Genomic DNA, 107,486 nt, shown 5'->3' with positions numbered 1-107,486 from the left:
TAATAACATATGACAGAAATCAGAGTATTTAGGTTATACAAACCGAGTATATAAGCTTATATATTGTAGTACTTACCTTCATCTTTGTTTATTCACTCTAATACCCTCATTCCCTTTTCTTCCATTCACCCGTCATTCCTTACTTTCTTTCATCTATTTATTTCTTCATTTTTTTATTTATTTTTTTATTTTATTTTTATTTATTTTTTTTTTATTTTTTTTTTTTTATATTAATAAATTATTTTTCCTACCCGGGTATATAAAGATCATATATCCATACACTGCACACACCCAAAAATATCCATATGCATACATTATTACGAGCTTCACTCAAAACGATCTATTATTCATTTGGTTCAAATATACCTTCATACAGGTACTTATTTCTGCTAGTAATACCATAACTGCTCGATGAAGTAGAATATTAAGTGACTTACGTAACCCATACGGGTATGATTATAGTTGCGACCTCACTTATCCTCTTTGTGGGGGGGTTATTTGATGGGGGTTAGTTGTACTTATAGCAGTTTCAGTCTCCTAATTTAGAGTTCTTTAAGTGCGTGTATTCTGAAATGTTTGCAGGATATAGCAGTTTCTTGTTTAATATTCAATAATTTTTCTCTGTCTTTAAACCTAGTTATCTCAAGTTTTTCTGATAAGCATAATAGACATGGTGAGTTCAATGAGTGGCAAGTATTGGCCCTCCTAATAATCTTCCATTCTATACTAGGTGTTTTATTTTCTCTAACTAATTTCCAGTAATATAACGATAAGGAAGTGTCCTTTTCATATGTTTGATTATTCATCGAGCGTGTATGTCCATAGAATCTATTTTTGAAAGTCATTTGGGTACTCCCTATGTAGAATCTTTCGTCCCTTGGGTTCTCCACCGGGAATATCCTTGCTTGGTATACCACCGATGAGGTCAGACATTCATTTTTTATTGGGCATTCCTCAGGCTTTTTACAGTTACATTTATTCACCGCAGTGTTTGCACTAGTATTCTCCCCTTCTCTATTAGTCGTCTTTAAAATTCTTCCATTATGCTTTTTTATAATCCTTTCCAAATTATCACTACAGCTATAACTTAATTTTAATGTATTTTTATTAAATATTTTATGTAATATATTATTTGGTGGGAAATGCTTATTAATAAGTTGTAAAAATTTTGCACCAAGTTTTGTTTTCAACATAATGTTAAAGGGGGGTGTGAACCAAATAATTTTCCTACCACGATTTCTAGATCCATTTGTGCTAGTGTTATTTACTTTATATTTTATCTCTATGTCCTTATACCCACTATTTTTAAGTGCTGTATTATAAATAGCTTTGCAATCATTGAAAGTTACTTCATTAGATGAATTGTTACTTATTCTACTTTCAATAGATACCGGTATATGTTTAATAATGGATGGTGGATGGTTAGACTGCGGGTGTATATAAATAGGATTAGCATTATCCTTCATATATGGTTTATAAGTATTTAAATCAAGATCTAAAGTAACGTCAAGGAAATCAACCTGTTTTAAGTTAGCATTAACTTCTACTTTTAGGCCAAAATTTTTCATGTCCCTATGGATTGCTCTCCTAATCTGATCACATTTAACACTTGTAGCATTCTTCACTATTATGAGCCCATCATCACGATATAGGCCCATATATATATATTTCAAACCTATATGTTACAATTTTCAGAGTCGTATCATAGCTTCATTTCAGTGGATCTGCGTTTTAAAGGATTTTAAAATCCAAATAAATCATCAGCAACTCACGAAATGAAAGACAAATCGAAGATCCACTGCAATGAATCCATGGTACATCTCTGAAACTTTTAACACATAGTTTTAAAATAAATAATTTGTATTTAAGCTCGGGCACTTTATTTCTTTTCAGCGCATCCCGACGCCTTCTCTCTCTCTCTCTCTCTCTCTCTCTTTATCTCTCTCTCTCTCTCTCTCTCTCTCTCTCTCTCTCTATATATATATATATATATATATATATATATATATATATATATATTAATTAATTGGAATTCATTATTGAGATGAGTATTATTTATTATTTTTTATTTTATTGCGGACTATTATCCTCATCTTTTCTGATTTTTTTCACAACGTTTCGGCCAACTATTCCTCTGGCCTTCGTCAGCTGGTAACCGCGACAGGATAGGAACTCTGAATCTCTTGATTGCATCTACTGCGATTACTGCCTTCCATAGTTGTCGTCGTCTCACCACGTTTTAGCTGAGTAAGCCTCTGGCCGGCTTTGGGTAGGATTGAAACCGCTATCTTCAGACAATTCTCACTAGAAACCGTAGAGATGCAATGTTTCTATCAACTGCGCCACGGGCCCCGTAAATAATACTCATCTCAATAATGAGTTCCAATTAAAAAATATATATACCATTCGGTACGGACTCGACCATGGAAGATCAGATAATAAAATAAAACGTGGATTTATAAGACCAAACAATTCAACCTTGATTGCTCTTTGGGGCCCGTGGCGCAATTGATAGAGACATTGAATCTCTATGGTTCCTGGTGGGAATTGTCTGAAAATTGCGGTTTCAATTCTATCCAAAGCAGGCTAGAGGATTAGTTGGCCAAAAACGTGGTGAAACGACGACAACTACCGAAGGCAGTAATTGCAGTGAATGCAGTCAGGAGATTCAAAGTTCCTATCCCGTCCTGATGAAGGCCAGAGGAATAGTTGGCCGAAACGTCGTGAAACAACTAAGAAAAAAGATGAAGCTAATAGTCTGCAAACAGTACTGTATGTGGATGACAATTAAAGCCCCCCTCTTTGGGTTGAGCACTTTGTAAATATATTTTCACCCGACGCGTATTTAAAAGCGATTAAGCGAAGAAGCCCACTATTAATTTGTTTGTAAACAAGCTGATGGTTCGAGCACCTTGCGACGGGAGGGTGTGGATTTAATACACACTCTAGGAGAAATATTTACGGCACTGATTCGTAGCCGAATGGTGAGAGCTGCCGACTGTCAATGCGACGGTTGTAGGACCAATCTACGGCTAGGGAAAGGTGTTTGTCTAGCCGCACTGATGAGTTGTGATACAACGAAACGGTACTGTATGTGAATGACACACACACACACACACACACATATATATATATGTGTGTGTGTGTGTGTGTGTGTGTGTGTGTGTGTGTGTGTGTGTGTTGTTGGTTATTGTTATTTTTATGTTGAACTCTGAATGAACTGTCCGCATGAACTGTTTTCCATATTTATATTATGTTTTTTTTAAAGTTTTGTGACTACAAATCATAAAACTTTGTTTCATCCTATGCAGTAACCAGCAAATACATAGGAATGTTAAAATTTTTAGCGTGACTCTTGGATTATTTTGCTAATAGTTTTTCCTCTGATGAGAAGAAGTAGTATTCTTTGAAACTCCGCGGATTAAGGAGTACCTAGCTACCAGCTTTGGAGTATTCTGCCGAATCATAAAATCTTTTTGTAAACTTCTGCTTTACAGCTCTGTTCTTATTATATATATATATATATATATATATATATATATATATATATATATATATATATATATATATATATATATATATATATATATGGGTGACCATTTGGGAATTCTAGGCGCTGTATGTGCTTTCTGCTTATCTCAGCGTTGTTTGCAATCGTTCTAAACCTCCACTTGCCACTGGTATTCAACAATGTCGACTCAGGAGAGTTTTCTCCAATTTTAAAAACAATGACAAACATAAGTGAAGTACTTGTTTGATTCAAGAATGTCCTCAATATCAGGAAATCTGAAAAAAGAACGAAGGAAACAGTTTTGTTTTTTTTTTAAATGGAGGGGGGGCACGGAAAATATGTAAACTAAAACCGTGAAAGATAAGGAAACGTCGAGTTAACCACTCCTGTTTATGTAAGAAGCTTAAGCCACATCCGAAACTGGTTTGTCCTACCAAGGCCAATTCCTTTCTGCAGACTTTTATTTTTTTTACCAATCTCCCCCTCCTCTACCTCATCCTCTCGTCTTTTTTTTTTTTTTTTTTTTTATACTTGCGATAGTTGTGATAACTTTGGAACCTATATTTTTTTAGCCTTTTTTTTATTATTTGTATAAATTACTTCTTTCGTTTGCACGCCTTCCTCGTCAGTCTAGCCGCTGGTGGGTGATATGGGCCGAGCAGGTTGTCACTGTCAGCAGACATAGACGACCAAGTAATTCGGTTTAGCCGCCGATTCGTCGCGTTCGGTATTTTTATTTATATTTATAAAACTGGTATGTTGCAAAGATCAACTACTTGATGTCTCGAACTTCTTTACGCAAATAGCAAATAGGAACCTTTCTTTGCTTAATACAAACTAGTCAATATTTACGGACGCATTTCTGCGAAATCTGAAACTTTAATCCACACGAAATATTACACACATAATTAGCGTTCTTTTGTAACTCCCCGTTATGCATAACCTCTTAAAAGCGCGCGAAGCATCATTTATAACCGCGAGCTTCTTATTGCTACGCGCAAAAATACATTGACGTCACGTTGCAATTTACTGAGTGACGGCTATTTGGATTTTTAAGTTGAAAAACGCAAATAAATAAATCATATGGTTGAAACTTATTAATCAATACTATCGGTATTAATAAAAGAAAAAAAAATTTGAGCTGAATTACAAAAAAGAAAGAAAAGTCAAGAAAACCAAAAAACCTGCCTTCTTTTAAAAAGAAAGTCTCACATAACTAAAGCAACTAAAACAAAGAAGGAAAATAAGAAAAGAAAAGGGGAAAAGTAAAACGAAAAGAAAAAAGAAACGTACGCAATTCGCAAGAAAAAAAAAAGAAAGAAAAAAAAAAGAAGAAGCGAAAACGGCCGGATTCTTGCAACGCTGTTATCTCACTCCAACCATTTTTGGGATAACAAAAAACAAAAACACATACGTACCCAATAAACACCCAGTAAATAAATATAAATATGTTATGTTAAGTAAACCGTTCTTGCAATTAAGCCATTCGTCAGTCCGTCGTAAAAAGAGTGGAACAATTGGAACATCTCTACGCGTTTTTCACATTCATTGTTATTAAAAGAACGAAAAACTTTGCCCGACGACAATTTATACGGTCTTTCTTAATAAAGAAAGCAAGAAAAATCCTATCAAAGAAAGACATTTTGGGTTGCTTCCAAGATGGAGTCAAACTTTTATTCAACGATTATCTGTTTGTTGCTCGTTGCGATGACGATGCGTTTATCGCAGTCAGCAATCGAGCCCCCTTACCGTGTTGTGCTTCCACCAACACAGAAGGTATCCACCAACATCGGTAGGGACCACGAAGATACGGATGCGCCATACATGAGCTCATCCATTTCAAAGGCCGTGAAAACAACGCCAAGACCGAGAAAGGTAAAAACGCCAACCCCGGAAAAAACATGCGAGTTTAAATTCAAAGTGGACGTCGAGAGCGCAGGATTTAATTGTAGAGATCTGGAACTCATCGCACAGGTAAGAAATCTTTAATATGCGCTTTATCTTTTTAATTACCATATCTCTCTCTCTCTCTCTCTCTCTCTCTCTCTCTCTCTCTCTCTCTCTCACACACACACACACACACACACACACACACACACACACACACACACACACACAATGGTTGTATAGATTGATTTCCTAGATATAAATCAAATGAAACCCGCGTGATTATTAAAGAGAGCTCAATGGAGAACTATATGTCTAGAGAGAGAGGTATATCTGCGTACGTATGTGTGTGTATATATATAATCTATAATATAAATTTCACCCATCTGTTTAAATGTATGTATGTATGTATGTATGTATGTATGTATGTATGTTTGTAAGCTGCCTAACACACGTATATATATATATATATATATATATATATATATATATATATATATATATATATATATATATATATATATATACTAGCGAAAGGACCCGTCGTTGACTGGGTTCAAAAACAGCCTACATAAAATGGACTCTGGTTTATGAAAGTATGATAGGTTATGAAAAGGAAGGGTTGTAAAGAGATAGCTTCGAATTTGGGGGTATCAAAACCAAAGTAAAATATGATAAAAGTAAAAATAAAATAGATAAACCCCATAATTTATTATACCATACCTGTTCACACTAAAACAGTTATCACAATATTCTGTGGATCTATATTTAAAAAAAAACTTGTTAAACTTTGTAACATATTTCCATTCTATGGAGGTCAGGCGCGAACGAACACCCCATAATTTTATTATACCATATTTCTTCAAACTGAAACATAATTATCAAAGTATACTTACGCAGAAAAAGTCTTATTTAAAGTCTTTATTAAAGTCTGTGCCTATTTCCATTCTATGGAGGCCAGGCGCGAACGCAAACCCCACAATTTTATTATATCATCCCTATTTGAGTTAAAACATACTTATCAAAGTATTATTATGTACATCTATGTCAAAAACCCTTGTAAACGTTTTTTTTTTGCATTTTTTATTTCCATACTTTGGGGGCCAGGCGCGAATGTAGACCCCACAATTTTTATGAACCACCGTCCTGCCAGATCAAACATACCCATTCCTGATCCTCGATACATCTTCTATCATTATATGTAATCAGTTTTTTTTTAAATAGTCAACCCTATAGGAGCCTATTCGTGACCAGGCACACACACACACACACACACACACAAACACACACACACACACACACACACACACACACACACACACACACACACACACACACACGCGTTTAGCTTTATATTATAGATATATATGTGTGTGTGTGTGAGTATATGTGTGTGTATATATGTGTGTATGTGTGTATGTGTGTATTGGTTGTATAGATTGGTTTCCTAGCGGTAAATTCAATGAAACCCGCGTGATTATTAAAGAGTTAATGGCGTTACAAAATGAAAAAGAAAATTACAATTTCTCTCCCAATTTTCGGATTTTGTAATCATGCCGACATGCCTTTATTTTCTTTTAAAATTGATAAGTGTTTTTTTCTTCTGATGAGTTAAGGGCGAATAAATTCATTAATTGACATAAAAATTACATAAACGATTTTGCGCTACGAAACAGGTGCTGTCATGAATGGTGCACGTCATCTTACTTAAAGGAATAAATCGTACGATGGTTAACAATTGGAAATTTGGAATATAGACTTTTGTCATTTATTTGTTTTATATATATATATATATATATATATATATATATATATATATATAAATGGTAATTAGTAAAAACCTGAAGAGAGTGCTCAATACTATTGTAGAGCAAATATATATTTTTATTACCGTTTTATCTGCTTAGTTACACATGTTTCGGTTACCGAATCGTATCAACGATCCAATAACTTATATTATTATAAATAGAACACCAAATACTTTCTTTTAAAAATATTATAATAAATAATAGTTCTGTTTACTATGAAGGTCGTTCTAAAAGTGACGCCTCATACAGTTTTTAAATAAAAAAGTTGAATAGCTACGAAGACAGGAATGGTACCATTAAAACGAGTGACGTTTTTTGTGCTCCAGAATTTATTTTTCTTCTACATAGTCACCATAATAAAAATGCATTTTTACCAGAAATTCAATGGCGCATCTCTGCTTCTAACGCACACCAATAACAGGAGTTGCTTTCTTAGAGACTCACATCGTCAGTATCTGCATTTTCAGGTTATGAATGCATGAGTTCAGTCATCATAACAATGCAATTCCCTTTGACCCATTCGGGCGGAACAAAAAATAAGAGACTGGATATATTTGCTTCCCTACTGAGCAAATTAGGCACAAGGCCGTTTTTTAATGTGGAGAGAGGGGGAGGGGGAAAGGAAAAAGGGAACCAGCTCTCGAGAGGTGGGAAATGGGAACTGGATAGTGAAGTCCATTTGGTATATAGGGTTGCCCCTACATGGACCATAAGATTGCCACAAGGACAATGGTCTTTGATTGCAGCATCTGCCGGAACAGATGCTACACTTTGATCTTGGCCCGAAGGCCACAAAGGTGCCCCCGCGAAAGGGGCGGACTAGGAATAAAAAATAGGAGACATTATTCTTGGAATGCCCTTAGTATATAAATATTCTGATTATTCGAGAGTTGTTGGAACCGTCTTTAAAAATTCTAGTGAAATTTGCACTCCAGCAATTTAATCATGTATCATCCAATTTGTTCAATGATTTATGAACGAATATATAAATAAGTTTTGCAATTGTAAACCATAACTTATTGCCAAAAGTGCAATGTTACTCTTTGTGTGAACAGCTTCGCTACTTAGCATAATGCGTAAAGTTTATCTTGAATGTATAACCTCTTGATTTTTAAAGTAACCTGTCAATTTTAATCAATAGATTTTAAAAAGAGTTAAATTTCAGAACATTTCTGTTGTATTGCGAATTATATGTTGTGATATAATGTATTGTATTGTGGCAGTCCTAATATATATATATATATATATATATATATATATATATATATATATATATATATATATACAGTGTGGAAAATAAGTGTTGTACACATCCCATTATTCTTTATTTAACACATTTTTATGCAGCAAATGACGCGAAAATTTAACAAGAAATAGTTACTAATTTAACAATAACAAATAACTTTTGAAATTGGAATCTTTTAATGCATAACAGAAATTATATAATAAAAACGAGAATAGCCGGAAAAAAGTATTGGACACATTGTTTAAAATTATATTTTATTATTATTATTTTATAAATAATGCTGGAAATTGTTATTTGCATTTTAATTTGCCGACACTATTATACGTTTTAGAAGTTTCTCGATTGTTGTAGACCATACTCTACGTCGTTGGGAAGTATTGGAACACGTTAGTCACCAATAAGTCATCACGCGTGAAGGTTCTCAGGATGAGTAAACGTAAAGAACTCTCTCAAGTCGTCCGTGATAAGATTATTGCCGAGCACAAGAATGGAATTGGTTATCGGCGTATATCTGCTCAATTCAAAATCCCTGTAAGCACCATAGGAAACCTTATTAAGAAATGGAAGGTGCATGACTCAACCGTGAACCGTCCGCGCACCGGAGCTCCTCACAAAATGTCAGATCGAGCAGTGAGAAAGATTGTACGAAAAGTTCAGCAGCAACCGAGAACCACACGAGGCGAACTTCAGAAAGATTTGGAAGAAGCAGGGATAGTAGTAACGAAACCAACGATTAGTAATGTACTCCGACGCAACGCTCTTAAATCGCGTACACCTCGAAATACACCATTACTAAAAAAAATATCATGTTAATACTCGTCTGGAGTTTGCAAGAGACCACTTATTGAAAACAGATGATTACTGGAAGAATGTGATCTGGTCCGATCTGGTCCGATGAGACGAAAGTGGAACTTTTCGGCATTAACTCTGTACTTTGAGTATGGAGAAAAGATGGCACAGCGCACGATCCCAAGAACACCTTCCCCACTGTAAAGTTTGGTGGTGGAAATGTCATGCTCTGGGGATGCTTCTCTTCAAATGGTACTGGGCCACTTCATATTATAGATGGAAAGATGAATGCAGCCAAATATCGGAAAATTCTTGAAAATAATCTCTTGCCTGCTTCAAATGCGTTAGGTATGCGCCAGGGATGGATCTTTCAACAAGATAATGATCCCAAACATACTGCTAAAATAACCTCCGATTGGTTCGTACAGAACAAAATAGATGTTCTTAAGTAACCCAGTCAGTCCCCAGACTTAAATCCTATAGAAAATCTATGGAGAGAGCTCAAAATCATGGTCCTCCAGCGAGATCCACGTAATATTCAGGAATTGAAGAAAGTATGTGTTGAAGAGTGGGCCAAAATCTCGCCTGAACGTTGTCACAAATTAGTTTCGTCGTATAGAAAACGTCTTGAAGCTGTAATAGCCAATAAGAGGTTTTCAACTAAATACTAGATGAAATTGTGTTAGCGTGTCCAATACTTTTTCCCGGCTATTCTCGTTTTTATTATATAATTTTTGTTATGCATTAAAAGGTTCCAATTTCTAAAGTTATTTGTTATTGGTAAATTAGTAACTATTTCTTGGTAAATTTTCGCGTCATTTGCTGCATAAAAAACGTGTTAAATAAAGAATAATGGGATGTGTCTAACACTTATTTTCCCCACTGTATATAAGGAGATATATTTGGTAAAAAAAAAAAAAACAGGGAAAAGTGCTCAACACATTAGTAGAGCTAAATATGTTTTTATTTATTTCAACCTCGGGGATTTTGCTTAAATCATTACAAGTTGTTTCAATCGACAAGACGATAAAATTATCCTATCGCTCTCATCAGACGAAATCGGTAGGATAATTTATTGCATTGTCAATTGAAATAACTTGTAATGATTTAAGCAAAACCCCCGAGGTTGAAATAAATAAAAACACACACGCACGCGCGCGCGCACACACACACACATATGTATATATTCAATTTAGGTAAACAAAAATCACTGTAAGTCGCTGCAATAAATTTACTGTTTCAGTCTTAAAAAACATCGACAATCGAGGTCAGTCATTTAATCTCTCTCTCTCTCTTTCTCTCTCTCTCTCTCTCTCTCTATATATATATATATATATATATATATATATATATATATATATATATATATATATTGGCGGAAATCTCTTGTGAAATATGCCAAAATTCCATTTCTTCGATAATATACGAACTTATATCAATAAATTTTGCAGGAATAAACAACTAACTTATTGCCAAAAGTTCAATGTAACTCTTTGCAAGAATTACTTTGCTTTTTACCATAGTGCATGAATTTTATCTTGAGCCTTTGGATTTCTAAAGAATATATCCCATGTACCCAGTTGTCTTATTTATAGGAGAATCCATATTTTGCTTTCCAAATAAAATAAATAACTTTTTTTTTCGGTGCATATTTAGAATTACACTTATTTAAAAGAAAAAAAAAATGCAAAAAACATCTTTATAATGTACGTACTTGCCACGGAACAAAGACGTCATATTCCAAAAATCACGTACATTAAGTATTTTTTTTAATTAAGAAAATAAAACGTTACGATTTTTAACGATTTTAATACTAAATGTATCCATTATAGGGCTGATTTTGATCTCGATAGTTCGAATTAAGTTATCTCCCTCTTATTTATTTAACGCAGCCGAACACAACACGACGTCTCCATTCGTCATAAAATTTGATGTTTTTAGTTAAAAAAAAAAAAACTATTTGATCAATGTACATAAATTTTTGGAATATGACATCTTGGTTCTGTGACGAGTACGCACATCGTAAATATTTTTCTGTAATTTTGTTTTTAAAACACATGTAACTCTAAATAAGCATTTAATAGCAAAAAAATTAGAGAGTCTGAGATTGATGGTGGTGGTGGTGGTGTACTAGTTAGATATCAGACGGTGCACTCGATGAGAATCTATCCATTTTAACACTTATCGTTGACTAGTTTTTTTTTGTTTTTTTTTTACTGTTGTATATTTTAGCTGCATACATCAAGTGGCTTCCTAGCTTGTCTGGAGTGATTTCCATAAAAAAAAAATCACTGCTCACACACCCTTACGTAAAGTTATGATAAAGTTTGTAATTTTGATCGTCTCGTCATGTGTCAGGATGTTTATGATAAACATAACTCAGGAGAATAGAAAATTGATCTTTGGTTTACTTTCGCTTCCCTCATTTTGTCCTTTAGTCCTCACATTCCATGAACAATGTTTCTGAGAAATAAGGAAGAATTGCTGTTTTTGTATCAGAATCTATCCATCTAACACTTATCATTGGCTGTTTTTTTGTTTTTTTTTTACCTTGAAGTAAATAGCTTTTTACATCAAGTGGCTTAATGCCTTGTTTGATGCGATTTCTTTAAAAAAAAAAAACAACAACAAAAACAAATAAGCCGAATTAAGTAGACAGGAGTGAAAACGAGCGACCTTTTGTGCTCCAGAATTTATTTTTCTACATAGTCACCACTATTCTCAGTGCACTTTTGCCAGGAATTCAATGATGCATCTCTGCTTCTGACACACGTCCATGACAGGGGTTGCTTTTTAAGAGTCTCGCACTGTCAATATCAACATCAAAGTGATAAAACTTTACGGTTATGAATGCATAAGTTCAAACATCTTAAGAATGCAATTTGCAATCCCTGTTGATCCATTCAAGCGGAATAAAAATAGGAGGCACTACTGTTGGAACGTCCCTTGCAATATAGTGCTTTTTTATATTATTTTTAACACTTAATAAACGAGCGATTTATTTAGCCCGCAGGTCTAGAATGTCCCAAAGCTTTAAAAATGAACACTGGTACTAGTTAGATAGACGGCGCACTCAATGAGAAATCAATGGTAAGTAGCTGTTGCAATAACGCAAAGTCATTTGCAAAGGTTATTGAAAGAGTTAGAAAGTACTAGAAATGTACAGAAACTTGTTAGGGAACACCACCGGTTATTATAATTGAGTAATGATGATGATTTGTGTGAGAACCCCAAGTGAGTACAAATATTATTAAAATAAAGAGATTTATTATTTTTGGTCATGCAAGACGTGACAGTTTATAAATTTTTGAAAAAAAAAAGAAGGAATTATAATAATATAAATAATGGTAGAGGCTGTTACTCAACGGCTCTGGATATGTATTGTGTTTGATTAAAGTAATTATCAGATTTTGGGGCGATTAAAAACATTAAAACATTAAATTATTTAAAAAGAGAAGTATGGATGGGGATGAACCCGGGTGCATCGTCCAATTATTGAAGACGTTGCAGTTTTTTTTTTCCTTTAAGTGAAGCAATTAAAAAAAATGGCCACATTTTTGTTTAGAGAAAGTTTGGTGTTATTTTTATTGCCTAAATAAATATTCATTGTACCACATTATAACTTAATTGTAAGATTTATATATATATATATATATATATATATATATATATATATATATATATATATATATATGTATATATATATATATATGTATATATATATATATATATATATATATATACATATATATACACGAGCAAACAGTTAATAAAACATGTTAAAAAACATATAAAATACGTGCCTTTTCACAGCTGAACATTTTGCTAACCTCATTTCATTTCCTCTGATGATATGAGCCATTATTGAAAATCCATGGATTAAGGAAATTAATATAACCCCTTCTATATGTTCCTTTTGTCAAAAAATAAATTCTTAACTCGAATATATGTGTCTCTATTTTGATCTTCAGAATTTGAATTTAACAACTAAATTTATATATTGCTCTATTCTTAAATATTGAGCTTTTCCTTTTTGGCTAGGATCACCCTGAAAGTATTACCTCTAGTAATATCTATCAGGATTTTTCATCAGATTTTAATTTGTGTCTTATCTCGTTTAAACGATTCAAAAGCATCAGGATAACGAACAAAGGGATTTGGGCAGCAAGATGTCGGTTCACGTTACACTTGAACTTCTGCACGTCAGTAATGTTGGGGAAGCAGGGACCTGGAATGGAATTCCAGAGTCTAGCGGTTCTGGGGAAGAAACTATTGGAGTAAAAAGATCTTTTACATCTAGGGATCTCTACAGTGTGGGGGTGGGATTTAGTAGCCTGTCGGGTTTGTCGAGGGTGATCACGTCGTGGGGGCACAAGTGATTGCAGTTCGTCAGAGCATTCACCACTAAAATACTTGTAGAAAAGGCAGAGGGATGCAACATTTCGTCGATGGGATAGAGGCTGAAGCTTAGATGCCAGTTCAGGGCCTATCAGGTTTGCGACTCTCTTTTGAACCTTGTCAAGGAGCGAGAGACTAGTAGCAGATGCACCAGCCCAGATGTGACAGCAATACTCCATACATGGGCGAATGGTGGCCTTAGGATACTTTCGGGTGTTAGTAGTTGTCTAGCACGGTAGAGAGAGCCCACCTTTCTTGCAGCGGCCCTGGCAATGCCTTCAATGTTTCTTGTGAACGTTAGGCCAAGGAGTTTGAAAGATGTACTCTCAGATAAAGAGTCGTTGGCCATTGCTTTAGGTGGTAGAGAGGGGTTCTTGTAATTATTGAATGAAACTAGTTTAGTCTTGGCAGCATTGAATGCGACCAACCACTTTTGTCCCGATTCCACCACAGATTGGAGATCTTCCTCTAGTGTTTCTGCCATTTCTTTAGAAATGTGTTCATTCGTCTTCCTGTCGTGCCTGCCATAGAGTGTAGTGTCATCAACATATATACCCATCTCAGAGGCAATTTTGTCGGGGAGGTCATTTATGAATATCAGGAACAATAGAGGTCCAAGGATAGAACCCTGGGGCACTCCCGCATTTATATCATATTGTTTAGATGTACGACCGTCGAGGACAACCTGGATTTTTCTCTTATCTAAGAAGGATTTAATTATGTTAAGTATTCTACCAGTGAAACCGTATGATCTAATTTTCCTGAGGAGACCCTCATGCCATACCCTGTCAAAAGCCTTAGATATATCTAGAGCTACCACTCTGCCCTCCCCCGCTTTGTCCAGTGAATGGTATATATGTTCAGAGATTACAGTTAGGATGTCTGCTGTGGAACGAGTTTATCTAAATCCATATTGTTTGTCAGTCAGAAGTTTAGCATCTGTAAGGTGATGAACTAGAGCATGGTTAATTAAGGTCTCAAATATTTTGGCAAAAAGTGGGAGGAGGCTAATGGGGCGATAATTTGATGGGTCAGTCCTTTCGCCAGAATTCTTGAATACTGGTACAACAGAAGCAGTTTTCCAACAGCCCGGAAAGCAAGCTTCATTAAGGCATTTGTTGTAAAGTTTGGAGAGAACTGGAGCTACTTCGGCTGAGTACTTTTTTAATAGCACAGCTGGGATGAGATCGGGTCCACATGCTTTTGAAGTGTCATGGTTTTATATGATAGCATGCACCTGAGCAGGGGTGATTTTCAGATCGTCTAGCGAGGCGTCTGTCCGCATAGGAAAGTCAGGTAGGGGGTGGTTGGAAGGGTCCAGTGTGGAGTTGGAGGCAAACCGACTGGCAAGCATGTTAGCCTTGTCGGTTGCTGAGGAGACAACCTCGTGATTGTTGGTTAGTGGGGGAATTTTTGATTATATATATATAAATAGATGTTTTTAATATATTTAAAATATATATATATATATAAATAGATAGATAGATAGATTTTGAATATATATATATATATATATATATATATATATATATATATATATATATATATATATATATATATATATATATATATATATATATATAACTCTACATTAAAATTAAAAGATGGCATAATACATTGAAAAATAACTGCAACTTTTCTTCCAACTTTCGGATTCTGTAATCATGCCCATATTCCTTTAATTTCTGTTAAAGTTGATGACTGCTTCTTTCTTCTGAAGAGTTAAGGGCGAAATAAATTAAAAAATTAACATAATAATTACATGAATGATTGTGTGCTACGAAACAGGTGCTGTCAAGAAATGTGCATGTCAAATGTGTATTAATTTTATTTATTAAACATTTGAATATTTTATTCAAATATTTATGAAATATTTTCACGTCCATGGACATGCGTTTCCGGGTTTCACTCGTCTTCAGCATGGCTAAACTTTTAAAGTCTTCAGCATGATTAAACTTTTGAAGTCTTCAGCATGATTAAACTTTTTTTGATACCCAGAAGCATGCATGTCCATGGATAACTTTTATGCACGTGAAAATATTTAATAAATATTTGAATAAAATATTTAAATGTTTAATAAATATTTGAATAAAATATTTAAATGTTTAATAAATGTTTAATAAATATTTGAATAAAATATTTAAATGTTTAATAAATATTTGAATAAAATATTTAAATGTTTAATAAATATTTGAATAAAATATTTAAATATTTAATAAATATTTGAATAAAATATTTAAATGTTTAATAAATATTTGAATAAAATATTTAAATGTTTAATAAATGTTTAATAAATATTTGAATAAAATATTTAAATGTTTAATAAATATTTGAATAAAATATTTAAATGTTTAATAAATGTTTAATAAATATTTGAATAAAATATTTAAATGTTTAATAAATAAAATTGATAAGAATAACAAGTAGTACGTCCCCCAATAAAAGGGGTGACGTAAAAATATAAACAAAGGACAGGTAACTCCACCAAAACTCTCAGGTGAGTATAACAGTTAACTACCACAGAATGCTAATAAAAAAATATAAATCAACAAGCCGACGGTACTGATGTTATTCTAATCTTCTGTAACACACACACACACACACACACACACACACACACATATGTATGAGGGGATTTCCAAAAGTAATGCCTCCTATTTTTATTCCATCCAAATAGATCAGAGGAAATTGCAAATTATATTGTTACAATGACTAAACTTATGCATTCATGATTTGAAAATTTCATCTTTCTTCTGCGAACATTGATGGCTTGGGACTCTTACAAAGCAACCCCTGTCATAGACGTGCGTCAGAAGCAGATATGCGTCATTGAATTTCTGGCAAAAATGTATTGAGAACGGTGGTGACTACGTAGAAAAAAAATTCTGAGACACAAAAGGTCGCTCGTTTTAATGGTACCACGCCCGTCTTCAACTTTTTGAATGAAAAAAAAAAAGAAGAGGTTTCACTTTCAGAACTATCCTTTACTATTTCATAATGTAAATATATATATATATATATTTGTGCGCGCGCGTGTGTGTGTGTGCATGCTTTTGAGTGGTTTAAAGTAGAAACTTTTATATTATTTTTTAATTGGACTTCATTATTGAGATGAGTATAATTTATATTAATGTATTTATTGCAGACACAATTATTCTCATCTTTACTAGTTGTTGTTTCACAACGTTTCAGCCAACTATTCCTCTGGCCTTTGTCAGGTGGTAACTGCGACGGATAGGAACTTCGAATCTCCTAACTGCATTTCAGCAATTACTGATACGACAACAACTACAAAAGGCAGTGATTGCTGAGAATGTAGTTAGGAGATTCGAAGTTCCTATCCGTCGTGGTTACCACCTGACGAAGGCCAGAGGAATAGTTGGCCGAAACGTCGTGAAACAACAACTAATAAAGATGAGAATAATAGTCCGCAATGAATAAATTAATAGAAACTTTTATATTTATTATTTTACTGGATATTTGTGTAGATCCACACCCACACGGCTTTTTACATGTTTTATTTTTATTTGGATATCGTAGGTTCGTTGGTTGTTTTTGTTTTACTGCATATCAACCATATATTTCAGGTTATTTAATGCCGAATCCAGTGATTTTGAAGAACTATGTTTTAATAGAGTATATTTGTTTTCTTTTTGTTTTTTTTTTAATCGATTTCTATTTAATCCATAGTTGGGACCCTAACAGGTACTACCAGTCTGGGTCAGAGTGGACCTGAGAGCAATGGCAATTAAAGGGTGGCTCAACACTCCCCAAAACCTGCATGCTGGGGCGTCACCATCGGATATAGTTCAAGGTCATATTATTTGGATGTTGTAGGGTAAACATATAGTTATCTATAATCGTTATAGGACAAGTACATTTTTTAAAATAATGTTTGAAAATTCTTTTTTTTTTTTTTGCTTCGTAGCAAACGATGAGTCATACTTCTTAATGCTTGGATTATTCAGATGACTGTTCTTATCTTGAGTGTTACTTTCATAATGTTTCGGTAGATGTAACCTCAAACCTTCTTCAGATGTATCTTGTCAACCTCGGAAATCTTTTTGTGAAACTCAAGAATCTGCACTGAATTTCAAACAGAGCACTTTATTTAATCCATGGAGATAGCATGCTCTCGTTCCATCAGCTATGACCTGGCAGAAGTACAAAGTAATTTGTATGAGTTGGATTATTCGAACTGCTTTTCTCATCTTGAGTGTAATTTTCACAACGTTTCAGTCGATGTAACAACTGATCTTCTTCAGATGTATCTTATTGAACTTAGAATCTTTCAGTTGAACTCGGGAATCTGTACAGAATTTTGAATGGAACCCGTTATTTAATTCACGGTGGAGGGGGGGGGGATAGCATGCTCTCATTCTGACAGCCATGACTGGGTAGAGGTCCTAAGTAATTCGCAATTGTATTTTAGGTCGTCCACATTGAGGATTGAACCTTCAACCTTCAGAAAAAGGTCACTGAATTGTTCATTTACTACTGATTTTCCAAAGTACTTTATTGATTATGCCACGGTCATTTGTGGTTCAATCCTCAGTGCGGTTGATATAACGAGGAATAATATGAATTATTGATCCTTATCTAAAAATTCAGCAACATATTACTTGATGCTTTTTATTATTTTCTTAACAAGGGAGTCACTACTTATCAAGGCCTGAAGGCCACTTGAGGATAAGGGTTAATGAGTGTACGGTAGTCACTGGGACAACAGTGTAGTAATCATTAGTGGTAGAAATTTGATTCTTTAAGGGGACGGCTTAACAAGAACTTGTTTACATTGAACTTGAAGACGATCATACTGTAGTCAGCTAGAAAGCAGGCCAGCAGAACAGAGTTCTGCCAGCGAGCAGTTCTAAGAAAGAAGCATTTTTTAATGGAATTTGCATTTAGATTAAGGCATATATAAAGAGTCAGGAAAATTGTTGATAATGGTTGTAGCTAGACGGGTGTTTCTTGTGGCAGTTTGGCAGGAGATAGTCATAGATTGAAGCTCAGACGAGCACTTTAATTAATTTCCGACCGCACCCTTGTCATATAAAAGAACCGTGCATTCCTTCTGGCTACCGATGTTTCTTTGCAGGTTGATCGTCTGAAGCGGAGTCATAGTCGCATGCAACGGACTGTGGCCGAGAACGAGCGACAAATCCATTTGCTGAAGAGCGAGTTGTTAAAACTGTCGAGTTCGTTATCGTTGCGAGTTCAGCAGGGATACCGACTGCCAAAAGACATACAACCAGATCAAAGTTTTGAAAACATCACCAACGAACTGCCAAAGGGCATGCAGCTAAGTAAGTATTCCTAACTTTATTAGACAAATATTTACCTTCGTCTATGCTTCCCACGCCTTTTTTTTTTTTTTTAAACCCACTCAACAGCTATATTCATGGTTTCTCTCTCTCCTCTATTTCTCTCCCTTCTCTATGGATAAAATTAAAATCAAAGCATTGTCTCAAGATCAAACGCATTTTTTCCTAATGAAAATTGTACTTATTTCATGTATCAACTTAAGTCTTGGCCTAACTTATAGACATAGTTTCAATCATCAAACTGTTTTGTTATATTTTGGTTTCGGTTTCGATTCTAGCTGATGGCACTCAAATCACATTTTTTTTTTTAACTTTTGAAATAATGGCTATATATTGGGTATAAAATAATATGAAATAATTGACTATAATAATAAATACAAAATTTGCGTAATATATATATATATATATATATATATATATATATATATTGTGTACAGAAAGTTGTTAGATGAGACAAATCATTGGTACCGTCGGTTTCAAGCCCGATAATAAGGACCGTTTAAGATATCCTTATCAAGCTCTCTTCAGCCAATATTCGTCTATTTTATAACCGGAAGTGTGAAATATACATACACCTTTATATATATATAAACGCCGAACTGAAATGCTAGTGTGTGTATATATATATATATATATATATATATATATATATATATATATACTAGTATTTCAGTTCGGCGTTGCCTGGGTGTTTGGAGGTGTATGTTGAGCAAAAAAAAAAAAGCTTAACTTTGACCCCTATAATGACTCCTTTATTGTTTAGGGCTCAAGTCAAGTTATTAACTTAGATCCATGTCCAAGGAACCTATATCTAAAACTTCAAGTGTTTAGACCCAAAATTGGCGGAGGAGTTTGGTAGAGTTCTCAAAGGTCAAATTATTGGACTTTGACCCCTTAACAGCCAAATTTCTGGTCGAAAACGGATTACAAAGATTTTCCCAAATCTCAGTACCCTGTATATCAAATTTCGAGTCTGTAGACTTAAAATCGACAGAGCTAATGCGTAGGAAAATGTACACACACAGACACGTTCAATTTTATATATATATTAGCATGAGTGCCCGGCGTTGCCCGGGTATTTGGAGGTGTATGTTGAGCAAAAAAAAAAAAAAAAGCGGTCAATTTTTTAAACTTTGCCCCTATTATGACCCTTTAACATTTATTGTTTTTGGCTCAAATCGAGTTATTAAGTTAGATCCATGTCCAAGGAACCTATATCTAAAATTTCAAGTGTTTTGATCCAAAATTGTTGGAGGAGTTTGGTAGAGTTCTCAAAGGTCAAATCGTTGAACTTTGACCCCTTAATCGCCAAATTTCTGGCCGAAACCCGACCACATCGATTTTCCCAACACTCAGTACCCTGTATATCAAATTTAGAGTCTGTAGACTTAATATTGACAGAGTTATTGCGTAGGGAAATGTACACACACAGGCACACAGACAGACAGATACACAGACACGTTCACTTTTATAGATATGTAGATATATCGTCATGTTTTTTGTAATTTTTAGTTATAAATTTTTTAGTATGTGCTAGCTGGCCAGAAGCTTTTTGGTGAGTGTTTTCCATTTACGTATGAATTATTGTCCTATATTGACGCATACAAATATATAGATCAATGCCTAACTTTATAAGAAATAAACTGGCACGTAATTTCAGTAAGGGCATTTGCTGCGTTCCAGTATATATATCGACGAGAGGCCCTGTACTCGTGGGTTCAAATCCTGACATAGTCAGCCATACTGATTAACTTTAGGTACGGCGAAAAACGCATCCATTGATAGTCATTTTTATCTATAAAATAATTAAATAAACTACAAATATGTGTCCATATGTACATATGATGAAAATTATGGAAATAATATTCCAACGTGATGGAGAGATTAAAAAGGGACATATAACCATTAGAAATTTTAAAAGATATCATGTCACTTTTTTGGAATAGATGGAGTTGTTAGAATTTAAAATGTATGTGTAAATAAACTGGAATGAGTTTTTTTTTCAATTTCTAACAGCTATATGCTGTTTTAAAAAAATTTCGCTCACGGAATGAAGGAATTCATTTAGCATATCATTCCAATATATGGATTTTTAAAAAGAATTTAAAACAACCTTTATTTACTTATGCATTTATGATGTCTTTTAAAATTTTTGTGAGGTAGACCCCGAAACGGTACATATTCTCTCCTCATGATCCAACATTATCTGGAGACTGGACCGAAATACCGCACAAATGAAAAACAGATGATAAACTTGATTATGTAGAAATCTGCAAGAGAGCAGTAGACTCTGAAATGGTGTGTATTCTCTCCTGATGACCTGACATTATCTGAAGACTAGAATGAAATATCTGTTGCAGAGAATCAAATCGAAGGTACCAGTCGACTGAAAAACTAGGAAAATAGACACAAGGTAAAGAGGTAACAAACACAGCTGATCAGTTAAAGATAATATTGTTTTATTTACCAAGAGGAAACAGTAAATCGCATGGCAATGAAAATCGTGTATCTGAATTGTACAAAGCGAAAATAGGCATCTCATGGAATTGAAATTTGTGCATTTCTGATGCCTCAGGTTTATTTTGGGTCTGATGCAGGTAGCTGGATATCAGTGGACACTGGAGCAGGTAGCTAAACGTCAGTGGCTACTAGAATCGGTAGCTGGAGGCCAAAGGCCATTGGAGCTAGTAGCTGGTGTTGCAGGGAATGCAGAAGTGAGCTGGAGTTGCTGGAAGCTGCAGGAGTGAGCTGGAGCTACTGGAACTGGTGCTGCATGAAGGAGGAGTCGAAGTAGGAACTGAAAGTGGAGTGGCAGTTTGTGAAGAAAGTTTCAGAGAGCAAGCAGTGGCAAAGCGTGAAGTATGTATAGCATTCAGTTAGTTTGTGAATCGTCCTTAAAAAGGACAGTTTGAATTGCATTAATAATTTGGTTGTTAGCCCTGAAAAGGGCTGTTTGGTTACTACTGTTACCACTGTTAACTTCCCTGGCTGTTGGGCCCGACAAAGAGTGCATCAAATCTGGGATTTGGGAGTCTCCTTTCTCCCAAGACATTCTGAAGATTTTGCTGAAAGGTTGCTCGCTTTATAAAAATGCATTCTGGTTACAGAAATTGGCTTATTAAGTAAACAAATGACTAAAATTAATACCAAGCCGGATTTCTTATATGCAAAAATGTCTGGGGTGTTTATTGCCTGTATATATATAAATCTTAGTTCAAAATTATAGTCGGTAGTTTTTGTTTAGTTTGCAAAAAATTAAGTTTTATATATTTTGTCTTTGTTGTTAAAATGATCGTTGCTATTTTTTGGCACATGTAATCAAATCGTTTAAACGTGACACAAATTGGTAACAACAAGAAAATCTTGACAGTACTTCCGCTATTATCAATGACGGATCGAGAAAATACGATAAAACCGATGTTTATTTTTAATAAAAACAATTCTAGGCAATATTCTACTCGATCAAGTTTTTCTAATTTAAAACAAACTTTCTAATATACTCAGCTATGGACATTCGAGCAACAACATGAAGGTTAACTAACTTGCATATTCCTTTAAAAACGAGCTTTAATTAATTACTAATTCATTTTTATGGTGGAACAATAAAATTGTCGTCCTAGAAAAGAGGACATGATTCCATTTCCGTTTGATGAAAGCTAGTTTTCTGTTTGTTGTTGCAGACCATCTACTAGTTGGCCAGTTGTGTACAAATCCCAAGAGTGATAGGAGCCTTCTATCATGCCTGAAAGTGACATAATGTTCAACGAGTGAGATTAGAGATGCGCCGCTGTACAACTCATGCTTTCTACCGATCAAAGTTATGACAACAGGACCGTTGCAAGCACCCTCAAAAGCATCACTGAATTGCCATGAATAACAGGGACGTGCCCAGGGTGATGAAAGTCTCTGGCCATGATTATAGTCTTTGATGTGGTTTCAAGTGAGAGCCACACCATGCCACCTGATGTCTGCAAGTCAGCTTGAAAGTCAACATCAAAGTGTACCTGGATCTGTTGAAGAGTGTGGTGATTCCTGGTGCAATCAGGTGGCCACTAGCAGACTCTGGGTGTGGCAGCAGGTCTTGGTGCTGGCCCACAAGTCCAAAGAGACCCAGGTTTGGCTTCAGAAGGAGTGCTACAACTTTGTACCCTTCTCTTACTGATCCCCTCCTCTCTCGACATGAACCTACTAGACTACTTCATTTGGTCCTACATCGAGAACATCACCAACCTGACCTCGCACAAAACCAAAGCCAGCCTGATCGCCACCATCTGCCGAGTATTCGCCGAGCTCCCGCCGGCACTTGTGGAAAAGGCATGCTCCCAGTTCCGAACCTATATTGAGGTGGTGACTGAGGCTGAAGGTGGCTACATTGAATAGATGTCAGCTCTACTACATAATCAAGTTACCAGAATTGATTTTTTCAATAAAAGTTTCAAAATAAAGCTGTAGTGTTGTTTTCTGTAGGGCGACACTTTTATCATTCTACCTTGTATTACGCTGAATTCTATTTATGCATAGTTTCTACTTTCTGCATAATTGCGTAGCATTTAAGATGAAAACCTTCTTGCATATGAGAATATTTATATATATATATATATAATAGAAAAATCTTTTGAAAATTAATTCAAATTTTCAAAAGAAGGTATACAGAATTTTTAATTATCCGACAAGGCGTACAGATAAACTGGAAAGACCTTATTTCGCAGAGTTTCGAAAAATGCAATTTATCTGATCAGAGGAAAAAGGTTTGCAAAATATACAATAAATTTTGCAGATTAGTGCATTAAAAGGAACTGTAAAGATGAATTGGATCATATTTGCATAAAAAAGTTTTTAAAAGTTTGTGAAAAATGTTTCATAATGATTATGAAAGCAGAAACGAAGAAAAAAGTTGAAGTATAAAAGGATATGCAGGGCTCTACGGACAAACTTATCTTTTTTTTTAACAATCCCCTTTTTTCCGTTACACATACACAAATTGGAATAAAAATTACCCAATTTAGTAATTAAATATAGATGAAAAAGTTTTTAAACTAGGTACGGCAAAAAAAAAAAAAAAAAACTTTTAAAAAATTCTTGAGCATTTTTTCCCCAGAAAAATAAATGCCTGAATTTTATATGAAAAGAAGACTATAAAACTTTTTCTATTTTTAATAAGATTTAAAATTTTCCAAAACTACACCATTCACCGCCATTTTGTCTCGATCGATAAAACATTTAATTTTTTTAAAAGGCTTTTGAACCAATTCTTTTTCTTTTTATCTAAACAAGATTTAGGATTATTTGCTATAAGAATATGCAAGAATATAATATAACAGGGCTCTACGGACAAACTTATCTTTAGTTGACCTTTGACAACTAAATATTTTCATTTACTAGCCAAATAGAAAAGTTACTAGCCAAACCCACATGATTTTTAGAATATGCCATCTTAGTTCTATAACGAGTATGTACATCATAAAGATTTTTCTGTGCTTTTTTTTTGATAAGTGTAATTCTAAATATATACCGATTTTTATGTTGATACTTGAAGGTATAAACATTCGACTTTCCTCAGATATTCTTTAAACAGCCTTTGTTAAAAAAATTTTTTTTAAAGCATATTGTTTTGGTTAAACCTTTTATTGTTTAAATTATTTGACTTTGCTCGTTTTATTAAAAAAAAGAAAAAAGTTGAAAAGATATTTTTCACTCAGTAGTGAGGAAAAATGAAAAAAAGAAAAGAGAATAGGAAGAAAGGATAATAAGCCGAAAAAAAGAGGAAAGAAAAATAGAAATAATGGCGAGAAGAGGAGAGAAAAAAGGGGGAAAGAGGCAGACAAAAACAAACATAGTCAATCTATGTTTAGAACAGATAAATATATGTCATGTAAGGTCATTGTGACCCAGACAGAAAGATAATTATGTGGAAGTGATAATTCAAGTTTATTCATTTAAAATTGAGAGGAAGTTTAAATGAGTAGAAACATTTACAAATCATAAGCTTTAGTTTAATAAGTTAATGTATAATGGTTCGTATACACATATATCCATATATAAATGTATAAATGCATATACACACCTATACAAAATTAATAATATAGGATAAGAAGTGAGACTAAAGGAGTCAACTTACTCAAACGGCATACAGACACACACGTAATTATACACACACATATATGCATATATATACATACACAGATATACTGCCAGGTCTAGTATATAACAGCTCCTCTAGTCTCTCAAAAATAATGGAGAGGAATAAAAGTCTCTCATATTAAGTAAATTTGTAGCTTAAGAAGCAAGCTAAGTAATTTCGAATTAGTTGTATTTGAATTTTTTCTTGTTTACATTGGGAAATAAGTTCACTTTTGGAATTGATTATGTTGAGGGAAGTAATTATACTTATAGGTTCAGCTATGCAAAAGGTGACAAAACTTAGAACCTGGGGTATAAAACTTTGACATTTTAAGAATAGCCCAATTAATAGAGAAAGGGGTGATTTTAGATTTAAGTTTTTAATTAGTTAGAGAAGTTCCCTGGCTGGAAAAAAATGTGGTTAGATATTCTAACTTTTATTAAAGTTGAACTCGCGCCAATATAAGTGTATATCGTATATATAAGTGACCTTGTCATTGTGTGTGCAAAACGCCTACCAAACTCCTCTCTGAATATTTGGTCTACAGAGTTGAAATTTGATATATATAGGATATTTGAATCTGAAGTACACTTTCGATTGGTTATAAGCCAGAAAAAATTGTTGCTAAGGAGTCAAAATTGAAAACAAAACAATTGACTTTGGCAGGGTATGTCAATAAAACATTGCCCCTTCTGTTACTTTTGCGCATGCACAAAATCAAACATCCATAGCTCAAAGTCACTTAATTTTAATCTTTCATATTCACTGGTCGGTAGCTCAGATGGTAACTATGCTGGAGAGGTAAATAACGATTAAGGCTGAAGTGCTAAATGTTCTGGTTTCGATTCTGGCAGATGGTATCCAAATCATATTTTTTCTATAACTCTATATAATAATAATAATAATAATAATAATAATAAATAAGAAATCTGCATGAATTAAAATATAACGTATATAATATGAAATAACAATTTGCAAGAACAAAACACACATAAAATACATAAAAAAGAAGTCAATTCTTTACGTGAATTATCGCCCTATATATATCTTAATAAGAAATAAGAAATCTACATTGATTAAAAACAATATTTTTTGTGTGTTTTATGACCGGGCAACATCGGGCAGTCTGCTAGTTTATGATAAAATTGATTTTTACTTATAATTAATCTTTTACTGAACAATTGTTTTTAATTTTTACTTATTTCACATATTTCATCATGACACATAATTAATATTAATGCGTTTTCAGATGAAATGCGATTTTTAATTGTGACTATAAAAAAGAAATTAAATTAAAAACTTTTCAAAAAATGGAAAAAGAAAATTCACATGTTTAAATTTAATTTAAATCACTTATAATTATGCGGTTCAATCTATATATCTATAAAAGTGAACGTATCTGTGTGTCTGTCTGTCTGTGTACATTTCCCTACGCAATAACTTTGTCAATTTTTAGTCTACAGACTCTAAATTTGATATACAGGGTACTGAGATTTGGGAAAATCGATGTGATCGATTTTCGGCCAGAAATTTGGCTGTTAACGGGTCAAAGTTCAACGATTTGACCTTTGAGAACTCTACCAAACTCCTCCGAAAATTTGGGGTCTAAACACTTGAAATTTTAGATATAGGTTCCTTGGACATGGATCTAAATAACTTGATTTGAGCCAAAAACAATAAATGTTAAGGGGTCATAATAGGGGTCAAAGTTAAAAAAATTGACCGTTTTTTTTTTTTTTTTTTTTGCTCAGCATACACCTCCAAATACTCGGGCAATGCCGGGCACCTATGCTAGTATATCTATAAAGGTGAACGTGTCTGTATCTGTCTGTCTGTTTACATTTCCCTACGCAATAACTCTGTCAATTTTAAGTCTACAAACTCGAAATTTGATATACAGGGTACTGAGATTAGGGAAAATCGAGGTGATTGGTTTTCGGCCAGAAAATTGTCTGTTAAGGGGTCAAAGTTCAACGATTTGACCTTTGAGAACTCTACCAAACTCCTCCGACAATTTTGGGTCAAAACACTTGAATTTTTAGATATAGGTTCCTTGGACATGGATCTAACTTAATAACTCGATTTGAGCCCAAAACAATAAATGTTAAGGGGTCATAATAGGGGTCAAAGTTTAAAAAATGGACCGCCTTTTTTTTTTTCTTTTGCTCAATATACACTTCTGAACACCTGGACAACGCCGGGCTGAAATGCTAGTTTTCAATAATTACGTGATTAAAATTTAATCGGTGATTAGGAGAATTTAATTCCTTTTACGTAATATAGGCATCGAAAGTATTTTGTCACCCAGGATCAAGTAAAGATTAGATACCTTGTAGCAGAAGACAAGGATTGGCGCACATTTCGAGTGACACCGGTTGTTCGACCTTGACATTGGCTGTTGTAGACACGTCAAATAGCAGACATGGTCGAATGTTCGCGATCAGTGTTTTTTAAAAATATATTTACAGAACTTTTTGAATAAAACTACTACTACTACTACTAATAATAATAATAATAAATAAAGAAATAAAAAGAATGAGCTATATTAATTAAAAAAAACAAAAAAAACATTAAAAACCGATGTTATAACTGAGAATTTCGGACGCTGATCTCTCCTCTCTATAAACAAAATACATACTTTTAAAACCTTTTCAATAAAATTATTTAAACAAACTTTTTAATGACAGAAACAAATATAAAATAACTTATTTGTTTGGATTTTTGCAAATGTTTCGCTTTTATTTTGCGACCAAACTTAATTTTTATGTACAAATTTTTTTTTTTTTGTGCGTTTTTAATTCAATATTTATTTAAAGTCCGATGTACGTCGGTGGTCACTAAAGGAGAAATCCTTCTAGATCGAGGCAATTGTTATGTATAATAAAATTACAAATGTAAGCAACTAGTATAAACAATCGAGATTTAAAAATATATTATTTTATTCACATATCTTTTTATAACTTTTATTTTTTGCATAAAGATGAATTGTAATATCACAGGACACCATTTTTTTAAAGCTTTTATTTTTATTGAAAAAAAAAAAAAACTTGCTATTTGCTTGCTTCTCCACAAAGACAAATTAAATACAAGTAAGTTTTTAATGTAACGAAACACAACATTTAAACAAAATACATTTAAATAAATGGATGTTGTGCAGAAATTCTTAGTTATAACGTCGGTTTTGTAATGAATAAAGCTCATTCTTTTTATTCATTTATTATTATTATTATTATTATTATTATTTTTAATAATTAATTTAATTATTAAAAAGTTTTGTAAATATATTTAAAAAAAAAACGCATTCAGAAAGACACCCATATATTTAAATTTATTTTGTTTAAATACGTTAAAAAGTTTTGTGTAAATAGAAGAAAGTTATTTTAATCCTTAAAAGTTTTGTTAATATTCAATATTAAAAAGCTGTTTTGTAAATATATTTTTTTCTTTTAAATCTTAAAAAGGTTTTGTAAATATATTTTTTTCTTTTAAATCTTAAAAAGGTTTTGTAAATATATTTTTTTCTTTTAAATCTTAAAAAGGTTTTGTAAATATATTAAAAAAAAAAATCTTGCTCATGAACATTCAACCACGTCTGCTATTTGACGTATTTACAAGCGCCATGTGGTTGTGTCAATGTCAAATCACCGGTGTCACTTAAAATGTGCGCCAATCATTGTCTTCTGCTACAGGGTATCTATTCTTTACTTGGTCCGAATTAATTTACGGTCACACAAATGCTTTATTTATTTATTTATTTATTTATCTATCAAGAAAGAGAGTGAGAAAAATTTTTAAGTAAAACTTATCACTCATATATTTTTTTTAATTTTATTCATATTTTTTAAAAATGTTATTTATTTATTTATTTATTTATTTTTGTTCAATTTTATTTTGATTAGTTGTTTCCGTTTTTTAGCAAGATTCAACCTTGCACGTGACAACAGCAGGAAAGCAACTAATAAAAATGGTAGATTTTGTAGTTTTTCATTCAAAATGGCAGACGACATAATTTAATCGGGTGATATAAATTAATCTTCTGCTTTTTTAAAGACGTTATTTTTCAAATTTCATAAAACAACAATTTTTTAATAAAAATATTTTTCAATTTTATTATGAAAATGAAATCAACGTTTTTTTTTAATTATTAAATAGATTTGAAAAATGACATTTTAAAATAGCAGACAATTAATTAACATCACAGTTGTTCGCCGTTTTAGGTGAAAAACTACAAATTTACCATAAAAATAAGTTACTACTCTCTTGGGTAACGCCGGGTGGCCCTGCTTGTTTGAAATATTTTGGTGATTGTCAAGAATTAATTCTATATTTAAAAAACAAAACAAAAAACAAAAAAAAAAAAAAACAAATATAAAAATCTCTATGATGTACTTACCTGTGAGGGAAAGGAAATATTGTACACCAAAAATAAAATCATTTTTAAATGAATTTGAGTTTTTTTTTTACTTAGGAGTCACTACTTATCAAGGCCCGAAGGCCATTGGAGGATAAAGGTTAATGAATGTAAGTAGTGTAATAATCGTTAATGGTGTAAATTGGGTAGAATTTGATTATTCATGGGGACGGCTCAAGAACTTGTTTACATTGGATTTGAAGGCTGTAATGTTGTATTCAACCGGGAAGCACGCCAGTGGAACAGTGTTCCACATGTGAGCAGTTCTGGGAAAGAAACTTTGTTCATGGAATCTACGTTTTGATTTAGGCACAGATAGAAAGTGGGGGAAATCGTATATAGTGGTTGTAGCTAGCTGAGTGTTTTTGTAAAACTTTGGCAAGGGGGTACCATAGATTGGAGTTCAGTCGAGCACTTAAGAATAGAGCCAAGATAGGCTCGCAATGTCTCTTCTGTGGGAAAGAGGTTGCAGAGAAGGAAAAGAGCATCACCTACTAGGTTTAATGTCTCTTGCTTCCAATATTAAGAATAGCTTTCTAAAATCTCACAAGTTTAAATTATTTGGAGTTCTTTCTCTCGTTTTTAACCTGTTCTCAGGATGGCGTCGTGATATCGTTGCTGTTCGCTTAGCCACAAAATTTGATTTTCTTATTTAAAGATAAAACCATGTAATCAATTTCATATATGATATTTTCTTTTCATCCCGAGCATGCACATCATACAGACATTTTGGTGCTTGTCTAGAATTGGGCACATAAAAAATTTTTTTTTCAAGAAAAGTCTTTAAAAATCTTTATGGTGTATGTATCTGTGACTACACGAGGACGTCAAATTCCAAAAATCACGAAAATCGATCAAGTAGTTTTTTTTATTTAAGAAAATCAAATTTTATGACACATTTTATCGAAGTATTAAATGCGCCGGCATCTTAATTTAAAATGATAGGTTGTTGGAGACACCTGAATTCTGTTTACATTTGGGGAGGTGGTGGTGGTGGGGGGGGAGACTTAAAAAAAAATGGCCAAACTCTTTTTTTTTTCTTAAATATAATGTCGAAACACTTTTTATAATACAAAATAATAAATTATTAACATAACGACTTCACTCCCCCCCCCAGAAAATGTAACATAGAATTTTTGTTGGGGGGGGGGAGGGTCAACATGTTGATTCTCATTTTACGTTAAATTGTGTTCATTGTACGTTACCCCCCCCTCCAACAAAACAGGTGGCCATAAAGTGGGTGCTCATTTTATCCTAAATTATTATAGAAAAGTGATCTCTCCTTTTTGAAACTATCATTTCTTTATATCTTGGAAACTACTTGTTTGCCGAAATTGTAAACGTTATTTTTGTTTTCAGCGCCCCCCAAAACCTTGAAAAGTGGTAATCTTAAAGTTTTTTTTCCTCGCGAGGGTGGAAGGTCAATTGTCTGCCCTTGTCAAGCGACAGGTATCGCCAACAACCTATCATTTTAAGTTAAGATGCCGGCGCATCCAATCCTTCGATAAAATGTGTCATAAAACTTGATTTTCTTAAATAAAAAAATAAAAATACTTAATCGATTTATGTGATTTTTGGAATATGACATCTTTGTGTGGTGACAGCTATGTACATCATAAAGATTTTTAAATATCTTTCTTGAAAAAAAAAAAAAAAAAAAAAAAAATTTATAGGCTCAATTGTAGACAAACACTGATGTTTTTTTTTTAATATAGCAGGAATTCTGAACAAGCACCAATATTTTTGTTTGTCAATTTCATTAATTTATTGTTTGATTCTTACAGATGGTGTTCGCTTGACCTACGGTACACACGGCAACGTCGAAGTCATGGTCAATGGCGAATGGGGTACCGTATGTGATGACAATTTTTCATTGCGTGAAGCCAACGTGATTTGTCGGGAACTAGGTTTCACAGAAGCAAAACGAGCCACGAAACGGTCGCATTTTGGAGCGGGGAAAGGTCCAGTATGGTTTAATGAGCTTCATTGCACGGGAAATGAAAACAGCGTGTTCATGTGTCAGCGGGCACATCGTATCTCGGCCAATTGTAACCATGAAGAAGATGCTGGTGTGGTCTGTTCAGGTGACGAATATTTATTTTCTATTTTATATATGATGGATGTGTCTCTTATGATACTATCCCCTTTGCCCCCATTCGGAAGTGTTAGGATGTAGGGGAGAAAAAGAAAAAGAAAGGGAAATAGGTTTATCAGTAGAACAAAAGTATCGGAAGTCATTCAGAAAAGAACACAAAAGAAGCTCAAATAGGATTGTTGATCAAGGTATGGTGGTAATTTGGGACAAAAAGACCAAACAAAGGATCGATCAATATATTTTAGTTTTAGATGTGTTGGATTTTGCAACAGTTTATGGCGGTTGCAAACAGTTTTTAGTTTGTGCCACTTGATGACAGTTAAAGTTGAGAAGAGTTGTGAGTTGAACTCGGGGGAATGCAAGTTATGGCTTGATGTCAGCTCATGCTGACCTGCTCCAACTAACAAACACGGCCTTGATAGTAGATGTAGACCTTAGCATGTAGAGGATCGATGCCACACACACACACACTCAGTGCAACTTATGTGTTGGAGTTTGTATTTTGTATTATTTTTATAACTAGCATTTCAGCCTGGCGTTGCCCGGGTGTTTGGAGGTGTATGTTGAGCAAAAAAAAAAAAAAAAAAAAAAAAAAAAACGGTCAATTTTTTTAACTTTGAACCCTATTATGACCCTTAACATTTATTGTTTTGGGCTCAAATCAAGTTATTAAGTTAGATCCATGTCCAAGGAATCTATATCTAAAATTTCAAGTGTTAGACCCAAAATTGTCGGAGGAGTTTTATAGAGTTCTCAAAGGTCAAATCGTTGAACTTTGATCCCTTAACAGCCAAATTTCTATCCAAAAAAGGATTACAAAGATTTTCCCAAATCTCAGTACCCTGTATATCAAATTTCGAGTCCGTAGACTGAAAATTGACAAAGTTATTGCGTAGGGAAATGTACACAGACAGACACGTTCACTTTCACAAATATATAGATTGTGAACCAATTTGTGCATTCTCTTATATACATGATACTAACATATATGGGATTCTTGCATCCAAATATGTTCTTACGCTTATCTTAACAGATTAGGGGTTGGACAAAGTTTCTTTACTTGCAGTCCCCTAATTTCATAAATCTTAGATAAGGAAGTAGCTCATCTTAACACATAAATACCGTGAATAGCAATGGAATTGACCAGTTGTCGGCCAGCATACATAAAAATACCCCCTTTCTGTCCCCTTTTTTGTTTTATTTTATTATTATTTTTTTTTTAATATCTTAATTTATATATATGTATATATTTTTATTATTTAAAAAAATTATTATTATTGTCTTTACTGGTTATTATTACAAATAATTATTTATTTACTTATTTTTTTCCTATTAGCGTAGTAGAACTTCCTTAAATTTTCTAAATTCCCACTATCCCTGACTCGCTTCTTTATACAGCTTAACATCGCAAGTGCATTTGAGAAATTTTATTATCACACAAGCTGAAAGGCCCAACATAAAATCAACAGTAGGTTCTTTGATACGACACGGGCACGTACAAAATGAATGTTTTTGCTGAGAGCAAAATTAAACCATGACATTTGACTTTTGCATTTTAAACTTTAATTCAAGCCATTATATAATAATTTTATGACAGATTCTCTACAAGGCAATGTGGACTAAGTGATTGCAGGGTGGAATGTGAAGCTTCCTTCTGGTGAACCACAATGGATTCCCAACTAGAGCAGGAAATCAATCAATTTGATTAAAAAAAAAAAAAAAATGGGCGATTCCACCAATTTCGATGACAAAAATATGGGAGTGTGAAACATTTGCTGAGCATCATTTAATCCCGGGCAACATCAGGTCTCCCTGCTAGTATATATAATTATCTAGAACTAAAACCTAAGCACATTTTTTTTTCATCTCCCATCTCCACACTATGTTCTGTTAAAGCAATTTTGATACAAATTATAGTTTTTCCATTTTGTTCATTCATAGGTGTCCCACTCCGTTTGACCAATGAGCATTATGGCCGTGTTGAGGTGCACATGAATGGCCAGTGGGGAACAGTATGCAACGATGGATTCGATATGAACGACGCAGCAGTAGTGTGTCGACAGATGGGCTTCATGAACGCCCAACGAGTGATGGATTCAACCTTGTTTGCCGTCGGAAATGGTCCAATCTGGATGTCCGACGTTAGCTGCACAGGACACGAAGGTAATTTTTTTGACTGCTACTGGTCGACACCGCAAAATATGGAATTCTGTGATCATACCAACGATGCAGCAATTGAATGTGGGTCCAATTATTGCGAGAACTGTTAAGATAACGTAGAGTAATTCAAATGATTTTGAATTGCGTGGAGTGATTTCCATTAAAAAGAGTACAAAATTAACAAATATCCTAATGACGTCGCTGTATCCAATATAGAATAAAAAAAAAATAAAAATAAAAATTTAAAAAAATTAATAGTTCATATGAACATGATTTATCCGCAAAAATTATTCCCCCCCTCCCCAAAAATCAGATTTTACATTAGTTTTTGACCTTGAAGTGATATTTTTTCTTTAGCTCCTTACATCAAGTGGTTTCATACTTTGTCTGGAGTGAAAAAAAAAATCTATTCTCCAAGTGATGATCAGTGTTTGTGGTGTTGAAAAGCTCATAAAAAGAGAAAAGTTTCCTTACTCAGTTTGTGGAATCGAATACAATTCAATTTTTTGTGGTAATTTACACACACACACACACACACACACACACACACACACACACAAAAAAAAAAAAAAAAATGCAGCGGAATTGCAAAAAGGATAATCAATTTGCATGCAACAAAACTATAAAAACGATTGATTTGTTAAAATAATAAATTACAAATAAAAAAGACAAACTTTTTTTTAAGTCAATGAGATTTATTGAGATTAAATGTTTAAAATACAGAAAATAATCTCATCGGAAAAAAGTTTTAGTTGAAAGTCCAAAATATATACAGTTTTGTAAAGTTTAACGTTAATAATAAAAGAATTTTAAAAAAATACGGAAATTGAAAACAAAACATGTTATTTTCTATTTTCTTAAAAAAAAAAAAAAAAAAAATACAAATATTTATTACAAATCCAGATAAAAATAGAAGTTGATTTTTCACTAAGAAAAACATTTGTTTTGACTATTTCAAGAGTTAAGGCACTTTTATGAAATTACATTATTTAGAAGAAAAACAGTTTGAGATTTTTTTGGTGCTTATTCAATTCTAATTTAAGTAAAAACATAATTAACATAATTACGTGTCATGGTCAAAATTAGTAAAAAATTAAAAAAAAAATGATAGATTAGAAAAATAATTAAAAGTAAAAATCAAATTTATCGAGTACAGTTTTATTGCATTTGCTAATTTTCTTCTATTGAAGCAAATTCCGTATGACAACCAGACTTATCTCCCTTGTTTTAACTTCCACGATTCTAAATTAGAAAATGGTGGATCGACAATACACAAGATAATAGAAATATATATATTTTTTGTAAAACTATAATTCTACCAGATCTTAATCATTTTTTTTGTAATTTTTACTAATTTCGATATGACACGTAATTACGTGTTTTTACGTTAAATGCATTTTTATGATATCTAATTATAGTACACAAGCACCTTTATTTGTTTTTTGTTTTTTAAAGAAAAAAAAAAAAGGAAAAGTAGTAATTATGTTGCAGAGTAGGTAAGCAAGTGTTCTCATTGCTCCTCCTCTCTAATATGTAACACTCCCACCATTTTAATGGTTTGGTCATTTCTTTTATTATTTACTAGAAGATGCACCTGGCGTTGCCTAATATTAAACATAACGTTACATTCTTTAAAGAAAACAAAAAAAGTAAAAAATAAAAACAAAAACAAAAAAAAAAAACAAGACATGTGCATGCGAGTATTATTTTTTTTTTCTAAACAGTCCACTTCTTGCAAGTAAAAAAAAAAAAATATTTAAGCTGAGATCAAAACCAAAACCTATGGACAGTGAGTCAAGTACGATAACCATTAGGCCAACTTGTCACGGCCTTTAAAAAGTGTTTTCAAACCTCGTAAAACAGTTGAAAAATAAATAAAAATCCGAGGACCCCCAAGTTACCAATTTTTCAGTTCTGACCCCAATAGCCCTTTTTTTTTTTTTTTTTTTAAGATGAAAACCAATTAAAAAGTTTTCCACATACCTGAATATGCTATGTACCAAATTTCAAGTTTGTAGATCACAAATTTGTGGAGTATATAGGTTGAGAAGTGCCCTAACTAACACACACACACACATTCTCACTTTTATAGATACAGATAGATTATTTTTGTTATTGACCATATCAAAAATAGATAATCATCTCAAGATAAAAGGGATCACATCAGAGATGAACCATGGCGTAGTATCTTTTCTCTTCCTGTCCTGCGGAACAATGTGCAAATGAGGCTATTCAATGGTTCGAAACAGCACTTGAAGCACATGTTTCCCACATAGAAGTTTTATAGCAAACCCCATTCTCCCCAATGGATCAATTGTACTGTTGAAGCTGGCATTGCTCAAAGACAGCATGCATTCCACGGATTTATTCGGCATAAGTTCAAATAGACAAAAGTTTATAGAAGCTAGAAATAATTGTCAGAGTGAAATAGCCGCAGTCAAGAGCAGGCAAACCCAAATCATCAGAAAACACATTCACAGAAATGAGGAACTCGTGATTTCTGGAAAATCTATAAAAGTGTAGTAAATAATGGGCAATAAACGATTCCCCCACTATTCAACAATCGTGAGGTTGTTTACATAGCAACTTACAATGTTAACATGCTTACCTGGTGGTTTGCCTCCAAGCCCACATTAAACCCAATAAACCATCCCCTCCTAAATTTCTCTTTACGGACAGAAGCCACATTCGATAATCCGAAAATTATCCCCTCCCATGTTTGTGAGGTCATAAAAAACTTAGATGGCGAATGAGCTTGATCTCATCTCTGCTATACTATTTGAAAAAAGAAGAAAAAAAAATGCTCCCCTCAGGTTGTGCCAGTTCTATCCAAACTCTTTTCTTCTTGACTGTTGCAAAATTGCTTCTGTGGTACCAATTTTCAAGAATTCTAGCGAAAGAACTAACCAACTCGATTATCGTCTCATTAGCCTCCATCCTCGCTTTGACAAAATTTTTTTGTCCTTAATAGAGTACTAGTCCACGAACTCATAGACACTAACCTTCTTACTGACAGTATGGATTTAGGTAAGCTCATTCTACTGCAGATATCCTAACTAATCTCTGAATGTATAGACCATGAATTGGACAAAGCAGTAGAGGCTACGGAAGTAGCTCTTGATATATCTAAGGCCTTTGACAGGGTTTGGCATGAACGTCTTATGAAAATTAAATCATACAATATTACTGGATAAATACTTAATATAATCAGATCCTTCTTAGACAAGAGAAAAACGCAGGTTGTCCTCGATGGTTGTACGTCAAAACAACTTGATATAAATGCAGATGTGCTATAGGGGTCGATCCTTGGAACCTTTATTATTAGTCATATTCATAAACGACCTCACTGATAAAATTGTCTCGAAGATGGATATATTTGCCGATGACACCATGCTCTATAACGAACATATGGGTAAAACGAATGAACACATAAAAATGGTTGAAATTTTAGAGATTGACCCCCTGTCTGTGACAGAGTGGGGCTATAAATGGATGATAACATTCAATGCTGCCAACAATTACAAAAACTCTCAATCACTGAGTGCTATGACTAATAATACACCACTGAAAAGCTCTATGTTCAAATTTCTCAGTTGAACATTCACAGGCAACATGAATTGGAATACATTGAAGACATTGCCAAAGTTGCTGCAAAGAAAGTGGGCTCTCTCTATCATGCTAGAAAACTACTCACACCCGAGAGTATCCTATATCTCTACAAGGCCACAATTCGCCCGTGGATGGTGCATCTACTATTAGTCTCTCACTCTAGACGGAGTCCAAAAATTAGTCTTTAATCCAATACGTCTTGCACTCTCAACCAATCTAACTCTAGCCCTATCATCACTACGTTGCATCCCTGTGCTTATTTTACAAGTATTTTAATGGAATGTGCTCTGACGAACTCATAGCACTTGTGCCCCTTCAACGTAAATACTTCCTGACTAAACAAAAAAAAACAAAAAAAAAAAAACAGCAAAATCCCACCCCATACACAGAAATCCCCAAATGCTAGAAAGTCTTATACTCTAAGTGTCTTCTCTTGAACTGTTAGATTTCGGAATTCCCTCCGTTTCTTGCTTCCCTGACTGTACTAACATGCAGAAATTTAAATGTAATGTGAACACTAAACACCTCACTGCTTAACTCCTCACATAGTGTCCCTGTAGATATGGTCTCTAATAGCAGTCCCTTACGTACAAGTTGTGCCTTTTTTTGGGGTGAATAAGAGTAAAAAAAAAGATTGAATCGAATATGGCGGATTAGTTGTTGTCGAGCTTAAAAAGCTTCACCCACCATTTTGATAAGTATGTTATCCAGCATTCTTTAAAAATCGCATCATACTAGTTACCTATTGCTTCCACATGAGGTCAAAATTAGACACAATGAGTTAAAATTTAATCCCAAGAAGAAAGATTCTGATCTGAAAACAAAATAATCTGTTTTGTCATATTGACATTTCCCGCACAAACGATGTTGTGGCAAGAACTCCATGCTCAAGCACCAACAAATAAGAAAAATTATGGAAAAAGCCAAAGGACAAATAACAATAATAAACTTCATTTTTTTTTTTTTTTTTTTTTTTTTTTTTTAATTTTCAATTGCTCCTTTATTTTCATTTGCTGTTAATTGTTATACTGGCACCCTCACACATGAAAAAAAAAAAAAAAAAAAAAAAGGGGGGGGGGAAAAAGAAAAAAAAGGAAAAAAAAAGGAAAAAAAAGGAAAAGGAAAAAAAGGAAAAAAAAGGAAAAGGAAAAAAAGGAAAAGAAAAAAAAGGGGGAAAAAAAGTCGGTAAGATAGAACCAGAAAAATATAAAATAGAAAAACTGAAACAAAATAATAAAAATACAAAAATACAGTAAAAACGACAAAAAAAAAAATCATGGTAAAAGTTTATAATAATTTTTAACTTAACTTTTTGTTTAGTACTTTAAAAATTGGTTTTAGTACAAACATGATTTTGTTGTATTTTTTTTAATTTGTATTTTAGTATTTTTATTTTTTGTGTGTTTTTATAGTGTTTCTTCAGACTTATTTTTATATCACAAACGTTTCACTGATCATGGCAACTTACGACAAAAAAAAAAAAAAAAATGTCACACTTACTTCTAACCTTGCATGTCAGTTAAAATTATTGATGTGACATTTTTCAATAAAATAGAACTGCATCAAAAGGTCAGTAAAGGCACAATAATTAGTATTTAGCACCATTGAATTCATATGAAATATTTTAAAGAAAAAGGAAAATTTAAATACAAAAAAAAATGTTTACCATATTGAATTTACAGGATAAAAAAAAATAAAAACAAAAAGAAAAATTCATTTTTCTATTTTCTTTCCGTTGAGTATAAATCAAAATTAATTTTTGAAAATGTAATGGTATTTATTTAAATTCTAATCTTCAACGCATATAGGAGTTTAAAAAAAAAAAAAAAAAAAAAAAAAAAAAAAAGGAGAAATATTCCCCCCCCCTCCCTTTTTTTTTATGTGGCAGGTTATCACTTAGTCGCTGTCTTCTGTTGATTCAATGTCACTTAACTTTGATGATCTAATGATGCAAGATTCAAGCAATGGATTTTTACTTTTTTTGTTTCGTTTTACTATAATCAAAGTTCTCAGAAATCAAGGGGCCTTTTCCTAGGAATAGATATTCGAATATCCCATCAAATTTCCTTTACATCTCAAATGTTGAGTTTGAAAAGAAGTTGGGAACATTCATTTTCCACTTCCCGATCGAACAATCAAACATGTTATAGTATATCTTTCTTGCAGTCTCTTAGATTTATTGGATTCCAGAAGAAGAATTCAGCTAGTCTAGTAGAATATCCAGCTTGGTGCTGGATATTCCACAAGACTAGAGGAGTTATTAGGGCTAGGACAACAGAATATCCTTGTTAATGATTTTACTCTTTAGTATATATGACACAACCAACCGAGAATCACATCACTCTACATAAAAACATAAGATATCAATGATATATACCCGAGAGTCAAAACAAGGAAAAAAATATGCCGTTGTCCTAGCCCTAGTTATTATAGGCAACACCACTTGGAGAAGGTGCACCATTCCTTGTATAAACCACTGTGGGTTAACCATACCAAGGAATTGTTATTTGAGCTTCGAATATTACGTGATTTCGAATATTTAGTCAGGGTTTAATTATAGTGAAAAATATCCTTATGCAAGGTTGTCATGACAAACAATTGAACAGAAAGTCTTTCGACAATAGAAGACCGTGTATCTGGTATACATGTGTGAGTGTTTATATGAAAAGTATTTCCACAGTATGAATAGGACACATAAATTCAGTTTTCAATAGAAACCAAAGATGATGACGATGACTAAGTGGCATCAAGCTGCATAAAAAAATATATTCTGTATTTTCCCGATGAAGTTTTATATGGATCGAAAATTAGAATTTAAATGTTTATTAATATTTTTTTTTTAATCTGCATTTTGTAATGGTCGCTAAACTGCTACATTGTTCAAATTTGAAAAGCATTCAAACAAAAATGAAATATTTTTACACAAAATTAATTCCAGTTTATTAATGTTAAAATATAGAAAAGTTTATAAAGATAAAAAAAAAAAAAATGCCAAAATGGGAACGACTCGTTTTATGTAAATTAATCTTATTTCATAAATAGTTGATCATTACATGTTGGAAATATTCAGATACTTTATTACGAAGATAAAATGTATTTATCACAGCAGAAAGATCTCGGTGATAGTCGTACCAAGTCACGGTGTGACAAATGAAACATCAATAAAAATAATGTTTTTTTCATTTTGACAAAAATAGATTTCCTTTATTTAAAAATTCAAAATGGCTTCTTAGCTCAGATTATAAAAAAATATACATAAGGCACAAAAGGGTTATTTATAAGAAAAGAGCGAGGGAGAAGCAAATGCATTGTTTTTTTTTGTCAGCTAATATCTAATGTATTAACTGTAAAAATATTAAATAAAAAATATACATAAAGGATGGTCCAATCTAAAACAAAAAAATGGACTATATATAAATATAAAACGGACCAGTACCGAAATGGATCCATCTATATAAAACGGACCAGTACCAAAATGGATCCATCTACATAAAATGGATCAGTACCAAAATGGACCCATCTCCATAAAACGGACCAGTACTAAAATGGATCCATCTACATAAAACGGACCAGTAACAAAATGGACCCATCTACATAAAACGGACCAGTAACAAAATGGACCCATCTACATAAAACGGACCAGTAACAAAATGGACCCATCTACATAAAACGGACCAGTACGTAATAGCATCGTAACACAATTATGATGCATAATAAAAAATAGTCATTATATATTCAAAGTATCCAGATAATAAAAATAGAAAAAAAAATTGCTTTAACTATTTTAAGATTTAAGGCACTTTTATGAAATTATATAAATTAGAGAGAAAAAAAAAATCAATTTGAAGCATTTAAAGATTTGTCCTTGTAAAATTTTTTTATAAAATGGTCGAATACCAAAAATAGCTCAATCTCAAATGGCCCAATCTCAATAAAAGGGCCCAGTACCGAAATGGACCCATCTATATAAAATGGACCAGTACTTCACATCATCCAAACACAATTATAATGCATAAAAAAAAGAAAGAAAAAAAAAAAAAAATGGACAGATGCTGTACTCTAGTGGAGAGTCGTGATTGATGGCAGCGTTTCAATCACAAAAACTCATCTTTACCATCAAAGATATTTAAAACAAAACATTTTATGACATTAGAATATCGAAGGATTTGTAAGATTGAAATAAAAAGACGATTATCAAGTGACAAAAAGTTTTTTTTTTTTTTAGTCAAGAGTTCTGTTTCCAAAATTTATTATTTTTATCATTTTCTAGAATTAAAATAGGAGAGGAACATGTTTTGCTATTTTTGTTTTTGTTGCAATCTATAAATAAGATTTGTAACATTTTATTTTACAATATTAAAAAATGCCAATATATCAGTTGAATAATCTGCAAAAGACTAAATAAACAAGTATAGCATGAGTTATCTTCCCTTGCGATCACTACAACTTGAAAAAAATGTTAATTATCAAACATAATTTTTCATGGATTTTTTGGGGTGGGTGGGAGGTAATTCATGAATATTCTTTTCTATATTTGAAAAACAAAAAAAGAAGTACATCTTTGCCAATTAAGGGTCAAGGATATTTTTCTCCAACCACTTCTATCGAGATAGGAGGATCTCGATCCAAAATTATCTTGGAGGGTGACCAGGACTTGCTTCATGTAAATAACTATTTAAAAAAAAAAAAAAAAAAAAATTGCTATTTTGAGGCATTTTGTTCCCTGGAGGGACAAACCAGAGTTTTGTCAAAAGAAAAAAAAATCTGGCATAATCTATTTTCTGTGTTAGCAATGCAAAATTTTGTTGCTGATATTAACGTCTTCCATGAGGCAATAATGTGTGTTGTGAACTATCTTTGAAATTGGTGTTAAATGTATCGATGCTGGAGAGGGGGGGCACTCTTTATTCCTTGTTTTTTTTTTTTTTAAATCTCATCTTGAACTTGAGGAGTTGTACATGGACTCTACACGCCCCATTGTTGTGGTCGATACGAATAAGATTGTGTACAGAAATGACATTTTTCGAGGCCATTATCAATAGAGTTAAAATGAAAGTTCATCTTAACACATGAGCTAAATCCTCTCTGACTGGAAATAAACCCTGCTAAATGGCACTTTCTCCAAATCCAAAAGCAACCAGCAGAAGTAATACTTTTATATCAACATCCACACATTCTGCAAGATCGACTGTGTCAACTCTTATCTTTGAATACCTCACGTTAATATCAACTAAACAAATCTCAATAAACAATATCTTTTTCAACACTGTAGTGTTATCCGGCACAATCATGTTGACAAACCGGTTCTCACCAGATCACCAAAGTTAAGCAACGATGAGCCTGGCTAGTACCAGGTAAGTGACCAATTGGAAAGGCTAGGTGCTGTATGTATCACACCAATTTCCAGGTTGATATCAGGGGGTGCATTTAACTCACGGGGAGGGTTGTGGGTTGGTTGTTTTTGTTTTACGGCATATCAACCCTTTTCAGGTTATTTAATGCCGAATCCAGTGATTTTGAAGAAAATTTTTTTAATAGAATATATTTGTTTTTTGCAAGTTGGTTTCTATTTAACCCAGGTACTACCACTCCTGAATCAAGATGGAAAGCAGCGTGAAACTACCGTCTTTACTTGTCTTTCTGAGATTACTATGACTCTATAATTTGGAGAGCCAAGGTCGTTGACATTATGAAAATAGCAAGGCCGCTGCATGCATGCAGTGCCAACGAAACCATTTACCAATTTTGCCATCCTTACACACAGCCCGTTACCAAGGTTCTATTTTTATTAATCATATTTTTCAAGTATTCAATTGCAGGGCGAATATTCGTATCTAGTTTGGAAAGAGAATATTCTAACATTTTGTTAACAAAACATAATTCTTGTCCAGAATGCCTCCCCCATATTTTAAAATCAAAAATAAAGAAAAATGTGTATGTGATAAAACAAAAATACTGTATTCCAAAAACCGCAAATTGATCAATTAGTTTTATTTTTAAATACAAAAATTAAATTTTATGAGTAACAGAAGGGTGGCCATCTTCACTGCTATTTTGAAAACACTAAAATAAAAAAAATTAAAAAAATATACAAAAGGAAGATAACTCAATAATTCAAACTCGTGAAATTTATTCTGTAATGCCTACAAATTCTCATTAATCACTTAAAATTTATTTTCTTTATAAAAAAAACAAAAAAACTATCTGATCAATTTATGATTTTTGGAATATGCTATTTTTGTTGTCATGGATTCATACATCATATAGATTTATATTTTCGTTTTTTAATATTCTGGGGAATTCTTAACAAGAACCTTAAACGTTTTGCAAGTAGGTGATCTTATTTAACAGGAAGTTCAATTTAAAAAAAAAAAAAACTACAAACCTCACACTTACATTTAATCAATAAACAACTTGAAAGGCTTGAAACAATTGTGAATTAACATCAGAGAAAAATGCAGAATTCTCAATAGGAGTCAAACCTACATCACAAAGAAACTACTCTGACACCCCAGAGTGATGCCGGAAATTATAGCGTCCCCACAAAGGAAGATTTTCTGAAACATGTCTGCATAATAGTTTTGCATCTGAAGTGTAAACAAAAATTATGATATATTCAACATATACGGCAATTAAGCTACACAGAATTTTAAGGACTTGTCAGACTAACATGCATGGAATTCATGTTATCAGGTGTTTTTATAGACATGTGGTGTTTAGTTTAAACTAGTTAACCAATCAGATTCCAGCCTGAGCATTCATCACAGGGATGAAACGAAAGACTGTGTAGCTTAATTGCCATATATTTTCATAACTTACTAACTACTCACATATTGAGCATTGCTGAAGTAAATACTGAAAATAGATACATAAAAATTATATCTCCTTATAATATTTTATGTGGGTACATTAAAAAAGATAAAAAGCCAAAAAAAACTAGCAAGGTATCCAACATTGATGAGGAATAAAAGTTGTTATATATCAGAAGATGAAAGCAAAATGTCTGTAAGTGATGGGAGTCAGGTGTTAGATTAAAATGTCATTGAATCCAACAAAGGCGAAGTTTTCATACTCTTACTAGATGGGGGATTAAACCAAATTATTTTCTGTTTCCTTCAATACTTGTACATGCAACTGTACAATGTTTTATGTTTGACAATATTTAAGCTGTATTATTTGGATTCTTCACATTACTGTTTTCATCTTGAGCATTATTTTCACAATGTTTCGTTAGACGTAAATTTCGAACTTTCTTTAGATGTATTTTGTCGTGCTCAAGAATTTGCATGGAATTTTGAATGGAATCCTTTATTTAATCCACGGGGTAGCATGCTTTGGAATCGGGTTTCAAAGCTCGTCAGAAAGATCCCCAAGTTCAATAAGATACAACTGAAGAAGGTTGAAAGTTACAATGACCAAAACATGAAAATAACACCCATGATGAGAGAACAGTAAGACAAAGCAAGACAGTCGCACCCAATAATAATGCACATAAAAGAAAAATCACAACCATTTAACGTTCACAGGTGTTTGGGTTAGGGTTAGGGTTAGGGTTAGGTTACAGGTGTTTAAAATTGTGCTTAAAGAACTGTGAATCCTCGTTTAAAAACAAGAAAAAAAAAAAATTAAAATCGCCCCAAATTTATTGAACTTCAAAATAGACTTCGTGGTTTAGTGGGGAATGCCCTTTTCTCTACCCTGCAACCCCTCTCCCACAGAAGAGACGTTGCGAGCCTATCCTTGTTTTATCGTTATTTTCATGGCAGGTGCTCGTCTGAACTCCAATCCCTGGTCCCCCCTCGCCAATCTTTCACGAAAAACACCCGTCTAGCTGAATCCACTGTGAAAAATTTCCCCCACTCTATATCTGTGCCTAAATCAAAACGCGGATTCCATGAACAAAGCTTCTTTCTTAGAACTGCACGCCTGTGGAACTGTTCCATCTGCCTGCTTCCCTCCGGACTACAACTTGGATGTCTTCAAGTCTAATGTTAACAAATTCCTAATGAACCGCCCCCTTAAGTAAACACTTCATCAAATCTCCACACTAACGTAATGTACTTGCAATAACCCTTATCCCTGAGTGGCTTCCGGGCCTTGATAAGTGGTGATCACTGTGTAAAAAAAAAAAAAAAAAAAATTTCCTTTAACAACTACAAAAAAAAACAAAAAAACTTCTCAACCACCGATTACCATGACAAATAACGCCTTACCCGAGAGCCTATCCTTTAAACTTCTTAGCTTAACATTCACAAGCAATACGAATTGGAATGAATTCATTGAAGACATTGGCAAGGTTGCTGCAAAAATGTGGGCTCCCTTAACTATGCTAGAAAACCACTCGCACCTGAGATTATCTTATCTTTACAAAGCCACAATTCACTCATGCATTTCAACATCTGGGCTGATTCACCAACCATTAGTCTCACTCTTAGACAAAAAAAAAAGTCACTTTGCTCCTTTGGCATAGATACTCTTGACTAACCTGACAAGCAGCAAAATCGCACCCTTTTATATTGTTGAAATCCCTAGATTCTGGAAAGCCTTCTACTTTAATAGTTCCTTCTTTTGGACTGCTAGACTTTGGAATTCCATCCTTGTTTCCTGCTTCTTTGACCTGCAGGTTTAAATGAAATGCGAACAGGCATTTTGCTGCTGAACTCCCCACAATCCTCTTTTAGATACAATCCCAAATAGTAGCCCCTTACCTTCCAAGCGGCAAAATGTCTTGTTTAAAGTAAAATTTTAAAAAAATTCAGAAATGAACTTGTGGTCATCAACAAACACAAAATAAAATTTTGAACATTTAATGAATGGCACAAACCGAAAAACTCTGAATCATTTAATTGTTTTTGAAAAAAGCTGTTATGTCCCAATCAGCCAACATCAATTTTACCGTCTTTTGCTGGATTAAATTATAGGTGGTTTACACTAGGTGATTTGGGTTCCAACGTAGTCATTATTTGAGTGAAATAGAAGCTGTTCCATATATTAGGTTTCGACTCATTTTTTATTTTACATATATTTTAAATAACTAATGATGATAATAGTCATTATTTGAGTTTTTAATAATATTATATCATGATTATATATTAATTATTATTATTATTATAATATCATAGGGCCACTGCGAGTAAGGTGGGCTCTTTCTACCATGCTAGAAAGTTACTTAAGCCTGAAACTATCCTGTACCTCTACAAGTCTACCATTCGCCCCTGTATGGAGTATTGTTGTCACATTTGGGCTGGTGCATCTGCTACTAATCTATCACTCCTGGACAGGGTTCAAAAGAGAGTTGTCAATCTGATAGGTCCTGAACTGTCATCTAGGCTTCAACCTCTGTCTCAGACAAAATGTTGCATCTCTCTGCTTGTTCTACAACTATTTTAATGGTGGATGCTCTGACAAACTACAAGCTCTTGTATCTCCTCAACGTAAATACCCCCAACAAACCCAACAAGCAGCAAAATCCCACCCCTACACAGTAGAGATCCCTTCCCCAGTACTGCTAGACTGTGGAATTCCCTTTCAGAATTCTGCTTTCCCAAGTGTACTGACATGCAGAAGTTCAAGTGTAATGTGAACAGACATCTTGCTTCTCAACTCCCTTCATAGTATCCCTGCAACTTATGTTCCCGATAGTAGCCCCCTACCCCTACATCAAAGTGGCACTGTACTTATTTGAAATGAAAAAAAAAAAAATTATATTTTTATAATTTTTTTTTCTTATAATTAGATAATTATTATAATTATTATATTATAATTATATTATGTTCTTCTTATTATTATTATATAATAATTATTATAATTTATTATTATTATTAATATTATACTCTCAATAGATTTCATGTTAAACACAATCTAGGAATTAAATGTTTTTGCCTTACAATTGTTATTTTTGTTGTAACAAAGATGGAAATAAGGCAATAAGCAAAGGACAAACTAATTTGAATACACATATAATTAATATACACAGAGTTATTTGATTCAATATTTCATTAAAAAAATTTTTTTTTTTTTTACATGGAAGTCACCACTATCAAGGCCCGGAAGCCACTCGGGGATAAGGGTTAAATGAATCAACAGAATCAATATTTATACATTGTTACTTATTTTATTTCCATTTTTGTTACGTCAGATTGTTATCCCCCTAACTGTTAACCATTATTACAAAATATACATCCATTGAAACACAAAAGTTAAACTTTAGAAATTTCCAAAATTTACCTAAAATTTTAAATAAAACGTTAATTTTCATATCTTCATGCGTGCACAGATAAATAGGTACATTTTTTTGCTATAAAATAGACAAATATGCACGAAAGGTAGAAACGAAAATTCCTCATAAATAATAAAAAAAATTCCAACATAGTGAAGTGAAGTGAAGAGCAGAAGAGTTGGTAGAAGTAGTTGTTGGCAAGTAGAAATGTTCAGATTCTTTCATAAGTTGATGGACCCTGGCAGCCACGGAGAGCAAAGTAACAACCATCCTAGGGAGGGAGAGAAAATAAAACAAAAACAGTAAAATGATTTATGAAAAAAAAATTTTTTTAAATGTTTTAAGTAATGTTATGAGTGTTGAAATATTGAAAATAACAAAAAAAAAAAAAAAAATGTTTCAAGTAATATTATTAGTGTAAACCCCCCATTGAAAATAATGAAAAAAAAAAAAAAATTACTGGGTTAAATCTACTTAATATTCTCTCCAATATTTTTCACCCAAATGTTTGATAAAATGGATTCTTGGATTAGACACTTTTGATATCATTTTATTTACGTTATAAAATAATATCAAGACAAAAGTGCAATTTTACTTTTATGTCAAATTCTGACAGGTCTTAAAAAAAATTAAAAAAAAAAAAAAAAAAAAAAAAGGCAGCATTTTTGTTATTAAATAACAAGTTTTAACTTTTCATTTCTCTTAAATTCCGTTTAAAAAAACTTTTGTGTAAAAAGAATGTCCAAAGATTAATCTATAAGCCAAACATTTTATGCATTCAAAAACAAAGTATGTTATTTCCTATAATTTACAATTGTTCTCTAAAATATACTGCAAAATCTTTTTTAAAATGACTCAATTGTACTATTGGGAGTGTTGGACTTTCATTTAGCTTGGGATTCATCAAAAACTTTGGATAAAATTGAATATTACTTGCTTTTGGATTATATTTCTCGTTTTAAATAAAGTTCTAATTCACTTTCAAAAAGGTTTAAGATTGAACTTTAAAAATTTTAATCACTCAAGATCATTGGGGTTTTTTTTGTATCAAAAATATTTTGACAAATTTTATAATGCTGAAAAGAACTTTTTAGCAAAAATGAACTTAGAACATTTTTTTTAGACAAAGACACCCGTTTTAAGGATTTTAAATGCAAAATTAAGAGGTAAAGTCAAACTGTTAAAAGAAAACTTCACGTTTCACTTTTTAAAAGGAGATAATGATAATTTCACTTTTTTTTTTATAAATCAAGTTAAAAAATATTCTAAAATGTTTTTCTCTTCCATACTTTTTCTTCTTACAGTACATGAAAAATACATTTGGCAAAAACTGACAGTTAAATTATATTCGATACTTGCTAACTTTATATAAAATTCAATAATGAAATAGTTTTAAACATTATTACTAGACATTTTAGCCCATTATAAATGCGAAAAGTTATAGTCCATTGACTTCGAATGAATGCTTTATGCCAACTTAATTCTAAATGATAAAAACCTTATTTTTCATGGCAATTTAAAAAATTTTTTAGAAAAATGACAAGCAAGAAAAAATAATTCATTAACAATGAATATTAGTTTAGTTATTGAATAAATTCAATGGTTTAACTGATGTTTGTAAATATTTGCTAAGCAGTGTGTTTAACTTTGTTATACTTGCTGAATTTATGATGAACCATTTAGAAAATTAAATTAGGTATTATCGTATCAAGAAGAAATAAACATTTCTTTCATCTTTTGTATAACAAATTGTACATGTAACAAACATCAAAGATATTTATCTGCTTTGTACTGCGGAAAGAGGTGACGTAAGGGTTGGAAAAATGGGATTGAAGAGCCAGCGCTCCAAGCAGGAGCACTCTGGCCTGCAAAAAAATGCCTGAGCAGTTCCATCAGCATTTCCCTGGTAAGGGTGCATCAGGAGATTAGAAATAAATTAACCCCTTTTCAAGAAAAGAAAGCAAAGCCTGGGAGGATGGACTTCTTAGAACCGCAACATACTGTAGTCATCAGGGAAAAAGCCATTTCAAAAAATGGTCTGTTGGCTTTGAAACAAATTTTAAATTTTTTTTAAATTATTAAAACTGTTTTTCTGAACGTCTTGTACATAAAGTATTTGATTTTGTATTATGTCATTATATCGTCTATAATTAGTCAATATTAACAAATTGACTGATTTAAAAAAAAAAAAAAAAATCAGTGAAATGTGCTTAATTCATGGTGGAAAAAAAAAGATTTTGTGCATTTCTTTACATTTGATTTTATGGAAATAAATCAATAATTGAAAGTGAATAATATGTATAGTTGTTAATTAACTAATTACTAGACATTAACTAAGAAATTTGTTGGTTTGGTGTAAGTGGTGTCATGCGCTGTCCACAATTTTCCTTAGATTTGGAGAAAAATCCAAGATATATTAATAACCATTAACATAAAAATTATTTAAATGCAAAAAATATGCATTGTTTTCAAACTTATTTTTGAAACTAAATAACAATTTTAAGGCTTCATCAATATTTGTTTGAATGGATGATTATAGAAGTTATAAAATTAAATTTCTTGGTACAACTCCAGTATAAGCCCCCTCCCCCCAAGTAAAATATGGTGGATAAAAATTAATTAACAGGAAAATGTTAGTATATACTTAATTGCAATTATAAAAAAAAAAAAAAAAAAAATGAAATAAGGGTCCTGTCTTATCAGAATAGAAAATCAAACTTTATGAGTATCTGAAGAGAGACAGTCCGACTCGCAATTTAAAAAGTCAAGAAACAAAGGGAAATAACTCGGCAATTAAATGTGAGATTTGTTGTAATGACTACAAATTTCTACTAATCGCTTAAAAATGATTTTCTTTATGAAAATAGTACTTGATCGGTTTACGTGATTTTTGGAATATATTTGTTTTGCGACAAGATTTTTCTTTATTTTTATTTTTTAATATAATGAAGAATTTTGAACAAGTATATAAAAAATTTCAGAAAATAATCCAATAGACCTAATTATCTTAAAATTATGTTTCACAATGAATTCAAGTTGGATTGGCGCCATTTTAAAATCTCTATTTCCAAATAATTTTATCAGGGGAGGCAACCATTGTAATTGCGCAATACTTTTCCAGAAATGGCTGTTCACTTTCTCTGAAAATTGATATTAATAACTTTGTTGCAATATTTTTGACATAATAGAAGGGTATGATTGGGTGATTCTATTCATAACCATGTGTGATAAGAACAAAGTAATTAGATATCAGACCAACTTTATGAAATAGACTGAATCTTGATTAATTTTTCAGTGATATTGATTTTCCGTTTCAAAATGAGACCACTATGTTTTTACTGGTCATGACTGGATTAATTCTTTGACTGAGAAAGTTTCCCTAACAGTTTGAATGATTTTAAATGCAAGATACTTAAATTTAGAAGATGTTTTTAACTGGAGATGTGCCCATATTAATAAGACTTACAAATGGAGAAATTGCCAGCCCTAACCTAACACTAAACTTCTATTATCTTATTAAAAAAAAAAAAAATCAAAAAAAAAAAAAAAAAAAAAAATCAAGAAACTTGAGTTTCATCACAACGGTGTTAAATAAAGACATCTGCTGCATACAATTAAAACTTTAATTTCTTTAATAAAAGAAAATGAATTGTTTGATTTGAATTTTGATATACACTAATATTTTTCATTGCATTTTCTAAATTTTTCCTCTTATTTTAATTATCTTAAGTGTCAAATTGGACAAGTGCCAATTTCTTTTGAATAGATAGAAAATGAAAGGAAAACGAAAAATTTCATGATTACATTAAATGCTTTATTCAAGTCAAATATAAAAGGATAAATAACGTCACAGAAAAAAAAAAAAAAAAAAAATTAAAAAGCCAAATAATGATGTGTGTTTGTTTTTCTCCAAAAACGGGAAAAATGATTTACAACAAAACAACCTGACAAAGACTTTTCTATAAATCGAAAGCTTATTTATTCTTTAAATTTACTTTGGAGAAATACACTTCACAGTACGAGTTCAAGTTTGCCTGCCTACTACAATTTTTTTGGGTTTTTTTTATCAACACACCTCCAAACACCTGGGCAGCTAGGCTAGTATATATATATATATATATATATATATATATGTGTGGCACAATCACAACACACTGGTTCTTGCCAGATCACCAAAGTTAAGCAACGTTCAGCCTGGCCAATACCAGATGGATGACCATTTGGGAAGGTTAGGCGCTGTATGTACCACACCGAGTCATAGAAATTTCCAGGTTGGTATCAGGAGGTGCATTAATTCACTGGGATAGATGCACCCCCAGTCTTCGTTAAAACATGCATCTAGGAAAATTAAACTGATGTAAAAACCTGCGGTCTACTGTGTACTCTGTCCTGTGGTAATAATCTACGCCGACAAAGGTTAGCAGTAATACCAAAAAGTATGGTTGGCTCTACACAAAGCCTTCACTACTATAAACAAATCTGTGTCGATTTCCGAGCAACTTAGTTGTTGTGACGGAAGCTCATATGTCGAAATTGACGGGCGTGTTCATCATATAATGGTTCAGGGACCAATCAAAATGCTTTTTTTAAAAACAAGCAACATATTTATTTAAATTCTAATATTCAACCACTATAAGAATCTTCACCAAGAAAATATAGACTTTTTCTTTTTTATTTTACACAGTATGTTGTTATTAAGCTGTATGTACTCGTCTGTTCTTATAAATAAATATAGAAAAGTATAAGAAAGCTATAGCAATGCAGGGAACCGGCTGTTGTATTGATGTGATGTATGGACAAAAATGGACAAACGAAAGAAGGTTTTATTTGTTTGTTATTTTTACCTTCATATATTCATTTATTAAAAAAAAAACAAAAAACATCACAATACAAATCATTAAATATGAATCTACTGTTTGATATAACCGGGATAGTGGAAGATTTTTAATATTTCAAGAATATTATCTCTTTTTCAAAAAGCAAAAAAGAAAAGAGATATTCTTGAAATATTAAAAATCTTCCACCATCCCGGTTATATCAAACAGTAAGTTTGTATTTATTGATTTGTATCGTGATTTTTTTGGAAAATCAATGAATATATGAAGATAAAAAAAACAAAAAACAAACAAGACCTTCTTTCGTTTGTTCATACATCACATTAATACAAAATCTGGTTCCCCGCATTGCTATAGCCTTCTTATTACTCCTCCATATCTATAAACATTTTTTTTTTAAATCTGCATTTTGATTGGTATCTACACTGTTACAAACTTTTCAAATTTCATTCCTTTTAAATAATTAAACACTTCTACAACCATATTTTTTAAATTTAATCCAATATCTATGATAAACTTGTTAGTAAATTCATTAGGTTTTACAAAAACAAACAATATCTAAACACTTACCCGAACTAATAAGGGGAAATCACTCCAGAAAGAATAATGGGGAATAATCTCGACACCTTGTGCATGGAGGTAGAAATGTTTGAAGAGGAATCCACCAATTAGATAGATTGTTACAGCAACTGTAACACTGGATTAAAAAAAAAGAAGAAAAAAAAAGCCATTAAAAAGGAATTTAATCATCAGAATTCTACTTTAATTGCAATTAAAAATTCATAAAACACCATAATTATTTCTATTATAATTTAAGGAAAACCTTTTTTTAAATTTGACAAGCAGCAAAATCCCACTCCTACATTGTATAGATCCCTAGATGCCATAAAACCTAATTGAATAGCTTTTTCCCCCTCATACTGTTGCACTTTGGAATTCCCTCCTGGGCCCCTGCTTCCTTGACCGACATGCAGAAATTCAAGTGTAATCTGAACAGACATCTCACTGCCCAACTCGATAAATAGCATCCCTACAAATCTGGTCCCAAATAGTATTCCCCTCATGACTAAGTGGCCCTGTGCCTTGTATGGGGTAAAAAAAAAAAAAAAACTAACCCTATTGTGGCTCATTACAAACAGCTGGTTTAGTTTGGTTATTTTGTTTTCTGGCATATCAACTCTTTTCAGTTTATTCAATGCCAAATCCAGTATTATTAGAAAAGGTTTGTATGCTTTAAGTTCTTTATCTTTTCAAATATTTATTTATGTTGCTTCGTTTGGTTGTTTTGTAGAGGAAAAACTTATTTTTGGATTTGCAGAACACAATCGAATCTTGCAAAGGAAAAAAAATAACATCAATGTTTAGCGTGTTTTGGATCAGGAAGCAGATATTTTCAAGCAGTCTGATTTGGTAGAACCCAACCAACATCCAAAGTCTTGTGTAGATGACACATAGCAGTAGTAGGCATCATATTGGATTTTTTTTTTTTTTAATAATAGCTGCTGTGATAGCACACAATCATTTAAAATTTAATTATTTAGGTTGTAATTTTCTCAAACTGTGAGCCTTCCCCAGGTCATCCCCCATCACAAAGGGAGCACTATTCAAAATATGTTTGCTCTCTTTTGTAGTTTAAAGACAAGAGAAAGATTTTATCAGCTTATTCACTAAATGTTACTTCTGAACACGTTACTCCAATTCTAATCTTTAACTTTAATGGGATTTTCTGCTAATCTACTTAATCTAATCTTTTGTGAAAAATTCTGTTTTTAATATGATTTTATTGCTGCAGGGAGAGATGTCAAAGTGCTCTTGAAAATGATGCTGATAATCCATCTTCTCTCCTCGATGGTTATTGTATATATCTTCATATTAATCAGACACTCATCTCCAAAGTGCTAGGAAATTATTAAAAAAAGAAAAAAACTATAACAAAGAGGAAATAGTTGATTAGCAGAACAAAAAAAAAGTATTTTAGTAGAAAGACAAGGCACTCAAAAGGCATCTGAAATAGAATGGTTAATCAAGATATGGTGCTGACTGGGACAAAAGACCGAACATAGAAGTCAATAGATCTAGAATTTATCGGCAGTTTAGGAGAAAGTTTGTTGGTTGTTTTTGTTTTACGGCATATTAACCTTTTTCAGGTTATTTAATGCAGAATCTAGTTATTTTGAGGAACAATTTTTAATGGAGTATATTTTTTTTTACGTCAGATTCTATTTAACCCATAGTTGGGACCCTAACAGGTACTACCAGTCCGGGTCAGAGTAGACCTGGGAGCAATGGCAATTAAAGGGTGGCTCAACACTCCCCAAAGTCCGCAAGGTGGGGCCTCACCATCGGATATAGTTTTATGTCATATCCAGAACCTTTAGGAGAAGGAGCAAGTTTTATGCGCATTCTTGAGTTGATGGCAATTAACAGTTGAGACAGTAGACAACAGTTGGAAAGCTTGGAGTTCAAAGCTGGGCGAGAGTAAATCGGGCTGAGAAAGACAAAAAAAAAGTCACTGTGAACTGATGCAACCAGACAGCTAGCATGGATAACGTTTCGGTTCCTTTTTGTATGCTTTGTGATAGTATCATACCCACACACACTTGTCTTCTGCTGTTTTATCATAGCACGATTACGAAGGTGATCCTCGTGACACACCATTAACACCTGTGTTGGATATTCAGGCTGTGTACGCCAAGCAATCATATTTTTGCATTATCAAAAAGTTATTTGAGTGGAAATTATGCATCGGACATCTTAACACCTAAGCGATGAGTATTGAAGATCATTTTGATATAAGCTTGCACCTGTAAAACAATAAAATAATTATCAAATATACCAAAAGGTCATTTGAATAAAATATATAAACCTCACAGAAACAAATTTAAATTGTCAGAAATAAGTTAAACGTGTGATGCTTGAAAGGTTGTTTTCAGCAAAGTCAGTTCAGTGAATCACAAGGGCTAAATAAAATACCCTTGGGGTGTGCTGCAGGGCAATACCATCCTAAAAAAAGGTGTTTCAGTTGGTCACTAATGCTTAACACCCGAAAAGGATATCATTTTGTTGACCATTGGGCTGAGAAGAATCAACCCATCGAATATCCACGTGTGCATCTCCCTCCTAACACCAACCATCCATAAGAGTCACCAAGAAAAAAAAACATTTTATATATATATATATATATATATATATATACACATACATACATACATACACACACTAGCGTATAATCTTCCTTTTGGATGCAGCGATAATACATTATTTTTCAAAATTAGGATACTTAAATATGTACTTTTTGGGTATTTTCCTTAAACACCAATTTCTCTAAAATAAAGTTAAGCAACATTGAGTTTGATGAATACTTAAGGAGTGACAATTTGAGAAAACCATTACTGTACAAAAAAAAAATTACTTTGCAACAAATGATGCAACTCATCAGAGTATAAAAATAAATGAAAAAAAAAAACAAAATGTGGAGAAAGCAACAAGTGGAGAAAGCAACAAATGGTGAAAAAACAATAAATGGGGAAAAAAAGGAAAAACAAAAAATGAAAAAAAAAAAAAAATGAAAAAAAAAAATGAAAAAAAAAAAATGAAAAACAAAAATGAAAAAAAACAAAAATGAAAAAAAAAAAAAAATGAAAAAAAAAAAAAAAACGAAAAAAAAAACAAAAAACGAAAAAAAAAAAAAAAAAAAAATGAAAAAAACAACAAAAAATGAAAAAACAAATGGAAAAAAAAAACAACAAATGGGGGAAAAAAAACAAATGGAAAAATGAAAAAAAAATTGAAAGAAAATAAAAAAAAAGTAAATGAAATAATGAAAAAAAAAATGAAAAATATGCATATTACAACTTACAGTATAAGCAAAATAGAGCCAGTACTTAAATGGTGTCGGCAAACATAAGCAGTTTCTAATGTGAAAACCTAGACAAAAAAAAAAAAATATTGTAGCAATCCATTGAAAAAGCACAAAACAAATGTTTTGAAAAATGATTCATTCACAAAATTCACTTTCATAAAATAAATAAAAATTTGGAAAAAAAGAAAAAAGAAAGCTAAGAGTAAAAAGAAAAAAAGATACAAGAAATATAAAGGTAAAAAATAATTAGAAAAGAGAAATGAAAAAGATTAAAAAAAATGTTTTATTTTCCACTGAAAATTATCTTTCAAAAAAGTAGATATTTAAAATCTCATCAGATGTCCAATTAAATCACACACACAGGAGTGAGAACTCATTTGATATTAAAAATGTTGATAAAGATAGATCGTCGCCCTTGGATAAACTTACCAAAATGTCATTTAGCTGTGAATAAGGATACACTAATAAGAGTTTCGACTAATCAAACATCTGAATGATGCAAAAAAATTACCAAAATCTTACACAAACTTTATCCAATGTATAAAACACGTTCATTAAAATTATTTATCTTATCTCTATATAAATAAAATAAACTCATTTTTTCCCCTACGAGTTTGACCATAATAAGATTGAAAATCAAGACATTTCATGTGAATGTAATGTGCACGGACTGCAGCACAATATCTCTGGTGTCTTATAGGCCTATTACCTATCCACTTCCTCGATAATCTTTAATCCCTATATTTTTTCTGTTGAGAGTTCACGGCCATAATTGGTTACAATCAATGGAAGTGGTAAACTCTTTTCTCTCTATTACATTCATCCTCCCTCCGCGACCACTTAACGTCCACAGAGGACATTATGAGCAAACACCAGTTTTAGTTTGTAGTTGCTTAAAAATAATGGATTGGCATTTTACCGTCAGGTGAAATGCAACTTTCGCTTTCAGCTATTCTACGGATTACTTATGCCAATTTTTTTTTTTTTCTTTGCGAATCGAAGAGTTACTTAAGGCATCTTTTTCCTTTTTTTTTTCACATTTTTTTACATCTTCCCCGCACAACGGATTACAATCCTGGCAAATTCCACAAACAAAGCTTCTTTCCTAAAACTCCCTGCCTGTGGAACTGTTCTGCTAGCCTGCTTTTCAACTGATGACAATATGGCAGTCTTCAAGTCCAATGTAAACAAGTTCTTGTTGAACCGTCCCTTTAAATAATCAAATCCTATCCAATTTCCACCATTAACGATCACTTTTATTGTCTCAGTGACACCTGTGCATTCATTAACCCTTATCCTTGAGTGGACTTTGGGGCTTGATAAGTGGCGACCCCCTTGTAAAAAAATAAATAAAAAAGTAAAACAAAAAGTTAATGATAGACGAAATAAAATAAACGAATAATAGTGAATAAATCAGAAGATAAATAAAAAATAAAAGTAAATATAAAAGAATCAAAGATAAAATGAAATTTAGACGAAAATTCAAGATAAACCTTTTTACATAAAATTGGTAATACTTAAAAAAAAAAAAAAAAAAGAAAAGAAAAAAATGTAGAAATTTTTTTTAGAAAAAACAAAATAATGACTACATTGAACAACTAAATAATACACAAAGATATGTATGCCATTGTGTGTGTGTGTGTGCTTGCTTACGTGTCTGGGTGAGCATGCACGCACGCATACACATTTGCTCATAGACAGTTCCTATTTACAATGTCTCCCCACGGGACAGAGTTAGACACCAGGGTCGTTTTTTAATGTGGAGAAAAGGAACAAAAATTAAAATTGTCTCAGTCGTGAAGGATTTCTCCACTGGCAGAGAACAAGAAATTGAAGTGCAGCATCTGAAGAACAGATACTACACTTTGATCTTGACCCGAAGGCCAGTTAATCGTTAAAATAATTGTCCTTTTAACTATTGACAAAGTTGTCTTCCTTTAATAGCTAAAAATTTAAACGTCAAAATTTTTTAAAAAGATCGCAAGAAAATAAATAAATAAAATAAACAAATGAGGATTAGTTATAAATACAAAAATAAAAATAAATATTAAAAAATAATAAATTATATTGAGCATCAACACAAGCTCGATATTACTAATTATACATTTAAAAATTAATTTCCAATTTCTGTAGATTTCGATCAATTTACAATAGCCTCAGCATGCGTGTCAAAATCGAATACATGTCTGACAAAAGGAAGTTCTTCCCAAAATATTACAAGGATACTCCACCTGACCACCTGATGCAAGTAAGAACACAATACATGTAAAACGTAATATATATATATATATATATATATGTGTGTGTGGCAGCTTCATTCAGTTTTGACAGACAGTAAGGGTGCCTGTGGATGGAATTTTTGTGGCAAGAGTTGTACAATATCCAACCACATCTCTCCTGTGTTGGCGTTGTTAAATACCAGTGGCAAGTGGAGGTTCAGGATGACTGGAAACAATGTAAAGATAAGCTGAGAACACATACAGCCCCTACTATTCCCAAATGGTTACCCATCAGGCTCAACGTTATTTAACTTCGGTGATCTGATAAGAACTGGTGTCATACATATTTATTCATTCAGAAAAATTGAGATCCACTTCCATCTTGTCAAAGTTTGGACAAGTCACATTTTTCAAAAAAAAAAAAAAAAAAAAAAAAAAAAAAAAAAAAAAATGAACAATTTTTTTTTCTTCTAAATTGAACAAAGATTTTTTTTAGAGGGGTGAACAGATGTCATCAATAATCAACCCAATTGTTCTTGTTCAGAATTCAATTAAAATAACAAAAATACAGAACAATCTTTGTGATGTATGCACGCATCACGGAACAAAAATGTAATATTAAAAAAATTATTAATGAAATATTTTTGTTATATACATAAAAATTCATGTAAAGTTTAGTGATTTTTATAGTAAATTGTATCCATTACAAGATTGATTTTAATCTCAATACTTTGAATTGAGTTGTTTATTTAAAACAACATGGCAGATCAAAACAAACTCTTGCTTATTCATAAAATTTAATTTTTTACTAAAAAAAAAAAAAAAAAAATCCTTGATCAATTTACATAATTTTTGGAATATGACATTTTCAGTCTGTGACGGGTACATACATCATTAAGATTTTTTCTGTATCTTTGTTTTTTTAAGTTGAATTCTGGACAAACATTGACCCAACTTTCTGTGAGCAATTTGTCTTGTGCGAGGTTGAAATTTAGCAAGATTTCTAGAAGTGAACAAACCCCTCCCCTCGTCTTCTCTAAAAATGATAACAAAATTCAAAACAAAAATCCAATAACTCAAATACTTACATATACGAGGGGATTCGTCGATTCCTGTTTGACAAATTTGAAAGCTTCATTATCACTGCACTTTAGGAAGACTTTGGCAGAACTAAAAATGAAAATAAATTGTTTAAAATCAAAAGTTTAGACTATTTGGAATCTTCAAACTATTGTTTCCATTTTGAGTGTTATTTTCACAATGGTTTCAATTGATGTAACCTCTGGCCTTCTTCAAGTGTATCTTTTCAAAGTCTGGAATCTTTCTGCTGAAACCGGGAATCTGCACAGAATTTCAAACAGAATCCTTTATTTACTTCATGGGGGTAGGATGCTCTCGTTTCATCAGCCATAGCTAGATAGAAGTTTGAAGTAATTTGCAATTATATTTTGAGGGTTACCCGCATTGAAGATTGAACCTTCAACAAAGGGTTAACTTCAACTATTTATTTATTTATTTTTTTTTTACATGGGAGTCACCACTTATTAAGGCCTGAAGGCCACTTGAGGATAAGGGTTAATGAGTGCATGGTAGCCACAGAGATAATGGCATATTAATAGTGGTAGAAACAGGTTATTTGGGGGGGGGACTCAACAAGAACTTGTTTACATTAAACTTGAAGACAACCATATTGTAGTCAGCTGGAAAGCATGCCAGTGATGCAGAGTTCCATAGACGGGTATTTCTAAGAAAGAAACTTTGTTCATGGAATTTGCGTTTAGATTTAGGCACAGATAGAGAGTGGAGAGGGAACTTGATAGTCATTGTATCTAGAGTACCATGAAAATAACGATAGAGCAGAAACAGGCTTGCAACGTCTCTTCTATGGGAAAGAGGTTGCAGGGAAGAAAAACGGGCATCATCTACTAGATTTCGAAGTCAGTTTTGAACTTTGTCATAACAGGATAGAGTGCTCCGAGCAGCTCCTACTCAGATATGGCAACAGTACTTCAGTTTAGGATGTATCTGGCTCTTATACATGTAGAAGATTGCGTCCGAAGTTAGATAACTTCTGGGGCGATAAATTGCTGCAACCATTTTTCTGGCAAACTTGGTAACAGATTTGATGTAAGTCTTACATTTTAGGTCAGGAGTAAAGTTCAGACCCAGAAGTTTGTCAAAACAGGAAGCCTCTTTTCGCCGAAAACCATTCATATCAATTGGGGCCAGGTCAGGATTAGAGCGTTTATGATGAAAAGATAAAAGCTTGGTTTTGATGCGTTAAACTTAACCACTTTTTACCCCATTGCATCACGTATTCAAGATCTGAGGAGAGAGACTCAGAGAGATCTTGGTCGTTGTTGGCCTTTGTCATAGATTGTAGCGTTATCTGCGTACACGTCAACAAATGAACTTAAAATGTGATTTAGGAGATTATTGATGAAGATAAAGAGGAGAGTTGAGTCCAGGATAGATCCTGGAGGCACGCTATTGTTGCTACTTTGAGCCCATCGACGACTGCTTGTAGAAACCTATTGGAAAAAAAAGATTTGATGGTTGAAAAGACATTTCCAGATATTCCATAGCTGTAAATCTTGTGAAGTAGACCTTTATGTCAAATCCTATCAAGTGCCTTTGACATGTCAAGAACTATAGCTCATGAGAGGATCCCCTACCCCCACCTCATGAATAGATTCATTGATCCTATGTGAAATTACAGTCAGTATATCAGCTGTGGATCTTGCTGAGCGGAAACCATATAGCTTATGGTTGAGTAGATTGTTTTTGCTGAAGTGGTTGACAATTTCTCTATTTAACATGGATTCAAACAATTTATACATGACACGCAGAAGACTAATTGGTCTGTACTGAGATGCAGAAGACTGAATCCACTATTTTTAAATATTGGTCAAACTAATGACTAGGATAACAGAATATTCTTATTGTTTTGACTGTCGATAATATATATCTGTCACAGTTAATCAACTGAGAACCACATCACTCTATATAAAAACATAAGATCAACAGATATAAATTCAAAAGTCAAAACAATGAAAAGAATATTCTGTCGTGCTAGTCTTACTAATAAGGTTTTTCCAAGGTGTTTGAACAGCTTTGCAAGAATGGGTTCTAGTTCTGGTTGTGGCTTTTTGGATACTATAACTGGAATATTGTCAGGACCAGTTGCTTAACTATCACCAAGGTTCTCAACGAGTGTGGTAATATCACTAACAGATATGTGGATGTCACTCAGATTATTTTCAGTCTTGGGAGGAAATTCGGAAGGTAGGAGAATCTGATTGCATAGGGTTGAGTTTGCCGCAAAGTTTTTGGTAGAGTTTGGTTTTGTCAGATGCTGATGAAATCATGTCAGGCCTGTTGATGATAGTTGTGATAGAGGGCATGCACACTTATTTATGACCGCGTTTGTTATTCACCGAAACTCAGGAGAACCAAGTCTTTGTCCTACTTTGCACCTGCTGATAGGATAGCTTCCTTGGTGGTTAATCTAAGGTTAATTGGGTCCCTATCAGGCAGATAATGTCAGCCCAGGTAAAATGTTTATCTCCAGCACCTTTATTAGTACCATAGCCACAAAGATAGAAGTACGAAGAGAAAATAAGCTACTGTTGTAGCAAAAACACTGCCGACCCAGTGTACAGCTATTTTCTTCTCCGTTTGTCAGAAACCTTGCTCATTATAAATGAGGACTGAGGGACAAAATAGAAGTCAGTTATGGGGCTGCCGAGAATGGATCCACAATACATTTTCTACTCTCCATTAAGACGTTTTAAAAGTATCTTTACTGTTTGAAAGCATCGTAATTGAAGAAATATAATAACGTTTCAGAGACCAATCAAAATGCAGGTTTTTTTTTGTTTTGTTTTTTTAAAATAAAGATTTAATATTTTTCATTTAACAACATTTATAGGAATAATATATAAAGCATAGAATCCCTGAAATCGTAATAAAGTCAGAAAAAAAAAAAAAAATTCTTTAAGTAGGTTTACCTTTTTGGCAGAACGTCTCCATTGGTGTACTCCAAATATATTCCTTCTGCTGTTGAAATATCTCCTTTGAATACGACGCCTGTTTGAATTCCAACAACTTCACACATTCCATCCTTATTAATACGATTCACCTGAAGAGATTCAAGTAAAAATTATAACAAAAATATATTCATTTTTTACGACTTCACAAGAATTAAATACCTTTTTTGTTTTTACACTTATTAACCCCAAACAAGGCATAGTGACACTTGGACATAAGGGCTACTATTTGGGACTATATCCACATAATTCATTGGCGATTGTATTTCTTTCATTGACAATTTTCCAAAGCACACTACTGAGTGAAAAATATCTTTTCAATTTTTTTTTTTTTTTATATATAAAAAGAACAAAGTTAAATTATTTAAACAATAAAGGTTTAATATACTTTTCTTTTTTTTTAATGAAGGCGTAGAAGAAATCAGTATGTTTATAAACGAAAGGTGTAGCTGAACAAATTCGAATGTTTATACTTTCAAGTATCAACATAAAATTTATTGTATATTTAGAATTACACCTATTAAAAAAAAAAAAAAAAAGAACTGCCACATGAACTTAGGGTTATGCACGAGTTGCGTGTTCAAGTAGAAAAGCGATGAATTCCAGCAATCAGCGAGCATCTGGCATAGATATTAAGGTCCTAACCACTAGACGAAGAAAAGATGACAAAGATAAAAACTGGACGATTAAACCACAACGAGGAGTTATGAATAAATCTTCGCCAGTTTAAAGACTTAATTCACAAGGAGTTGGAAAGTCAAATGTTCTCAAAAGCTTTTGAAAAGTTTTGAAGAAAATTAAAAGTTGTTGGAAACTTGAAGGGTCCAGACGCAAAGTTATTAATTTTATTTGACAAGTTTATTGAATTTTATTTTATTTTCAAAAATATAATCCTGAGCTGTCGGGAGTGGGGTTACCTTTAAGGTGCAACCCAACTCTGCTCATGGTGACAGGCGACGCAGCACATAAAGTTATAGATGTAATGCCATACGTTTTCGATAGGATTGAGGTCTGGAGATTGTGCAGGCCAATCTAAACACGGAATATCATACACTTCCAGGAACCTCTTGACATTGCCAGCTGTGTGAATGGGAGCATTATCCTGCATGAAGATAGAATTATCATCCAAATTCTGACCAAAGTAGAGTAGAAGATGCTCAGTCAACATATTAATGTACTGGGTCAAATTGCAAGCGAACTATAGGCCCTGGACTATTGGTTCTAATAATGCCCCACACCAAAACTGAACCTTCACCACCTTGCAGCGTTGAAACTGAGCACCTAGGATTAAATTCTTCGTTTTTCCTCCAATGGACGTACTGCCTAGCCTATTGAACTTGCTTTTGTCGCTAAAATGCACTTTTGACCAATATGAAGAGTCATGATCTTCATTGCATCTGATGAAGTCCAGATGGCGCTTTCTGTTCTTTACAGAAATCATTGGCTTGCATCTTGCAACATATCCTCGCAAATTAAATTTGTTTAAACGGTCTTCGACAGTAGAAAGAGAGCACTTTATAACAAAATTGCACTGTTATTGGATTTGGTTGGTTGGTTGTTTTTGTTTGATGGCATATCAACCCTTTTCAGGTTATTTAATACTGAATCCAATAATTTTTAAGAAAATTTTTTTAATAAAATGTTTTTTTTTCCAAGTCGGTTTCTATTTAACCCATACTTGGGACCCTACCAGGTACTACCACTCCGGGTCAGTGTGGACCTGGGAGCAATGGCAATTAAAGGGTAGCTCCACACTCCCCAAAGCCCACAAGCTGGGGTCTCACCATCGGATATAGTTTAAGGTCATATCTAGGACTCGTTGGACTTGGGGAGCCATTTCAAATCTGTTTCTTAGGCTGCGGATCTTGATAGCGTTGTCTTCCCTGTTAGAAGCAACTCTAGTATGACCAGATTTAGGGGCAGCATGAACACTGCCAGTGTTTTGGTGCTTTTGCACAGTCTTTCGTACCGTTTTCTCATCACATTTCAATCTGCGGCCAATTTCTCGATTTGATAAACGAGAAAGGTGGAGATTAATGAACTCCTGACGATCACTAAGAGAAAGTCATGGCATATGGACTAAATGTTACGTTGTATAACCTGAAACAACAACAATTACGATTAGAGATGCTTTGTTGCCTGTTGGTGGATATTTTAAATTGATTAGGGCAGTAATTTAAGCTGGTTTTAAGTGACTTTGTTGCTGTGGACTTTCTTTTTGCCTCCTCAATTTGAAATTATTTTTTTTAAATTGTGGTGAACACTAGAATATTTCAATTAAAAGTCAAATATGAACAGGTAAAATTATAGAAGAATAAAAGGCGAATCAAATGAGGTATAGGTTGTTTAAACAGTTACATTCAATTTAGCTTTAATTTGCAGTTTTTGAAAAAATTACAAGTGCAGACTTTCTTTTTGCCGGCACTGTATCTGAAGCTGTTCTCCATATTTGGCTAGAAAATATTTTTGTTTTAATTCACGGACTGATTGGAACTAATATTACACAGAATTGAATCTATTGAAGGGCATTCTATTGTTTGCTTATGCAATGATGTTTTTGAGTAACATGGAATTTCCATGGGTTCTGCTAATTTTATCCAATATATAAAAGGTAAAATGTGTGTGTGTGTGTGTGTGTCAAAAACTTTTGACAGACGTATCAAACAATGACAAAATTGGTATTGTTAGAAAGATTGGTTTCTCGGATGACAAATATCCAAAAATTGGCCAAAAACATTCTGTGCTGTCAACTGAGCCGTTTTTTCCAAGGAAGGGTCAGTTTTTGCAAAGTTATCATACACCTTGGAATGACTAAGCTTATTTCGAATGCCCGCAATACAGTAAGTTGTCATAGGCGTGACGGTTAAACTGTTTTTTTGTTTCACCTTTTTCTCTTGCGGGTTACCGTTTGAGTCTGCCTGCCTACTACATTTTTTTTTTTAAACACCTCTCTCCACCCAGGCTGCTTACTGCGTCTAATTTTTTGTTTTGTGTTTTCTGCTATTTTTTTTTTTATGGCTGGAGGTTGCTCAATATACTTACTACACCACCTCTCTCCACCCGAGGAATGCTGGGTACCCCCGCTAGTCTATTATATAAAAGGGAAAATGTGTGTTTGTGAGCGTGTGTCTGTATGTTTGCTAAAAACTTGACAGATGCATCAGACCGTGACAAAATCTGTATCAATAGAAAGATCAATCTCTCAGATGAAAAATACCTAAAAATTTGCCAAAAAGATTAATTCTGTCCTAGTTAACTGGAACATTTTTAAAAGGAGGAGTCAGTTTTTGCGTCAACATTTTTGCAAGTTCTATATCTACCAATCTCAACATACGTTCATAAAACCATATTTCGAAGGCCTATGATATCATAAGTTGCTGGGGCTGCGACAGCTAGCGCGTTTGCCTTTTTCACCTTTTCCTTTTTCGTGTTACAAGTTTGAACCTGGATAATGCGACTAATTTTTTAAAAAAATTTTTTTTTTATTTCAGTCGCACAGGTACTCGCTGTTATTTTGATTGAAATTGTATTTTTTTAGGGCTGGGAGTTGCTCAATTTTTTTTAGTATACCAGCTCTCTCCACCTGAGCAACACCAGGGAGCCATGCTAGTTTATTATAGAGCTAATTATTAATTATTATCCAATATATTAGTTAGGATTCAAAAGTTATTTAAAAAAAAAAAAAAAAAAAAGTATGACTTGGGTACCATCTGCTAGAATTGAAACCAGAATGTTTAGCGCTCCAGCCTTAGTCATTATTTATCTCTCCAGCATCATTACTGACTGTGCTACAGACAGATGGATATGAAAAGTTAAAAATTAGGGGACTTTGAGCTGTGAATGTTTAATTTTGCGCATGTGCAAAAATAACAGCAGGAGTAATGCTTTATTCAACCTACCCTGCCAAGGTCAACTGTTTTGTTTTCAAAATTGACTACTTAGCAGCAATTTTTGCTGGCTAAAAATCAACAAATTTCAACTCGGTAGACAAAATAATCAGAGATGAGTTTAGTAGAGAGTTTTTGCACACACACCAACAAGATCACATTTTTGTGTTCTAGGATGTTCTTATTTTAAATTCTATGCAATTATGTAGAATGTAGAAACTATGCATAAATAGAATTTATTGTAATCGTGAAATGAAAATCATCTAATAAGAAACCATAACGAAATGAATAATTCTTGTGTTTCAGACAAATATGCAAATTAGTTAACGTTTATATAGTAGTTCACATATCTTTGACAGAGTATATTAAATTCATTTTAACAATTTTTGAATAGAAAAATAGGCCTTTAATATCAATGTCAGAGAAAAAAAATAAAAGAAACTCAACTTTATGCGTATAAATATTATACTAGAACCAGAGTTAATCAACGTTTGTTTCCATAAAGCCTTTTCCTATGCATTTTAATCACACAAAATACTTGTTTAATTATTCATGTTTTGGGATCGAGTAGTTAAAAAAAAAAAATCAATTTTAATTTTTCTAATTAGACGTAATTTGCAATTATCTTATGTGACTCGTCTGGCACTAACTTTCTATCACACTTTCCTCACAAGTGTATAAAAGAGGCCCCAAATTTCTAGCCTCTTTCTGATTTTGGAAAAGTTAGGTCACATGGTTATTAGCTGAATGGTGTCACATCAAATGGCATTGCCTCTTTTTGATTTCTATGGTCATTCAATCAGTCCCCTTCTCCATCTTTAAAAGTCAAACAGAAATAAATAAATAAAAAAAAAAGCCGAGCATGTCGGGTTAGTCTATTCAAGGGAAAATTTACTTTCACCATGACTGATGTTCGTGCAAAATTTAAAAAAAAAAAAAAAAATCCAAGGCATAGTTATTGAGAAAAATGCAGACAAATGAACAGATGAATGAGTTAGGAGCTCAATTTTACCCCTACACTGGCTCCTAGGGAGGCAACCAGAGTTATCTCAGAAAATCCGTTAGAGCAAAAATTTACTTTCACCATGACTAATGTTTGTGCAAAATTAAAAAAATCCAAAGCGTGGTTATTGAGAAAAGTGCAAACAAACGAATGGGAGTGAATTACTAGGTTCAATCCCTCCTTTGTCGGGGGGGGGGGGGACCCAGAGAAAAATAAAAGTTAACATACTTTGGGGCATTTATTACTATAGATAACAAACCAAAAAAGAAAACAAATGTATAACAAAGTCATAAATAAATAGGTCACTTGATGCGACACTGGTCAGCTAATTCTATGTGATCTAACTTTTCCGAAATCAGAGGTCAGAAATTTGAGTCCTTTCATACAATTGCACAGTTTTTCTAGTACAGTCAATACCACAGAGCAGACATAAATTAAAACTTACCGCTAAATCTGTATTATTGATACAACCATTTGCTTTGGACAGAAACGGCTTGCACGGATTATAGTTGTAAATATCCTTTTCAGTATGAGTTGTAAAACTGTAAGTAAAAAAAAAAAAAGGAATTTCTATCATATAAACACAAAACAAAAATAACTTATGTATCACTTTTTATAAAATAGTCTAATACTTTAATAATTAAATTTAAACAAACTGTTTTAATAGATTGCAAAAAATAAATTAAAATGAAAACGAATGAGAATTAGCTATAAATACAAAAATAAAATAAAATCTTAAAACAAAATAAATAATATTGAATACCAACACAAGATCTATATTAAGTTTAAATAATATTAGAAATTTTAAGACAAATTAATTTTCTGCAGAATTAACTTATTTTACAATAACCATATTATGTACGTTTGGAAGTCAAACACATGTCTGATGTCAGGATATTTTCCGAAATATTATAATATGGATACTCCGCCTGACCATGCCAAGAACACAATACATGTAAAATATAAAAAATAGATGAAAAAGAAAAAGAATATAAAGATATATACTAATGCATATTAATTTAATTGTGACATTTAGCAATAACTACTTTAGCAACAAAATAATGGTATGTTAAAGGAAAAGGTAAACAGTATAAATATGAAAGGAAGGAAATTAGGGAATTACAATGATTAAGGTGGTATAGGATGAAATTGTAATGATCACATAATGGATATAAGTGGTATGTAATGGGGTTAGGGGGTTATAGCTAGAAGTCACATTTCTAATATGTTACCTAACACCTTCTCTCCTCTTCTGATGAGAAGCATTAGGCTTTGAAATACCTAGATATAAAAAGCATATATATTCCTTATCTCTAATTAATGTAACCTTGCTGAATGAATGATTAAATTTATATGCATTAGTATATATCTTTATACTGTCATGTTTTTTTCTTCTACCTCAATTGTTGAGCTTTGTATTATCATTTTAAAGAATTTCTCTAATTCTTTTTAGTCCCCTCTCCCATATGGTAGCTTCCTTCAGTCTTCACAGACTATGATTACTCACTGTAAAAGTGCCTCTGGGTGGAATTTTAGTGGCAAGAATTGTGCAATCTCCAACTACACCTCTTCTGAGTGGGTGTTGTTAAATACCAGTGGCAAGTAGATGTTCAGGATGATTGAAAACAATGATGAGATAAGCGGAGACCACATACAGCGCCCAGAATTCCCAAATTTTAGTAAATGCGGAACTATTTTTATCCATGCACCATGAGTTGATGACTTCCGATTTACAATATTTCAATATCTGTTTACAAACTTTTCTCCCCCGAAGGCCCGTCTCACGTCCGTATATAACAAAACATTTCTTTTGTAGATTCTGTAAACCATTCCAGTCGCAAAAAATACTTTACATGATATGAGGAATTTACTTTTCCAAAAACTTGGTGATCACTTTTCCATGTAAATTTAACTTAACATGAGCACTCACTTTCTGGCCACCTGAGAGAGGGGGCATTTTCTTTCGTGTTTATTGCATATAAGGTTTTTTTGACAAGGCAGTTTGGTACACGAGTGCATATTTACCAGCCTTTGTTTATGCTTGCGCGTAGCGTAAACGAAGGCTAGGGCTGTAAAATGGAAAATAGTCCTAGAGTCCATGGGTTCTTACCATGCAAAGCAAATCAAACAAAAATAAACACACAAAAAATGTCGCTCTCTCACGTGGCCACAAAGTGGGTGCTCATTCCAAGTTACATTTACATCGCAAAGTAATCACCCACTTTTCAAAAAAGTAATTTCTTCATATCATGAAAACTACTTTTTTTTTGCGACGGAAACGGTCTGCAGATTCGTTTTCAGCACACCGAAATAAATCTACAAAGCATTATTTTCTTATATACGAACGTGAGACAGGCCTTAAAGTAAAATAATACCAGATTTTTGGGGGCAGATTGGCCGTTTAGTTGTACATATATCCTCACACCAGGTAATCACTAAAAGGGACTTAAAAGTCGTCACCCGTACCGAGCAAAAGTTTGTTTACATGTTTTACAACCTTTAAATGGGTAAAATATAATAACATACTTATTGAAAATGTGATCATGTGCTTAACAAATAAAAAAAAATGCATTTCGCTCTTGTTGATTAAAGTTTTCCTTGCAGTTATTAGAGCATTATTGGCAACCTGCCTCACACACTGAAACTTTTTTCTCTGCCAACCTTAATATCTGTGACGTCATGCACCCTGTTGCTGATGTCTATTTCACTTTACTTTTGACCTCTTCAACCTTACATGACATCTCTTCCCGTCTCTTTCGTTGGAACTTGTTTATTTTCCAAACTCCCTGTCACATCGACCTGTACTTAATTTAGTACTTGTCAAGATTAACACTAGCTGATGTACTCGCTACAGGGACATCCATTATGTAACAATAGATGTTCCAGGGTACTATTTGTTGGCAGATATCATGGATGACTGAAAAGCACTGAAATATTAGAAGAGAAATGACCGGCATCATCAGATATTTCAGAAATCTTAGTTCTAACTCAGTACTCCTTGAAGGCTGTGAGATGCGAGCTGGAGAACTGTGACGGAGATATGGAAGCGGTTGTTAGCAAGAATAATTATATGATCATAATGACGTTCTGAATATCTGTATATCTTGAGAGGGGGAAGCAGCTCAGAGCATCCTTTCCTGCTTTAACAGGATACAAAATCATCTTTGAAATCTAGTGGGTAGGGGCTACTTTTTGTCTCCCTAGTTCCTATTTCTCACAGAAGAAACATTGCAAGTCTATCTACTCTATCATTTTTATAGCAGGTACTCAACCGAGCTTCAATCTATGCTTCTTGCCTGCAAAACATTCACAACAAATACTCGTTTAGCTACAATAACTCTCAATAATTTCCATTACTTTCTATCAGTGCCTAAAACTTAATGAAAATTCAATGACTCAAGATTTTTTTCTTAGAACTGTCCATCTGTGGAACAATACTGGAACTTCTTCCCAGCTGACTATAAGTCATTTTCAAGTCTAATGTAAATAAATTCTTGTTGAACGGTCCTCTTAAATAACCAAACCTTACCAATTTCCATAATTACTTATCATGGTGTTGTCTCACAGTTTACTCAACACTCATTAACTCTTCTCTTTGAGTGGCTCTTAGGTCTTGATAAGCAGTGACCTCTTAGTAAAAAAATAAATAAATGCTGCAAGATCAAAGCAAGGTGAACCTGATCTTTTTTCCGATTTTAGCAAGCAACAAATGAGCAATTCTCTTGTCAAATCACTTTAGCAACTCAGCGCTCCTTGAATAACTCGAAGGTCATGAGGTTTGAACTGAAGAATTACGATGGGGATGTGGAAGCAGCGACTAGCAAGAATAATCATTTGATCATAGCATTCTTAATGTCTGCATAATAAAATCCATCATGACATTGTAAAAAGAAAATGCTGCAAGAACGAGACAAGACAATGTGAACTTTGGTGAGAGAGGAGGAGGGGCTGTCGGAGTGGACAAAATGAAGAATGTGTCAAACAAGTGATCTTTGCTATTCGTCATACAAGATTTGACAATTAAGAGCCAAGGCTTACGAAAACCAAGAAACTCCTCAATAAGCTGCAGATGCTCTTGTTCTTCCACAAGAAGAACTAGTGCAATTGGTCATAGCACAACAAAAGTTGGGTAGTCTACAGTCCGCATGAAGTTTCACGTATCATAAAGACCAAGTTTTCTCAAACTGCTATGGTCTTTGAATGTGTTTCTAGCAAAGGTTACATCATTCTGTCTCGTATCTTCAAAAAATGGAATCGGATTAAATTAAGATGGCTGTATTTAGCTGTTGCGTATTGTTGTCAAGCGCTGGATGGAGAGAGTGGTTTCAAGAAAGTCCTTGTGGCTCTGTGCCACACCCCTGGGGAAAATCCAGAAGTGCCTGTTTGAGATCTTCCACGATTTATCAGTGTTAACATCTGGATCTTTAACAACTGTGCACAGAATTATGTTTAGAGAAGAAAAAAAAAAATGTATTTTAATTGTTTTAGTTGGCTGTAATTTGTAATTTACTGCAAGTCATTTCTTACTAAATTTTGTTTATAACTCACCTGATTGATTGATTGATTGATTGATTGGTTTTACGGCATATCAACCTATGTGGTCATTTAATGCCGGAGTCCTTTTTTTTTTTTTTTAACTTTTTTTATTGGGAGGGGGGGGGGGAATGACTTTTTCAGCCTTTCCTCCCTTTTTTTATAAAATTGAACTAAGAAATTAAATGTTGTATTTATACATGGATGTGTATATTTGGATGACTTTAAATTTCCTTAAATTTTCTTATATAAATTTACTTTCCTTAGGTATGCTAGAATATTTGCTGAGTTGACCTTTTCAAAAAGGTCTTCCATATTGCTTTCTGTATAATATAATTTTCTAGTTGGGGCAAGGTCATCACACCCAACTAGGATATGTTTTACTGTGAGTGTCTCCTGGCATGGGATGCACTCTGGCGCCGATTCTCCATTTAGTATATAAGAATGAGTAAAGTTGGTGTGCCCTATGCGCAGCCGAGTCAGTATCACATCTTCTTGGCGTGATCTCTTGATGTCCGGACATCGTTCCTTAAGTTCAGGTTTGATTGAGTATAATTTGTTGCCCTCTTGCTGACTCCACCGCAGTTGCCATTTTTCCTGTATGTATGCTTTTATCTGGGGTCTAAGATCAGTATGTGGAATCTTAAAATTGTCAGTTGGAAGGTGAGAAGATCTTTTTGCAGCTGTATCTGCCCTGTCATTGCCTTTGATCCCCACATGGCTGGGGATCCAGACAAGAATAATGTTTTTAGTAGTTGAAAGGATATTGATTTTTTCTATTAATTTTGTTGTTAGTGGATTTTCTTGTTTTTGATTTTGTATAGATAATAGGACTGATAGAGAATCAGTGAGAATGATGAAGTTTTTGGTGGTTTCCTCTGAAATTATGTTGAGTGCTAGATCGATAGCTATAGTCTCTGCAGTGAATATAGATGCTTCATTTTGAAGATTTCTCTTCATTGTGGTTTTATGGTGCGTTGCTGCACATCCAGTGTGATTGTTGCTTTTAGACCCGTCTGTGTAGATAAAGGTGTAGTCTGAATATTGTAATTTTAAATGTTGAAGTTCGTCGTGGTATTCAATAGGGTTTGTGGTAGATTTGGACTTTTTGTTTAGGTTGAGTTTTATTTCAACTTGTTTCATGGTCCATGGGGGTGTTTTAGGCAATATGAAGTTGTGAATGCTGGAGATTGGAATTTTCGATTCTTCAATGCTTTCCTTCATTCGGAGCCCGAACGTTTTGATAGTTTTTCTTCTCATGTTAAAGAGTTCTTCATATTTAGGATAGAAGGTACATTGGTATGCAGGGTTGTTTGGGCAAGACTTCAGTTTCAGTAAATATTGAAGGGCTAACTTTTCTCGCCTTAGATCTAGTGGGGGTTCGTGTGCTTCCGTGTATAGACTGTTCACGGGGGAAGTTCTGTATGCTCCTAGGGCCAATCTTAGGCCAGTATGGTGAATAGGGTCTAGGCTTTTTATATATGATGTTCGGGTTGATCCATATATGAAACAACCGTAGTCTAGCTTTGAGCGGACTAGTGCTCTGTAAAGTTTAAGGAGTGTTTCCCTGTCTGCACCCCAATCGGTATGTGCTACCACTCTCAAAAGATTTACAGCTTTGTTACATTTTTTTTTCAGATAGTTTATGTGTGGGATGAATGTTAACTTTTTGTCAAATAAAATCCCTAAGAATTTGTACTGGTCAGTAACTGGTATGGGCATTCCTTCCATGGTTAGGACAGGATCATTATGCATGTTCTTTAGTTTGCAGAAATGCATGCATTTCGTTTTTCTTTTGGAGAATCTAAATCCATTCTCTTCCGTCCATCTCATTACTTTGTTTAAGCACAATTGAAGCTTCCTTTCTATTATAGATATATATCTAGATCTACAGCATATTAGGAAGTCATCCACATATAGGGAGCAATCTACCCCAGGGTTAAGGCTTTTTACAATGTTGTTAATTCGGATACTGAACAGGGTCACTGACAGTATACTCCCTTGAGGTACTCCATTCTCTTGTTCTTTCAAGTCCGAGAGAGCTGTGCCAACCTTTATTCTGAACCGTCTATTTTTTAAAAAATTTTCAATAAAAATTGGCATTCTGCCTTTTAGTCCAAGCGCCTTCAGATCCCTTGTAACACCGTACTTCCACACATTATCGTAGGCTTTTTCCATGTCAAAAAACACTGCTGTTAAATGTTCTTTCCTTACAAAGGCTTCTCTGATGAAGGTTTCAAGTCTGACTATGTGGTCTATTGAACTTCGGTTTTTCCTGAATCCTGTTTGAAATTCTGTAATAAGATTCTCTGTTTCCAGGAACCAGATTAGTCTTTTGTTTATAATCCTTTCCATGGTCTTACAAATGCAGCTTGTTAGAGCTATTGGCCTGAAATTCAATGGATCTGAGACGTTACTTGATTGGGATTGGATGTTTGAGTTTTCAGATTTGGGGATTGGTATTATTGTGGCCTCTTTCCAGGTCTCGGGTACGTTTCCACTGGACCATATAATATTGAAAATTTCAAGTAGGTATTTCATTGAGGCTTCTGGAAGTTTTTTGAGGATTTCATATGGAATTTCATCGGGCCCTGTAGCTGTGTCATGGGATTTGGTTAGCGATTCTTTTAATTCAGGCAAGGTAAGAGGTTGGTTGTATTTTTCAGTATTTTGTGATTTAAATAGAATTTTCTTTTTCTCTTCCTTTTCTCTAATCTTTTTGAATTTCTCTGTTTGTCTGTCACATGATGAAATTTTTGATAAATTATCTGCCAGGTTATTGGAAATGTCTTTTTGATCAGTGTATATTTTGTTGCCTTTAGAGATGTGGGATATTGGTGTACTACTACACTTTCCTTCTATTTTCCTCATCATGTTCCAAACTGTTTTCGCCTTGGTATTCACATTAATTTTGGATATATAATTTCTCCAGGTTGTTCTTTTGGATTCCTTTATGATTCGTCTGGCTTTTGCTCTGTTGTTTTTGAAGAAATCCAGATTTTCGCTTGTTGGATACTTTTCGAATTTTCTCAAGGCAGCTCGTCGAGCTCTGATGGCTTTTCTGCATTCTTTTGTGAACCAAGGTTTGTTGTGATTGTTGGTTTTGGTTGTTTTCGGTATGGTATTATTTGCTATGTTTGTGAGTGTTTTAATGAAGTAGTTCAAATGGTCATCTTCATCATTCTTTTCGATAATTAATTGGTTTTTGCACTGTTCCTGGAAGTCTTCCCAATCCGCTTTATGTAGGTTCCATTTGGGTGTTTTTTGTTCAGTGCTAGTACTTAGACTTTCCAGGATGATTGGGAAATGATCACTCCCACAGGTGTCATTGTGTACTTTCCAGTCATAGTCCATATATATGGAAGGATCACATAAGGTAAGGTCAATGGCGGTGAAAGTACCTGTTGCTGGGTACATATAGGTGTAGTTTTGATTATTAAGGAGGCATAGATTATTTTTATTTATTATGTTTTCTATTTCTTTTCCTTTTTTATTTGTTTCTTTACTTCCCCATATTACATTGTGACTGTTGAGATCTCCTAGTAGAAAAAAGGGTTTAGGGAGTTGTTTTATTAATTGAGTTATCTCAGTTTCGTTGATTGTATCTTTTGAAGGGATGTATATTGAGCAAAGTGTTATAGTTCTATGTAGAGTCACTGAAACTGCAATTGCTTGCAAGTTTGTGTTTATATTTATTTGTCTTTGAGGGACTTCATTCTTCACAAGTATTGATGTGCCTCCAGAAGCTCTATCCGTATCTTTATTTATGTAGTTGTAAGATGTGTAGTGTTTTATGTTGATGGTATTATTTTCTTTCAGAAAGGTCTCCTGTAGACAGACAAGTGCTGGGCTCATATTTGTTATTAATAATGTGAGTTCATTTTGGTTTGCTTTTATCCCTCTGATATTCCATTGTAATATTTTGTTCATCATTTGGAATTGTGTTCAACTTCCATCGTCTCTAATCCCTCAAATCTATTTTCTGTCGGAGTCCCTGTTCGAGATATAGATCGGGATCTTTCTTTTCCTGTTTTTGTTTGTTTTGTTTTTTTGTCTGGGGGGATTTTTGATTCTTTTCTGGCTTGTGATGTGTTTGATGGTTGTTCGGTTGTTTTTGTAGAAATGGTTTGTGGTTTTGTTTCTTTTTGTGGTTCAGTAGTGTCTTTACTTAATATTATCCTTGGATTGGTTGCAGACATTGCACTATTCATTTTCCTCATTTCTTCTAATAGTTCTTTCATTTCCTTTATTAGTTTGCTTAGGACATCAATTTTCTTGTCAGTTGTATCCGTTACATGTATATGACCATTTTGATTGTTGATTGGATTAGTTTTTTTTGTTGCATCTGCATATGTTTTAGTTTCGATGATTTTCCTGGCCTCTGGGTAGGATATATTCTTTATATGTTTTAGTTTGGTCACTTCTTTTTCTCTTTTCCATATTTCGCAATATCTAGAGCCAGCGCCATGGTTTCCCAGGCAGTTGGCACACTTGAAATCTTTTCTGCAGTCAATGTGTGGGCCACTTTCTCCACATCTTCCACACACTGGTAATCGTGTGCACCGATCTTGATGATGTCCAAACTTCTGGCACTTGAAGCATTGGAGGGGGTTTGGAATATAAATTTCTACATTTATTTTCATATATCCGACTTTCACTTCTTTGGGTATGGTGAGGGAATCGAAAGTTAGTATATATGTATTGGTATCGATTTTCTCACCGTTTTTTTTAATTTGAACTCTGCGAACATCTAACACATTCTGTTTCTGTAAGTTTGTCCTGATTTCCTCCAAGGGACAAAGTGCAAGTTCGTGGCTTTTCACTACTCCTTTGCAGGTATTTAGGGTTGGATGTCTGTAGCATTTGACTTTGATGTTTTCAAATAATTTTAGTTTCAATATTTCTTTAGTTTGTTCTTCGTTATGGGTTTCTATTAGTAGGCTGCCGTTAAATTGTTTTTTAATAGACTTTGGTTTTAGAGTTTTAAGATTTTTTTCAATTTTAAAAGGTGATAGTTTGCTCAAAGGAGTTTCCTCCATTGATTCTATTACTACGAATGTTGAGTTCCTTGGTTTTATCGTCTCTTCGTCAGAGCTACTGATGTCAGAGACATCAGAGTGGGTTCTCTTTGGGTGGTTGGGTGGTTTTTGGGAGGAATAAGCCATATATTTTGTTTTCTTTTTTCGTCATCTTTGTTCCCCACCCACCTCGGAGTCCTATTTGGGAAGAGCCTGGGGGGAAACCCATTCGCCCAGCCTCTACAGGGATACAATGATGATATAACCGACTTTGGTGGTATCATAATGATTATCTGTTCTCTCTTGATATTGCTATGGGATCTGTAGCAATCCTGAGGGGTTTACAGCCTCGTCATCGATATTCACACCTAATCGATTGACCCTCAGCCACCGCTTTCCATCATATATTAGGGAGTAGGGTTATTTGTGGGAGAGGGGGGATGTGTTGTATTAGTAGTGGGTTTTTGGAATGGGCAATATATGGTGGGGCTTGGCGTGACTGGCCGATTGGTCGGATCGGGCCTCTCCGACCGCCCGTCTAATCGAAGTAAGGGCCAAAGTAATGTGTTGCGGTGCCTAAACTTCTATGTATCCTGGTTTAGGTTCGCTCAATCACCAGGATCACGTCGTAAGACTTTACAGGTAGCAACCCACGGCTAACTGGTTGCCCCATTGAGGGATTTTTACCCTCTGCAGGGGGACAGTCGGTTTGTTCTCATGCCCTACCGACAGGGCAAAAAAATAAATAAATAAATAGATAATTTAATAGAATATATTTGTTTTCTTTTTCTTTCTTTTTTTGTTGTTTCTTTTCCTTTTTAAAATCTGTTTCTATTTAACCCATAGTTGGGACCCTAACAGGTACTACCACTCCGGGTCAGGGTGGACCTGGGAGCAATGGCAATTAAGAGGTGGCTCCACACTCCCCAAGCCCGTAAGCTGGACCTCACCATCGGATGTAGTTTAAGGTCATATCCAGGACTGGGAGTAAGGTAGGAAAAAATAAAATAAAAAGGGGAGGGGGAAAGGCTGTTGTTTTTGTTTTTGGTTTTGCAGAACATAATTAAGTTTTACAAAAAAGATCAGAAAACAAAAAAAAAAACGTCAATGTAGGTGCATTTCGTCTCAGGAAGCCACAGGGCAGCCTGATCTGGTAGCACCAGATAACTCACCTGATTTTATATTGTTTGGCCTTTGCTTTTTTATGGTCTATTACTTGAGCTTCCTTCTCTCTTCATTTATGAAGGGAATGGAAGTGATAACGTGAAAAATGAAGTCAACAACATACAAAATGAACACAATGCTGACGAGGAGACACAAACATGCAAAATAACAGCAACATGGATATAAAATATCAAAATATTTTCATTTTTTCAAAGTTTCAGCCGATATCATCCGAATGACTGGATACAGCTGTAACTTAAAAAAAAAAAAAAAAAAATTAAGTAATTTTAAAAGCAAAAGAAAAAGGTTTCCTCTATCCATTGGCCATTTTATGAAGATGTGAAAAGGGGTGGGATTTTGCTGCTTGTCAAATTAGTCGAAGGGGGCACAAGTGCTAGGAGTTAATCAGATTAACAAAAAAAAAAAAAAAATTGTGTAACAGAGCGCATGTGAAAATAGCAGCAGCTGCAAGATAGCCGGCTTGCAAAGATATTAGCAGCAGTAGCTGAAAAAAAGCACATATGCAAATTAGGAAGTGATCTGACGCAATAAGAAAAAGAAAAGGACACCACGTGGTCGGCAGCAGCAAAGTGAACATTGAAAAAGATGGACGTGTAAAGTTGAAGATGAGAAATGGTTGTCTACGGCCAGTGTGTAGTGGAGCAGAAAGAAAAACACAAGCCAGGGGAGATGAATATGTGACCCTGCAGTGGCAGAGAGATTCTTTAAGCTGATGTCGAGATCAGGGGAAAGAAAAAAGTGGTAATAAACTGGTGTTAAAAAAGAAAAGTAGAGTCGGATTTATTTTTTGTTCGTTTGTTCCTTTTCAATAGTGCCGAATGGCATGGGGTCCGAGAGAGGTTTGAACTGACAAACATGGTTCTTGCGAGGGGTCAGAAATAACATGGATAAGACAGGATTCCTGATTGGTTAATATTATAACTTCCGCCAGAAGGCAGGAATTGCACCTTTGGCGGAATTTTGACTTAGTCAGTTGCCAACAAGTTTTTGGACTCATTAATGAGGCTACTATTTTGAACTTAATTATACTTCTCTTTAATCGTCTAATCGACACTGGGATTGATGAAGAAATATGAACTCCCTGCAGTTGGCGTGAATTATATGCCTTTATAAAATATTATTTTGCCAGTTAATGGAAATTGAGCAACTGATTATTTATCAAACTTTTTATTTATGCATTTTTTTACTCAAACTAACATATCCACAAACGACATAACCATCCAGCCAAAAACGCCAGTTAAATTAGCCCACGTTGATTTAGTAAGATGAAACCAGAAAGGAGAGACCATCGAGGAAGCAAGTTCTTGTTTTTATCTTGGGTTATTTCTGGCAAAGAGGGCGATAGCTGGGTTAGTTAAATTCTCACAGACGATACCCACGTATCAATTGTTAAACCATGTCATTGAATAGTTTAAATGCTGTCAAATTTCAAAATGTCAGAAATAATAATAGATGTGACCATAAACAGCAAAACAAGATGTGAATTGACTTGTAGCAGTTACAGAATTATAATCTATTTTCTTTCGCACTTGCATATTCGCACTCGCAGAGTGATCGTTACGTTGAGCAATACAAACACTGTTTATGTCAAGTCCAATGTAAACAAGTTCTTGATGAGCCGTCCCCTTAAGTAATCCAATTTACCAAATTTCCACTACTAACAATTACTATGATATTGTCCCATTGACAACCGTGCATTCATTAACTCTTATCCTCGAATGGTCTCAGGGCCTTAATAAGTGGTGAAATGTAAAAAAAGTAAGAAACAACTTCTGTTTCCGGACAAATTGAAAAGAATTTGAAAGTGAAAGCATTTAAGCTGTCATATGACAAAGTTTAACAATTTTTTTTTTTTTGTAATAATGCAAATAAAAACATTCCCAACACTGGGTAGATATAGCTAGTTATAATTTTAGCCGTTGTTACAGAACATAGCAACACAAACAGTTAATTGATGAAGCTTTGAATGAAAACAGTAAGAATTTATGGGAGTTGGTTTTATGAAGACACAAAAGATCAAACTTCAATGTAAAATAAAAAAAATAATAAAAAAGCCATTTAATTCAGTGAATAATTTTTTTTAAGTGCACGAGAAAGGAATATAATGTATCAGCTTAGAAAAGAGAAAACAAACAAACAAACAAACACACACACACATACACTACAGATTAGAAAAAAAATGATTCGAATATTTCAACATCTTTTGCTGAAAGGATGTAGTGAGAGGAGGGGGTTTTAAATGAGTAGGTGGAGAAGTAAGTTTGTCACATGATTTCGCGTCCACCAAAAACCCTCCCCTTATCCACCCCACCAGTCGTGTGATTTCTATCTTAGTTGAGAATAATACACTTAATGACAATGCCAACTAGAATCGCTTTTGGCAAAAAGACAATACAATGACACATTATGTTCTTTTCTTTCTAGCCACTAATACGTATACATGTGGTGTGTGTGTGTGTGGACAATTCTCAATCTATACACTCAAACAACTTTTGATCTTCAGACTTGAAATTTGGTATATAGGGTATTCAAACATGTCGAAAACTTTAATCCGTTTTCATCGGGGGGGGGGGGTGACTGCTAAAGGGTCAAAATTTACAAATTCGTACGGTGTGTGTTTAGGGGAAGGGGTCATCGGATTTTTATCTTTTTTTTTTTTTTTTAAATTTTTTTTTACAAAGGCATCACCACATTATCAAGGCCCAGAGGCCACTCAAGGATAAGGGTTAAAGAGTGTACAGTAGAAATTGGTCAATATAGTAATCATTAGTAATGAAAATTTGGTAAATTTAATAACTTATATGGAACGGCTCATCAAGAACTTGTTTACTTTAGACTTGAACACAACCATATTGTAGTCAGCCGGAAAGCAGGAAAACGGAAGACAATTCCACAGGCGTGCAGTTCTAAGAAAGAAGCTTTGTTCATGGAATCTACGTTTAGGTTTAGGCACATATAAAGAGTGGGGGAAATTATTGATAGTGTTTACAGCTAGACGAGTGTTTCTTGTGAAAGTTTGGCGAGGGGGGACCATAGATTGAAGCTCAGTTGAACACTTTCCATGAAAATAACGATACATCAGAGACAAACTCGCAACATCTCTTTTGTGAGATAGAGGTTGCAAGGAGGAGAAAAGGACATCTCCTACGAGGCTACGAAGTCTATTTTGAACTCTATCAAGGCAGGACAAGTCCTTTCTAGCAGCTCCTGCCCAGATGTGGCAACAGTATTCCATCCTTGGACGTACCTGGCTCTTATATAGATAGAGAATAGCATCAGCAGTGAGATATCTACTGGATCGATAGAAAGATCCCACCATTTTTCCAGCGGCCTTGGCAACAGATTTGATATACGTGTTCCATTTAAGATCAGGAGTAATGGTCAAGCCAAGAAGCTTGTCAAAACTTGAGGCCTCCTGAAGACGAGAGCCATTCATTTCAATTGATGACAAATGTGGATTAGAATGTTGATGATGTAAAGAGAGAAGCTTGGTTTTAGATGCATTAAAAGTAACCAGCCACTCCTTTCCCCATTGTACTACGTGCTCAAGATCAGAGGAGAGAGAACTGGAGAGAACTTGGTCGTTTACTGTCTTAGATGTGCTACCATAAATGGTAGTGTCGTCAGCATAAATGTCTACTTTAAATGATGTAAGGATATGATTTGGAAGATCATTAATGTAGATCAGGAAAAGAGTTGGGCCCAGGATGGATCCCTGAGGGACACCGGCATTAATACTGTGAGCTTCTGATTTTTGCCCCTCAACTACTACTCTTATGAACCTATCAAAAAGAAATGATTTAATAATTGAGAAGACTTTTCCAGCTATACCATAGCTAGCGATCTTATGAAGTAAACCTTTATGCCATGCCCTATCAAAGGCTTTAGATATGTCAAGAGCAATTGCCCTAGAAAGATTGCCACCGTCGAGAGATTTGCTAATCCTATGCGATATAACTGTAAGGACATCTGCTGTAGATCTAGCAGAACGGAAACCATATTGAGTGTCACTAAGAAGGTTATTTTTGTTGAGATGTTTGATTACTTCTGTATTTAACACAGATTCTAGCAACTTACTCATGACGCACAGGAGACTTATTGGCCTGTACTGAGAGGGGGATGAGCGATCACCTGAATTCTTAAATACAGGGCATACTGATGAGATTTTCCAGGGAGATGGGAAACTATTCACCTTAAGACAACGTTTAAACAGTTTTGTAAGTATGGGCGCTAGTTCAGGTTGAAGTTTTTTGAGTACTATAATTGGAATACCATCAGGGCCAGTTGCTTTACTCGAATCAAGGTTTTTGATTAGCTTCGCAACATCACGTACAGATATACATATATCACATAGCGTGTTTTCTGATACAGGAGGAAATATTGGGGGTTGGCGGTCTTGGTCGCAAAGGGTAGAATTAGCTGCAAAGTTCTTGACAAAGAGTTTGGCTTTGTCTGATGCTGACGAGATTACCTCAGGTCCATTGATAATAGTTGGGATGGAGCACACGCTTCTGTTCATGATTCTGTTTGCTATTTGCCAAAACTGGTGGGAACCAAGCCGCTGCTCAGCTACTTTGGACTTAACAGATTGAGCATACAACTCTCTTGCGTTCCTTATTACTTTCTTACAATGGTTGCTGGCAGTCCTGAAAACGGCTTTAGTTTCCATACATCTATTACGTTTGAAGCAGTGGAAAAAGTGATTTCTGTGCGCAATGGCAGCAGCACATTCTGGAGAGAACCATGGCTGGCTGTTAGGTTTTTGCTGAAACTTTTTAGAGGGTATGAAATGGTCAATACCTACAATTAACCATTCAGTTAGGTCTAATACTATAGAGGACACATCCTTTTTAAACATGGAATGCAGAGGTAGATCAGATATAAATGTACGGAAGCTATCCCAGACAGCCTTAGTGTATCGATATACTGTACGATGAAGAGGTACGTCTGGGGACTTATTACATTTCATTTTTATCTTAATTGATACAACAGAGTGGTCAGAAGATCCAAGAGGCGACAGAACAGAAACTGAACATAGTTCAGGGCAAGTTGTGAGAAAAAGGTCTAGTAGGCTCGCATACTGGCCGTCATTATCGGGCACACGGGTAGGTTCCTGAACAATCTGAGTGAGGTCATAGGCAATGGAGAAATCATGACAGAACCTCCCCTCATCATCGGTCTTGTTTGAGTGGGTCAACCATTCGACGTTGTGAACATTGAAGTCTCCACATACGTGAATGTTAGCTGAAGGATAAGTAGAAAGGACTTGGTCAATTTTCTCAGATATGCTTTGAAAGATAGTAACTCCGCTGTTGTGGGGGCGATAGAGAGTAAATATAAATGCAGTAGTGTGAGCTAAAGCAACCCGGAAGCACATATAGGGTAAGTTAGGATCTTCCCTGGAGATGTCCCTCCCACATGGAAAGCTATCTTTAATATAGGCACATATTCCATGCCCATGGCGATCTTGGGGGTCAGATTTAGAAGTTAAGTTAGAGTATCCTGTAATTGCAAACTCATCTAGGGAAATAGCCTGTCCAATGCCAGTTTCACTTAAAAATAAAAGGTCTGGTTTAGTCTCCTGTAATTGGGTTTCAACCTCTGGAAGGTTAGAACGTAGACCCCTGATGTTGGAGAAGGAGACATGGTAGTAGGGGTCTACGTTGGAAGTTGGAGAACCGGGTTTAATCGTGTATTTTTTCTTGAAACTTGTCATGATGAAATTTTGGAATTTGTGGACTAGGTCGACAGATTTACTTAGAGCAGGACAGAGAGGGGAAACTAAGAGAGAAAAAGAAACGAAGAATTTTTTTTTTTTTTTTTTGTACCACATGATAAGGTAAAGCCGTAACAATTACCCACTAGTATGGCATCGAGAGGCCCCACCAGAAGCTACTGCATGGTCCAGATTCCATTCACCAAATGGCAATACAGCAGCCCCAGTACTTTGCACCTGCTGATAGGACAGCCTCCTTAGTGGTTAATCCAAGGTTCGGGTCCCTGACTATCAGGCGGATAACGTCAGCCCAGACAAAATGTTTACCTCCAGCACCCTTACTAGTGACATGGCTACAAGGATAGACATAGAAACAGAAAATTTCCACCAACTCTGCCAACTGTTCGCGCAAAAATACTGCCAACCTAGAAAACAGCTTTTTCTTCTCCCTTTGTCAGAAAAATCACTCATTTAAAAAATGAGGACTGAGGGATATCTGTTTGCTGTTTCACGAATACGAATGCGCGAATTATTCGCATTACAGATTCCTTATATTAAGAATAAGTAGGTTTGAAAACACTTTCAAAATAGTGTCAAGCTGGCCTAATGGTTATCGTACTTGACTCACAATCTTTAGGTTTTGTTTGGTTCCGATCTCAACTCGAGTATTTTTTTTAAAGGAATTTAACGTTACAATGGTATATCTGTTTATAATACAGAGCAGAACAATAAAATTGTCGCCTTAAAGAAAATAATACTACAGCTTTATTTTAAAACTTTTATTGAAAAAAAAAAAAATCAATTCAGATAACTTGATTATGTAATATAGCTGACATCTTTTCAATGTAACCACCTTCAGCCTCAATCATCGCCTTGTCTCCATCAGTCGACCATTCTGATATAAAGGATATCAAACATGGTATAGAGTTGATGCTAAAAAGTAGCAAGCTGTAAACAACCATAGCACACAAAGTGTTAAGGGCGTTAGGCATCCGTAATCTCAACAATACCAAAAGTTTCTAATTAAGTAGAACTGAGGAGGGGGTTTAAATCAAGAATTAAATCGTTCAAAGCGGAATTTATTCACGCTGTAATCTTTTCTATTTTAACGAAATTTTGGATTCGTCACCAAAATCCGTTTTTCATGGTAACAAACAGGAAAGAGAAAAAAGGGGAAAAAAGCATTTATGGCAAATTTCTCGGGAAAGAGTAACCAGTGGAAATGAGCAAAAGAAATACAGACCCGAATAAGTTTAAAATGATCCAAGTTTATTAAAACAAAAAGTTATCGATTGCCTTTATTTCCCAAGGCTGGGGTTAAAAAACCCTTAAGGAAACATTTAAAAATACATAAAAAAATAGAAAAAAAGACGTCAATCCTTACTTGCAAGAAAGGCTGAAAGAAAAGAACATATAAAAAACGGAAAACAGTCCTTGTTTTGAATTCAGTCCTTTTAACGAAATGTTCAGTCTTTCTTTGACAAAATGTTCTTTCTTTTTTTTTTTTCTTTTCCGAAAGGACAAACAAAAAGTTTCTTTGACCTAAAATGGGAGAAAGAAGTAATTTCCTTTGTGAAGGCTCAGGTGCTTTTTAATTCAAAGGGGAGAGAAGACCATAAAGCCGCTTTGGTAGGCTTTATGTGTACAAATACGAGGTAAATTCTTGAATTATGGAAGATTTCCTTTCTGAAGGAAAATTCGGCTGAAAACTCTTTCAAAAGGGGGGATTTCCTTTCTAGGGGCGATATTCTGCTCGTCTCGTCGGCGAAATTAAATTTTGTTCTTCTTAGAAAAGAACTCCTCCACACGGTAGTTTCCTTCGTTAATCCTTTGAGAATAATAATTTACCAGTTGTAAGACTCGTTTGTCTTTTAATAACCGGTATTAATCTTCTATCGTAAGATCTTGTTGTCTTATAATGACTGAGAATAAAATAACGTTAACAGTTTAGTACCAATCAATGGAGTTCTAAACAAACGTCTTTCTCCAAAGGAGGAGAGAAAAAAGAACGTAGAATTTAACGTCAAGAATCCTTTTTGACGGAGCCGAATAGCGTCCTTCTTGGCCAGCTAGATTCGAACTGACGAAAAAGGGCAAAAGCCCTTTCCTCCTCCTCCTCCCCTTCAGAGGGTAGGAGTGGAGCCGGCTGCTAAAAAGCGAACTATACCAATGGTGATGATGATGGAAGTGACCTGCCGGTCAAGGAATGCGTTCCTTGACCCAAATGCGGAGATGTTGAATGGGTATAAATAAAAAAAAATAAATAAAAATTATTTCTCTATTAAAAATTTCAACAATTTCTCTGCATGAGTAGTGCAAGCATATCTGTGTGGCAGGCGTGGGAGACAATCATTAGGAAGAACATAGCTGGGTGACCTCTTAAGTCCACAAGTGGTTAACCTTTAATGATGGAAACAATTGGTTAATCATTTTGTAGCCTTGCTCAGGACTGTCTTACATAGGCCACCATGGTTCAGGGAAGAAGCTGGCTGAACATGATGAGGATGAACGTCTTGCAATCAACTCTGAAACTTGTTGAGGTTTTCTGTCTCATCAAATTTTTCATATCTTAGTTCCATTGTTCTTTCTGCTTATCATAAAATCAGTTATCTTTACCGTTCTAAACACGTCCTCACACCTGGAGCTGTTCTCTATCTCTAAAAATCTACTATCATTCCATGTATGGAGTATTGTTGCCATATTTGGGCTGGTGAATCTGTGTCCCATTTGAAGGTTCTTGATAAAATGCAGAAATGTATCTAATTCAATCGGCTCCACACTTTCTTCTCTGCAAGCTCTCTCTCACGAATGATGTTGCTAGTCTCAGTCTTTTCTACAAATATCGTTATGGTAGATGTTCTTCAGAATTGTTTGATCTATTTTCTGCTTCTTTTGTTACAGCTCGTTTGACTTGTTGGTCTAGTGATCGCTGTTTTGATAACTCATTGTAATACAGCTTTCTATCTTAGTAACTTCTTTTCAAGAACCTTCTTCTTGGTTGTCCATCATTATCCGATGATGACGATCTTCTTGTGAATCTGCTGATGTTTAAATAGTCCAATGACCCACAGACATGGTCACAAAGCGAGCAGGTGAAGGAGGTGCTGGGTGGAGCAAGGATGGCCTGGCGAATATGTCTCTTTGCATACTTCGCTATATTGTACTGTATTCATTGCTCCTCCATCCTTGTGAGCAGGGGGAGTGCCAGAAAACCTGACAGGAAGCAAGTTCTTCTAATGAAGAGGGGTCTATTCGCCACCTCTTCAGAGAAATCTTTATCCAATGCCAACTCAGGTGGCTGGGGCACATCGTTCGACTGCCCAGTCACAGACTACCGCATAGAATCCTCTATGTTCAATTACTCCAAGGCAGATGCACTAATGGTAGGCACAGGAAGTGTTTCAAAGACCACAGCAAGAGATTCAAGAACTGCAAGCTTGTGGAACTCTTCCAACTGACGGATTTCGTTTTTGTTAGCTCCTTACATCAAGTGGCTTCACACCTTGTCCGGAGCAATTTTCATTAAAAAAATAAATTGATAGGATTCTTTAATTCCTTAGTATTTTAATCATAATTTTGATAACGAGATCAAGTATGGAAACAAATAAATCAATATTTATAAAAGAAACTGAAACCAAAAAAATGATGCAATTGCAAAATTAATAAAATTGTAATTTTTTTTTTTTTTCCGAAATTTTCGATGTATCTTATAGATACATCTCCGGAGCAAAACTTTTTTTCTCCTCTTTTCCTAATTTTGTTGGTATTTACCACAAGTGGGTACAAGCCTCTTATTGAAATAGAAAAATGTATGTCAAGGTAGAAATCAAGCTTGGGTGATGCTTTATGTGTTTGATCAAACAATTTTATTCATTTTAAAACATTGTTTGGTTTTGATTCCTATTATAAAAATTCATAAATACATGACGCTGCAGAAATCTTATTTTTGAAATATAATTATCCACTGACACGTGTTTCGTCGTCTATGACTCATCAGAGTGGCTGAATCTAGCGAGATTCAAAATCAGGACCCCATGGTAAGAAGCGTAAACTCCTACTACTAGGCTATCTCGCACGACTGAATGTATTGTTTTTTTTTGTTTTTTTTATGTAGATGTTATTTGTTTTGTGATAGTTTTTGAATTCAATTATTTATAAGAAAGTGCATTTTTACTTATGTGAACATCTCTTTATTCAAACGCACACCACAAAAAGTACATGACTAATTTGACTTACACCTTGCAGAACATATTCTATCTCAACAGGAGGCTAACCCCCTGCACTCCCATCTGGTGGTTAATACCAACAAATGAATGTTAACATCTAATACTACTAAGACTAAACTTCTTTCCCTTAACAATTACAATAATAATATATTACCTGCAAGCATTTTGTTCAAACTCCTGAGCTTAACATTGACAGGCAACATGAACTAGAACAAATACATTGAGGACATTGCCAAAGCTGTTGCAAATAAGGTGGGATTCCTCTAACCTGGTAGAAAACTATTCATACCAGACAGCATCTCTACAAAGCCATCATTTGTTAATGCATGGAGTATTGTTGCCGTATCTCGGCTGTGCATCACTAGTCTCTCCCGCTTAGGCAGGGCCCAAATAAAAGTGTCCAATCTAATAGGTCTTGCACTATCAACCAAGCTCCAACCCCTATCCCTTGGCAGCAATGCTACATCGTCGTGCCCATTTTACAAGGATTTTAATGGAATGTGCTACGACAAACTTGTAGCACTTGTGCCCCATTCAACGTAAATACTCCAGACTAACCCGATAAATAGCAAAATCCCACCCTTTCATCATAGACTTCCTTAGACGTTGGAAAGCCTTCTACTCTACTTGGACTGCTAGACTTTGGAGTTTCCTCCCTGTTTCTTGCTTCCCTGACTGTACTAACATGCAGAAATTTAAATGTAATTCAAACAGACATTTTGCTGCTCAACTCCCCACAGTGTCACTGTAGATATTGTTCTAAATAGCCCCTTACATCCAATTGTCAATGTGCCTTGTTTAGGATGAGTAAGAGTTAAAAAGTCAAATCAAATATGGTGGATTATGTGAATAGACATTTTGCTGCTCAACTCCCTACATAATGCCTCTGTAGACACAGTCTCACGTAGTAGGTCCTTACGTCCAAGTAGCAATGTGTCTTGTTTGGGGTGAAAAAAAAATTAAAACAATGATGAAAAGGGAAAAATAATCATGCTCTTAAGATTTATTTTATATCGAAAATCTCAGTACATTAAAAAAAAAAATAATATATATATATATATATATATATTATTCATTTTGAAATGATATCATTGTTTGGTTTACATTTCTATTCAAAAGATTCATACATGCATGATGCTGCATAAGATATGAACATTTTTTTTTTAATGAGAGAAATCAGTTAAAAGTTGATTCCTCACATGATCAATTGGCTTGTTTGGCTTTTGATTGAGGCCTACACTATGTGGCATTGTTAAAACTATTAATAAAGCAGGTTCAATTTGTGTTTGTTTTAGAATTGTATTTTTTTAAATGTATCTGGTACAAAGTTTTATCAGCATTGTTCTGCCGAAAACTGTCGACTACGGCATCACTTTCATATATATTGGACTGATTCAATTACATTTTGTCATGCTTCTCTTAACCCCATCTCCTTTTCCACTTAATCTGTTTTTTGGGTTTTTTTTTTTTTTTTATAACACTAACAGACTTCCCGACGTTACATGATCATAAAATACACTTAAAAATATTTTAATTTATGCAGATTTCGTATTTATTATATAGCCAATTTTTATTATTATATTGTACCCAATATATAGTAATTTCAAAAGTTAAAAAAAAAAAAAAAAAAAAAGACTTTAGTGCCATCAGCTAGAATCGAAACCAAAACATTTAGCTCCCCAGCAGTATTCACTACTATATGACAAAGACAGATGGATATTAAAACTTAAAAAATTAACAAAGTTTAACATATAAATGTATATTTGAACTTGCATAGAGGAGTACTAAGTCAACCTAAACTTGCCACGTTCAAAGGTTTCAATTTGGACCTTCTTAGCAACTATTTTTTACCGGTTAAAAACAAAATCGAATTTGTTCTACAGGTCCGAATCCCCTATATATCAAGTCTGTAGACTAAAAATTGACATAGTAGTTTGGTAGAAACCATTCTGTGTGTGCGCGCGCGCACACACACACACACACTAATAAGTATATATTTTTGCCTTACATGAAAACGCAGATTTATTCACTGATATGTAAAAGAAAAAACACTATGATGCTTTTCTCTACCCATGTGCAGTCGTAATAAAGATGACATCTTTGCATATTTGGTGCCGAAAGAAAAATTGCACTATATATATATCTATAATATAAAGCTGAACGTCTGTATGTGTGTGTGGTCACGAATAGGCTCCTATATGGTTGACTATTTTAAAAAACTGATTACATGTAATGATAGATGTATCGAGGATCAGGAATGGGTATGTTTGATCTGAAAGAACGGTGATTCATTAAAATTGTGGGGTCTGCGTTCGCGCTTAGCTCCCAAAGTATGAAAAAAAAAAATGAAAAAAAAAAAAAAAAAAACGTTTACAAGGGTTTTTGATATAGATGTACATAAGAATACTTTGATAAGTATGTTTCAACTTAAATAGGGATGGTATAATAAAATTGTGGGGTCTACGTTCGTGCCTGTACTCCATGGAAATATGGCACAAAATTTAACAAAGACTTTTCATATCTATTTGCGTAAGTATACTTTGATAATTATGTTTCAGTTTGAAGAAATATGGTATAATAAAATTATGGGGTGTTCGTTCGCGCCTGACCTCCATAGAATGTAAATATGTCACAAAGTTTAACAAGGTTTTTAAAAGGGGTGAGGGTCCATAATAACACCTTAACTTTAATCTTAATTCACGTTAGCTTTTATTTATTTTTTTTTGAGTGGAATCATATTGTGTCGAATAAATTCACCTCATAAATTCACGTTCTTATTAAAGTGAAAGCAAAAAAAAAAGTCGGAACTTTAGACAATACTCGACACAAATTTTGCATAACTGTTTTTTTTTCCTTCTCCACTTGCACGTGGCACTCTTTGGAAAATAGGTAAATAGATAAATAAAAAATAAGAACGTTACTTGTTATGTCAAAACGAAAAAATCCTGCTCACATGATTACGTGTCTTTTTAATAACATTTACATAACCTTTTTATTTTTAAATCTGTTTAAGCTTTTTTTTGTTAATGTACTAGAAGGAATTCAGTTGATTACAACCCTTTCTGCATGTTCTTTACATTACAATAGTACAATCCTGAATCCGACGGCGCAATACTACACCGTTCAATACTGTAAAACTGAAACGAAGCCGTTCTGCTTGAAAAGGGCACCATTTTTTTTATTCATATCGATTCTTTGCTTTAAAAAACTAAAGTAATTACGTGTTTACTTTTTTTAATATCCCATTTTGCTGTTTCAGATTATTTTACTAAGTAAAGCTTCATTATTTTTCCAACTGTTTTTGTTTCTTTGTTTTTCGATATTTCGTCGATATTATTTAGCAAGAGTGTTTAGCAGAAAAGCCAACAAATGACTACCCGAAAAAATAAATATACAAGAAATAAATGTTACCATAGTCAATAAAAGTTCAGTTCATGTTTTTTTTTTTGTTTCGAAATAGTTTTTAATGCTCTTCACTTGAAATAATTTAAGCGAACCGAAATTAAAACAAAATTTGAGGCGATAACTACTTAAATGAATTTTTATATAAACTACACATGCCATAATCGAATATTCCTCAAGCACAAAATAACGGAAAACATTAAAATAGGTTTATAAATATTCCTTACGTTGATGGAACTCTCTTAAATTGTTAACACAGGTGCCCCTCCTTCAAACTGAAAACGTGGCTCTCCATTTCAAAGTTGTTGCCATTTTGATTTTTTTTAAAACCGGTTCGTGAATCAAAAAAATTCAAATATTTTTTTTACAAACTACTTAAAAATACAAACCAATGAACTTTTCTACCATAAAAGTAACTTGTATTGACTATGGTAACATTTATTTGTTGTATATTTATATTATTATATACAACATTTTCTCTTTGTAAGGAAACATCATTTTGTTGGTCACTCTTGGCTACGAATGGAAACAAAGTTAATATAAAAAAATATATCTTTGCGAAAATTATCTTTACTTTCATCGTATTTTGCTAAGGGTAAAATTTTTGAGCATCAAAACCTATCTCTTTACAACCCCCTCCTTTTCATAACCTATCATACTTTCAGCAGTCCATTTTCTGTAGGCTGTTTTTGAACCCAGTCAACGACGGGTACTTCTGCTAGTATATATATATATATATATATATATATATATATATATATTATATATATAAAATTTACGACAAATTTCCATGTTTTTCAATATATGTGCTAAATAGCAAAATTTATGCCTCCCTATTAACATTTTGCTAAAAGATAAAAACATATCCTCTGATGATATGAGCTATTTTCTGAAAATTTATGGATTAAAAAAAAAAAATTACAAAAATTTTGTCGAATGTCGTAAATTGAAAAAATTTACTGAATCTAAAAATTTTAACTGATAATATTGCTCTATCTCGTATATTGAGCTTTTCTTTTTTTTATCCAATTGGGATTGTCCTATAAATATTGATACTAATATTTATATGGACTTTAATTTTACAGTATTATATAATCTGTAATATGAAAGTATTCCTAAGTTTAGTTAAGATATATATTTTATTTCCCAGTTTACGAGCAACATACGGCATATCTCCAGTTCACAGAATACTGATGCAGACACATTGTCTCATCTTTTCATTGTCAAAATCAATTCCTTAAATTATCTTTCTTATTTTGATTTAAGAAACATCTTCCACTACTTGTAGTTATAAAATAATATTTATTGTTTTAAACTTCAAGACTAAAAATCTCTAGATCATCTCCTCACAAGTGCGTTTTTACGTTTGTGAAAATACATGCACACTTAAGATGTTTTCACAGTAATCGGGACAAAATAAGTACTTTATAGTTAAATATTTAGATTTATAAAGAATCAGAATTGGTAATTGCATCAGAATCGGGAAAAATATTGGAAATGTCCTATCACTAGCAAATAGTAACATATCCAAAAGTTAAAAAAAAAACAAAACAAAAAAAAAAACAAAACAAAAAAAAAAACGATGAGGTAGAAAAATAATTAGTATGAAAAAAAAAAAAAAAAAAAAAAAAAAAAAAAAAAAAAAAAAAACGATGAGGTAGAAAAATAATTAGTATGAAAAAAAAAAAAACAAAAAAAAAAAAAAAACGATGAGGTAGAAAAATAATTAGTATGAAAAAAAAAAAAAAAAAAAAAAAAAAAAAAACGATGAGGTAGAAAAATAATTAGTATGAAAAAAAAAAAAACAAAACAAAAAAAAAACGATGAGGTAGAAAAATAATTAGTATGAAAAAAAAAAAAAAAAAAATTGTGAAAGGAAACAAAATCATTATATTACACTAAACAAGAGACAAGTCAACAGGGGAGATAATTAAGTTCTGTTGCTCAAGTCATGTGATGAATGTAATTCAAAATGTCGGACAAAATTTATTTCCCTTATAAACGTTATTGAAAACAGTTTTTCATTAATAATTATTTTTCTACCTGATCGTTTTTCATAATTTTTGGATATGTCACTATGTGTGACATGAAAATTGTGTACGTACCATTTGTTTTACTTGAAATTCAATATTTTTCGTTTTTATAATATAGGAGCGCCCAAAATTTAATCGCCATCAACAGTTGAACCTTGGCTGGTCATTCAAGGCTAATCCTAACTGTTGATCTGTATTGATAGTTTTTCATGTTGAACAGAAGCCATACCGAAACTGTACCATGCCCCGATATGTAGCTGGATTTTACATTTTTTTTTTTATTGTCATTTCATCTAAAACAAAGCACAGAACTACTTAGTCATGAGGGGCTACTATTTGAGACCAGATTTGCAGGGATTCTATTTATTTTGAAAGTTTGGCAGCAAGATGTCTGTTTACATTACATTTGAATTTCTGCATGTCAGTACAGTTAGGCAAGCAGGGGCCCAGGAGCGAATTCCAAAATGCAACAATCCAAAGAAAAAAAAGCTATTCAAGTAGAAGGCTTTACGGCATCAAGGAATCTCAATAATGTAGGGATGAAATTTTGCTGCTTGTCTGATTTGTTGAGGGTATTTTTTTTTCGAGGGGGTACTAGTGCTTTGAGTTCATCAGAACACTTGCCATTGAAATATTTGTAAAACAGACACAACGATGCCACGTTTTGGTGATGGGACAGAGGTTGGAGTTTAGTTGATAGTTCAGGACCTATTAGGTTGGTGATTTTTTTTTTTTTTAGCCTTGTCTAGGAGTCAGAGACTAGTGGTAGATACACCAGGCCAGATGTGGCAACAATACTCCATGCATGGATGAACCGTTGCCTTGTAGAGATACAGAATACTCTCAGGAGTGAGTAGAGAGAGCTCACCTTCCTTACAGCAACCTTGGCAATTACTTCAATGTATTTGCTGATGCAACAATTACCATTTATTGTGATAGGCAAAATCAGACTGTCTATTTCAAGAACAGTCCCAAATCTTAGACATTAAGCATACAAGATCATTAATTCTCATCCAGTTTATAATGGAACAATCGAACACTTTCATCATCATCATCATCTGAATGCTGCTTTACGTGCAACTCCTGATCGTCAACTCCTGATCGAATAAGTATCGATTGTTCTTCTTTGTTGCTGTGTTGCTATTTAGGAGGATTTGGGATATCCTCCAGATAAATTGGTTTATGGGATCCTACTGGCATTTCCTGATCGTGTATTTAAGCCCCTGTGGTTGATATGGAACACTCCATAGACTCAGATGTTAACAGTCTACCATCGATGAACCCTCAGCATCAAATCAACAGTTCCTAAAGCCATTGCATCATGGACCAATATTTTTATGTGGAAATACTCAGAACACTTATTCTGGTCGTTATCATGTTTGCACAAACCAATTTTTTTTTAACTCTAAATATTAAGTGTACAAAAGAAATTAGCCATTTCTTAAAAATTGTGTTTCATCATATTTTTTTTTCATGACACCGCATCTTATGCCTGCTACCAATCACAATCAAGCTCGTTTTGAAGCTCTCAACCTTTCGGATGACAAATATTGAAATATTGGGTAAAAACATTAATTGCTTCACCCTCAACTGGCACTTTTCTACAAGGAGGAGTCTTTTTTTTTCACTAATATTTTCGAAAGTCATCCCCTTGTTTCGATTTACTAGCCTTAATTTAAACCCTTGCCACTTCGGTTTGGCAATGAACACAACAGCAAAGACGTCACGTTTTTTTTCATATTCTTTTCCTCTTTCGCGGTACAGGTTCGAGCTTGCCTACTACCATTTTTTTTTTTTTTGCTCAACACACTTCCGGGCAACACCGGGCACCCAGGCTAGTTCACAATAAAGACTGACCTTGAGTCTAACTGCCCTCGTGGAGAGGCAACTAAATTGAAACATAGTAAATGGTAAAGGTGCAGAAATAGTTAACAGCCAAGAAATCGTAAACAAAAAAACAAATGCCTTATATTAAACGCAGTAGAATTTAATCATCTACCGACCTGTATACTTTCAACATGCTGAAAATTTTAAGTTGTTATTTCAATTTTCTGAAAATTGTTTTTACAGAAAAAAATATTGCCACTTTTTGGAGCTTAATCTCTGAAAATGATAATTTACAAAGATTGCAACCATGGAAGAACACGAGAAAGAAAAATCTATTCAATCATTAAGCATAATTGTATGTTGTTTTCGTTAAATATTACTAAACTAAAATCATATCCATTAAAAAATCCAGTTAATTTTATGCATCTAAAATTGAGAAAAGCCCGCTTGAAAAGTGTCTACAGTATGTGAAACAGCTGGAGCAAAACAAAATGGACACCAAATTTGGCCTGATGTCGTGTTTAACAACTCGAATTTTAAATGGAAAAATAGACTACTGTACTATAAATTTATATCAATAACACGTGAAGCATACATAGCCCCTGTGAGCGCACAGGGAACGAAGCATAAAATAAAAAAAAAAAAAAAAAAAAAAAAAAAGACTAAATTCAGCATTTGCCCCCCCCCCCCATTTAACCCTAAAAGTCCTCCAGGGGACGTCAAATCCTGGTGAAATGAACAAACGGTGCAGTTTTAGGCCTGCACCATGTAAATAAAGAAATGACTAAGTCCATCATCTTCCCCACCCCCCATTTAGTCCCTAAAGTCTCCAATTCTTTAACATATTTAAATTTGAGTTCAGCACCATGCAAAACTGCTAAATAGACATACACAGAAAATTTTGGACAAATATGATAAAATAGTCCGAAAAATAGAGTGTTTTTATTAGCCCTAAAACAGCCCCTGGGACACACCCAAGGGTTATTGCAAAGTATAGACAAACAAAATTATATAGAAATCAGTTACAACTTTTCAGAGAGTTTTATAAAAATCCAAGGCATCAATTATTTTTTTTAATAAGCACAAAAGTGTCAATTTTAGCCATTTTAACCTGAAACTGTTACTTTTACTCATTTTTTTTATGTTTAATGTTTATGCAAAATTTTACAAAATTCCAAAGCGTAGTTATTGAGAAAAGTGCGGACAAAGGTGAATTTTGTTGGGGGGACCAATAAATAGTATTAAATAAGAATTCATTTAGTCAAAATGAAAGTTTTGGTGTTAGATAAACACAACATCAGGTCAAATTTGGTGGTCATTGTTATTAATAGTTAACAAACACAACTTTTTTTTTTTAAATACCTAAACAATTTTTTGGCGTTCTTTCATGACCATGATATTTATAAATTTCCCTTTAAAAAAATCCCACTTTTTATTTTTATTGGAAGGGTGGGGTCGAAGCTTGCAATTCGCACATAGGATTAAATGATAGGATAAGTATTTTTTATTTTACAACTTTTCAGGAATTAAGCCCCCATCTCCTAGTTAAAAAGACTTATTTATGGGTATCTATTTGCTTCCCCACGAAACCAAAATGTGACACAAGGTCGTTTTTAATGTGGGGGTAAACCAGCTCCCCAAAAAGGGGCACTCTGGAAGCAGGCAAAACTATAAATTGCCCTAGTATAGAAGCCATTGGCTAAGAATAAATTAAGTTTAGCATCAGAACAGATACTACACTGTCATCTTTAGTCCGAAGGCCAGAATTAAAACATTTTTTCTCTTATGTGTAAAAACTATCGTATTTTTACGACCTACCCCCAGCGCAGTATAAACACCCCCATGTTAAGAACGGCTTTCGGAATAAACACCCTCCCAACATCCCCATGTTAAGAACGGCTTTCGAGGTTAGGGGTGTTTATTCTGAAAGCCGTTCTTAATATGGGTAAGTTATGGTGTTTATAATACGCTGGGGCAAAAATTACAAACTACTTTTAACGAACTAATATTTCGAAAATAAACAAAACTTTACAGTAAAATACGGGAAGCCAACAAAATGGTTTTAGCATGGGTCACAAACTGTACCAGTATTTTTTTTTTTTACATATGCATCACCACATTATCAAGGCCAAGAGGCCACTCAAGGATAAGGGTTAGAGTGTACAGTAGAAATTGGACAATATAGTAATCATTAGTAATGAAAATTTGATAAATTTGATAACTTATATGGAACGGCTCATCAAGAACTTATTTACGTTAGACTTGAAGACAACCATATTGTAGTCAGCCGGAAAGCAGGAAAATGGAAGACAATTCCACAGGCGTGCAGTTCTAAGAAAGAAGCTTTGTTCATGGAATCTACGTTTAGGTTTAGGCACATATAAAGAGTGGGGGGAATTATTGATAGTGTTTACAGCTAGACGAGTGTTTCTTGTGAAAGTTTGGCGAGGGGGACCATAGATTGAAGCTCAGTCGAACACTTTCCATGAAAATAACGATACATCAGAGACAAACTCGCAACATCTCTTCTGTGAGATAGATGTTGCAAGGAAGAGAAAAGGACATCTCCTACGAGGCGACGAAGTCTATTTTGAACTCTATCAAGGCAGGACAAGTCCTTTCTAGCAGCTCCTGCCCAGATGTGGCAACAGTATTCCATCCTTGGATGTACCTGGCTCTTATATAGATAGAGAATAGCATCAGCAGTGAGATATCTACCAGATCGATAGAAAGATCCCACCATTTTTCCAGCGGCCTTGGCAACAGATTTGATGTACGTGTTCCATTTAAGATCAGGAGTAATGGTCAATGATGATGTAAAGAGAGAAGCTTGGTTTTATATGCATTAAAAGTAACCAGCCACTCCTTACCCCATTGTACTACATGCTCAAGATCAGAGGAGAGAGAATTGAAGAGAACTTGGTCGTTTACTGTCTTAGATGTGCTACCATAAATGGTAGTGTCGTCAGCATAAATGTCTACAAATGATGTAAGGATGTGATTTGGAAGATCATTAATGTAGATCAAGAAAAGACTTGGGCCCAGGATGGACCCCTGAGGGACACCGGCCCAATAATATGCGAAGGTTGTTCCAAAAGTAACCACCACTCCCACTTTTTTTTTTTTTTTTTTTTTAACTCAAAAAGTTGAAAAGCTACGAAGACGGAACCATTAAAAGTAAAACGAATAACCTTTTGTGCTTTTCTACATAGTCATCACCATTCTTAATGTACTTTTGCCAGGAATTCAATGACGTATTTCTACTTCTGACGAGCGTCCATGACAGGGATTGCTTCTTCATTAGAGTCTCACAGTCAATATCTGCAACAGGGAGATTAAACTTTCAGGTGAGGAGTGAATGTTCTTTCATCATAACAAATTTGCAATCTCCTCTAATCCATTCAAGCCGAATAAAAAATAGGAGGCATTATTTTTGGAACACCTCTCGTAAAAATAAAAAAATAAAGAAAATAGATGAGATTTTTCAACGGATTTGGACTAACACTTTTTTTTTTAATGACAACATGTGAATAAATAAATGTTTTATTTATTTTTATTTATTTATTTATTTTTTTTGCACGATTTTACGACTTTCACTTACTAAAGTAAAAATAAATATTTGGCGAACTTGTACGAGAGTGCCCACCTCCTAAAAATACGTGTTTTTAACTTCTTTTAATTTTTTTTTTCTCACAATTATCATGGATTACAGACTTAAGTATCATATTAGCAGAAAATAAATAAATAAATAATAATTGACTTTTAAGAAGGGGGTTCACTTTCTCTTTATAACGTTCTACTTCGTTGCTACCTGACTTACTGTCCATTTCTTTACCGACGTGTCACGTGATTAAAACGTTAGAACAAGAAAGTGAACCCGCTTCTTAAAAGTTAATTTTTTTTTTTCAAATTTTTTTCTGCTAACTTAAGTTTGTAATCGACGGAAAAAACACGCATTTTTAGGGGGTGGGCACTCGTAGGCCACCAAATATTTCAAATGGGGAAAACAAAACTTATTTTACTAAAAAAAAAAAAAAAAATTGTAAATCCTAAAATAAATTTTGTCGAATATTTTCACTTTATGAATCAGCAATCAGGAAATGGGCGGAGGTTTATTTATCACAAATTGTTTTCCGTTTTATTTTTTTTTTGGGGGGGGGGGGTAATTTCTATTTTAGTCACATGAATTTTTTTTCAGAATGAACAAAGATTTCGATATTTTGATAATTTTACAGAATTTAATTCGAACCGCGGTTTTTCTTTTTACCCTAAGTTTTAGGTGGTAATCATTACTTTTACCGACACTTCTTTTAAAGGGTAAAAAAGTTAGGATGATAACATTAAATAAAAGTTACATCGGGTTATATATGGGGGTGGTGGTGTAAAATTGTGACGCGCGTTGGAGGTACCTATTATATGGCATTTACCTTAGGCGGGTTGAACCGGCTTCCTCCGAAGAAGAAGTATCAGATAAATTACCCCCCCCCCTACTCCAACTTGGTGTGCTTTCCTTTTCTTATTTTATTTCTTTTTCAGATAATTTTAAATTTTCCACCCAAAAAGCGCTATAATGTATTTTTGAAAATTAGAAAATTCTATGTCCTGGAAAAAAAAAATCCCCTCCCCCAACGTAGTTTGCTTGGTGCAAGCCGTCGTTTATGCTACAGCGTGCATGCGCGTAGCATAAACGGAAGCTGCAAAATGGTGGAAAGAAGTTCGTGGTTTCAGGGGTAAATACCATGCAAACGGTAAATTTGCCCCAAGTTTGACTATCAGCTTCGTTGTCAGCGACCTCAATTACCTATACAAAACAAATTAGAGTGGTCGGTGTTCTGTAATAGCGTATCTGGATATTTACCAAGGGGATATTAAATTCACAGGCGATCCCCAGTCGCCTGTAATGTTTGATGCATCTTTGTTCAGGAAGCCAGTATCTTCAGCAACCTGATCTGGTAGTACAAGATGCCCTAACAAATATTACCACTCTGGGAACAATGGTAACTAAGAGGCAACTCCATATTCCCCAATGACCCTCAAATGGAGCCTAGCCTCACTACTGACTGGATGTCTTTTAAAGTCATAGCCAGGACCAAAGTAGAAAATTAATTATCAATGAAAATAAATTGCAAGTAATACTTAATCAAGGGATGTAACTGCAGCTTGTCTTGTTACACTTCCCAAAATAATGGCGGCTGAATGAATCGCGAAAAAATGTTTTATGTAATAATGCAGTAATATGTTATTGTGACATAAAAATTAAGTACATAACATGGAAATTCAATTTTGTTTACGTTATAATTGACTTAACAAATATGTCTGCTTTGCTCATAATCGGTATGTAACATTTAAATGCTTTACGTATTAAAATGTGTACTGGTTTTGTTCAACCTGCATAGGGTGTTTATTCCGAAAGCCGTTCTTAACATGGGGAGGTTGGGACTGTTTATTCCGAAAGGCATTTTATTATTTTTAACCTCCCCATCTTAAGAACGGCTTTCGGAATAAACACCCTTTGCAGGTCGGACAGTGCACTAGTGCACATTGACCAACGCAAATAGGTCGAATTTTTTTTTTTTTTTTTTTTACTTGGGAGTCACCACTTATCAAAGCCAGGAGGCCACTCGAGGAATGAATATAAGGTGGTATGTAGTGTAGTGTAGTAATCGTTAATGGTGTAAATCGAGTAGAATTTGATTATTTATGGGGACAGTTCAATAAGAACTTGTTTACATTGGATTTGAAGGATACCATGTTGTATTCAACCGGTAACAGTGTTACTGTTCCATCCACTGTTCCACATGCGAGCAGAGTTCTACGAAAGAAACTTTGTTCATGGAATTTGTGTCTAGATTCATGCACAGATAGAGTGGGGGAAATCGAATCTTGTGGTTGTAGCTAGTAGAGTATTTGTTGTGAAACTTTGGCAAGGGGGAACGATAGATTGGAGTTCAGTCGAGCACTTGTCATGAAAATAACAATAGAGCAGAGACAGGTTAGCAACGTCTCTTCTGTGGGAAAGAGTTACTTTTCTACCTAATTGAATAAGTTTTTAATGTTTTTATCTAATGTAAAATGTTTATTCGGTTTGAAAAACAAAAACAATGTTGAACGTCGCCGGAGAACAAGAAAAATGGCCGCGAAATCTCTTTACATCTTTGAAGTCTCGATAATCACAAAATCACAAATACAAAAACGATGGTAAAAACTCACAGAAATGTCACCGTAACATTTATTGGGTGGGAAACGATCAACAAGTAGTTTTCTAGATATTAAGACATTATTTTCCAATATATTACTTTATGAATTTCAGAGGTCGTCGCCATTCTTAACATGTGGAGGGAGGGAAGGCGGTCATAACAATTTGTGTGTGTGTGTGTGTTTTTGTAATAAGGCTCGCCCGGCCGTCTCCTTTATTCCCGTTATCTGCAGGGCACACACCACACCAGAGTAACTTCACGGAAATCGAGAGTTCATAAATGCAGACGTAGCCTTATTTTAAAGTGTTTATTTAATTCGAAACGCAAGTAGTGCTTAGTGCTTAAGTTAAAATAACAATAAAGATAACGGAAATGAGGCTGTCACCTTTGGAGTATCGAGAATCGCTCCAAACTCGAAAATAAAAATAATTTAAATAAACGTCACAGTGATATTTGGATTTCTGTCATCATTTTTATTTAAATGATATATAATTAAAACTGTGTTACTTAATTGATAATGCCATTATTTAATTATTTTTTGCGAGTATAACAACCCCTTATTTTTAAATTTAATAAAACTATTTTGTGACTGGTGACGTGCGTAATACCAAATAAACATTAAATACGTAAATATATTTAAAAAAAGAAAAAATGTCTAACTTACGTTGGCTCTGAAGTCTTCGTTGAAGCAATCAGCGGAGATAAATCCAATTGCCAGTTGCTGAAATTACACGAACAAGGACCCGACGTGTTACATGTTTCAGCCAAAGTTTGACAAAATAAATATCCACCCAAGACCGACAGCAAAATCAACAAGCTCCTCTGGTCGCTCATTTTGGAAATTCCCTTGTAAAACTAAAATGACAACCGGTGTCAAATAAAACAATTCCCCGGTGTAAAAGAAGCTTCTTTTTTTTTTTTTTTTTTTTTTTTTATTGGCTGACACATTAAACGGTGATGCTTATTTTATGTCCCGTCCAATCGTAATTCCAGCTCTTTTAGATATGGCACTAAGGAACCACCCACCTTATGGTCTGAGAAAAGTATGGCTCGGTTCAGTCTTGGGAAGTCACCCTCTTAAACATTACCTCCACCTCCGGGAATCGGGCTGGTATATTATCAGTCGCCAGTGAATCAGAAGAATAGGCGACCCGAAGACCACAACAAACAATGTCTAAAATTTTGCATTATACTTAATTTTTTTTTGCATAAAATAATAAAGAACATGTTATTATTTCATTACTTTGAATTTGTTTTTGGTATTATAAAAAATATATTACTTTATGAAATATTATTTATTGATTTTTTTTTTTTCGAAAAATAAAATAACTTTATCCGACACGTTTTGCTTTGGACTTCGAGTTGTCTGTTCTTCTGATTCGCCCCAATCACCCAGTGTTTACCAGTTACCTATTGGATAATGCAGACAAGTCTGATCCTGGCTATTTTTATAACTTTCCAGCGTGTCTTCCTTCTAAGGGGAGCTGGATTCTCACTCATGTTAAATTGACCATTGCAGCAGTAGGATGTGGATAAATAACCCATTTATCTTATATTTTCTAATCCAATACATAAAGGAAATCCATTGAATTCTCGAAGTTAGGCCTAAATAGCATTGCATCTAACAAATAAATATTTGATTCTGACTAGTCAGCTACTTGTAGATAAATGAATTAATGAATTCTAAAATGCTAGAGAGCATTATAAATAGTACAGGCCATAAAATTATTTGTGTAAAAAATAAGTAAAATCACTTATAATTATCCGTACTCACTAGGATTTCTCACACAGGCCATCATCAGAGATTATTTACTAACAACAACTAGTTCTGTTCCCTGGAGTGTAGATGACAAAAATCTCCCCATATTTCCAGTATTCGCTACTTCTTTCAATAATCTTTGTAAATATGTTTGTATATCACAAGGATACAAAACGGGGGTGCAATGGCAACTTGCAAGTTCAGTCCTTCATGGAATTGCTTTGCCCGATGGAACGCCAGTAAGAGTCTTTGCGTTTGTTGATGACATCACTGCCTTTGTGCCATGCTTCTGAAACATTGAGATGGTGACAAAGGCGCTCACCTATTACAAAACGATCACAGGGGACAAAGTCAACTGCAGCATGTCAATTGGTCTGTAGGGTGCTTGGAGCGGTGCCATCATCTTCGTGGTTCCTTTCAGTTGGACGGATGGCCTAGTTCACATCCTTGATCTGTGGTTTGTACTGGACCTCCAGCTTGAAAAGAACTGGTTGGAGGTACAGTCCAAGGTCGAAGTGTTGGTCGATTCTTGACTTTGGAGGAAACTTTCCTTAAAGGATAGAGTGTAAGCATGTGCCAAAACTTCTCCCTCCCATTTTGTACGAATTGGCTGTACTTCCTCGGCTTGCAAAATACCCAAAGGCCTTCCAGCACCTCCTGTTCTCACTTCTTTGACACAGGAAGAAGCATTCGATTTGCAGGCAGGTCTGTGATCAATGTCTGTGTGAGAGAGGCTTGGGAATGCCCGACTTGATATATAATTGAGATGCCAAGCGGCTGATTTTTATTACATGGTTTTGAAAATCGTAATCAAATATTTTCAGCTCAATCGTACAAATTATATATAATTAAAAGTTATTAATAAGAGTTAGTGTGCATTTATTTTCATAGTAGAAAGAAAGTTCAATGAGTTAGATTGAGAATATTTCAATGAATAAGTTGTTTTTAAATGAGCAGACGACAATGAAGGGATTCAAGCTGTATATGTGTGTATGCGTCTGCATGTATGTGTGCGTGTGTTTGTGCGATGCGCATGTGTATGTTGCACTTACTAAGTGTGAGTATGTGTATGACAGTGTACGATTCGAGAATTGTAGCTATTAAATCGAGATGTATATTAGCACTGATTTGTTTTTTCTGTGAAACGAGAATATATTTATGAATCATTTTAAAATAGAAAACATCCAAAGATACAACACAAACAGTGTTGCATCTTTGGATGTTTTCTCATAACAGTATTCAGCATAATCACGTTTGACACACCTGTTCCCTTCAGACTACGGAAGTTAAGCAATAATGAGCCTGGCCAGTACCAGATGGGTGACCATTTGGGATTTCTAGGTGCTGTATGTGATCTCCGCTTATCTCGGCATTGTTTCCAGTCGTCCTGGACTTCTCCTTGCCACTGGACTCAGGCAGTGCCGATTCAGGAGAGGTGCGGTTGGAGAATGCGCAACCCTCGCCACACAATTACATACGCAGAGGGTATCCTTTGTCTTTCGAGACTGAACAGAGGCGGAATTGTTAATAACAGTAAGGCTAAGTACACACCAGTCTTGTAAATATATGTTAAAAACGCAACTGCACTGTAGACAAAAATAATTACTAGCAGGCTACCCAGCATTGCTCGGTTGTAAGCTATGCTTATATATATTTTAATTTATGCAAATTACATATTTATTATTATAGAAACAATTCTCTATCGATTATTATATTAAACCTAATATATAATAGTGAGATCTAAAGTAAATATATATATATATATATATGACTGGGGTGCCATCAACTAGAATCGAAACCAAAACATACAACTCTCCACCCTCATCTCTTAGGCTCTGAGCCACACACACACACACACACACACACACACACACACACACATATGAACAAACAGTTAATAAAATATGTTAAAAAAACACTTTGAAATGAGTTAAAAACATATTTAATCTGAAAAGGAAACACTAGATAAATGGGTAGTTCTTAATCCGCCGAGTTTCGAAGAAATACTCTCCTTCTCATCAGAGGGTAGGAATTAGCAAAATGCGGGATCGGATTTTACATGCAGAAGTATTTGATGAAACAACAAGTAAGTCAAAGATTTTACTTGAAAACAAAATAAATTAAGCAGAGGGAATATGGTAAAGAAAAAGGTGATTACACATGAATGGATAGTCTGGTGGAAGATAAAAAATCCAGTGACGGTAAAATCCAAATGTAAAACTTCAAGAAAGTTAAAAGAATTTCCATTTGTACAAGTAAAATCCAAGGAAATCCCGTAATTGGGAGAAGAGGGTCCATAATAATCCAAAGACAGAAATCCATGGAATAATTCACAAACATGTGTACAAGGAAAAAAAAAAATAATATTAATAAAAGAAAAATAAGATGTGCTTTTCATTCTACTTCCGAGACATAACTATCTATCTATCTATCTATCTATATATATATATATATATATATATATATATATATATATATATATATATATATATATTCACCTGTCATTCCCGTTTTACAAAATGAAATTGCCCAATCAGTGAAGAAAAGATGCAAGCAAACAAGCAAAATTCACAGAGTTCATATATATATCTATATATCTATAAAAGTGATAGTGTCTGTCTGTGTGTCAGTGTGTCTGTGTGTGTACATTTCCCTATGCAATAACTCTGTCAATTTTTAGTCTACAGACTCGAAATTTGATATACAGGGTACTGAGATTTGGGAAAATCTGTGATCGGTTTTTGGCTAGAAATTTGGCGATTAAAGGGTCAAAGTTCAACGATTTGACCTTTGAGAACTCTACCAAACTCCTCCAACAATTTTGGGTCTACACACTTGAAATTTTAGATATAGGTTCCTTGGACATGGATCTAACTTAATAACTTGATTTTATCCCAAAACAATAAATATTAAAGGGTCAAAGTTAAAAAAAATATTGATCTCTGTGGTCTCTTCCAAATTACTCAGACAATTTCTAGTCTAAATATTTGAAATTTTACATAAAGGGTATTCAGAGATAGGGCAAGCTTTTTCATCTGTTTGGATCGAAAATATTTAGTTACCAATATATAAATATATGTATGTATGTTTGCATGTCTGCCTAAAACTTTCAATAGAGGCGACGGATTTTACCAAGATCAATATCGTTTTAAAGTTCGACCTTTCATACGACAAATATCGAAAAATTGGCTAAAAACATATCTTCCTCTTCAACTAGGCACTTTTCTACGGGGAGGGGGTGTCACATTTTTCGCCAATATTTTTTAAAGTTATCCTCTTCTTTAGATTGTCTAGCCTTAATTTAAAAAAAATGTCACTTCCGGTTTGGCGGTGGTCGTAACACCACAGACGTTAGGTTTTTACCCCATTCTTTTCCTCCTTCATAGTACGGGTTCGAGCCTGCCTTCCTACTACCACATTTTTTTTTTTTGCCTTTTTCTTTTGTTCAACAAACACATCCAAACACCCAGGCAACACCGGACTGAAATGCTAGTAGTTAACTAAAGATGATCATCCCAAAAGAAAGCCGAAAAAACTAATAAGGAATTAATTAAAATGAATATTTAAAAGAATATGCAAATTAGCTGGATCTTTTGCAGATGAATTCAATTCCATGACCCATATATAAGAAACTTGTATTTTCCTTTGAAATAAATAGAAAAGAAGATTTTTAATATGAATATCAATACACACAAAAGAAAAACGAATTCATAGGAGTATATATCTATATATCTATAAAAGTGATAGTGTCTGTATGTCTGAGTGTACATTTCCATATTCAATAACTCTGTCAATTTTAAGTCTACAGACTCGAAATTTGATATACAGGGTATGGAAATTTGGGAAAATTGATGTGATCGGTTTTCAGCCAGAAATTTGGCGATTAAGGGGTCAAAGTTCAACGATTTGACCTTTGAGAACTCTACCAAACTCCTCTGACAATTTTTGGTCTAAACACTTGAAATTTTAGATATAGGTTCCTTGGACATGGATCTAACTTAATAACTTGATTTTATCCCAAAACAATAAATGTTAAGGCGTCATAACAGGGGTCAAAGTTAAAAAAAATTGACCGCTTTTTTTTTTTTTTGCTCAACATACACTTCCAAATACCCAGGCAACACTGGGCACCCATGCTAGTATATATATATATACAC

At 33.8% G+C, this 107,486-nt stretch overlaps 2 protein-coding genes across 2 annotated transcripts; one reads left to right on the top strand and one right to left on the bottom strand.

Moving 5' to 3' along the window:
* The first annotated feature begins 3,886 nt into the window (after window positions 1-3,886).
* On the top strand, window positions 3,887-34,299 carry LOC145291172 (neurotrypsin-like). The gene is made up of 4 exons (XM_080136715.1): window positions 3,887-5,485; window positions 18,738-18,945; window positions 31,280-31,579; window positions 33,532-34,299. Exons 1-4 carry the CDS (start codon window positions 5,171-5,173, stop codon window positions 33,858-33,860), a joined length of 1,152 nt encoding a protein of 383 aa, XP_079992841.1. The 5' UTR covers window positions 3,887-5,170; the 3' UTR covers window positions 33,861-34,299.
* Window positions 34,300-47,453: 13,154 nt separating this feature from the next.
* On the bottom strand, window positions 47,454-102,498 carry LOC145291173 (cation-dependent mannose-6-phosphate receptor-like). Its single transcript, XM_080136716.1, has 7 exons — window positions 102,235-102,498; window positions 67,879-67,975; window positions 62,505-62,635; window positions 59,583-59,664; window positions 56,273-56,340; window positions 52,984-53,110; window positions 47,454-47,849 (listed from the first exon to the last, which is right to left on the bottom strand). The coding sequence occupies exons 1-7, from the start codon at window positions 102,402-102,404 to the stop codon at window positions 47,790-47,792; spliced, it is 735 nt and encodes a 244-aa protein (XP_079992842.1). The 5' UTR covers window positions 102,405-102,498; the 3' UTR covers window positions 47,454-47,789.
* Between the last annotated feature and the right edge of the window lie 4,988 nt (window positions 102,499-107,486).

Source organism: Euprymna scolopes, chromosome 12, assembly GCF_053919585.1.
Source record: "Euprymna scolopes isolate OS-2025 chromosome 12, ASM5391958v1, whole genome shotgun sequence".
Classification (NCBI taxonomy): domain Eukaryota; kingdom Metazoa; phylum Mollusca; class Cephalopoda; order Sepiida; family Sepiolidae; genus Euprymna; species Euprymna scolopes.
Note: the sequence above shows the minus strand (reverse complement) of the source record. Positions and strands in the feature narration are given on the sequence as shown.

What these genes read in the sequence shown, in the direction of transcription:
- LOC145291173 (XM_080136716.1), bottom strand. Translation starts at nt 102,404, where the DNA reads ATGAGCGACCAGAGGAGCTTGTTGATTTTGCTGTCGGTCTTGGGTGGA. An exon ending in ACGAAGACTTCAGAGCCAAC is followed by an intron (nt 67,976 to 102,234) that starts GTAAGTTAGACA and finishes TTTTACTTACAG; the next exon opens with TTTTACAACTCATACTGAAA. An exon ending in ATTTCCCCTTATTAGTTCGG is followed by an intron (nt 47,850 to 52,983) that starts GTAAGTGTTTAG and finishes CTCCCTCCCTAG; the next exon opens with GATGGTTGTTACTTTGCTCT.
- LOC145291172 (XM_080136715.1), top strand. Translation starts at nt 5,171, where the DNA reads ATGGAGTCAAACTTTTATTCAACGATTATCTGTTTGTTGCTCGTTGCG. An exon ending in GCCAAAGGGCATGCAGCTAA is followed by an intron (nt 18,946 to 31,279) that starts GTAAGTATTCCT and finishes TGATTCTTACAG; the next exon opens with ATGGTGTTCGCTTGACCTAC. An exon ending in TGCTGGTGTGGTCTGTTCAG is followed by an intron (nt 31,580 to 33,531) that starts GTGACGAATATT and finishes GTTCATTCATAG; the next exon opens with GTGTCCCACTCCGTTTGACC.